General features: G+C 53.5%; 1 protein-coding gene across 1 annotated transcript; it reads left to right on the top strand.

The window, feature by feature from the left end:
• Window positions 1-6,444: 6,444 nt before the first annotated feature.
• Window positions 6,445-57,763, top strand: TCERG1L (transcription elongation regulator 1 like). Its single transcript, XM_063406440.1, has 13 exons — window positions 6,445-6,815; window positions 8,693-8,836; window positions 9,677-9,857; window positions 19,147-19,305; window positions 33,782-33,907; window positions 40,280-40,374; window positions 41,448-41,536; window positions 44,944-45,098; window positions 48,054-48,123; window positions 49,291-49,420; window positions 54,202-54,291; window positions 55,309-55,427; window positions 56,869-57,763. Exons 1-13 carry the CDS (start codon window positions 6,552-6,554, stop codon window positions 57,023-57,025), a joined length of 1,779 nt encoding a protein of 592 aa, XP_063262510.1. The 5' UTR covers window positions 6,445-6,551; the 3' UTR covers window positions 57,026-57,763.
• Window positions 57,764-134,851: the final 77,088 nt, after the last annotated feature.

A 134,851-nucleotide genomic window follows, 5' to 3' on the forward strand; every position in this document is an offset into this window, starting at 1 on the left:
TTGGCTCCGGGAGATGGAACGGGACGGCCCCGATGGAGGGACTGGCTCCGGGAGATGGAACGGGACGGCCCCGATGGAGGGACTGGCTCCGGGAGATGGAACGGGACAGCCCCGATGGAGGGGTTGGCTCCGGGTTCCTTTTCTGTACCCTGACACCGCCGGGGCCGCGTTTGGTTCCCGTGGGCTCTGGAGGGAGGGCGGTGCTGATTCGGGGCTGTCTCCAGCGCCGAGCCCGGGGTAATGCGGATGTTACTTAAGAGTAATAAGCTGGGAAGGGAAATAATTAGGAAACAAAAGTGTATTAAAGTTATGCGAAGAGGATAAAGCCCATAAAACTGTAATTGCTCGGCTGATAAAGTGAAATTTAAAACTTGCAATCAGCTTTGACATAATTGTGTTAATGTGGGGAGGTAAAAACACCTAATTAGGGAGCCAAGGCCATGTGTTTTACCTTGGGATAATGGATGAAATGCAGACGTGGTGACGATTTCTTCCGTGTGAGACACCAGTGCCTCATGAACCCTCTCCCTGCACGCTGGATTTCACTGCTGGGGCTGGGATCCCGGAGAGCCCTGGAGGGGCTGGAGATGTCCAGGGCAGGGAACGGAGCTGGGAAGGGTCTGGAGCCCCAGGAGGGGCTGAGGGAGCTGGGAAGGGAATGGAACCCCAGGAGGGGCTGAGGGAGCTGGGAAGGGGCTGGAGGATTCCTGAGGGAGCTGGGAAGGGGCTCAGCCTGGAGCAAAGGAGGCTCAGGGGGACCTTGTGGCTCTGCACAGCTCCTGACAGGAGGGGACAGCCGGGGGGGTCGGGCTGTGCTCCAGGAACAGGGACAGGAGGAGAGGGAACGGCCTCAGGCTGGGCCAGGGCAGGCTCAGGGTGGGCAGCAGCAGGAATTTCCCCATGGAAAGGGGGCTCAGGGATGGGAACTGCCCAGGGAGGTTTGGAGTGCCCATCCCTGGAGGTGCCCCAGGAATTCCTGGAGGTGGCACTCAGGGCTCTGGGCTGGGCATGGGGCACAGGGGGACTCGATGATCCTGGTGGGCTTTTCCAACCTCAGTGACTCCAGAACTGTGCTCACATGAGCATCCCTCAGGCACCAGCAGTCCCTGTCCATACTGGGAACAGCAGCGTGTCTGGAGCTCCTCACACAAATACTCTGCTGAAGTTCATGAAGGAGTTAATTTCCAGACACGTTATTTGGAGTGAACTCATTGATCTGACTCCACTGAGAAGCTGCAATGCTCAGAATTTGTTCCTTAGCTCCCTGAGGTTCCTGGAATGCTTATGAGATGAGTGGTGGTGCAGAGGACCAGTTCTCCAGGCTTCCAGGGACGGCTGAAGAATGTAAACGAGGGAAGCACCCCTGGAAACAGCCGGGGCTGGAGCAGCTGCAAACCCTCTCCTCACACCCGTGATGCCACACTTGTGCCTCGCTGTTTTGGAGGGCTCAAAGGTGCAAGTCTGAGAGTGCTGCGTTTCTGCAGTGTCTCCTTGGAGATCCACAGAGTCCTCCAGACAATCTGCGGGCTCTGGAGAGCTGCGAGGGAAGGAGGAAATTTGTCTCTTTCTCCTGTGGCCAGCAGAGCCTGCCAAGAGTGTCTGCCCTGAGGGCCCTTCTGGAGCAGCTCCAGGGCAGCAGATCCATGAATGAGGGAGCCCCAGACTGGTTTGGGTTGGGAAGGACCCTAAATCCCACCCAGTGCCACCCCTGCCGTGGCAGGGACACCTCCCACTGTCCCAGACTGCTCCAGCCCCAGTGTCCAGCCTGGCCTTGGGCACTGCCAGGGATGCAGGGGCAGCCACAGCTGCTCTGGGCACCCTGTGCCAGGGTCACTGGCACAGCAGTGCCGGTGTTTGGGGGAGCCCCCACCTCCAGGCATCCCTGGGTGTATTTTGGCAGTTCCAGGTGGGTTGGAACTCCACTAGGGTGGGTTTAGCCATCCTCCCTTTTCCTGGACGTGGAGGGAGCTGAGTGCTGCACCTGCCCATTCCTCAGCACCCAGATGAGCACGGAAACTTTTTTGGAGGCTTTGAAACTCTTGGATGCCTGGATCCAAGAGAGCTGTGTGTGCTCTCAGGAGAGCTCTGGCACAAAGGGGGGCAGAGGCAGATATCTTTATCCTGGTTTCCTTTTATCTTTGTTCTGCTGTGGAGTGGCACTGGGGCTGAGTCCCAGAAGGGTTAAATCCCTGCACTGGAGGTGTATTCCAAGGAGCTGGTACAAAGCAAACCCTCCCCGGATTGACTGTGCTCTTTATTCTGCAATTCACAAAGAGAATGTTTCCAGCCTCTCTGTCTCTCTCTCAAGTACACACAAAAGATGCCGGTTTTTGTGGGGGTTTTTGTATTTCTCTTGGTTTGAATGTTTTCTGTTTCTTCTCACAGCTACCTGAAGTGATCTTTCTGCGTGCAAACCCTGCCAAGCCTTACCTTGTATCTGGGCTCGTTTTAAAGGAGAAAAGTGTCTCTGAATTCTGCTTCCAGTGGGATTAGAAGAAATTCAGGATCTGAGTGAATGAATTCAAATGTTACCCCAGGAGGCTGTGGCTGCCCCTGGATCCCTGGCAGTGCCCAAGGCCAGGCTGGACCCTGGGGCTGGAGCAGCCTGGGACAGTGGGAGGTGTCCCTGCCATGGCAGGGGTGGCACTGGGGGGGGATTTAGGGTCTTTCCCAAATCTGGGATTCTGCATTTGCCTGTGCCCTCTGGTTCTGCTTTCAGCTGACCAAGAACTGAAGAGCAGTGAGCCCTTGTTGGTTTTTCCTTCCCGAATCACCAGAGTTTTTGGTGTCAATAACTCTGACTTTGGATAAAACCAACTTGTGAATATTGTATAAATACCAGAAAACAAATTGACTGAGTCCAGTAGAAAGGGAACTGATATTCTACAGAGGGAATTTTACAGGAGGAATGCTGCTCGCTCCTTTTCTCCACCCAGTCTGCCAGAGAGCTGGGAGAGCCTCCCGAGGAGCCCATGGCAATTCCCACCACCCCAGAGACTGAAAAGGGGCTCCTGGGGAGGCTGGAGTCCTGCATCACACAGCTATTCCTGCTGCGATTTTTATTCCACTGAAGCTACTCTTCACTTACCTCCTCTTTTTTTGATATCCTTAATGGGCTTCTATCGAGGCTCATGGAAATCGATGGAATTCAGCGAAAATCACATCAAAGACCGGGTATTTCACGTGCCAGGAGCTGAAACAAGGGGTCATTTTATGTCACTCCTTGAATCGGTGTGTTTGCCTGGGGCTCTGCTCAGTGCAGGCTTGGCTTGTGCTCGGAGGAGCAGTGGGAGCTGCCCCAGCACCCACCAGGGACACCCTCGGCAGCCACGGAACCCCATGGGAGACCTCAAAATCCCATGGGAGCCCCAAAATCCCATGTGAACCCCAAAATCCCATGGGAGACCCCCAAATCCCAAGGGAGCCCCCAAATCCCATGGGAACCCCAAAATCCCATGGGAGACCCCGAAGCCCCATGGGAACCCCAAAATCCCACGGGAGACTCCAAAATCTCATGGGGACCTGCTGTGGTCTGGGATTTGGGGGTTAATCCCAAAAGCAAAAGGAGGGAATTTATCACGGATTCTGCCGAGCTGGGCAGGAGAATGAAGCAGCCCCTGCACTGCAGTGGGAGCCGTGGGGACAGGGAATTCCACGCCTCGGAGCCATCCCGGAGCTCATTCCCGGGATGGCGGGCACAGGGTGGGCAGTGCGCCTTGGTTTGGTCCCTTCTGGAATCTGCTGGGAACGAGGGAGTGAGGCAGGGATCAGGATCAGCCCGTCAGGCTGGGCTGGGCGAACTCCCCTCAATAATCCCCCCAGTGCCCCGGCAGGGTCGTTTGTCCGCCGGGAGCGGTGCCCGCCCTGCCTGGCACGGACGGGAGCTCCGGATCTGCCCTGCCCCGAGGGATGGCTCGGGGTGGTGCCTCAGGGGGAACTGGATGTGACCCGCACAGCACCGGCGGGGCAGATCCCTGTCCCTGCTGCTGCCCCGGACTGCGAGCTCGGAGCTCAGGCAGGAAGGGGCTCATCCCTGGAAACTGCCCGAGGGTGGGATTGTGCAGGGGTTCATCCCCTGGGGAATTGGCTGAGTGTGGGGTTGTGCAGGAGTTCATCCCCTGGGACCTGCCCGAGTGGGGATTTACAGGGGCTCATCCTGTAAATGAGGATGAGTGTGGGATTGTGCAGGGGTTCATCCCCGGGAATTGGCTAAGTGGGATTTACAGGGGTTCATCCTGTAAATGAGGATGAGGGTGGGTTTGTGCCGGGGTTCCGGGCGCTGCCGGCCCCCCGAGAGGCTCGGAGGTTCCCGGTGCCCTCGGGCGTTCCCCGGGATGCCTTTGGAGGGCGGTGCGGGGTCTGCGCTGTCTGCGGTCACCCCTCCAAACGAAACGGATCCCGCGGATGCTGCTGAGCTGCAGCCCCCCCTCCTTGAGCCATTCCGGGCTCAGCATCAGGGAGTTCGGTCATTACCCGGTGTTGTCTCGCCAGACAGCCCCGGCAAGAGGAAAAGTGGTTAAGAATGTCCTCGGGGAGAGAAATCCATAATGTAGATATTAACAAAAGGGATGTCTCTTTGAAGTGCTCAGACTCATTTTTCAGACTTAAAAATGAAGATGATGGGTCTAAACATTTTATTTCAGTGCTAAATTGGCTTTTTGGCTGCCTGAAGTGCTCTCTGCAGTTTTCAAGGGCCAAGGTGTGCACCAGAGGTGACTCTGATGAACTCTCAGGTGCCTTTTTCCCCTCGCTGCATTCTAACCCAGCTCCTCGGGCACCACTGCATTTCACAGGAAACAGCCTTTTTCCTGTTTGTTGTTTTTTGCTGTTGATTTTGTCACTGTGTTTCTGTTCCTCTGCTCAGTCCCAATTACCAGGACGTGGTTTTGAGTTTTACAAACAGGCACACACACAGACATTCAGCAGTGATCCTGTTTGCCTGATTTCTGTCCCTGTGTGCGTTACTCCGCTCTCCATCTCCCAGTGCCTCTCAGGGTAATTATGAGCAATGTGTTTCCCTGGTCTCGTGTTTAGCCACAGATCATCATTTGATTCCAAATTCTCGGGTATTGCCTTTACTAAGGTTATTTGCTGTCGGGGGAATCAAACTCCTCTGCAGCGATTTTAAACTGTGAAGCTGAAACATTCGTGTGTTCTGTGAATTCAGGCTTGGCCCGTTTTGACGTTATTCATTCCTTTAATTTTTGCTGGAGCTGCTGGAAGCTGTGATGCCATCACAGAGGCTTGCTCAGCTCCTTCGTTTCACAGCAGGGAGGAGACGGCAGGAGAAACAAATCCACGGGTTATAGGGGAAAACCCATGGGCTATAGGGGAAAACTCATGGGCTATAGGGACAAACCCATGGGATATAGGGACAAACCCCATGGGCTATAGGGGAAAACCCACGGGCTATAGGGGAAAACCCACGGGCTATAGGGGAAAACCCACGGGATACAGGGAGAAACCCACGGGCTATAGGGACAAACCCACGGGCTATAGGGACAAACCCATGTGCTATAGGGACAAACCCACGGGTTATAGGGGAAAACCCACGGGCTATAGGGGAAAACCCATGGGCTATAGGGACAAACCCACAGGCTATAGGGACAAACCCACAGGATATAGGGGAAACCCCATGGGCTGTAGGGGAAAACCCACGGGCTATAGGGACAAACCCACAGGTTGTAAAGGATAAACCCACAGGTTGTAAGGCAACATTGACAGCCCTGGGGAGGCCTGGGCTGGACAAGGGAGCTGCTCTCGGGCAGCAGCAGTGGCACCAGGCTCCTCTCCTCTTGTCTGCCAGGAAATTCATGGGATCCCAGACTGGTTTGGGTTGGAAAGGATCCCAAATCCCACCCAGTGTCACTGCTGCCATGGCAGGGACACCTCCCACTGTCCCAGGCTGCTCCAGCCCCAGTGTCCAGCCTGGCCTTGGGCACTGCCAGGGATGCAGGGGTAGCCACAGCTGCTCTGGGCACTCTGTTCCCCCGCTCATGGGGATGAATTTCCATCCCAATATCCCACCTGACCCTGTCCTCTGGCAGTTTAAATCCATTTTATCCCAGCCGTGGGACACCTGAGCTCGCTGCTGCTCTGCTGCCGTGGCACTCGCACGGCTGGGGAAGGGGACACCGGGGGAAGGTTTTGGGGCTGAGGCTTCTGGAGGATGGCGAGGAGCTTGGGCCCCTCTGGGGGTCTGGGGGATTTCAGTGCTGAGGGGGGCTCAGGGAGCTGGGGGTGTCGGGGGTGCCGGCACAGCCCGATCCCTGCCACAGCCCGCGGGCAGGGGCTGCCCCCGCACCGGCGGCCGAAACCGGCGGGGACGAGCCGCGCTCCGGCGGGGGCTGCACCGGCGCCCCTCCCTCCTCCTGTCCGTCCGTCCGTCCCTCCCCACCCTCCCCCTCCCGGGGCGGCCCCGCCGCGCCCCCGCCCCGCTCCCCGCGCCGGGCGGAGCCTCCCGCGCTGCCGCGGGCTCGGAGTTGCGCCGGGCGGCGGAGGCGAGCGGAGCGCGGCGCTCCCGGCCCCGGGCCCGGCCCGGGCCATGCAGGATGCTCCCGGCCGCCGCCCCGCGCCCGCCGCCGCTGCTGTGGCCGCCGCCTGCCGAGCCCTCCGCTCCCCCCTGGGCCTGGGTGCTGCCCGCGGCCGCGGGGCTGCTCCGGGTGGGCGCTGCCGCCGCCGGGGCCCCCCCTCCGCCGCCGCCGCCGCTGCTGCTGCCGCCCCCGGCGCTGGTGCGGGCCGGGCCGGGCTGGCGCGGCCCCGCCGAGCCCCCGCTGCTGCCGCTGCTGCCCGCGGAGCCGCTGCTGCACGGCCAGGTAAGGGCGGAGCCGCCGTGCGGGGACACAACTTTGCCAGAGCCGCTGCCCGGCGCCGAGACCCCCGCCCGGGGGGGGACGCGGCGGCGGGACAGACCCCGCGGGGCGGCGGGGGCTCCGCACCCTCCTTCTCCGAGCTCGGCATCCTCCCCTTTCCGAGCTCTGCATCCCCGCTTCCCGGGGCGCTGCATCCCGCTTTTCCCGGGTTCCACATCTCCCTTCCCCGCGCTCTGCAGCAGCCCCCTTCCCAAGCTCTGCATCTCCTCTTCCCCGGGCTCTACATCCCCCGTTTGCCCGAGCTCTGCATCCCCTCTTCCTGGGTTTTTCATCCCCTCCCTCGGGGCGCTGCATCCCCCCCTCCCCTGTGTTCTGCACCCCCCGTTCCCAAGCCCTGCACCCCCCGTTCCCAAGCCCCGCACCCCCCGTTCCCAAGCCCCGCGCCCCCCGTTCCCAAGCCCTGCGCCCCCTTCCCGACGCTCCGCGCCCCGCGGGCTCGGTGGCGGCCCCGCGTGTGCTGGAGCGCGGCACTTCCAGCGGCTCTGGAAAGGTGCGGCGGGGATTTCTGCGGGGGCAGAGGGGCTGCCGAAGGCGCTGGGGTGGCTCCGGCGGGGCTGGGGTCGCTCCGGGGGCCCGGGCTGGGCTCCCCGCCGGCCGCACGATGCGCTCTCCGCAGATGCAGCCGGCACGGGAGCGATGCTCCAGGCGCGCCCCGGCAGCCGGGGCAGCATCGCCGCCGAGCGTTCTGTGAATATTTATAAAGACGAAAGTTTTGAGCCGTGTCACTGGAACCGGCGTGTCGCGCCAGCGCTCTCCCTGATGAATATTTCAATTATTAATTGCTGCCGTGAGCTGCTCGCAGCAGCGGAGCCTCGGCCGGGTGCCCGCCCCTCACAGCGGCGGGGTCGGAGCCGTGCGCGCAGTTTTCCTCGGCTTTGTGTTTTTGGGTAGACAGAAGTAAAAATAAACGCGAGCCGCGAGCGCTGTGGCGCCCGCTCGGTTCCGTGTGATGATTTCCAGCCTTGTCGAGCTCGAGCGTCTCTTGCGGCTCGGCAGAAAACAGCCGGGGCTGCTCTAATGAAACGGGAACAGCAATTACTGCCCAGCGGGAGAGCTCGGCGGAGCCGCGGAGGTGCCTGTGCTGTGGAGCCCGTTTGGCGGGCCGATTCCAGCCGGGAACACAGAGGCATCGCTGCCGCTCCCGCCCGCGCTCCCGGCGCGTCGGAAGGGCCGGGAGAGGCTCGGGAAAGGCTCGGGAAAGGCTCGGTGCGGGCAGGGAAAGGCTCGGTGCGGGCAGGGAAAGGCTCGGTGCGGGCAGGGAAAGGCTCGGGAAAGGCTCGGTGCGGGCCGGGAAAGGCTCGGCGCGGGCCGGGAAAGGCTCGGTGCGGGCAGGGAAAGGCTCAGGAAAGGCTCGGTGCGGGCAGGGAAAGGCTCGGGAAAGGCTCGGCGCGGGCCGGGAAAGGCTCGGGAAAGGCTCAGGAAAGGCTCGGTGCGGGCAGGGAAAGGCTCAGGAAAGGCTCGGTGCGGGCCGGGAAAGGCTCGGGAAAGGCTCGGCGCGGGCCGGGAAAGGCTCGGTGCGGGCAGGGAAAGGCTCGGGAAAGGCTCGGTGCGGGCAGGGAAAGGCGTTCTGCAGCCACTGCCCGGCTCCAGGCTGCTGCTCCGGAGCTGCCGAAGCTCCGTGTGCTGCCAGCGCCGTTTGCCGCTCGCCCCGCCGTGCCCAGGGAAACACAAACCCGTGCCGGGCTGGAGGGACATTCCTGACCTTTCCCTGCTCTTCTGTCGCGTCCTTAAGAAATCACGGGAAGTATCGGGTACTCGGGGGAAAATCCTTTTGCTAACTGCTCCTCTGCTGTTTGTTGTTCGTCCTCGCCCCTCGGCAGTGGATATTCGGAGCGCATTCCCCCGTGGTTGGATTTCCCCCGTCCTCCAGCGTGGAGTTCGTTCCGGTGCTGCCGCCCGCGTACACGGCCGCGGTGCCGCCTCCCGGGAAGGGCTGGATGGACAAGAGGCTGCCCAGCTGCAAGGTGAGGGCGGTCCCGGCGTGCCGAGGGGGCTGAGCACACCCGGGACACCGCGGGAACAGTGGCGCGGGTACCGGGCTGGGAGAGGTCGGTGCTTGTCAGGAAAACCCTGCGGAGGAGGAATGCGGGAAGGGCGGGTGATGGAGCAGCGCTCACAGCTGCACAAGTTCCAATGACACTAAAATGTCTTTAAGATTTATTCCTTTGGGTAGAATGTCCTCATCTTCCCACGAGATGTGATTATGGGGGTTTTCCATCTTCCCTCTCTCCCCGTTCTCCCACCGTCTGTCCCAGAGGTGCCACAGTGCAGTGTTGGCAGAGCGGTGTCACTGCGGGCACTGCCACGTCCCCAGTGCCAGGCTGGCCCTCGGGGGCCGTGTCCCCATCCCACCTCTGTGCCCCACATCTGCCCCTTTGCCAGCTGAGTGCTGAACACCTGCGTTTGTGCCTCTGTCCCTCAGCTGGGTTTGTCCCTCTGACCCCTGCCTGTCCCTCAGCTGGGTTTGTCCCTCTGTCCCCCCAGTCCCTCGGTTGGGTTTGTCCCCTGCAGTCCCTCAGCCCCGTTTTTGGGGTGGTGGCCGCAGTCCCTGGTGCTCCGGGGGTCCCTCGGGGTGGCTGTGCCACGACAAGGCTGCCCCAGGGATTCCTTGCCCCCCGTGCTGCTGCAGCAGCTGATGGGTCATGTCAAAGCCAATTAATTTTTAAGTGGTCACTCCAGCCCCAGCCCTGGGGGAGCAGAAAGCTCTGCCTGCTGAAATACCGAGCTGGAGATGCTCATTCTCACTCGTGTTCCTGAATTTTGGATCTCAGGCTGTGACCCTTCTCTCTCTTTCTGTTGCACAGATCTACCTGAACAACGCCTTTGCCCTGGACTCGGCCTGGCTGCAGCCGGAGGAGTCGCGGCTGTTCCAGGGGGCTGAGAAGCCTCTGCTGCTGAGCAATCAAGTGGCCGTGGCTGTGGCCAGGCCGGCCGCTGCCTCCAGGCCGCTGCCCACGCTCGTCTTGGCCCCTCAGCTGATCCCAGGTCAGGAAACAAGTGCATCAATAATGAAATGCTTGCCTGTTTCTCGGTGGTTTTCCCTGAATGCATCCCCCGGAGAGGCAGAGCCGCTCTCCGGAGCCGGGGCAGGGGCAGGGCCGCTCTCCGGAGCTGGGGCAGAGCCGCTCTCTGGAGCCGGGGCAGAGCTGCTCTCTGGAGCCGGGGCAGAGCTGCTCTCTGGGGCAGAGCCGCTCTCCGGAGCCGGGGCAGAGCTGCTCTCTGGGGCAGAGCCGCTCTCTGGAGCCGGGGCAGAGCTGCTCTCTGGGGCAGAGCCGCTCTCCGGAGCCGGGGCAGAGCCGCTCTCTGGAGCCGGGGCAGAGCTGCTCTCTGGGGCAGAGCCGCTCTCTGGAGCCGGGGCAGAGCCGCTCTCTGGAGCCGGGGCAGAGCTGCTCTCTGGGGCAGAGCCGCTCTCTGGAGCCGGGGCAGAGCCGCTCTCTGGAGCCGGGGCAGAGCCGCTCTCTGGAGCCGGGGCAGAGCCGCTCTCTGGAGCCGGGGCAGAGCCGCTCTCTGGAGCCGGGGCAGGGGCAGAGCCGCTCTCCGGAGCCGGGGCAGGGGCAGAGCCGCTCTCCGGAGCCGGGGCAGAGCCGCTCTCCGGAGCCGGGGCAGAGCCGCTCTCTGGGGCAGAGCTGCTCTCTGGAGCTGGGGCAGAGCCGCTCTCTGGAGCTGGGGCAGAGCCGCTCTCTGGAGCTGGGGCAGAGCCGCTCTCTGGAGCTGGGGCAGATCTGCTCTCTGGAGCTGGGGCAGAGCTGCTCTCTGGAGCCGGGGCAGAGCCGCTCTCTGGGGCAGAGCTGCTCTCTGGAGCTTGGGCACAGCCGCTCTCTGGGGCACAGCTGCTCTTTGGGTCGGGGCAGAGCTCTCTGGAGCAGAGCTGCTCTCTGGAGCTCGGGCTCGCTTCCCCTCAGCTGCGGGTCCCCTGCCTGAGCAGAGCCTCGATGGCCAAGCGCAGTTCGGCCTCTGAACGGCTCTGAGAGGAGGAAAAGGCCGTGTGTGATTACAGCAGATTGTGCCAGGCTGTTCTGGAGCTGCTTGGTGACCTCTGCAGGGAAGGGACCATCCACTCCCCACCTACTGAGTTTATTTTTCGAACAAGAAATCGCTGACAGCCGAAATGATTCTATGATTCTGTGGCGCAGGATTCTGCTGGCTGCTCATTTCCAGAGTTTGGTGGGGTTTTTGCAGACAGCCAGCAGCAGAGAGGAGCGGTGGATCCATCATCTCATTAAGGCTCAGTCATTTGTGAAATAAATTCCATTAATCTGCATAACTGAACAGAAGAACCAAAAGTTATAAATACAAATATTAGCTGTGTAAATATTCTGTGATGCTTTAGGTAACTAGGATTTATACCTGGAAAAGAACATTTATCCTTGGACAAGAGCAGACCATGCATTCCAGCAGGGCTGGATCTCTGTTTTGTCACTGCAGGAGTCAATTAAAATAGCACTTCTATACAGGAGAATGAGGAGAAAAGTGCCATTGATGTTTCAGGCCCTAAACACACTCCTGAAGTGGGAATTAGAGTCACTGCCTTGCTGCCAGCTGTCCCTGCCTTCCTCAGAGCCCAGCTGCTGCCCCTGGGGCTGAGCAGAGCTCCCCTTTCCCCTTTTTGGGCTCTCCCCAAAGCAGTTTGTATTTCAGAGCTGTGCAGCACCAGCACGTTGTGTTTGCCACCAGAGCTGAGGTTCAGAGCGTGCTGGAGGAGCCCCTGGCCCTGGGCTCGTTTGCCAGCCTCATTAATTAGCAGGGAATGTCCTGGCACGTGTTGGCCCCTTCAGGCTGGGGCTGTGTTCTGGTGTTTTAGCAGAGCTGTGGCTCAGCTGTCCTCTCCTCCTGCCAGCACTGCCCAGGGCTCAGCTGCAGGAGTCACTGCTGTGGGGGAACCCTGGTATCAATTAATTTCTATTTATTAGAGGAGTTGTTGGTATTTATTACACAGAAAAGCAGCTGCATGCCTGGGCTGCCTGGGCAGTCACAGGGTGGGTGTGCTGCTGAGGGAGGGGGTCTGGGCAGGGCAGCCACAGCCCCTCCTGTCTCTGCAGGTTTAGAAGTCTTCAGTGTTTTAAAATATTTCAGTATTTTAAAATATTTCAGTATTTTAAACGTGCACAAGCCTATTTTCTCACATGCAAAATTGCAGATACAAGGCAAGAGCACTCCTGGGAGCAGCTCGGGGCAGTGCCAGGCAGAACAGGGACCCTGCCAGCCTGGTGCCACCTCTGTGGGCTGCAGGAACCCGGGAGGGGAAGGGTTTCCCCGCCCTGGCCAGGGCCCTGCAGCTGAGCCTGCTTCTCCTCCAGCACAGCTCCAGGGCCGGCTGCCAGCTGAGCTCCCTCGGGGTGGGACAGGAGCAGGGAGGAGCTGAACCCCCCCAGCCATCTCTGTAAATAATGGGATCACAGAATCCTGGCATGGTTTGGGTGGAAAGGGACCCCAAATCCCCCCAGTGCCCCCCTGCCATGGCAGGGACACCTCCCACTGTCCCAGGCTGCTCCAGCCCCAGTGCCCAGCCTGGCCTTGGGCACTGCCAGGGATGCAGGGGCAGCCACAGCTGCTCGGGGTACCTGTGCCAGGGCCAGTCAAGAATTCCTTCCCATGCCTGAGATGTTGCTGAGGTCGGTGCCAATCCCCCCAGGCTGTTCAGGGACGTGTGGCCGTTCCTGCAGGGTGGCCCCGTCCCTGTCCTGCAGCCAGGGACAGCAGCTGCTGCTCCAGGGGCTGTGGCAGCGCTGGAAGCGTTTCCTGTGCAATATCTGCACTTAATGTGAAGAGTGATAAAAACCCTGGGCGCAAATTGCTGGGCTCAGTGGGATAAAGGGAAGTTAATCGGGTTCCTGAGCAGGATTCATTCCGGGAGCCTTCCCCGGCTATCAGTAATGATATAATTGTTTTCTCAATGGGCCTGCAGCCTTCCTCAGACAAAGCAGTGAGCAGGGGGCTGGCCAAGGCTAATGTGCAGAATTTAACAGCTGCAGCTCCTGCGAGGTGTTCCTTGCCTGAGGAGCAGCAGTTCTGCTCTGTCTCAGGGTGCAGACCGTGAGTGATGTGCTGTGTTGTGTTTCTGAGGGGAGGGGTGGCCTGTGCCCTGTCTGGGGAGGAAGGATCCCCGTGTTTGTCCCACGAGAGCTCTGGTGTGTCTGAAGGAAGGGTCAGTGTTCCGTGCTCTCAGTGTGCAGGTGAGCCCAGGGCTGGCCAGGTGCCCCCCGAGCAAAGCACTAGAACACATCTGTAGGAGCTCTGAGGCTCCTTTCAGGATAAAAATCCTGACTGGGAGGAGTCACAAGACTGTCAATTCATAGGAAGATGTCAGTGAGAGTCAGATATCTTTTTCTGGAATCCTAGAAAATAGTTGAGAGTTAAGAAAGAGCCATGGATCCACTCATATAGAAAGTGTAAGGACAAATTGAAGAGCTTAATTGGAGAAATGCACAGTGTAGCTGGAGAACAAAATGAGATCTTCCTATTTGAGATAAAAATGAGGTGGACCCAGGCTCTCACCCAGCTGGGAGTGTCCTGCACCTCCCTGTGAGCTCGGCTCGGGGGGGCAACGCTGGCAGGACCGTGGTGGCCCTGTCAGGTGGCAGCTGAGCCCTGTGGCATTGACTGGTGGCATTTGGAGCTGCGTGGGGCACTCTGGCACTCCTGGCTCTCAGGACCAGCAGTGCTCCCTGGCTGAGGGGTGTCCCTCTGCCTGTGTTTGGGAAGGTTTGCGTGGAGCCGTGGGATGGCGGGGTTGGAATGGGCCTTACAGCTCATCCTGCCCCAGGTGTGTCCTGCTCAGAGACGAGGATGTGTGGGGGACATCCCAAGGAGATGAACATCTCCATCCTTCTCATTTGTGTCTTCTCCTAGTGCCAGTGCCCTTTGCAGAAGCAGGGCAGTGTCAGCACACACACAGCCACACCTCCCAGCACAGCTCCAGTCTGCTCGGCAATTCCAGTTTACAGATCATGAATTAAATGGGGCTGCTCTCTGTTCAGTATGGTTCTATTTTCTCATGAAATACACGACCCAGGGCCTCTGACCTCCTGTATTTCCTAAGCACCAGCTCTGTGTTGGAAGCTCATCTCCATTTACAGGCACTCAGGTTTTGGCTTCCCAAATTGGATTATCTCGTATTTAAGTGCTCGTGCTGGGGCTCCCTGTTTGGGGACAGAGAATGGCACAGCAGGACCCCTTTCACGTCCCTGAAAAGCCATCAAACCTCTCCTTGTTTGTGGAGCATTCAAGCACTGCCAAGCTGCTTTATTAGCTCTGGCAATGCTCGGCTTTAACCACAGCCCTCACAAAGTTTTTGTTTTGCTCATTAAGTCTGTGTTTCTTTGGTGCTTTTCCTGTTATCTCCCCAAATCAAGAGAACCTCTGAGTGGAGTTTGTTTCCCCAATTAAATTACAGAAATAACCCCACGAGCAATGTCTCTATGGGCAGGCTGGTGGTTCTGACCTTGCCATGACATCGTCCTGCCTGACCCGAGGGCTCCCGGTGGATAAACCCAGCTCTGCCGGTGCTTCCAGGGCTGCTCGGGAGCACCAGGGGATTTGTATTTATTGCACAAGAGCAGGAGAGTGAGCGGGGCTGCTCGTGGCAGTCACTGGGGGTGACAATGGCAGTGCCAGCAGCTGTTTGCTCCCTCGGAAAGCAGGGGAGGGCAGGGACATCCCCGTGCCTGTTTTCCTTTCCAGGGCTATCCGTGTAGCCTTTCCAGGTGTGTAGCCTTTCCAGTATTGATGTGTTTGTTTTCCCTTTGCAGATAGGTGTGCTTGTCTTTGCAGGGCTATTGGTGTGTTTGTTTCCTTTTGCAAGGATATCCCTGTGTTCCCCTCTGTGGGATATCCCTGTGTTCCCCTCTGTGGGATATCCCTGTGTTCCCCTCTGTGGGATATCCCTGTGTTCCCCTCTGTGGGATATCCCTGTGTTCCCTTTGTGGGATATCCCTGTGTTCCCCTCTGTGGGATATCCCTGTGTTCCCTTTGTGGGATATCTCTGTGTTTCCCTCTGTGGGATATCCCTGTGTTCCCCTCTGTGGGATATCCCTGTGTTCCCCTCTGTGGGATATCCCTGTGTTTCCCTCTGTGGGATATCCCTGTGTTCCCTCTGTGGGATATCCCTGTGTTCCCTTTGTGGGATATCCCTGTGTTCCCCTTTCTGGGATATCCCTGTGATTCCCTTTGCAGGGATATCAAGATATCTGGAGTTTTTTAGGGTCTCTAAACACACAGAGGCTCAGGCTGAGAAAGGAGACCTTTATTCCACACGAGGTGAAAGCTTTCCACAAATCCCAATTTCCCCACGGAGATCTGCCCACCCCTCGTGTCTCATACCTGTCCCCACATCCTCCCACCCTGTCCCCACATCCCCCCCTCCTGTCCCTCCCCCCGACCCTGTCCCTGTCCCTGCCGGGGCCCTTGGGGGGTCTCTGGGGAGGTGCCCCCCCTCAGACCTGGGTTCAGCCCGGGTCAGTGCAAGGAGGAGGTGCCCCCTCCCCTCAGGGCACTGCCAGGGGGGTGTGAGGCACAAAAGCTCTCAGCAGCCATGGGGCAGCAGCTGTTTGGCACATCTGGGAACATCTGTCTGCATTCAGAGGGGCCTGAGGGTGACAATGGCACCGTCGGGCTCGTCTGCAACTGAGGGCAAAGGAAGGGACAGCGAATTCTGCTTGAAGTCCTGCAGCTTAAAAATGCAGAGAATCACATTAAAAATGGTGAAAATGCTGCCTAAAGACATCAGGGCTTAAAGATGCAGAGAATCCTTCTTAAAAATACAGAAAATTCTACTTAAAGACATCAGGGCTTAAAGATGCAGAGAATCCTTCTTAAAAATACAGGAAATTCTGCTTAAAGCCATCAGCTGGGCTGGGGGCTGTGAATGGCTGGGCTGGATGCAAGCACAGAGTTCCCTCCAGGAGACTTTGGAGCTCCTGTTACAGCAGGACTGGTGCCACGTGATGATGATGATGAGGATGATGATGATGGTGATTGGCTCAGGAACCCTGGAAGTGCCCAGGGAGGTTTGCAGTGCCCATCCCTGGAGGTGCCCCAGGAATTCCTGGAGGTGGCACTGAGTGCCCTGGGCTGGGGACAGGGTGGGGATGGGCACAGGGGGACTGGACCATCCTGGAGGGCTTTTCCAGCCTTGGTGGATTCCCAGGACAAGTTTTCACCTCCCTGCCAGGGTGTACCTGACAAAAACAGGTCTAGGGAAAACTCCATTGCTAGAAAAGCCCCCTGCATTTCCCCCTCACTGGAATATCAGTGATGGCGTTTCACTCCTCTTCTCATGGCCTCTGACTTGTGAAATCCCCCTGTGAATGCAGGGTGATTAATGGGAACTCTAAAACCTCTTCCAGGGCTTTTTGAGAAAAACTTACAGCAAGCTCTGGTTTGTTTGTGAGGAGGTCTCAGCTGGAAGCCCCTCAGGGACCCTGGGCCAGCCTGCAGAGGCCTTGGCAAGGCCAGGGCTGTGTTTGGGGGATGAGCTGTGGGTGCTGCTGAGCTGAGGCAGAGCAGGACCCGCTGCCCCTGCCCCTGCCCCTGCTCTCCCTCCAGCACTGGAACCGCAGGGATGGCCCTTCCTCCATGGAATTATTCAGCAGGAGACAAGGAGAGAGAACTTCATCAAAGCAGGGGAAACCACCCCAACTTCTCTTTCAACCGAGTGATGAAACTTTGATGAGGGCACTGATGAAAGTTTAATGAGGCAGGGCAGCTCCGGGGCTGGCGGGCTCTGCTGCCCAGACAGGCTCACGTTATTTTCCTGTTTCCCTGCCCTCTTTGGGGAAATCACATCCTCCTCTCCAGAAGAAAAGAATCAAATGAGAAGTAAACAACCTTCCTGCTCATGTGCCCTGCAGGACGCCACAGAAAAGTCGTGTTTGCAGACAGCTTTGGTTTCCACAGGAGCTGCAGGGGATCTGTGCAGGCTTTTCCCAGCAGCAGACAGCTGGGATTGGGAATGAGCACAGGCTCGTGGAGGGCAGGCGTTTGGCCTTGCTGAAGGATTGTTCAACTTCCCAGGTGAAGCAACAATGAGCTTGTAGTTAACACTTGGATTGCTTGAACACTGATGCTTTTTTATTTTGTTTTTTACTTTCCATTGTTTCCATCTGTTTTCATTTATCCACTGCTGAATGGTCAACACTTCAATATTTGTGAGTTTTTTGGCCTGTGTTCCTGTTGCTTAGTGCATCTGCAGGTGTTCCTTGGCATGCAGGAACACTGACTGTAGAGATAATGGACTTTTTTGGGTGACACTGTTAAAATGGGTGAAAATGTTAAAATTCTGTTTTGCTAATGCAGGTTTTGCTTATTTTGTTGGGAAACAGTTGTTTGTAAAGGGCTGGGACAAAGCTGGGAGAGACCATTCCGTGACCCTGTGATCTCATCCAAGGCTCCTGCTGGGGTTCTCCTGCCTGGAGCTGTTGCAGGGGGCTGCATCCCCTTCCCAAACACCCATTCCCTGTTTTCCCTGCTGGGATATTCACAGAAAGAGAAACCCCAGGGTGAGAAAGGCTGCAGTGAGGAGGGGGATCAGAGGGGGATTTGTGTCTCCCACTGCCTGCAGGATCTGGGAGCTGAGAGCTTTGCTGGATGCCATAATAAGCTGATGATTGCTTAATTTTTGAATCCCGAGCTCAGCGTGGAGGGAGGAACAGCTGCTGTTTGTCAGATCTGCTTTGCTCCTCAGGAGTTTTATGGCTCCTGTTCTTGTTTATTTAACATAATTAGCCAAGATTGAGCTCTGAAGCTCCTCCCTGCCTCTGTCAGGCTGGGGGGTGACTGTGCAGGGGCTAAAGGGGGTCTGAGCTGTGATTTGGGGCATTCCTGGGTCCCACTGGCAGGGGCTGCCCGGGGAGGGTTGGAGTGCCCATCCCTGGAGGTGTCTGGGAATTCCTGGAGGTGGCACTCAGAGCTCTGGGGACAGGGCACAGGGGGGACTCCCCGGGCTGGGAGGGCTTTTCCAGCCTCAGGGATTCCATGAAGTGTCCCTCTGGGTTTTTGGGATGAAGGAGATGAGATGCAGAGCTTGTCAAACTCAGGGATTTGTGTGCAGGACACAGAAGAGCAGCCAGGCAGGTGAGGCAGCAGTGGGTGATTAATATAGCAAGGAATAAATTCAAATTTGGCATCAGACAGTTACACTTAGGAAAGTTGAGAATAATTGTGTTCCTTGTGTTCAAATATTTGACTTTTTTATTAGGTTTTTTCATTTAAATTTAATAACTCCGCATGGTGTGTGAGTCACTGCTGCCTTGTCCCTCTGAATTGTGGTGATGTGTTCACATCTGGGGGCTTTAGTGGCTAAAAAAGCCACGAGCTGGGCTTTGGAGCCACCATGAGCCAAGGGACTCTGGGGGTCCTCTGGAAACGTCCCAGTCACAGAACACCAGGCTTGGAGGGGCCTCTGGAGATGATCCAGCTCAGGGCCCTGCCCAGGCAGGGTCACCTGCAGCAGGTGACAGGGACCGTGTCCAGGAGGGTTTGGAATGGCTCTGGAGAGGGAGAGCCCAGCCCCTCCTCGGGCAGCTGCTCCATGCAAAGAAGTTCTTTCTCACGTTGGGCTGGCTCTTGCTGTGCTTTAGTTTCTGGGCACTGCTCCGTGTCCTGTCTCTGGCACCACTGAGCAGAGCCTGGCACCGGCCTCTGACAGCCCCTGGGGAGATTTGTGTGGATTGATGGGATCCCCTCTCAGCCTTCCCTTCTCCAGACTGAGCAGGCCCAGCTCCCACAGGCTCTCCTCATCTCAGGGATGCTCCAGAACCAAAATGAGCTCTGTGGCCTCTGCTGGACCCTCTCCAGTGGCTCCTTGGCTTTGCTGCTTTGTCTCTGCTCCCAGGAACAGGGACAGGAGGAGAGGGAACAGCCTCAGGCTGGGCCAGGGCAGGCTCAGGGTGGGCAGCAGCAGGAATTTCCCCATGGAAAGGGGGCTCAGGGATGGGAACTGCCCAGGGAGGGTTGGAGTGCCCATCCCTGGAGGTGCCCCAGGAATTCCTGGAGGTGGCACTGAGTGCCCTGGGCTTGGGACAGGGTGGGGCTGGTCAGGATTTAGGCTCGGTGACCCTGCAGGTCCTGTCCAGTGTGAATGATTCTGTGATTGCTGAGCCCTGGAGACCAGAATTGAACACAAGGAACAGGCTCAGAGCAGCTGCCCAGGCCCTGGTGTCTCTGGGGGGCACCCAGGGCCAGCTGGGGCGTGCTGCCCTTGCCCCATCCCGTGCCAGGGGTGCTGAGCACCCTCTGCCCTCCCCTGGGCTCACCCCGGTGTCTCTGTCTCCCACAGGTGGTTGCCAGAACAGCCTTAAAGCCGTGGGTGGCACCCAGAGCCTGGCCCTGGTGTCCCTGGAGCCCGAGCCCCCGCAGGGCCCCCCGGGGCTGCCGCCCTGCCACCTCCTGGCCGTGTCCCCCATCAAGGTCCCCCTGCTGGCCTCGCCCTTCCCAGGTAAGGTCCCTGCTCCGGGTGGCTTGCGGGGCGTGGGGGGTGCTGTGAACGCTGGCACGGCTGGCACTGCTGGGTGGCATCTGGAGCAGCGTGGGGACATCCCCTGAGTGCCAGGCTGTGTCACAGCTCTGTCCCCGGGACACTGTGGGGCACTCCAGGGCTGGTTCCTGCCTCACCTCAGGGCAAACCTGTGAGCCCAGGGCACTCCAGTGCCTGCTCAGCGTGGGGCAGCCTCTGCTGGAGCCCTGAGCTGAATCTCTGGGTGTTCAGAGCTACAAACTGCTGGGAGAGGCAGCCTGGGGCTTTTCCCAGAGGCTGAGGTGGGCTCACTGCCTGGAAAAAGGGAAAATCTCCTTTCTGGGTGTGGAGTGAAACCTTCTGGGGGTGGCAGCTGGGGAGGCACTGGGGCATCCCTGCCTGGCGGGGCGGCTCTGGCTTTAGGGCAGTGCTGGGAACTGCACTTGGGATGCTCGGGGCTGCAGGATGGTCCCTTCAGAGGGACACGGGGAGGGAACTCCTGTGAGGAGTCAAGGGTGTCATTCCTGATCCAGGCTGAGCTAAAAAGTGACCCTGGGGTTAAAGACCTGTGACCTTGTGGTTAAATTACCTGTGACATTGAGGTTAATGACCTTGGGGTTAATGACCTTGTGGTTAAGGACCTGCCCCCCTTCCCCTTGTCTAAAGTTTATGAAAGGCCACGGGCACACAGTAGCAATGAACTTAAAAACCCCCACATTAAGTTATTTCCAACCTCAATTTCCGTGTTTATTGGTGCCTGGGAGGCTGAACATTGTGTGTGTGTGTGTGATTACCCCAGTTAATTGATTATACCCTGCTAATTGATTCTGTTAGAGATCAGTGTCCTATTCCTACCTTGTGCAGTCCTGTGTCTCCAGTCACAGGGATTTGTTCAATCAATAGCCTTAGGAGTGAATATTTGTTGTTTTAGACCTTTGATTGTGGTTGGTTTTGCAGCCTTGCAATTAATTCCTGGCAGCCTAATTAGTACCTTTGGGAATAGCAGGGTGGGAGGTGTGGGGAGGGCACAGGGCAGGTGAGGATCCAGGCTCTGCTGCTTTTCCACCCTCACAGGGGGAATTCCTTGGAATTCCCTTGAAGTAAATCACCAGGAATTTAGGGGAGGAACTGAGTGTGCACAATGCAGCGGGCATTTTTTAAAATTCATTTTTAATACCATTTATTTTACATTTTGTGAAGGAAAATCAGGCAAAGCCAGGAGGGAACACAGGGTATTCAGGGCATTTAAAGGCACGTGGTGCCCTTCCCTGCAGGATGTGTGCAGGATCCCAGCTGGATCCCTGGGAATGGGGCTGAGCAGGCAGGGTGGGAGGTGCTGCCTGGTGCAGGTTGCTCTGCAGTCCCTGGTGCTCTTGGGGATTATTCTGTCGCTGCGCTGAGCTTAGAAAAACTTGTAATGATGAAATAAACGTATGGGAGAGAAGCAGCATAAAACTCCTGGGTTTAATAGCAGCATAAAATCCTGGTTTATATGGAATAAAATACTGGAGCTTGAGGAACCTGTCCATGGAGTGATCCACGGCTGGAGAGGCTGCAGCTCAGCTCTGTGCAGTGACAGGGCCTTGGCCCCACATTTCTGTGCTCTCTGCTCCCACGCCAGGGAGGGGAACAGGAGAGGTTCCAGCACTGCAATTTCAGCCCCATTTTGGGCTGGTATTGCTTTTATTGCCTTTCTTCATTTTGCATCCACCGGTGGTGCTGCTCGTGCGTCTCCCAGGCAAATGTTCCCTTAAATATTTCATGGCAGCCTGGCTGGGAGTGTGGGTTTTGTGCCAGGTTTAACATAAAGACTAAACAGGAGCTTGTGGAGATGCAGCTCCTCGCTGTGCTGCCTCTTCCTGTGCTCTGCTGGGGGAGGAAACTGCATTTCCCAGCACTGCCACGCCAAGGCTCTGAAATCTGTCCCAAGGAAACCCTGAATGCATTAAACCTTGCAAACACCAGCACTTCCCTGCAGCGATTAAGGAATGGGGTGTCTGGTAATCTCTAAGACCCCTCTGCAGCTACTGCATCAAGAAGTGGGCTTTTATTTCCCTCACATGCAGGTTTTTAATGGTAGGAGTGAAGAAGGTAAGAGATGAGTCTGTGCTTATGGACTCTGTAAATTAGCAGCCAGCACAAATATTAAAAAAGGCACCATCTGCCATATAATCCATTTGCCACCTGTTCCCTGGCTCTCAGCATTATTTAAGGGTTTAAACGTGGTGGTTTAGGCTGCCACGGAACAGCTGGGAAGTGACTGAGCCTTTTTCCTCTCAGCACCTTGATGCTGAGTGTCACGCCCAGCTTTGTGCCAGGTTTGAGTCCGAGCTCTGCCAGTCCCTCGTTAGCAGGGGCTGCTGATTGAGCTCCAGGGCACAACCAGGGATGCTCCAGGGTGGGGTGGGAGGAACAGCTCCTGCTCCCAGCAAAGAGGCACAGACTGGCCCGGAGTGGCCACAGAACCTGGGAAGGTGATGGGGCTCTGGAGTTCCTCCTGCTAAACCCTTGAGCTCAGCCTAAGATCCTCAGGGAATCACAGAACCCCAGTGTGGATGGGTTTGAGGGGGCTCAGAGCCCACCCAGTGCCAGCCCTGCCATGGCAGGGACACCTCCTGCTGTCCCAGGCTGCTCCCAGTGCCCAGCCTGGCCTGGATGTTCCAGCATTTTCCAAGATGTTTCCTTGCCAGCCTCTTCCCTCCCAGTTCCTTACTGGGAGGGATGGGCTGAGACCTCTGTCCAACCTCTGTGCAAGCTCCAAACTCCCTCCTTCCTCCTCCTAATGAGATTAATTGCCAGCTGCAGCCCATGAGGGAGTGTTGGGCAGCCCCTGCAGCCCTGGGGTGGCTCCTGCCAGGCTGGGTCCCTCTGCTGGGCTCCCTCCCATCCTCAGGGCTCCACTCCTGGCAATTCCCCCTGCGCCCTTCTCACTTCAGACTAGTCCAGCCCTCCTCTGCACCAGAGTTCCGAGGCATTAGGTCAGCAGAACGGAGCAATTTTGGGAGCAGTGTTCCCAGCAGGAAGGTGGTGTTCCTCTCCTGGGGAGCCTCCCTGGGTGTCCCCCACGCCTGGCCTGGAGCAGGCTGGGCTGGGAGTGCTCAGTGCCTCCACTGAGCTCGTTGGGAATGGTCTGCCCAGCCCTAATGCTGGGTAACGAAGCAAGCAAATGAATGTTTATAGGTATTAAAGTGATCACTTCCTACCCTGGCTAATATTCAGCACAAAATGCCGTGTGGGTCCCTGTCTGTGCTGGCACACCAGAGGGAAGGTGAGCTGGCACAGGGCTCAAACAGTGCCCAGGATCACTGAAATGGGTCCAGTTCCCTGCTCCCTGCACAGGAACCCCTGCTAGAGGCTGGGAGAGCCCAATAAACCCCTGTAAGAAATGGGGGATGGCCCTTGGAGTGTGGAAATTCAGCTCTTTGGGGCTCCCAGGGCAATCTGCAGCAGGAGCAGGGGCAGGGCCAGGGCAGGCACAGCCCTGGGATATTGAACATTTTTGCACCATCCCTGCTGGGGCAGTCACGGGGGGTTTATTGATGGAAATACATGCACAGACCAGGCTGGATTTATGGATCACACTGCACCTCGTACACAGGGGGATTCCCAAGGCTTTGGGATGTCTGGGGGCAGGGACAGCCCCTGAGGGCAAGGCTGGACATCAGGAGAAGGTCACAGCCCAGGCTTGCTTAGGCCAGGCTCGTGGTTAAGCAGCTGCTCCAGAAGAGGCTCTCAGTGCTGGGACGTAATAGCAGGGTATTGACAAAAGGAAAAATATCGATACTCCAGTGGCAGTTACAAAAGACAAACAGCCCAAATCCCCTCAGTCATGCCCAGCTCTTGGTAAATGTCATGAATGAAAGCCAGAGTTAATTTACTGTATCTGTAAGTGCTTGTTAAAACACCGAGCTGCCTTTGTCTGCGGGAAGGGCACTGTTTAAATCGGGTTTCACTCTCAGGAGCAGCAGTTCCTCTGCTCTCATCCCTGCCGGGGGGGTTTTCCCCAGCCAGGTGCAGGCTGGGCTGGCAGCACTGCTGGGGTGGCACTGGGACAGCAGCTTGTCCTTTGCCCCGTGTCCCTCTGAGGAGCTGCACTGGGCTCTTCCTCTTCCTGCTGCAGAATTGAATTAATTGAGATTTGTGTGGCTTAAAAAGCCCTCACTAAACTGGATGTGTTCGTTATAAATGGAGCAGAAGTCTTAGCAGGAAAAAACAAATGGGATCATTCCAAGAGGAGTCCTTGCTTGTCCCTGTCTGGAGAAGAGGAATGAATGAGAATTCCTGGGAGAATCCCACCAGTTTGAAATCAGAGCTGAGGGAACACCTTGCTCTGGTGGCTGCTGCATGTCCTTAAATGTATTTATGCAATAAAACCATTGGGAGCTCTGAGGTGTGGCCAGGGCTGAGGGGGATGGTGCTGGGATACAAAATAATTCCCAGGGGATGCTCAGGCCCAGCTTTTGTGTGCTGCTTGGGGGAATATTCTCCAAGGAATTCCCCAGGAATACTGGGGTTTGGAGAGAGAAGCAAGGGAGCAGATCCTGCTGAGGTCCCTGTAGAAGATGAGAGTTGCTTTGTGTGCTTTTGTCTTGCTTATTGGTGAGAGAAAAAGAGCATTTTTAAAAAATTAGTTTTTATGTGTTTTCCAGCAATTTGGGGGCTGGTTTTGATGCTGTAAAATGACAGTACAGAGTGGATTTCAGTTAATATATTCCCTATGTTTGGCCTGAATCAGGGCTGGATGTGGGGCAGACCCAGTGCAAAACTACACCCGATGGAGGCAGGAATTCCCCAATCTCAGTGGATTCAGCTCCACTTTTAGCATTTGCATCTGCAGGGTCTTTTACCTCCTGGTGTAATTCTCAGCATGGTACGTTAGGCTAGGGAATAATCTCAGCATTCCCTGGAAGAGAAGGGGGCCCTGGAAGGCTGAGGGTTCAGGGTTTGTAGTATTATTGTTATTATCATCAATATTATTATTTCCACTATTACTTCCACTATTATTTACACTATTACTTCCATTATTATTATTATTATTTCCATTATTATTATTATTCAAATCAAACAGCCATTCCTGTTCAGCCCCTTGGAAGGTGGGAACCAAATGCTCAGGGATTTCCCTGCTGTTTGCACCCAGTTTTGCTCTGGAGCTGTGGATGTTTCCTGGGTGACTCCCCCTGTCCCTCAATCAGGCCTCACTAAAGTGTGAGGAAATGTAACGAGGTAAAATGAATCTTCCTTCTTGGCCAGAATATAAATAAGGGAAATTAATTACATTTCCCATCTTGGAGTGTGCCATAGGAGCTTCCCCAGAGTGCTAAATGGAATTTCATGGATTTTGTTGCACGTGCAGGATGTAGTGATGGTGGAGGGGGAAAAGGAGAAGGACCTGGGGGTGTGGGGGCTGCCCTGGGTCCTGGCAGTGCCCAAGGCCAGCCCGGAGCAGCCTGAACAGTGGAGCTGTCCCTGCCAGGACAGGGAGGGGATGGGAGGGGATCCCAGTCCTTCCCACACAAACCAGCCCGGGCTTCTGTCATTCCCAGAAAATCCCTGCTGCCAGCCCCTGTTCCACTCTGAGCTCCCTCTGGGACCTCCAGAACCTGGGACCTTAAACCTCACTCAGGAACCACCATAAAAAATGGAGCACCAGAGCCACGTTGCTGATTCCTGCCTGCTGGGTTCAGAATTCCAGACCTAACTTCTGACCCAAATCCCCCCAGAAATGTCTGCTTGAAGGTTTCCCTCTGAAACAAAAGGACTGGTTCGTGCAGAAATGACTGCTGTGGGACAGCGAGGGCAGGCTGGGAGGGTTGGTGCTGCAGAGTTCAGAGTCCTCTCAGAATTACCTCCCCTCCAGGGAGGAGATGCAAAATCGCTGCTGGAGTTTGTGTGAGGCTGGGAAAGAACCAGAAGAGTTTTTGGGGCTGGACGGAGCAGTGAGAGGGGCTGTGGGAGGTGAAGGCTGTGGGGTGACCATCCTCCTCCTCCTCCTCACCACCATCACCCCTGGGCTCTGCTGTGGCCCCGTGGCACCCTCGGGTGCGGGGTGGTCCCACCTCCCCTCCCCGGGCTGGGAAAGGCTCTGTACAGCCCAGGAGAGCCCAGCCCTGCCCAGCCACACCCAGCACTAATCCCTGCTGTGCCCTTGGGCACCTCCAGCCTCATTTTCCCATTTTCTGCCGTGGCTCCATGAATAATTCAGGAGGAGTCTTTCCTCCTGCTCAGGAGGTCCCCGTGTGCAGGGAGGTCACCCGGGTCAGAGCTGCTGCTCTCAGGAACGGCCCAAAAATCCAATACAAGCTTTTTTTGCCCAGTTTGGAGTCCATGAAGGTCTGTAATGCAGAGGAGCAGCGGGGCTGGGGGGGTCTCAGTGGGGTTTTACTCACCCAGGACCCAGGGCTGCAGAAGCTCTGCAGTCACTGCGAGGACCCTGGGCTGTGCCTCTTTGGATTCACTGCCCAGGGAATGCCACAGCAAGGGATCCCCTGAAAGAGATGCCAAAAAAATTCCGATTGTGGGGGCTTTAATGCCAATGTTAATAATGATTTGTACTGCTCTGCTCCCTGGGACAGGACCCAGGGCAGGGCTGGAGCTGGGCCAGGGCAGGGTTAGGTTGGATTTAGGGAAAGGTTCATCCCCAGAGGTGCTGGCACTGCCAGAGAGAAATGATTCTCTCCAGAGAATCATTTTCTCGTGCCCTTGCCCTCTCAGCCCTGTTCAGGCAAGGAAGATTTTTGTTTCAGCAGTGGTTCCCAGTGTGTAAAATGTCACTGTCACTCTCATTTGGCATTGGGGTCTCTCAGGTGCAGAGATTTGTCCCAGTTTTGGGCACAGTTCTGCCAAGATTTCCTTTTGATGAGTGAAGCCAGCCTGATAGCTCATCCCAGTGCAGAGGTTTGAGAACCAGGGGAACATTCACTTGAGAGGTGTTGATGCAAGTGGAATGTCTGAGACAGGGGCTGTGGGGATGACAACTGGTGATGACTGGTTTGTACTGGGAGGTGATGGATCCCACTGAAGGATCCAGAACAGTTCAGCTTGCCAGGACAGCTCAGCAGCTCAGAGCAACTTGTCATCATTCCAGATAATCCCACAAGTGTCCCCAAAGGAATGGGTTCTGCTTCCCCGTGTAAATTATGGTGCCTTTTGCTCTCCAGCCCCTCTTGCCACAAACCCAGCTCAAGGAGGAGCCATCCCTGGGGCTCCTTCCTTCCCCTGGGCAGGAGGGGTGTCACAGTTCAGCCTCACACCGGTGCAGTTTCAGACCAGTGGGTGAAGGTGAGCTTTACCCGGGGTCACAGGACATCCTGGGCAGGAGGGGTGTCACAGTTCAGCCTCACAGCAGTGCAGTTCCAGACCAGTGGGTGAAGGTGAGCTTTACCCGGGGTCACAGAGCATCCTGGGCAGGAGGGGTGTCACAGTTCAGCCTCACAGCAGTGCAGTTCCAGACCAGTGGGTGAAGGTGAGCTTTACCCGGGGTCACAGAGCATCCTGGGCAGGAGGGGACCCACAGTTCAGCCTCACACGGGTGCAGTTCCAGACCAGTGGGTGAAGGTGAACCTTACCTGGGGCTCACAGAGCATCCTGGGCAGGAGGGGACCCACAGGGGCCCAGCCCAGCTCAGGCCCCTCAGCAGTGCCCCCATGCCCGAGAGCCTTGTCCAAACACCCCCGACTGTTTATATAAAATATAAATAAAATATTTATATTTATATAAATAGAATAAATATTCTATTTATAGAATAAAAGCCGGGGCAGAAAGCTCCCAGGAGGGGCTGCCTTTGCAGCCTGGAGCTGTGGGATGTGAGCCCAGCAGAGTCTGGAGCAGGGCTCAGCCCAGCACTCACCCAGGGACACGAGGATTTGCATCATTTGCTTTCTAAGCAAGGCTTGAATGGGGTTTAATAATCCTGCTCTTGCTGTTATTAAACGTGTCGGGTTCAATCCCATCACGCTGAGCCCTGTTCTCACAGCTCTGGTGGTGAGAAATCTCATTAGGAGGTGGGAAATGCTCTCTGTTGGCTTCTGCTGCTCACAGAGCTCTTCCCTCAGTCTGAACTTGGTTTTTATCCCATTGAAGGTGATGTTGGGATTTGGCACAAAGGGGGGAATTCCTGCCTGGGGTCACAAGGGCCAGGAGTTTGTTGGGGTGGGCACAGGGGCTTGAGCAAGCATTTCCCCCAAAGGGAGGAATGGGGATGAAAAACCCTGCCTGAACTGATACCTCTGAGGAGTTTTTGGTTTCCCAAAGGCAGCAGCAGGGCTTTGAGGGCAGTCAGGGCTGTGGCTCCCCAGGGTCACCCAGTCTGGTGGCAGAGAGGAGCAGGGCCCTGCACAGGGTTTGGGGGATATTTCACCCCCTGAGCCCGGCAGGGTGGGGCTGTGGGGCTCTGCTGGTGCTGCCACTGCCATGGAGTCACTGAAAACTTGGTTTTTGAGGGACCTGCAAGGGCCATCCTGTGCCAGCCCCTGCAGTGTCCCCCTCCCCCGGGGCAGGGAGATTCCCTGGTTTTAGCACCAAGCACCCCCAGGACAGGACAGAGCTGTAGAACAGGGCTGGAGGTGACTCTCCAGTTCTTAGAGGGGTTGATTGGTTTGGATTTCTCTTTGCTTTTGAAGCCCCTGTGCCTCCCCTCGTTTCGCTGCTCATTTGGTGGAAATTGCAGCAAACCAGGTTGTTAAAGAAGGCAGAGAGGGAGGCTTTCCCAGCACAGCTCCTTGCAGAAGGTGCTCATTGTCACTTAGCCCTGACTCTGCAGATTTTCAGGAATTCTTGCTGACTTCCCATCTCCCCTTCCCGCTCCAATAAGCAATTTACTCCAGCCCTCGCCAGTTCCTGGAGTGGTGGTGGCAATGCATATTGAAATGAAAGCTCCAAATTATCCTGCAGAAATGGAAGTGCAGCTCCTGCTCGTGCTGGGGAGGCTGCAGGGCCGGGCTCGGAGCCAGCAGGGGTTGGGATCTGCTGGAGATCCAGAGCCATGGGATGGCTTGGGATGACCTTCAGTCCCATCCAGGGCCGTGGGCAGGGCACTGCCACTGTCCCGGGCTGCTCCAGCCCTGTCCAGCCTGGCCTGGGGCACTGCTGGGCTGGGGAGCATCCTGTGGGGCACTGGTGATGTCTGTCCGTGTTTCTGTTCTGCTGTACACTGATTTACCTGTGCAGGAATCTCTCTCCAGCTGTAGTTCTGTGCCTCAAGCTTTTCCTTTTCACTTCTCCAAAGACAGAAGACCCTTTACTAATTTTCTGACCTCCTTCCAGGGCGATTTATTCATCTGATGGAATCCAGTGGGGTGACATGGCTTCTGCACCATCAATTTTAAAGTAAAAAAACCCAAAACATTTTAGTGCCAAAACCCAGAAGCAGCTCCTGCTTCTCCCAGTGCCTGTGGTGGCAGTGCCAGGCTGTGCCAGACATCCCTGCTGCTGTCACCCCTCACCTTCCAGCTCCTTGTCATTCTCCTGTGCCCCACCCTGGGTCATGAATGGATTATTTCTGTTACTTTCCAGTGCAGCAGAAAAGGAGCTCTTCAGCAGAAATTCCCATAACTTTTATCAGTTTAAAAATGGGAGAACCCAAACAGAAAGCACAGGAAAGAGGGATGAAGGAGTGCAAAGCAGCTGGGGTGATTCTGCCCAACCCAGCCTTGCTCCAGTATTCCCAGGGTTGTTTCTGTTTGGGTAGAGGGCTGAAAATTTTTGATTTATAAATTTCAAATCCTTTTTCGAAGTGGCCCGAGGGCTGTGTGGGGACTCCCCACCCCTGGCAGTGCCCCAGGCCAGGCTGGACAGGGCTTGGAGCTCCCTGGGACAGGGGAAGTGTCCCTGCTGTGGCACTGGGTGGGATTTAAGGCCCCTCCAGCCCCAGGAGTGTGGGGCTCTGGGCTCTGTGGTGTAAATGCCGTGTGTCTGCTCTCTCCTCTCCAAGCACCCAGCCCAGCTTGTGGGGTTTGTTCAGTCCCTGTTCCAGCTGGGACTGGGGGCTGTGGCAGCTCCAGGTGGGGCTGAGCCGTGCCCACCCTCCCCAGTGCCCTGTGCCCAGGAGAAGGGGCAGGCAGGGATTGCCACTCCCAGCCCTGTTTGGGTGCCTCTGGGCTGGGAGCACCCCAAAGCCCTGCAGGGGCTGAGCTCCAGCTCACCCCAGGGCTGGATTTGGGGTGGCAGTGAGGGCAGGGCAGCTGTGCCCAGCCCTGCAGCAGCTGTGCCAGCTGTGCCAGCTGTGCAGCCCCTGTGCAGGCAGCCAAGGGCAGCTGCTGCTCAGGAAACACCACACGTCCCCAGGTCTGAGCACAGGGAAGGGCGTAATGGGATTCAGAAAGTGCTGAATATTTGTAATGAACGTGTCTGGGCCTTGCAGAGGAACAGAGGAAGGAAGGAGGATTCCTCAGAGGTGGCTCCTGGGCAGCCTCGTGTTTACCCAACAAGAACTGCCTGGAGGAGGAGCCTGCTGTGTCCTTGAGGGGAAGGGGGAGCAGAGCTGAGGGACTGAGTGGAGCTGGAGGCTGCCTGCTTGGTAAAAAGTCGATTTTTTTTTAATTGCTGCTCAATTGTTCCTTTTTTTCAAGCAAAGAGACTTCTCTTGTCCTTTGCAGATAGGCAGGACTGCCTCAAATTATCTCATCAGGACAGACTGTGCTTCTAAATGAAGCAGGTCCCTGGGCCCTGATCTCCAGAACCTCCCAGGGTCAGGAGGTGACAGCAGCAATAACAAAAATGCCTGGGTGCATTCTGGGCCAGCCTGTTGGACTGCAGGCACTGACTGCACTGCTCTCCCCTGCTGGACTGCCTGCTCCTGTCCCAGGGTGTCACAGATTCCTCCTGCCCTGCCTGGGGACACTTTGGTGGCACTGGGATGAGCGCTGGGGCTCCTCTCAAGGGGCAGCAGGGGGGGTTTGGGTCAGATCTTAGGGAGGCTTTTTGCATGGAAGGGGTTGTGGAGCACTGGAACAGGGAATGGTGGAATCTCCGTCTCTGCAGGGATTTCAGAGTCCTGGGGAGGTGGCACTTGGGGACGTGGTTTAATGGTGATTGTGGTGCTGGTGGGACCTGATGGTCAGAAAGGTCCTTTCCAACCACAGCGACTCTGTGATTCCCTGAGCCCTGCTGCTGCTGGTGTCCCCCCCTCGGGGCTGGGAACGGGCCAGCTCCTCCAGAGTGGTGTTCCATAGTGCCAGAGGTGGGTGAGGTGAGGGTTTGTTCTGGTCCCCTCTCCCCACACTGCCCTGCATGCCAATCTCCCTGCCTGGCAGGGTCTCAGCAGCTCCAGGCTGGTTTCTCTGCGGGCTGGGCTCTCCTGGGGCAGGGGCTGTGCTGATGCTCCTGCCACACTCTCATCACACGGTGCTTGAGGCTATTGTCCCCTCTGGCAGCAGCTCTGAGCCCCGGCTCTGCTCTCAGGTCAGTCCGGATCCTGCAGGAGCCGTGGAGGGGCAGCAGGAGTGAGCAAAGGGGGAAATGCTGGCAGGGTTTTAGCAGGAGCACCAGGCAGGGGTTCTCACCCCGGTGCTGGAGCTCCCTGCACAGAGCTGGGAGCCACAGGCACTCCTCACATCCCCGGGGCTGGGGAAGGGCCCAGACATTGCAGTGCCCTGAACTCACCCCATAATATCACAATTCTATTTACACTCCACACCCTCAACCCCAGAACTGTCCCTGGGGCTCGGGCAGCCCCTGGGCTGAGCCCCCACCCTGGGGAAGGTTTGGCTGCCAGGGGCACAGAGCAGGTGGGGCTGTGGAGCCCCAGAGCCCTGGGCAGAGCCCAGGGGATCCCAGCCCAGCCTCGGAGCCCCCAGCAGCCCAGATCTCCCCTCTGGATCCATCATCAGACACAAATCAGGGCAGGGGATCATCTGCAAGAGCAGATTCCTTGCTCTCCCCCTTCTGTCCCTGGTTCCTCTGTCCCTGCTGCCACCAGTGGAAGTGTGGGTGGCTCTGTTTGGGAAATGCTGGGAAGTGGCTGGGATAGTCTCAGGAACGGGCAGAGGTTCTCCAAAGGCACCTCCAGGCCTCCCTGGCTCTGCAATCACCCCAAACTTCACAGGGAGGAACACTTTCCTCCTCCCTCCCCCTCCTCGGGGTTGTTTTAGAGTGCAATTGGCCCAAATTTAATCATGAAGCCCTCGGAGTGTGGGTTCTCATTCAGGTGTAATTCCAGCCCAGGTTATGTTCAGTTCAGACCAGGGGCTGATATTGCATCGTGACATTCAACTCCATCCAGGCTTTATTTGTATTCCAAAGCCATCCATTGCAAGGACTGCTCTTCATAAGCACAAAGAGCTCCAAAGCATAAATATTTATTCCTTAAAGGTTAAGATTGCCCTAAATCATTCCAGCTTATTTGGTGAGCAGCAGTTATAATTAAAATAAGCAGTTGAACTCCATCTGCATGTATGAAATGCATATATATGTGTGTATAAATATATATTTATATATACTTGACTCTGGTGCGGATGGAAGCCGTGGCATAATTGCTTCCATCACATCAAAAGATGCACTGATATTGTTCCTGGATTGGATAATAAATCAACATAAAGAAGCAGCTGAAATTATATAATGGCAAGGCACGTTTGAGCAGGCGGCAGAAGCCGAGGTGGGAACGAGCAGAGCTCGTCTCCAGTGCTGGCTGCAATTGCAGGGGATAATTATGCAAGTTATGGAAATTATTCCAGTTTGGGGTGTAGAGAATTCATAGAAGCCAAGGACAGGGCTTGGAGCAGCCTGGGACAGTGGAGGTGTCCCTGCCATGGCAGGGGTGGCACTGGGTGGGCTTTGGGGACCCTTCCAGCCCAGGCCAGGCTGAGGTTCCATGTTCTGTGCTGGAATATTGTGCTGGAATATTGTGCTGGAATATTGTGCTGTGGCACCTGGAACTGTAGGGACACAGATCCATGAGGGCGTTCAGAGTGTGTGAGTGGCTCCTAAGGCAGCCTGAGGGTCTCAGAAATGATCCCCGTTATTCCAGAACGTGGAGAAGTTGGGATGGGAACTCTTGGATGGGCCCTGAGTAGCTGGTGAAGAAACGGGCAGGAAATCCTGCAGCTGGGACTGTGTTAGGAATTGTGTTATTCCCAGTCTGCCTGAAAGCAGGGATGTGTCTGTGCAGTTCGGCAGTGGTGGCTTGTAAAGGGGACATGGGGACAGCTGCTGGGACACCTGGATTCACCCTGGCAGGAGACGGGGCTGGTGGCTCCTGTGTGGCTCAGCTTCTGAAAACCCTGTGCCCAGTTAATTGGAAATGAGAGCTCCAGGTCTGCCCTCAGGAATTCTGCTCAGCTTCTGAAAACCCTGTGCCCAGTTAACTGGAAATGAGAGCTCCAGATCTGACCTCAGGAATTCTGCTCAGCTTCTGAAAACCCTGTGCCCAGTTAATTGGAAATGAGTGCTCCAGGTCTGCCCTCAGGAATCTGCAGGACTGGGGAGCCCGGTGTGGCTGGGCTGGCTCCAGCAGCAGCCCTGGGTTACTGATTGCTCATGAATAATGACATGAGCAAATCAGAGAGTTTCTGGTTTGGGCCTTGTCCCAGCAGACTGGGAATCCCTGCATAAAGCTGCACCTTTAAAGTATTGGCAAAATAATTCTCTGTGGATAGCGGGACACAAAGCAGTTGTGATGAGTAACAGTGGAAACCAGAGGAGTGTTATTTGAAATGAGAACACTGATCTTGCTGTGACCTGCTGGGAGGGCATTGATCCATCCTGGCAAATTCCTACTTTGAGGGCCACATTTTCATTAGTTGTGAATTTCTGGCACTGTTTATTGGCTGAGAATCCACAGGTGTCACGGGCAGGAGTTGAGCTGAACACCAGCCCTGCTCTAAGCCTGCAGTGGGGGCAGGAGTGAATTCACCTGCAGTGTTCAGCAGGGGAATTCACTGAACCACGGGGGCTGGAAGAGCTCCCTGCGATCCCCGAGTGCAGCACTGTGCTGGCCTCTGACCCCGAGGGCCACTGCCCCCGAGTGCCACTGACCCCGAGTGTCACACTGTGCTGGCCACTGAGCCCGAGAGCCACTGACCCTGAGTGTCACACTGTGCTGGCCTCTGACCCCGAGGGCCACTGAGCCCGAGTGTCACACTGTGCTGGCCTCTGAGCCCGAGGGCCACTGAGCCCGAGGGCCACTGACCCCGAGTGTCACACTGTGCTGGCCTCTGAGCCCGAGGGCCACTGCCCCCGAGTGTCACACTGTGCTGGCCTCTGAGCCCGAGGGCCACTGAGCCCGAGTGCTGGCCACTGACCCTGAGTGTCACTGACCCCGAGGGCCACTGACCCCGAGTGCCACTGCCCCCGAGTGCCACTGCCCCCGAGTGCCACTGCCCCCGAGTGCCACTGACCCCGAGTGCCACTGACCCCGAGTGCCACTGACCCCGAGTGCCGTGAGCTGGGGGAAACCCGAGGGTTTTACAGGGAATTCTTGTTTCCTAGGGGAAAGTTCCACCCTTCCCTTGTGGTTTGCTCGCAGGTTCCTCGTCCCGGCTGGACGCTGCCGTGGGCCCCGTGGTGCCAGCACAGGTGACCCGTGTCACCGCCGTGGCCGCGCCCACCGTGGCCCTCGTGGCCACCAGCCTGGTGGAGCAGGCACGAGCAGGTGGGTGCTGTGTGTCTGTCTGTGTGTCTGACTGTGTGTCTGTCTGTGTGTCTGTCTGTGTGTCTGTCTGTCCCTCCAGCCAGGGGAGCCCAGATCTGCGGGGCTGGACTCGGGCTGGCCCTCCCTCACCTGCCGGGCCAGGGAGGGGCTGCCACCCTCCTCACCTTGGGGGCACCTGAGGGCACCTCCCAGCACTGCTCTGGGGAAAGGAGGGTTTGTCAGGAGCTCCTAGGGAGCAGTTCAGACAGAACCTGCCTGATCCCTCACCCCAGGGCCTGCACCTTGTTCCCAGGGGGCTGTGGCTGCCCCAGCCCTGGAGGGGTCCAAGGCCAGGCTGGACACTGGGGCTTGAAGCAGCCTGGGACAGAGGGAGGGTGGGACTTTGCCAGAAAAACCCTTTTTGTGATGTACAGACAGGGCTCCTGAGAGGTGTTTTAAAGACCTTTATTCCATTTTCAGTCCCATGTGAAAGGTGAGATTGTACAAATGTTACAATTCACACCACCACAATCAGAAGCCAAACTATTTCCTAATTCCAACACATTATAAGTGGTTTTTTTTGCCTATCAGCTTTTGCCACACCATGCTGTTAATGCCTTAAAGCCAATCATTGATTAAAGTACTCCTGGTGGCTCCTACTATAAAACATCTTTCACGGTTCTATTTCTCCAAAATATCCAGTGTTTATTTGCAAGGCCATGGTTTGAAACTCGTTTCCAGTCCCATTTCTCTCTCAGCAGTGTCTGTCCTGTCCCACACCTTATCCCAGAGTGTGCACACAGTGCCCAGGGCTGTGGGAGCCTTTGGGATATCCCAGAGTGTGCACACAGTGCCCAGGGCTGTGGGAGCCTTTGGGATATCCCAGAGTGTGCACACAGTGCCCAGGGCTGTGGGAGCCTTTGGGATATCTCAGTGTGCACACAGTGCCCAGGGCTGTGGGAGCCTTTGGGATATCTGTGTGCACACAGTGCCCAGGGCTGTGGGAGCCTTTGGGATATCTGAGTGTGCACACAGTGCCCAGGGCTGTGGGAGCCTTTGGGATATCTCAGTGTGCACACAGTGCCCAGGGCTGTGGGAGCCCTCTGCAGCCTTTGGGAATCCCCTACAAACCCATTCCCCACAGGGCTGGATGGGCTTTGAGGTCCCTCCCCACCCACCCAGGCTGTGGTTCCGTGATTTCCAGGGCAGTGGCACACAGCACCTCGTGGGCAGTGCTGGCTGGAAAACCCAGCCATGGAATGAGTTTGTCCTTGGCCTCCACACCAACAGAATTTGTCTGTGTTATTCTCCTGTTCCCATTACGAATCCCCTGAAGAACAACAGGGAGGGTGGGGAGTGTTGGCTGCAGCAAGGAGAAAAGCTCAGCTCAGGATTTGTTCTGAGAGGGGAAAGGTGCCCTTGGAGGGCACAGCAAGGGTGATCAGAGCAGCAAACCAAGCAGTGAAAGGGGAAAGCAGCATGGGGAGGGAGCTGGAGTGGGAGCTGTGTCCCTGCAGCAGAGCTGGGGGCAGGGTGGGGTCCCAGTGCCTGGAGAGGGGAGCAGGACTGATCCCAGTGCCTGGAGAGGGGAGCAGAACTGATCCCAGTGCCTGGAGAGGGGAGCAGAACTGATCCCAGTGCCTGGAGAGGGGAGCAGAACTGATCCCAGTGCCTGGAGAGGGGAGCAGGACTGGTCCCAGTGCCTGGAGAGGGGAGCAGGACTGGTCCCAGTGCCTGGAGAGGGGAGCAGGACTGGTCCCAGTGCCTGGAGAGGGGAGCAGGACTGATCCCAGTGCCTGGAGCAGGGCTGATGGGACCTGGCTGATCGGGCCAGAACTGGGATCCCACACTTGGATTCAGTAAGAACCAGCAGAGCAGGAGCTGGGGATCAGCCAGGGAAGGTTTTAGGCTGAACATTGATGTTGTGGGGAGAGACAGAACTGACCTGTGAAGGTTCTGGAGGAGGATAAACCCCTCTGTGTGGGATGTGTGTGCTTCATAAACCCAGTTCATTTAAGAGTCAAAATGTTAAACCTTTTTGAGATTAATGGAGGTTTGGCCTCTGCATATTTTTACAAAACAAATTTTTATTATGCCTTGTCCACAGCTCCTCATGGCATGCATCCATCTTCCCTCTTCCCCTCCTTGTCTAATTCTGCTTTTAATGAGCTGTTTGTGATCACACCCAACATCCTCTGTGCTATACCCAAGGCAGATTTGCTGCCTCACCTTTCCTTCCATGCTGTGAATTATTCATGTCCGTGTACCTGCTGTGGAGCCTGGGAGAAGTCTCTTTAATCAGGAGCATTTATCTCCATCTCCTGCTCATCCTCCAGCAGCCCAGCAGGAACTCCCCAGTGCTGGTTGTGCTGCTGAGTTTGGGGTGAGAAAGGGGTTGGAAATGTGTCGTGGTGGCTTCACTGCCAGGCTGCAGCTCAGTCTGTGCACTTCAGAGGGGGAGAGGTTCATTAATGAGCCAGGAGTGACTCTGGGTGAAGGTGAACACGGGGGCTGGTCCCTCCCAGCGTGGGGAGAGGAGGGGAGGTCCCCAGGGTTGGGAGAGGAGCTGGCAGGGGTCCCTGGGGAGGCAGAGGGGTCCAGGGGAGCTGGCAGGGGTCCCTGGGGAGGCAGAGGGGTCCAGGGGAGCTGGCAGGGGTCCCTGGGGAGGCAGAGGGTCCCTGGGGAGCTGGCAGGGGTCCCTGGGGAGGCAGAGGGGTCCCTGGGAGCTGGCAGGGGTCCCTGGGGAGCTGGCAGGGATTCCCTGGGGAGGCAGAGGGTCCCTGGGGAGGCAGAGGGGTCCCTGGGGAGGCAGAGGGGTCCCTGGGGAGGCAGAGGGGTCCCTGGGGCTCCTTGGCCCATGGCACAGCCAGCCCCACTCCAGGGTGCTCCTGCCCTGGCCTCACCCGGGGTTCCTGAGCCTGGGGAGAGAGAAACAGCCTGGGGTTATTTTCCTCTTTCCATTGCACTGAGGGCAGACACTCAGTGTTCAGCTGCAGGTGTAAAACTGAATGGCTCCTGCTGTGCACAGGGGCTTTTAGGCTTCCCTTTCTCATTTTATTTTATTGTTTGTTTTGTTGGTTGATGTTGTTGTTGTTTTGTTAATTCCCATTTCTTTTCCATGTGCTGACTGCCCAGAATGCTGTGGCAGCGTGTTCCACATGGGAATGCTTGAGGAGCTGCCTGCTGCAGGAGCTCACCCATGGGTGCTGCACCCGAGGGTGTCCCTAGGGCCTGGGCTGTGCTGGGAGGGAGATTTCCCAGGGGGGGAAAAGGAGAAGGAGATTTCAGAGAAGGGAAAAGAAGAAGGAGATTTCCCAGGAGGGAAAAGGAGAAGGAGATTTCCCAGGAGGGAAAAGGAGAAGGAAGTTTCCCAGGAGGGAAAAGGGGAGGGAGTTTTCCCAGGAGGGAAAAGGGGAGGGAGTTTTCCCAGGGTGGGGGAAAGGAGGGGGAGATTTCAGAGAAGGGAAAAAGGATGGGGAGCTTTCCCAGGAGGGAAACAGCCTGCCTGGGCTGTTGCAGCCCAGAGTGTTTCCCTCAGGAGCTGGGGGAGGCTCAGGAGCAGTGGCTGTGTGCCCACCCCAGCACCTCCCTGCTCTGAGCCTCATCCTCATCCATTAATGTCCAAGGCAATTTCTCTGTGCTGGACTTTCCTTTGCACAAACCAGAGCTCCCAGAATGGTTTGGGGTCTCCTATTCCAGTTTCCATCTGCCAGTTGGCATCTGTGTGTTCCTGGCTGGCAGGGTGGGCAGGCCCTGGCACAGGGTGAGGCTGTGGCTGCCCCTGGATCCCTGGCAGTGCCCAAGGCCAGGCTGGACACTGGGGCTGGAGCAGCCTGGGACAGTGGGAGGTGTCCCTGCCATGGCAGGGGTGGGATGAGATGAGCTTTAGTGTCCCTTCCAACCCAACCCATTCCAGGATTTGTGTTAAAGCTTCCAGAGCCAGGGAATGTTTTCCTGTCTCTCAAGCCCACGTGCCTGTGCCTGTACATGGATGAAATACATGGCTACCTCTCAAATCAGCAGCCAATGGGGACTATAAAAAGCACCAACATCACCTCTGGGCACTGCTTGTGCCCTCTCAGGGTCTCCCTGGGGCACTGCTGGTCCTGGGGCTGGCTCTGTGCCACCCCTCTGTGCCAGGCTTGCTGAGGGAGGGATGTCCTTCCCTTCCCTTCCCTTCCCTTCCCTTCCCTTCCCTTCCCTTCCCTTCCCTTCCCTTCCCTTCCCTTCCCTTCCCTTCCCTTCCCTTCCCTTCCCTTCCCTTCCCTTCCCTTCCCTTCCCTTCCCTTCCCTTCCCTTCCCTTCCCTTCCCTTCCCTTCCCTTCCCTTCCCTTCCCTTCCCTTCCCTTCCCTTCCCTTCCCTTCCCTTCCCTTCCCTTCCCTTCCCTTCCCTTCCCTTCCCTTCCCTTCCCTTCCCTTCCCTTCCCTTCCCTTCCCTTCCCTTCCCTTCCCTTCCCTTCCCTTCCCTTCCCTTCCCTTCCCTTCCCTTCCCTTCCCTTCCCTTCCCCAGGCAGGAGGAGGCTGGGGTGGGCACTGCCCACTGTGACCTCCCTTGTGCCTTGACCCTCCTTTGTGCCAGAGGACCAAAGTGCCTGGGAAAGCTTTGATTCCAAATTACCAGATATCCAGGGAAGGGAAGGAAGAAGAATTTAGAAAGAAGATGAATTTAGAGCCCCTTTTGATGAGTATCAGCAGCTTCCTGCTCCTTTAATGTGGAAATTAATGGCTCTGGTTTGTAAATCTTCTTTCTTTGCTCCCCATAAAGCCATCTTCTGAGCAAAATGCCATGGATTTAATGTTTTATTATTCTGAGATATTCTGAGGGAAGCAGAGTCAAATGGGGGCCTGCTCTGTACCTGGAGTAATTTTTAAATAATTGGAGTAGAATTTAGAGGTGACTCTGCCACGCAGAAGCACAGAATCCAGACTGGTTTGGGCTGGAAGCTCATCCCATTCCCCCCTGGCATGGCAGGGACACCTCCCACTGTCCCAGGCTGCTCCAGCCCCGGTGTCCAGCCTGGCCTGGGGCACTGCCAGGGACCCAGGGGCAGCCAGGGACACGCGGGAGGGGGCTGGGGACACCCCCAGCCATGGAAAGGTACAGAGGAGTCACACACACCTTGTTCTCCCTGCTGCAGGAGGGATGGGCCAGCTCACCTTGGCTCCACGCCCAAACACGTGTTTGAAGAGGGCAAGCAGACAAAATAAAAAAACCCCAAATTAAGACAATCCCGTATTTCTTAACGTCTTCCTGTGCACATTCCTCTGTTGGTGTGGTTGGGTTTCTGTCTCACTCCTGCTCCCTGCCTTCCCCTGCTGTCCCTTGATGCCTCTCTGCCGTGGCTTTTTGTAGGCAGCAGACGTTTCAGGGTTTAGGATTTCAGGATGGAGACAGCTGTCTGTGAAGGGGAAGGAAATGTCATTTCCCTGCTTCCAGTGGAAATCAATGCAGCATTCCCTGGGGATTCCCAGAGAGGTTACCCAAGCACTGCAGGATCTGCAGGCTGGGAACAGGGGGTGGCTGGGGGTGCCAGGGGGAAGGGGATCAGAGAATCAGGGAATGCTTTAGGTTGGGAAAACCCTCTGAGATCCTGGAGGTCAGCCCTGAACCCAGCCCTGCCCTGCCACCCCTGCCCGTGTCCCTGGGGAGGTCCCCTGGGGGCTCAGGGAAGGCAGGACACCCCACTCTGCAGGAGAAGGGAATCCAGTGACCTCACCCCTGATCATTAACAGCTCTGTTAATTAATCAATACAGCCTGGCCCCTGATGAGTGACAGCCACATCCAATAAGGATGAGTGAGATTAAAGAGGAGGTGAGCTGGGGAGGGGAATCATGAATCAGAGGGTTCCTGGGGGGAGAGAATCCCTGCAGTGAGGTCAGCATGGGAGTGCAGTCAGAGCCTGGTGGAACCTGCAGTCACAGCCTGCAAACTAATCCCTGCAGCCACAGTCTGGCTGGGTAAAAGCTGCAGTCAGACCCTGCACACCAATCCCTGCAGTCAGAGGCTGCAAGGGAAACCCCCAGCAGGATCTTGCTGCAGCCAGAGGCAGGGAATGGTTGGAGTTAAGATGACTAAGCCACAAAGAGGGATAAACCAGGGCCCTTTTCATGCTGTGTTTAACAAGAAGTCTGTGTCTCAGCTCATTTTTTCCCTCTAACAAGAGGGCTGCTGCATCACTCTCAGTGTGATAAAGAGCTCTTGGATGTGCTCTGCTAAAATGTGGTGTTTGTGGAGGAGGTGCATCCTGGGCACAAGGGGGGTGAGTGAATAAAGGAGGAGGAGGTGGCAGGAGAAGGCTCAGAGCCACGGGCAGCAGTCTGGGTTTTCTTCAGAATTTTGGTTTGTTGTGAGTTTGTTGGTTTACATTAAGAGAGCTCCTTTCCCCTCACAGATCGTGGCAAGGAATCCAGCAGAGCCTCCTGCCCCCCGACGCTGATTCTGCACACGGAGAGGAAGAGTGTCCCCACGGGCAGTGACAGTGACAAGGTCTGTCCTGGAGCCTCTTCCAGAGCCTCCTGGAACCTCTGAGCTGCACAAATCCGGGGCAGGACTGGCCTGGCCAGAGCTGTGCTGGACACTCAGGATCCTTCCCTGCCATGGATTTAATTTATCGTGGAGCTGTGCAGGAGCTCTGGCACTGCCAGAGGATTGGAGGGGACACTCAGGGCTGGTTTGCTCCCCACAGAATCCCAGACTGGTTTGGGTTGGAAGGAACCCCAAATCCCCCCAGTGCCCCCCTGCCATGGCAGGGACACCTCCCACTGTCCCAGGCTGCTCCAGCCCCAGTGTCCAGCCTGGCCTTGGGCACTGCCAGGGATGCAGGGGCAGCCACAGCTGCTCTGGGCACCTGTGCCAGGGCCTGCCCACCCTGCCAGGGAACAATTCCTGATTCCCAAGATCCCATCCAGCCCTGCCCTCTGGCAGTGGGAGCCATTCCCTGTGTCCTGTCCCTCCCTGCCTTGTCCCCAGTCCCTCTCCAGCTCTCCTGGAGCCCCTTCAGGTCCTGGCAGGGGCTCTGAGCTCTCCCTGGATCCTTCTCCTCTCCAGGTGATCCCCCCCAGCTCTCCCAGCCTGGCTCCAGCCCTGGGATCATTTGGTGCCTCCTCCACACTCTCTCCAGCAGCTCCAAACATTTTTCACCGTGTGAGGGGACAGAGGAGCAGCAGGGGACAGTGAGTCCCTGCTGCAGGGGGATGTCCCTGAGCAGGCCCAGAGGAGCTCAGGGAGCCCCGTGCTGGCTCAGGGCCTCCCTGGGCTCGGGGAGCTCAGTCCTCCCCTGGCTGGTGCCACTTGGATTTATCCTCATCCCACTCCCCATGGGAGCTCTTGGCATGGACAGCACGTCTTGGCTGCCTTTTCATTTATGCTGCTCTACATGGGGAGGCATTTCTGTAATTCCCATTTATCTGGGCTGTTCCAAAGGCAGCTGGCTGTCCACAAAGCCTCTCCTGGAATTCTGGCCATAGGGTGGTCCCCTCCAGGCTGAGGGGGGATCAGTACACCAGGAAGAGCTCTGTGCACTGCTTTATTTGTGAACTCCCCTCTCTGTGTCTCTCCAGGATCACTCCTTCAAGCTGGTGACTGAGGCTGACAGCGCTCCCAGCGGGAACAAGCCCGTGGCATCCACCCCAGTGCCAGGATCCCCGTGGTGAGGAGCTGAGGAGCCCTTCCCCAGTGCCACCCCCCTCCGAACGCGCCCACCTGGGCTGGGACACGGGGACAGCACTGCCAGGGGCTCAGCAGCACTGCTGGGACACGGGGACAGCACTGCCAGGGGCTCAGCAGCACTGCTGGGACACGGGGACAGCACTGCCAGGGGCTCAGCACTGCTGGGACACGGGGACAGCACTGCCAGGGGCTCAGCAGCACTGCTGGGACACGGGGACAGCACTGCCAGGGGCTCAGCAGCACTGCTGGGACACGGGGACAGCACTGCCAGGGGCTCAGCATGGCTGGGACATGGGGACAGCACTGCCAGGGGCTCAGCAGCACTGCTGGGACACGGGGACAGCACTGCCAGGGGCTCAGCACTGCTGGGACACGGGGACAGCACTGCCAGGGGCTCAGCCCTGCTGGGACATGGGGACAGCACTGCCAGGGGCTCAGCAGCACTGCTGGGACACGGGGACAGCACTGCCAGGGGCTCAGCAGCACTGCTGGTCCCTGCTGCAGCTTCTGGCAGAGCCTCTCCTCATTAGTCATGGCCTGGGAAGGATGTGGGAGGGAGCCCCGAGCAGCAGCAGCGCCCTGGGGTCTGCAGGAGCAGCAGCAGCAGCGCCCTGGGGTCTGCAGGAGCAGCAGCAGCAGTGCCCTGGGGTCTGCAGGAGCAGCAGCAGTGCCCTGGGGTCTGCAGGAGCAGCAGTGCCCTGGGGTCTGCAGGAGCAGCAGCAGTGCCCTGGGGTCTGCAGGAGCAGCAGCAGCAGTGCCCTGGGGTCTGCAGGAGCAGCAGCAGTGCCCTGGGGTCTGCAGCAGCAGCAGCAGCAGTGCCCTGGGGTCTGCAGGAGCAGCAGCAGTGCCCTGGGGTCTGCAGGAGCAGCAGCAGCAGTGCCCTGGGGTCTGCAGGAGCAGCAGCAGTGCCCTGGGGTCTGCAGGAGCAGCAGCAGCAGTGCCCTGGGGTCTGCAGGAGCAGCAGCAGCAGTGCCCTGGGGTCTGCAGGAGCAGCAGCAGCAGTGCCCTGGGGTCTGCAGGAGCAGCAGCAGTGCCCTGGGGTCTGCAGGAGCAGCAGCAGCAGTGCCCTGGGGTCTGCAGGAGCAGCAGCAGCAGTGCCCTGGGGTCTGCAGGAGCAGCAGTGCCCTGGGGTCTGCAGGAGCAGCAGCAGCTCCCTGGGGTCTGCAGGAGCAGCAGCAGCAGTGCCCTGGGGTCTGCAGCAGCAGCAGTGCCCTGGGGTCTGCAGGAGCAGCAGCTCCCTGGGGTCTGCAGGTGGGCTCTGCCTCGCTGTGCCTCAGCTCCCCTGGGGCCTGCCTTGAGCAGAGAGCAGATGCAGCATTTGTAGGAAATGGTGCTGCTGCTTTCCAGGGCTGGATCCTCTCTCCCAGTCCTTGAGGGACCCTCCCTGCCTTGCAGAGCTGCTGTTGGTGCAGGGGGTGTCTGACACAGCCTGTGGCTCATGGCCCTCATTCCCTGAGCACATTCCCAGGCAGGTGACAACAGGAGCGGGGTCAAGCTCTTGGGATATTTCTAAATAGAGAAACCTTTCTGCACTTCCTGGCCTGAGTGGTTGACAGAGGATTTCTACCTCCTTTCCCCCTGTAATAACTAGGTTGTACCTAGGGGCTGACACCCATGGGATCTTTGCTCCAAGCCCTGTCCTGCCTGGCCTTGGACACTTCCAGGGATCCCACCTAACCCTGCCAGCCAAGTCTGTCTGTACCCAAATGCTGGATTTCCCCTTCCTCCTGGAAGAGCTGTGGTATTTCCAGAGCCTTGGCTGGGGCTGTTCCTGCCCGTCCCGTGGTGTTCTCCAGGAGGGGTCGGGGTTTCTGGGAGAGCAGAGCTTCCCACAGTCCCATAACTCCTCCAAATCATTCCAGCTCAGAGAAAGAACCTCTCATGTGAGAGATCCAGTGGTTTGTGGTCCAAACCACCGTGCTTGAAAAGAAACATGAAGTATTTATGAAGTATTTATAGTATGTGTACTATGTATTATATAGAGCTACATAGATACTGAGTTAGGAAGGTTATTAAAGATATTTATCATCTGCATGTCACTGAATCCAGGATGCCCAAACTTCCATGGGTTTGTACAGCCAATTTTTGGGATCTTACCTGTCCTATACAGGGTGTGTTGGGCTATTTTATGGCAACACTCTGCACTGAGGGAGCACTTTTCTTATTTCCAGTCCTTTACTTGGACTCTTTTAAACCCATCTTTACTCCCTGCTTTTGATAACAATTAAGCATCAGAGCCTGTAATTATGAGGTTTGTTCCTTCCAGGTATTTTTGCTTCAGAGAGCAACACTTTCCTCCCTGCAGTGTGTGTGTCTCAGTCAGAGTGGGTTCAGCTCTCACTGGGATTCAGGAGGTGCCAGCCCGAGATGGAAATTCTGGTTTTTATTTACATACAAATTTAGGGACGTACACCTTCAGGTTTTTGGACGTCTGTTAAGGGTGGTGCAATTGTTATTTTTGAATTATCTTGGCTGGTTCCAAATGAATGTCAGGACAAGGAGCTGAACTGCTGCTGTGCGTGTTTTCCCTGGCCAAGGCCAGGGCTGTGCCCGGCGCTGCAGAGCTCGGTCACGTTTGGAAAATCCCAAAGAGAGCCCTAATTCCATCCTGAGGATGTGGGGCAGGGCCTGGGCTGTGGGGACCTGCAGGAGGTGGGGGCTGCCTGGGGAGGGCACAGGGATGCCACTGGGAATGCCACTGGGATGCCATGGGGATGGCACAGGGATGTCATGATGATACCATTGGAATGTCACGAGGATGCCATGGGGATGGCACAGGGATGCCATTGGGTGGCATTTGGGATGGCATGGGAGTGGCATGGCCAAGGCAAAGGGATGTCATTGGAATGCCATGGGGATAGCACAGGGATGCTGTGGGGATGGCAAAGGGATGGCACAGGGATGGCACAGGGACACTGTGGGGATGTCATTAGGATGGCACAGGGATGCTGTGGGGGTGTCACTGGGATGGCACAGGGATGGCACAGGGATGCCGTGGCTGCACCTCTCCCCCCCAGCACACAGCTGAGGCTCCCATGGCCAGTGCCAGCCCGTGCCACCAAGGCAAGGCCCACACAGCCCCACGGCTCCTGCCCCTGGCTGCTCCCAGCCACGGAACCTGGAATGGCTTTTCCTGAGTGCCCTTCCTGGGAGCACTGTGACCTCACCTGCTCCTTTTGCCCTTCCCTGACAGAACATTTCACTGCTGCTTTTTGGGGCTGTTTCATCCCTCCCTGTGCCCGTGTGGGGGTGAGCACAGGGTTCCCTGCCCGGGAGGGCTGGCAGGGCTGGGGTCCCTGGGGTGTCCCCGGGGTGTCCCTGGGGTGTCCCTCGGGGCTGGTGCCCGGTGGCTGGCCAGGCTCTGAGGCTGCTTTGTGCTTGGAGCAGGTGTGTGGTCTGGACTGGAGATGACCGGGTGTTCTTCTTCAACCCCGCCATGCAGCTGTCGGTGTGGGAGCGCCCGCTGGACCTGCGGCACCGCGGGGACATCAAGCGCCTGCTCGAGGACCCCCCGCACAAGCGCAAGCTGGAGCCTGCACCAAGTAACTAAAGCCTGCCCTGTCCCCCCTCCCCGGGCTCCAGCAGCCCCTGGACCCGGGGCTGGGTGTGCTCGGGGGAGGCCTGAGGGCTGGAATTACAGCGGGCGTCCTGGGGAGATTCCCGACCCAGGAACAATTGGTGGTGTTGGCTGCAAGCTCCTCGTTCTCACTGGGATGCTGAGGGACAGAGCCTCCCTCAGTGCAGGAGCAGGTGTCTCCCCACGGGAGCTGGCTCTGTGATGGATGAACCCCTCTGAGAAGGCGCAGTGTGTTCATTGCCTGAGCTCAGGGTGTGCATTAGGAATGCATTGCTGCATGGCTCCTGCACGGCTGAGGAGCGCCCAGCAGTGCAGGGGGATCCCAGCAGTGACCCTCCAGTGGGCACTGAGAGCCCGGGTGCAAAGGCTCCCCTGCTCCTGGGGGCTGCTCTGGCCCTGCCAGTGCTCCCGAGGTTCCCCACTGGCTGTACTGGTGTCCCTTGCTGGGGGACAGCAGCCGTGGGAACTGCCTGCTTGGAATTGTTAATGTTCTGATTTGGGTGGTGCCACCATCCTTCAGCTGCTGCTCGTTGCTCACTGGGGAGGGAGGGGAGTCGAGGGGGAAGGAAGGGAAACTTTTGGGATTGTTTCCAGGTGCTGTTTGATACCTGGCCCGGGCTGGTGGCACTGCCAGGCTGCAGGACCTGCCCCGTGCCCCAGGACAGCAGGGATGGGCACTGACCCACGGGGACAGCTGCCAGTGAACCCCTGCAAACCCCCAAAGAACCCCTGCAAACCCCCAAAGAACCCCTGCAAACCCTTAATTAACCAAAGCAAACCCAAATCATCACTGCAAACCCCCAAATAGCCACTGCAAACCCCAACTGCAAACCCTTAATTAATCAAAGGAAACCCCCTAATTAACCACTGCAAACCCCAAATAACCCCAGCAAACCCCAGCTAACCAAGAGCCCCCGTGCCTGCAGGGAGATAAAAGTGAGCCATTATCAGTTTTCCTGCCAGCAGAAAGGCAGCTCCAGGGAGGGCTCTCTGTCTGTGTCCTCCTTATCACCACAGCCTGTAATTACATTTTTCTCGATGAATTTCCATAGCAGGTGCTTGTATATATATATTTCTGTATAATTTAACAAGAACTTTAGCTGTGGGTCTAATTCCTCCAAAGCCTATCTGCTGCAATTCATTCTTCAGGAGGAAAACAGAGCTTTTAATTGCAGGATGTATTGAAAGCTCAGTGAATTCCTGCCAGGGGGCGGCCAGAGACGAAGCTGAGGGTCATTGTTCATGGTCTCTATCATTGTTCCTGCTCTGTAATTAATTAACAAAAGAGTCCAAAGTCAGGGCTGATAGGTGCCACTTGAAAAATCTGTTTTTTGCTGCATTCCATCCTTTTCATGTATTATCTCTACCACAGAGATTTGATTCATGCTCCTGTTTTTTTATGGCTGTGACTTTCATTGTTGTTAAACAGTTTTAATCTTCCCTGCTATAATTGGGCCTTGTGGTTGCTCAGTGTTGGAGCAAGCTTATAATTAGTGTAGATTAGCTCTGAGGTGAGGGGGATTATTTGTTACCTCTTCTCTTAGCTTGTAATCTCCAGTAAATAAATAACACAAACGAGCTGAGTGTTCCCAACAATGCTTCCCACGTTTATTTAGCTGAGTGGCTGCTGCTGAGTTTTAATTGGAATTTTCATATCAAACATCTTAAAAAAAAAAGATGTCAAGCGAAGTTATCCATGGGATGCCCTGGGTTGTCTCTGCTGAAGGATCAAGTGCTTTTTAAATTTGGGCAATGAAAAATTACTCATTTCTCACTTTCTCCTCCTCCACCGAGGGTTTGTTCCAGGAGATGGATGTGGCTCTGCCCTCAGGGGTTCCCATCAGGGCATCCCTGGGGCTGGGGAGGAGGGCAGCTCCTGCCAGGGCCCAGAGCCACTTACCTGCTTTGATCTCCTTCAGCTGCTCCAGGTTCGGGCTGTTCCAGCTAATTAATAGGAAATGGGCATTATGGAATCATCAAATCCTGGAATGGTTGGGTTGGGAGAGACCCCAAATCCCCCCCAGTGTCCCCCCTGCCATGGCAGGGACACCTCCCACTGCCCCAGGCTGCTCCAGCCCCAGTGTCCAGCCTGGCCCTGGACACAGAATTCCTCCTGGAAAGCAGGGATGGTGCAATTTCCCGAATTCCTAGGGAGGTTTGGAGCCTTGGGCACTCAGGCAGGAATCTGGGCCCATCCTAAAGCCCAGGAGTGTTCCCAGCCCCTGTGCTGGGGACCCCCAGTGCAGGGAGGTGACTTCAGGCACTGTGTCCCTTGGGCTCTGGGGAGAACTGCAGCTGGCAGAGGTGAACAGAAAACGTGTCAGGACTCAGGATTTGTTCTCCTTGTTGCAGTCTGTGAGTGAAAACCCAGGCTCTGAGTCCCCCAGGGAGCCGTGTCCAGGCAGAGCAGGGTGACCTGGCCCTGGAGCTGCCCTGCAGGCTCACGGTGGGGGCTGCTGGAGCCCCCAGCCCTGCCGGGCGCTGCTGGAATTCCTGGGAAAGCACCTGGGGCTGCCTGACCCAGCAGGAGGGGTGGGCAGGGGGAAGCTCTGGGGGGGTTACCCCAGTGAATCCCTCGGGCTGTCAGCACGGAAAGGATTTTGCAGGAATGTCTGCAGCTGCATTTTGAAGGAAAGGGAGGAGAGAGGATCAGGTGAAACAATAATGAGATTTAAAGCAATCATGTCATGAATGAGGAATGAGGAATGAGGAATTTTGCCGACTGGAAATGGTCACTTTATTGCTGTCGCTTCCATTTGGATGAAGATTTTATTAAATACTTGTTATTTTTAACACCCTCTGTGGGGGGTGAAAGCCAGGAAATACCTGAGCAGCCAAGAGCAGGGCAGAGAAGCCAGTCTGAGGAATTTGTATTCCCATTCATCTCCTTCAAATCTGATAATGGCTTATTTCTTTTCAGCAGACAAGTGTGTTAGCTCTTGTCCAGGGGATGAAAATGATGATCTGAGCATCAAAACGAAGAGAAATAAGTAAGTCCCAAAGTTTACCTCTCTGTATTGAATGGTGGGAGGGGTTGGTACAAAGCAGGGCAGTTCAAATGCAGTTTTTGTTCTGGGTGGGTAAAGGATTCTCCAGGAGTGCAGCCCTCCCCAGAGCCAGGATCCTCTGCAGCCTCTGTTTCCCATTTTTGTCTGGGGAACTCTTTCTTTATGAGCTGGTTACAAACAGGCTGCCAGGGTTATTCCAAAGGCACTGGATAAAAGCTTCCCCTCACTGAAGTGCAGCAGGGTTTTTTCCCTGCTCTCGGGTTTGCAGGCTCAGAACCAGCCCCAGGTGCTGCTGTTCCTGACCTTTATTCCCTCGTGTGCTTCTCATTCTCCTCAGGTCAGGATGGAAAAGGCAATCCTGAGGTGTGCACACTTCCCAGATCCCCTCCACGTGTCCTTCCCAGCGGGCAGGCACAGGGTTTGGGGTGGATTATTACAGAGGTGCTGAACTGAATCCTTTATTGCAGTGTTTGCCATGAATAAAAGACCCCTTTAAGGTCCCCCCTCCTTGGCAGGGGCTGTATGGAGCTGCCACTTTGCTGCCCCTTGGATGTGGGTGTGAGGTGCCTCTGCTGGCCCTGGGTGAGCATCCTGGCCCCCAGGAGCTGCTGCAGCTGCCACGGCCCCAGGTCTGGCCCCAGCTGCAGCTCTGGGGGAGCTCCCCCTCTGTGAGTGCCCACAGGCTCCAGGACACCCTAATTCCACATATTATGGCAGAGTCCAACTCATTCATAATTGAATTGTTGGGATATTGTAGAGACACTGCTGGATTTGCGTGGTTTGGGACATTTCCCAGGAGTCTGGCAGGATTTGGGGCTGACCCAGGGGCTCTGCCAGCGTTGGGTTTTTCAGGGGAGCTCCAAAGGGATGTGGAGTTTTGCTGCCTTGATAATTTGGGCATTAATTTTCAGCAGGGCTCCCAAAGTCTGCAGATGAGCCTACAAAATGCAGAGATAGGCAGGGATCTGGCAGAGGGGTGAACGCTGCTGTTGTGTGGTTCTTTCTCTCCCTTAAAAGTCTTTTGTCCTCCTGCAGAAGGAATAATTTTGAATGTGGGACTGTCCATATTCATGTCCTGTTGTCCTGGGAGGATGAAGAGGATTGAATCCCCCAGCACTGCTGACCCCTTGTCTGTCTTGCCCTGCTCAGGACAGAGGAGTGCCAGGCTGCGGGCGGTGCCGAGGAGGAGCAGGGAGGGGAGGAAGGCTCTGCCAGCCGGATCTCGCCGCCCCTGGAGGAGAGGATCACCCACTTCAGGGACATGCTGCTGGAGAGGGGGGTAAGGAGGGGCCCTGCCTGCTCCTGGAGCCACCCCGGGGTGTCTGTCCCTGTCCCTGTCCCTGTGCTCGGGCACTGCCCGTGGCACTGCCCTGGGGGCACTGGGGCCCTTCCAGAGCAACTCCCAGAGACACATCCAGGGGTATCCAGGGATATCCAGGGGTATCCAGAGGCTATCCAGGGCTATCCAGGGGTATCCAGAGGATATCCAGAGGCTATCCAGGGCTATCCAGAGGCTATCCAGAGGCTATCCAGGGCTATCCAGAGGATATCCAGAGGCTATCCAGGGCTATCCAGGGATATCCAGAGGCTATCCAGGGATATCCAGAGGCTATCCAGAGGCTATCCAGGGCTATCCAGGGATATCCAGAGGATATCCAGAGGATATCCAGGGGTATCCAGAGATATCCAGGGGTATCCAGAGGATATCCAGAGATAGCCAGGGGTATCCAGAGGATATCCAGGGCTATCCAGGGCTATCCAGGGATATCCAGAGGATATCCAGGGGTATCCAGAGATATCCAGGGGTATCCAGAGGATATCCAGAGATAGCCAGGGGTATCCAGAGGATATCCAGGGCTATCCAGGGATATCCAGAGGCTATCCAGAGGCTATCCAGAGGCTATCCAGAGGCTATCCAGAGGCTATCCAGGGGTATCCAGGGATATCCAGAGGATATCCAGGGCTATCCAGGGCTATCCAGGGATCTCCAGAGGCTATCCAGGGGTATCCAGAGGCTATCCAGGGCTATCCAGGGGTATCCAGAGATATCCAGGGGTATCCAGAGGATATCCAGAGATAGCCAGGGGTATCCAGAGGATATCCAGAGGGTATCCAGAGGATATCCAGAGGATATCCAGGGGTATCCAGAGGATATCCAGGGGTATCCAGAGGATATCCAGGGACACCTCCCACTGTCCCAGGCTGCTCCAGCCCCCGTGTCCAGCCTGGCCTTGGGCACTGCCAGGGATGCAGGGGCAGCCACAGCTGCTCTGGGCACCCTGTGCCAGGGCCTGCCCACCCTGCCAGGGAACAATTCCTGATTCCCAAGATCCCACACAGCCCTGCCCTCTGGCAGCACAAAGCCATTAATTCTTGTCCAGATCCTTGGGAAAGGAGGTTCTGGAGAAGTTCCAGCTGTGCTGAGCTGCAGGAGCAGGGAATGCTCTGGGTTTGGGCCCAGTGGGGACAGGGAGGTGTGAAATGAGCAGTGGGTGCAGATTTTGTGCCTCCCCCACACTGCCACGTGTATCCCATAAAGGAAATGTCATTCCTGGAGGAAATACAGCCCAAGGTGGCTGTTGTCAGGCACTAAAGCCTGTAAAATTTATCCCAGTAATCAGCAGGCTTTAAAGGGGGATAATTAGAGCTTCAGCAGCTTAGCAGTGAATTATCCCCATGCCAGAGCTGCTTTATTAATACAGCTTGTTATTTATGCTGCAGAAATGCAGGGGGCCATAAACGAGCCCTGGGTGAAGACTTTGCTGGCAGATTGGAACTCGGGGGGCAATAAGTCAGTATTTGGAAGGATGAGGGGTGTTCTAGAGCAGGATTCTCAGGTGTTTCTACTTAAGATTTACTCCTAAAATTAAGTAATTTGGGAAATCCACTGTTTGGATTTGCTAATGTCTAAAAATGAGAAGAGGTTACTTTGCTTTTACCTTGAATATTTTTGAACCGTCCAGCCCAGCAGCAGCTGCTTGGCATGGCTGGAGCACAGGGAGACCATTAATGCCATTTAAATCTGATTATTAGTGACCATCCCCTGCCCTCTCCTCCTCAAGGAGATGCTGGATGGAATCACAAAGAGCTCGAAGCAGATGGAGTTTGCCAGTGGAGTTCTGCAGCTTCCTACAGAAATTATGTCAACAGAAGAATATTTATTGTAACATTTTAAAAATAGAGGGGTTTTGGGGGAGCTCCAAGACACAGGCACTCTTTATTCTGAAGCCTGGGCTGAGTTTTCAAAATGTAATCTGGATGTTCTTCTGGAAGTTTCAAAGTTTCCACAAAATTCTAAGGGGAAGAGGAAAATTTAAGGTTCTTCCTGGCTCCCTCTCCCAGCCAGCATCAAAATATCCACGTTCTAAGGCAGCATTTCCAGGAAAGTCCTCTCCTTGCTGGGCTGTTCTCAGGACTTCTGAAAGGATTCCACGCGGTGTTTTTTCTCAGGGTTTTTCTTTCTTAATCCTGGGGAGAGAGGGGAGTCTGTGTGTGAGTGTAACTGGAATTAAATCAGAAATACCAGGTTATTGCAGGTGACTCGTGCCAAATGTGCGGTGTAATAATTGCTGAGCACAAAATCATCAGCTGGAATGATTGCGTGATGAATTAGTCTGAGCTTAATTAGCTTTGAGCTCAGAGTGGGCTCTGTGCTGGGAACAGAGCTGATGTCCAGGGCAGTGTGAAAGACACCAGGAAAAGAGGATTCCTGGTGCTGGAAACCCCGAGCTCAGGACATGGGAGGGGAAGGGGATGTTGGGGGGACATGGCCTCGCATCCCCAAAGGCAGCCTGAGCTCTGGATTTCCAATGGCCTCAGATCCCCAAAGGCATTTGGAGAACTCTGGATTTCCAATGGCCTCGCATCCCCAAAGGCATTTGGAGAACTCTGGATTTCCAATGGCCTCACATCCCCAAAGGCAGCCTGAGCTCTGGATTTCCAATGGCCTCGCATGCCCAAAGGCAGCCTGAGCTCTGGATTTCCAATGGCCTCACATCCCCAAAGGCAGCCTGAGCTCTGGATTTCCAATGGCCTCACATCCCCAAAGGCATTTGGGGAACTCTGGATTTCCAATGGCCTCGCATCCCCAAAGGCAGCCTGAGCTCTGCATTTCCCAACCTCAAACCGCTCTGAGAGGAAAACGAGTCCACTTAAAGCCACTTTGCTTCATCAGAGCTTTCCTGCTGGAGTGTTAATTACTGTTTAATTATACTTCACATCCTTTTTTTTTTTTTTTTTTTTTTTTTTTTTTTTTTTTTTTTGTGAATTCACTCTTTTGTAATTACTTGGAGTGATTAGAATATTTTATTTCCTTCAGACTTTTCCATAGCCAACAAATTACCAGGGATGTTTAGAAGGTTCTGAAATAGTGGGAATTGTCCCTGCCCGGGCAGGGGATGGATCTCGGTGGCCTTTGAGGACCCTTCCAACCCAAAGTGCTCCATGATTCTGATGCCTTGGGAAGGCTGAGTTGGAACAGAGACTGGATAGGGCTGGAGAATAAAGTAGAGATTTATTGAAAGGCCTTTAAGGATTCACCTTGGGCAGGACAAGAGCCTGGCCAGGGCTAAATCAAGGGTGGACTAAGAATGGTCACAAAATGGACAAACAGTCACGAGGTCTCACACTTTGATAAGTTTTGGTCCATTTGCATTTTGGGGTTTAATTGTCCCATTCCAGCTCCAGTTTATGCAGTCCCATCCTTGTTCCTCCCTCCAGCCACCCTTGTTCGTGCTTTTGGGCTGAAAGTTGTCCTTGGTGTGCAGCAGGAGAAGGATTTGTTTTGTGTCCCTGCTGTGTGCAGAGCTGAGTGAGCCTGAGTGTGAGCTCAGAGCTGCACCCTGGGCAGCACAGGGGCTGGGATACAGGGAAGAGAAAACTTCAGGTATCAGTTCCGTGGCTCCATGAGGCTGGAAACAGCCCTGCAGGATGTGACCTTTCCATCCCAGTGGCTGTGGGAATGTGGTGCTCTGAGGAAGTTCCCTGCCAGCTTTCCCTGTGTGCCTCAGCTGGGTGACAGTTCCAGCTCTGGAGTGAGCATTGTCCCTTTCAGTTGGTGCCTCTGCTGCACAAACAGCAGCACAAATTGGCCTTTCCTGCCTGCTGCAGGTCCCTTCCAGCACGGATGGGGTGTGAGCATCTCGCAGAGCCCCGCTGAGGAGCAAATCAGCCCTGGTGCTGGGGCAGCCTGTGGATGCTGGCAGTGGTCAAAGGGAAATTTCCAGGCATCAGGCAGCAGAACCTGGGAAAGCAAGTCAGACCTTCCCAGGCAGTGCTCTCTGAAGACATTCCAGACAATTCCCAATCTCTGCCCCTGCTGTTATTGCAGCTTGTCCCCTTGCAAGGTGTTTATGAAAGGGTGTTGGTCTGAATGACCATCATGTTTCAGTATACCCAAACACTCTAAGGGGATGTGCCTTTTACTAAACACTGCTGTGTGCCCTCCTAGAGGACTGGAGCCTGAATGACCATCATGTTTCAGTATACCCAAACACTCTAAAGGGCTGTGCCTTTCAATGACCATTGCTATGTGCCCTCCAAGAGGGCTGCAGCCTGAATGACCATCATGTTTCAGTATACCAGAACACTGTGAAGGGCTGTGCCTTTCAATGACCATTGCTGTGTGCCCTGCAAGAGGGCTGCAGCCTGAATGACCATCATGTTTCAGTATACCAGAACACTCTAAAGGGACGTGCCTTTCAATGACCATTGCTGTGTGCCTTCCAAGAGGACTGGAGCCTGAATGACCATCATGTTTGACTATACCAGAACACTCTAAAGGGCTGTGCCTTTCAATGACCATTGCTGTGTGCCCTCCTAGAGGGCTGCAGCCTGAATGACCATCATGTTTCATTATACCCAAACACTCTAAGGGGATGTGCCTGTTACTAAACACTGCTGTGTGCCCTCCTAGAGGACTGTGCCTGTGTGTCGCTGTTTGCCCATCCCCAATACGGTCACGATGGGGCCACCAGGGCTGTGCCCAGCCTCAGCCCCCCCTCCAGCCCCCCAGCAGTCCTGCCAGCCCCCAGCCCCTGCCCACCCTCCCTGTGCCCCCAGGTGTCGGCGTTCTCCACGTGGGAGAAGGAGCTGCACAAGATGGTGTTCGACCCGCGCTACCTCCTGCTCAACCCCGAGGAGAGGAGGCAGGTGAGCCCGAGTTTGCTGCCGGGGACAGGGGGTCTGCAGCCCCACCAAGGTCTGAGGGCTGCCAGCAGCCTCCCAGAAATGGATTAACAATAATTAGTGAGACGGCTGATGGGAGGTGTCTTTTGTTTGAAAAGCAAAAAGGTTTAATTAAAGAGAAGATAACAAACCATACAGAACAGAAGAGTAAAAGCTGTGCAAGGTGCAGGGAGGCTCCTTACACCTGCTAAGATGCCCCGAGATACTCCGTGCTCTCTTTTGAGTGTGTGATTTGGGCATTAATTTTCAGCAGGGATCCCAAAGTCTGCAGATGAGTCTACAAAATGCAGGGAGAGGCAGGGATCTGGCAGAGGGGTGAACGCTGCTGTTGTGTGGTTCTTTCTCTCCCTTAGAAGTCTTTTGTCATCCTGCAGAAGGAAAAATTTTGAATATGGAATTGTCCATTTTTTAAATAAACAGGATGAAAAATGAACTTATTCCACATTGTGCCCTGGTTCTCCAGAGAGCTTCCTTTAGGTATTTACCAGAGGACTGGGCACATACATCTTCATTTACTCCCTTTCCAATATTTCCTTTCCTAAGGAAAAAAAAGTGAAACAAAATAATAAGGAAATAGAGGAATGAAAATGGATGAGGAGCTGCCAGGATGGAAAGTGCTGCTAAGAGCCTGAGCAGGGAGTTTGGGATTTATTTTAGGGCACAGGCAAGGACAACACCTGGGCCATGATGAGTCAGTCAAGACACATTCCTGGGAATTATGGAATCATTTTATCAGCCTTGGAGCAACCTGGGCCATGGCAGGGGTGGGACTGGCTGAGCAGTCTGGGCTTCTGGGATTGATATAAACACTGCTACCCTTTAATTAACACCCAATTACAGCGGGACAAAGGGCCAGTCCTTGAGGTGATGGAATAAAACCCCTGGGACATGTGGGGAGGGCAGGGGGGACTGCAGGCCCCCGGGCTGCAGAGCCCCCAGGCTCTGTCAGTAACTCCTGTGCTGTGTCCCTTCCTTGGCCAGATTTTCGAGCAGTTTGTCAAGACCCGCGTCAGGGAGGAGTACAAGGAGAAGAAGAACAAGCTGCTGTTGGCCAAGGAAGAATTCAGGAAGCTTCTGGAAGAATCCAAGTTATCCCCAAGGTGGGCGTTGCCTTAGGAAGGGTTGGGAAGCTCGGCTTTGTCATTTAGGCTGAGCTTTTCAGCCCAGAATTCTTCATAGCAGGTGGAAGGTCCCTGTTCCAATGCTGGGAGGGCATTTCTCCCCTGATGTTTTCCAGTTTTTTGTTGTATTCCTGGGAGAGGAAACATTTCTTCTCCATCTCCCCCTCTCTCTGTCCCTTCCCCTCTCCCTCCTTCCCTCAGAATATGCAATACTTTGCACAGCACATTTATTTTCTATCCCTGTGTATGCTGTGATTACAGAACACACATTACTTATGGAAAATCAGTACCACAGTGTTCAGTCTCATCTATATTACACATGCAGCTGTAATTACTCAGAAATCATATTTAGTCTTGGGGTTTGGTGGAAGAGAAATAGAATTTCACCAAGCTCCTGTTAATGCCACACCATTAAATTCATGGAATGTGTCCCTGAATGGTTGGAAGAAGGTGATCTGTGAGGTCCCTCCCAACCCAAACCCTTCTGTGACTCCACAGTTCTGTGATTCAGTTAAAATACAGCGTGCAAGGCACAATTTATGTTTTACTTTGTTTTTCAAGTGACTAATCCAGACTCACGCAGTGGCAGTGCTTAGGGCAGTGCTTTCTCATTTGTAAATTACATGAAAATAAGGGGGTTTATGTTATAAAAATTGTTAAATTGCTGTAACAAAGAAATGACTGTTTCCTCTGGTAAAATATGCAGATAATTATTCAGCACGACCTGTGTGGGCACACGAATCCAAACAGCGCGTGGGGCTGTAATAATTGTAATTACAAGAAATGTTTTACAACAAAATGAGGAATATTCTGGGCTGATGTCCCACCCAGACTCTGCTTCCAGCACTGATATTCCCAGTCCCCGAGGGAAAAGCTGTGCTGGCCCTGAGGCCAGGAGCATTTCACCCTTGAAGGGTTTTGGGAGCTGACTGTGACACCAAAGCACTGAGGAAGCTCCTTTCCCTGCCTTGATTTAGGCGCACAATGAGAGAAATAAATCCCAAATATTTCCAATAAAAAGCCAAGAGTCACCTTGGGGGAAGGAGCTGGGCATGCAGCCTGAAAGGCAATGAAGGCAGAGAACTGCTAGGAGAGCGCTCACCTTGGAAATACAAAATATGCAGGAGTTCCAATAAAAGCTCCTTGTCCCTGCTCGTGAACGTTGTGTTAATGGTTCAGCAGCCTCCTGCCAATCATCAATCCATTTGTAAATCCCAAAGTTAATCCGTGCTCATTGCAGGCTGCGCCAGGTGTCCAGAGCCCAAGGGTGGGGCTTCCTTCATCCCAGATTTTCCATCCTGTTCCTGTCAAACATTCCCACTGCCCTGGGAATGTTTGACAGGAACAATTTTCGGTGTGGATCCAGGTCCTGGGGGTGGCTCGGCACAGCCCCAGCCTCCCAAAATCTCCTTTTCCACAGGACAACCTTCAAGGAGTTTGCGGAGAAGCACGGCCGCGACCAGCGCTTCCGCCTCGTGCAGAAGAAGAAGGACCAGGAGCACTTCTTCAACCAGTTCATTCTTATTCTCAAAAAGAGGGACAAGGAAAACAGGATAAGGCTACGGAAGATGAGATAAGAGCAGCTGGAGCTGGCAATAAGGACACGCGCCCAGGCTGGATCCCAAGGAAGGGGAAACGCCCGGGGCCCAACAGGAGCGGGAGATCCTGAGGGAAAACTGCCCCTGACGGAGCTCCTGGAGCTTCCACCGGGCTTGGGAAGGCTCTCCTGCAGGAATGGGAAGGATACTCTGTTCTCCAAGAATTAATGTTTCATATTGAAGCTCTCTTTTGTACAACCTCCCGAGTTTGATGCATTTCTAATTGCCATGATGTGTCGATCCCTTAATTGTTTTAATTATGCAAATTACTTGTAATATACACAAGTTATGACTCCAATGCAGATTTATAATTAAGCAGAAGCAGATGCCATCCAGAGCAATCTCAAGGCATTTCCATCATTTAGGGGAATTATCTCCAGCAATCTTTTGGCAACTCTGCACTTCCACCAAGTGTGTGGGGCCCGGTGGTCTGCAGGACCCGCCCCCGCTGCTCATCCGTCTCTGTCCAGTCCTCTGAGTGGTAGTAATCAGCTATTAGTGGTCAATCTTGGTGAAGAGTGTGAAATCTTGGCACATGTTCCATAGGAGAACTCTCCGACCCAGCGCTCCCCGTGCCGGGGCCCCTCAGCCTTCCACCCCCAGTTCTGTGGTGAAGCCATCCCAGTCGGATTTGGGTTCTGTTCCTGTGTGTGAAGAGTCTGCATGAGATTTTTCTCACCGTATTTGTATAAATAAATATTTAACTTTTGTAATTAAGGAGCATTTCCAGCCTGTTTTCAGGGGTGGAACTTTGTGAAGTCCCTTTTTTTTTTCCAGAACTCAATGGAAGATGCCATCAGGGACGGGAGGGGTTGTTGGGGTGTCTGTGCAGGGCCAGGGGTTGGACTGGACCCCTGTGGGCCCCTTCCAGCTCAGGACACTCTGGGATTCCAGGAAATAATGGGGAAAATAACACAGGGCTGGTGATTTCTACTGGAGAGATGGAAAACCAGAGAGGGCTCCTGCCAGTCATGACTTGTGTGCAAATTCCAGTGAGATCCATCAGAAATCTGGGGATACTGGGAACAAAGGAGTCACTCTGGCTATGCAGGGAGGCTGCAGGGGCCTCAGGACATCTCTGCCTTTGTGCTGCTCCAAAGATGCTCTGATTGCATTTTTTTCCTCAGGAGATCTAAATTTTAAGTTATTGCTCCATAAATCCATCGATTTCTGTTTGCTTGGAGTGAGGGGAATACTTTCCATAACTCACAGTAATTTTTATTTAGCTGTGTGCTGGGTATTTTTATAATCAAGGAGATAAAGGAACTCTCTGCTGCCTTGCAAAAATGAGCTGGGAACAATTCCGAGTGCCAGAACAAGGGGGAATGGCTTCCAGTGCCAGAGGGCAGGGTTGGTGGGTATTGGGAAGGAATTCCTGCCGTGGGGTGGGCAGGGACAAGGAGAGGGGCTGATCCAGGCCCCTGTGCTTGCCCCGCTCCCTGCTGGAGTCTCGGCTGCTCCCTGGTTTCAGCTCTGAGGGATCTCCTGGACCTGCTCCTGCTCAGGTGAGTGCCCTGGGGCTTTTGGAGATCTGCAATTTTTTCAGTTTTCAAGGTGGAAAAACATTGCAAAACATTTTTCATGGTTTTTAATGTTTTTTAGTGGGTTTTAATGGTTTTCAGTTCAACCAAGAGCATTGAGAGACAGCCCTGAAGGCTCCCCAGATACCCAGGCCAGGACATGGAGAGCAGCTCCCTTTGGAGCTGGTTGGATCCCTGGGGAGGAGAATGAACCCAGATGGAACTCAGGGTTTGCCTCCCCAGGGACAAGACACTGAAAATGAGGGGAGTTGTAATTAAAAGCTAAATTAAGGTGGAATGGGCTGCCAAAGGCTTGAGCTTGTTCATTTTGGCTTCACTTGCCAATAAAATGCTAATAATGACTTTTCTGGGATAATGTGAGGAGCAGTTTGTGTGCTGACATCCTTGGCTGGATGATACTGGTCTGAACCCAAGATAAACAGGAGAAAATCAAAGGTGATAATGTTGTGTGGCTTTTCTTTATTTAGAGGAAATGCAAAATCCTTAGGGAAAAAATTACAGGCAATGTGGGCAATGTGAAGATGTGCAGAGATGATTTGGGGAGCCTTTGGTGAGCTTGGGAGGTTTTGGTGAGTTTGGGATAAGTTTTCTCTGCTTTTCAGCCTCCCAACAAGGCTACAGATTTTTTAGTGGCTGAGCAAGAGTTAAAGCCATTTTGGTTCTCTTTTTGAAATACTTTGTGACTGGTTTTTTTTTAACTTAGTTCTTCATATTTTGATTTCTTCGCTTGGGCTCCCTTTGGTAAATATTGCTTTCATGCCACTGCCCTGGGAGCAGGTTTCCCTGCTGCTGTGATCATTGCTGGGAGAGCTAATCCCGAGCAGAAATGAAGGGAAGTCAGAGAAATGAAAACAAATGATGGCAAAGTTCCCGGGAGACTCCGAATTTACTCTCCTGGATTCAGAGCGAGCTGCTCTGGGTTGGCTTGTGTGAGCAATTTCACCTGATTTCAGCCCCAGGTGTCAGTGGAATATCCACACACTGCATTTCCCTGGCGCTGGGGCTGCTGCCTCCCCCCAGCTCTTCACACTGAATTCACTTTTGGCTCCAGGCAGGTTTCCGTGGATTTCTTCCATTTGCTTGTCTTGAGGGTGTTGTGTTTGAAGTCTCCACACTGGGAAGGGAGACTGGGAGGAACTGGGAATGCAGAAATGAGGTTTTTCCTTAGAGAGGGGCTGGAGTTTCCCCTCTCTGCAGAGAGAGAGCTGGCTGGGAGCCTCCCAGGAGTTTGTGAGAATTTCCTCTCAGTGAATGGGGTTCAGCCCTGACTGATGCTTCATGTTTGTCAAAATTGTTCTAAATTGAACTTTTTCCCCTCCTCTCCTGTGAGGGAGGGAGGAGCCCACAGCTGCTTTTTGATCCTTTGTGTTTCCTTACCCAGGTGCTCAGCAGGGTTTGGCTTTGGGAGAGAATCAAGGCTTCAGTTTCTGTTCTTTTTTTTTACAGAGCTGATCCTGCCCTCTCACCTTCACTGCACAACCCCATCCCTTTTCCTTCTCCTTCTTTAGTATAAATAAATCATTTGCCAATATTTAACTCCAAGGATAATTTTCAAGGTAAATCATTGACTGGTCTGGCTTGGAGGGGACCTTAAAGATCATCTCCCTCCCCCAGTGCCTTCTGTAGCTGATCATTTTGGAGTTAGCTGCTGATAAAAATGAAAGATTTGATTAAAAAAGGCAAAGAAATCTTGCACTGAACATTCTCTGAACGCTCCTTTCTCAGCTTGTTATTTATTTAAAGATAAAAAACTCTTTCCTTGTAAATTGTCCTGCTTGCTTGAGGTGCACATTTCAGGCAGCTTTTCAAGGCTGCTGGAGTCCCCAGTTCTTCTGGGAAGTTTCTGAGCTGGAAGGACTCACTGGAATCTTTCCAAATGGATTTTTCCACGTTTACCAGTTGGAGTCAATTGGGCCATGACTGGTTTTGAAGTGATGACACCAGCTGGGGATTAACCACTGAAATTCCCAGAGCAGCCCTGGCTGCCCCTGGATCCTTGGAAGAGTCCAAGGAGGAACATCTGGGACAGGGGAGGTGTCCCTGCCATGGCAGGGGTGGCACTGGGTGGGCTTTGGGGTCCCTCCAACCCAAACCAGTCTGTTCTTAGATCAGCCTTTACCCATGAAATAATATATATATATTTAATATATTTCTCCTTTTTCTCCTTTGAAGAGAAAAGCCTTTCCCTGGAATCACAGCAAAGCTGTGCTTCTGCTTGCAACAGGCACTGACTGCAAAACAAGAATATATTTAACTTTAAAGGGCATTTTTAATAAAGACCTTCTCCATCTGAGGGGGCTGTGATTGTAGGCACGGTAGGCTGAGACTTTCAAGGCCCGTGTTTTATTTGTATTAAAAATAATTTTTCCCCTCAGATGTGATGTTTTTTCCTCCTAAAAGAATAAAATATTGATTTAATAATTCAGACACAGTCAGCTGGAGGTTGATGTGTCTGGATCTTCTGCACAGATCTCACAAATTGCAGCTGTGTGTTTTCATGGTTTTATTGTGGAACAAAAGCTGCTCCCGTATTCCCCGGAATCTCCAGTGTGGCTGAGATGTTACAAACACAGAGGGAATCTTCTTCCTGCACGGCTGAGGGGCATTCCCAGAGTGGGAATGGGCACAGAGTGGAGGGAGCAGTGCCCACCCCAGTGCCCGTCCCAGTGCCCATCCCAGTGCCTGTCCCAGTGCCCATCCCACTGCCCATCCCAGTGCCCCTCCCAGTGCCCCTCCCAGTGCCCATCCCAGTGCCCATCCCAGTGCCCATCCCAGTGCCCGTCCCAGTGCCCGTCCCAGTGCCCATCCCAGTGCCCGTCCCTGTGCCCATCCCAGTGCCCATCCCAGTGCCCATCTGGGAATTCCCCAGGGAAAAGGAGCTCCAGTGTCCCTTGGGAGGGGCTGCAGTGGGGCCAGAGCAGCACCTGGACATGGGCAGGGCTGGAGCTGCTCAGAGCACACAGAAATGGGGAGGCTGGAAATGCCCCCGGAGCCCATCGGGGCCAGCCAGCAGTGCCCAGGCCACCCCTGCCCTGTGTGTCCCCAAGGGCCACCTCCCCAGGGCTGTCATGATGCCTTGAGTTTTCTCTTCCCTGTATCCCAGCCCCTGTGGTGCCCAGGGTGCAGCTCTGAGCTCACAGCCAGGGTCACTCAGCTCTGCACACAGCAGGGACACAAAACAAATCCTTCTCCTGCTGCACTCCAAAATCCATTTTGTGACCATTTTGTGTCCATTTTGGGTCCACCCTGGGTGTAGCCCTGGCCAGGCTCTGTCCTGCCCAAGGTGTGTCCCAGAGGCCTTTCAGTAAATCTCTATTTTATTCTCTATCTGTGTCCAGTCTCTGTTCCAGCTCAGCTTTCTCAGGGCATCAGTCCCAGCCCCAGCACTGAACAGAGAGAGTTTGCTCCTTGTCAGCTTCTGAAATTGCTACACCAAAAACTCCATTGCCCTGGGATGCTTTGGGGAAAGCAGAGCAGTGGACTGCTTAAAAATTAAAGTCTTTGCCTTGGGCAGTTTTTGAAAAAAAAAAAAAATCCACTTTGGTTTTTAATTTAAAAACCAAAGGAAACTACAAATTCCAATGCAGGAGTGAAGAGCAGGACTGTCCTGCTCACTGCTTCCACGAGCTGCACGAGTCAGGTTTTTCTGTAAATTGTTTTGTTCGTGGGCAGAGGTGACCCCAGAGCTGGGGTCCAGCATCAGGGGACGTGGGCAGCCCTTTCCTCTCATTGCTGTGTAGCAATTCCACGCCTGTGCTCTGCCTGGAGAAAGGCTTTGCCGAGGGGAGACCCTGGGCAAAAGCAAACTGAGAAAAGCTGTGGGGCTGCTTGCTCCTCACCCTGGGAAGGGCAGGGAGGTGATGCAGAGCGCCAGGACAGAGCTCAGAGGGCAGAGCTGGGTCCGATCCAGCACAGCCACAGCCCCGGCTCCTCCTGCTCCTCCTGCTCCACTCACACCCCCGGGGGCTCTGGGGGGTTCTCAGTGCCCGAACCCCGTTCCCAGCTCTCTGGGAAGGGATCCTCGTTCCTGCACGCCTGTAACCCTGCTGCTGAGGCTGTGGCAGCAGGGAGGATTCCCTTCCCTCGGAGCTGTCAGCTGCACTCGGGCTGTGCGAGGAGCTGTGATTATCTGTGCGTGATAAACCCCGGCGCTGATAAAGCCCCTGTGGATCCCCGGAGCCTGCTGGGCTGGGCAGGGTGAGGTTTGCTCTGAGGTGTTGGTGCTGGAGCAGCAGACTCTGGAGTGAGTGTTCCTCACTGCAGAACGCAAGGAACGCGGGGCTTTACCCTGCTAATGCCCCTCTCCCTCCCAGCGGCTCCTGGGTGTGCATCCAGCAGTGTTCCCCCAGCCACGGGAGCTGCAATTTCAGGAACGGGGAAGGTCAGAGGATTCCTTGCCTGGGCCGCGTTGTGGGACCAGCCCGGCTGGGGCAGCCCGGCCACGCTTCCATGAGAGCATCCCGAGGGTTGCCGGGGACACCCGCGGCTCGGGGCTGTCCCAGCCCCGGGGATCGGCAGGTTCTGCTCCGAGCCGGGTACCGACCCAGGAGAGCCAGCCCAGGAAAACAAACCTGGGGGAGCCCGTGGGGCTGCTGCCCTCGGGAATTCCAGCGGTGTTGGCAGCCTGGCAGTGACAGTGACAGTGACAGTGACAGTGACAGCGCTGACACCAGCGCGGTTTGGCGCGGGGCTTTTACTCCTGCTCCTAGAAACAAGCCCTCACTCTGTGCTGCATGCAGGGGTTTTGTGGAACGGTCTGGGAGGGGAATTAGCCCAGCCCTGTGCTGGCTTTGTGCCCAGGGGGATCCCGAAACCCCAGACATGCTGGAGTGCAGGGACATCACTCCCAAATGGAGCAGGGAGGATGAGCTGAGCCGCCTTTGGGTGCCATCCACAGCAGTGCCAGAGCAGCCGGGGCTGTGCCGCTCCTGCAGGGGCTCCCTGTGTCCCACAGCCCATCCCAGACCCGTCCCACGCAGGGACAGCCCGGCAGAACCGGGGGATGGCCCCAGGGCTGGGCTGTGGTGTGAGCCCAGCACTGAGCACAAATCCTGCCGGGCTGGGATCAGCCTTGACTCGACTTTGCTGATCTCTTTGTGTTCTGCTCTGTGGATGTCCTTCCAAACTGCAGCTCCTGTTTGTTCACTCTAATTCCTGAACTCCATTATCCACTCTCCCCAGTGTTTAAGCCAGTTTTGGTTCATTTGCTTCACACTTACCATTTTCAAAACCTGTTTGTGTTTACAGTTTAACTCATTTAACTTTTCTTTCCCTGCCTCTCTCCCCACCATTTCTCTCTCTCCCCACAATTATGTGTTATAGCTGATAATTTATGCTCAGGGGATAAAAAAAGGCAGATTTTGTTCCAAACCTGCCTGGCTGTTCAGCAAAGCCATCTCCTTCCAACACTGCTGCCACAGCTGCTGGAGAGGCACCTGGAATTCTGCCTGCAGCCTGGGATCTCCAGCACAGGAGGGACCTGGAGCTGCTGGAGCCAGGCCAGAGGAGGCACCAGGATGGGCAGAGGGATGGAGCAGCTCTGCTGGGAGAGCTGGGGGTGCTCAGCTGCAGGGGAGAAGTTTGGGGTGACCTCAGTGTGGCCTCAGTGCCTGAAGGAGCCACAGGAGAGCTGGAGAGGGACTGGGGACAAGGCAGGGAGGGACAGGACACAGGGAATGGCTCCCAGTGCCAGAGGGCAGGGCTGGATGGGATCCTGGGAATCAGGAATTGTTCCCTGGCAGGGTGGGCAGGCCCTGGCACAGGGTGCCCAGAGCAGCTGTGGCTGCCCCTGGATCCCTGGCAGTGCCCAAGGCCAGGCTGGACACTGGGGCTGGAGCAGCCTGGGACAGTGGGAGGTGTCCCTGCCATGGCAGGGGGGCACTGGGGGGCTTTGGGGTCCTTCCCACCCAAACCATGCCAGGATCCTGCCCACTGTGTCCCCCTCCCCAGGGCTGGGGGTTGAGGAGCCCCTTTCCCACACCCTGCTGTGGCAGTGCCCCACACAGGGACAGCAGAGCCCGGGGCTGACGTGGGGCAGACAGGAATTCCTCATTTCCCGGGGGCATTGAGCAGCCCAGGGTCCTTATCCCTGTGAATAATCAACATTTCCAGCAGCTCCTGCTCCCCTCATCTCCTGATGGAAGGGGAAGCATTCAATTAGCAACAGAGGCTCTAAGAGGGTGATTAACCAGAGCTCAGGAAATAATAAACCCATTTAACGAGCAAGCCTCTCAACCTGCCATTGAAGCTGCTTTTGCTCCTTGCAAGCAGCAGAGCTCCAGGTGCTGCTGTCCAGGGGTTCTGTGTCCCCTGAGCACCCCTGGGACCTTTCCAGAGCCGTTCCTGGACACCCCCAGCCCCTGCCGGGCTCCTGCCTGGGGAACGGCTCCGTGCCAGGGCAGAGGGTGCTGAGGATGAGTTCCCAGCTGTTGCAGAAGGACAGGGCAGGCAGAATGCAGATGAAATTTTGCCTCTGGTTGCTTGCAGAGCTGTTTTTCCCTGGCTGCTGCCACAGCAGTGTCCCGGGGAAGGGAAGGGACACCCGTGTCAGGGCTGGCTGCTGGGGGCAGGGGTGGGGGTGATGGGGATGTGCTGCTCCCGCAGCCTCTGCCCCCTCCAGGCTGGGGCCGTGCCTGGGGATCCTCCCTGGGGCCCAGGGGCTCCCTCCCGACTCTGACCATCTCTCCAGGAGGAATTCCAGTTTCCCTGCTCCTGCCACAGCCAGGGCTGAGCCCACCCCTGCTCCCTGTGTGCCCAAGGCTGTCCCCCCTCGGGAGGGTCAGCGGGTGACCCTGCTGGAGGTGACATTTGGCACTGGGACTGCACCAGCGGGCACTGCTTAGGACAAGAAGGAATTCTGTTCCCTTCTGTTTTTATTTTATTCATTGGCTTCACTGACTGTGCACACAGAACCTGGGCAATTACCCGGGCCTCAATTAACCTGGGCACTAATTGAGCAGGGCTGTGAGCAGCAGGAATGCTGGGCAGAAGCTCCAGGAGGAGCTCTGGGAACGCTGGGCTCTGGGAATGCTGGGCAGTGGTCAGACAGTGCCCAGGGCTGGGACAGAGCTGGCTGGAACCTGGTGGCCTCTGGAGAAGGTTCCTGACCGCTCCCAGACGGGGCTGAAAGCGGGAAGCACCCTGTGAGATCCTGGAATTGTGGAATTGTGGAATGGTTTGGGTGGGAAGGCATCTGGAATGTCACCAATGCCCTGCCCTGAGCAGGATCCTCCCCTGGCTCGGGTGTTCCAGTCCTGTCCAGCCTGGCTGGGAATGTTTCCAGGGATGGACCTGCCTGGAACCATCTCCAGGTGGGTTCCTTGTTCTTTCACACAAACCAAAATGTTGGAATTTGCACCAGAGCCTGGAATGAGCAGGAGCTGAGGTCCAGGGCCTGCAGAGGGGCTCTGCCCCACCCTGCAGCAGGAACAGGGAGCACTGAGCTCAGCCTGGGCAGGCTTGGGAAGAGGTTTACACCCCCAGCCCGCAGTCCCTGCTCTGCAGAGCCAGATCAAAGGAAATTGGATTTTGTTATCGCTGAAAAGTCTTTTTGCAAGGAAGTGTCACTGCAAAAGTTTCTTTTTAGCAGGAGAAAATATTCTTCCCTGATTGACTGTGTGGCTGAGCCAAGTCCAGGAAGGGAGCAGATTGTGCTTTATGGAAGTAATTTCTTTAATCTTGTGGCTGCTTGAAGGCTTCAGTGTCTGTTGTGAGGATCACAGGGAGCTGCTTTATTACTGCTGGGATTGCTGATCTGCCCGGGCTTAGGCACTGCTTAATGGAAATCCCTGTGCCTTTTCCTGGAGATCACATCTCCCTCATTAATCTTTTAATGTGCTTCACTGAGGAGAGAGAGCAAGGCTGGGCTTTTTCCTCCTGTGCCAGAGTGTTTGGGGTTTGTGCTGTGCCCTTCCACCACTGGCAGTGCCATGGGAGGGGCCTGCCCTCCTTCCCCTGCCCTCCAGGGCTCTCCTGGAGTGAGGACTCAGAGCTGGACACAGCGTTCCAGGTGTGCAGGGGGAATGTGCAGCCCCATCCTGCAGCTCCCGTGGGTTTCCCTCACTCCTCACACCAGGGAGAAGCTGCCCGGAATTCCCATGCAGGTTCCCAAATTCCTCAGGAGGCACTAGAGCACATCTCAGCACAGTGAGGTGTTTGCTGAGGTGGCTGTGGGGCTCACGGAGCCTGATCCCTCTGGGCACAGGAGAAATGGGGGATCAACCCCACACCCAGTGAGCTCCCAGCAAGCTGGGAAAGCCCTTGGAAAACTCTTCTGTGGCAGGATTTGATTCGTCCTGTTGGGAAAGGCAGCGTGGAATGAAATCACCTGCACACGCTGGGGAGGGAGGGGCAGCCAGGGGGACACACAGGGGGCACAGGGGACACGGCTGGGGTAACTCAAGGGCTGGGAAAAGTTTTAAAAGAGGTTTTTAGAAGACTTTGCACAAGGACATTGGCTGTGCGTGATGCTGGAATGGCACAAACAGCGAATCCTGGAATGGTCTGAGTGGGAAAGGGACCCTAAATCCCCCCAGTGGCCCCCTGCCATGCAGGGACACCTCCCACTGTCCCAGGCTGCTCCAGCCCCAGTGTCCAGCCTGGCCTTGGGCACTGCCAGGGATCCAGGGGCAGCCACAGCTGCTCTGGGCACCCTGTGCGGGTGTTTTGATCAATATCTAAATTAATTAGCTGTTAATGTTTAACCCTTGTCTTTGGAAAGCAGGAGAGGCTCTGCTGCATCCCCGGGTCTGGAGGAATGAGCTGCTCCTCCCCTTGGAATGCAGGAGCCGGAAAATCCCGGAGAAGCCTCACCCCAGGGAAAGGAAACTGCAGAAAGCAGGGCGGGAATCAATCTTCCCGATGGGTCCATTGATCAGTGGAGTCACAGTCCCTAACTCAAAACCAGGAAAGTAATTATTGAAAGGAGTCCTTAATTGAGGGAAAGCTTTCACTGAATGTGCTGCTGGGCTGCTCCTGCAGACACCTGGGTCTGCTGCTTTGTGTGGGATGGAGACCCCTGGAGGACCCTGGAAGGAGCCCTGGGGAGGGAGCAGGGGTGGGGCAGGTCCCACCTGAGCCTGGGAACGCCCAGATTTGGTAAAATCACAGATTTGAAATGTTTGAAAAAGAGAGTTCAAGGCCAGGCTGGACACTGGAGCAGCCTGGGACAGTGGGAGGTGTCCCTGCCATGGCAGGGGGGGCATTGGGGGGGATTTGGGATCCCTTCCAACCCAGACCAGGCTGGGATTCCATTTCTGGATCATTCCCCAGGCTGCCCGAAGCTCACGGCCCTGATGGCAATGGGCAGGGGGGCTGCAGGAGGGGCTGCAGGGGGGCAGGCTCCTGCTCCTGTTCCTCCCCTGCTCTGTCCTGCACAGGCCATTCCCAGCTGCCTGCTCCTGCTGGATCTGGAATCTATTTTGCTCTGGAGTAGGGAATATTTTGTATTTCTGCATCCACTGGAGTTCACCTGGCCTTTGCACAGCCCCCAGGCTGGCCAGGGGACACGGGGAGCACGTGGGGAATCCGTCCTGCCCACCACCCACAGCTCCAAAAATGAAATGCTGAGGGGAAGGATCACTTTCTCCTTTGTGAATTAAAGGAATGAGAGGATGAGACAAGCTCCTCTCTCATTCCAGCTTCATCTGTCTGGGGTTTTCTGCTGCTGGGCTTTGTTATTGACTCTGAGTTTATTCTCTAATTACCAGCCCTGCCTGCCTCCAATCCTGTTTTGTTCCAGCTGCTGGAAAGCACCGAGAGCTGCCTGTGTCTGTTCACGCTGCTGCAGCAGCTGCAGGGGCTGGGATGTGCTGGCAGCAAAGGGGGCTCTGCCTGCAGCCAGGGCTGCACAGCTCTGCAGGGCTCCCTGGGCACGGGGACCCCAAATCCCTGTGCTGTGGGACCCCAAATCCCTGTGCTGTGGGACCCCAAATCCCTGTGCTGTGGGAATCAGTGAGATCCCAAATCCCTGTGCTGTGGGACCCCAAATCCCTGTGCTGTGGGATCCCAAATCCCTGTGCTGTGGGATCCCAAATCCCTGTGCTGTGAGATCCCAAATCCCTGTGCTGTGGGAATCAGTGAGATCCCAAATCCCTGTGCTGTGGGATCCTAAATCCCTGTGCTGTGGGATCCCAAATCCCTATTCTGTGGGATCCCAAATCCCTGTTCTGTGGGATCCCAAATCCCTGTGCTGTGGGAAGCACCTGGAAATCTCTCAGTGGCAGAGAGGGAAAGAAGGAGTCTCCAAAGGCTGGTGAAGAGGAATGGGGAAATCCAGATGTGAGATGGGCAGAGAGGCCTTGGCCTCTTTGGTGTTCATTGGGGCTTTCTGATTAAACTTAAGGGTTAATTTAAATTTATTTAGGGGCCCCTGCTCCCTCCTCAGGGCACATGGGGAGAGCTGCTGGTGGACAGCGTGCTGGGAGTTCACCCATGGAGCTGGTGGTCATCTTTAGGTCTTTTCCAAGCTAATAATTCAGTGTTTGTGGGGCTCTCGTGGTGGGGCACAGAGCTGTGGTTGACCAAAGCCCACGGGTGACCCCGGTTCAGGGAGGGCAGCTCCGGGTGAGGCTGGGCAGTACCTGAGCCCCTGCCCTGCTCCCCAGCCCTGCATTCCAGCCACAGCATCCCGGGAATTGTGCTGGGGGCTCCCAGGGAGGAGCAGCCCCAGAGCAGCAGGGTGGGTTTGTCTGTGTCACCCCAAGCCCAGCCTGGCTCCGTGCTCAGGCTCTGGACCTGCTCAGGGTGGGTTTGGGACATGAAGGAGTCAGTGACAAACTGAACAAGCCCAGAGCAGCTTGAGCAGAGCAGGAGAACTCCAGCTGGAGTTCTGGACAGGGCGTGAGGGGTCTCTGGCTCTGAGGCTGAGCAGGGTTTGATTTTCAGAGGGTGCTGAATGAGGGGACATCAAAGCCCCCCATCCCTCAGTCTGTGTCTCCAGTAGCCCCTGTTCTGTCTCCATTCACTCTTCCCATGCCGCTTGATGTTGATTCAAAGCTCTACCTGCCTCTCCTCGCAATCAGTAACACTAATTAATTAATGCCCCAAAGTGAAAAGTTACAGGAATTCCTTCAGGAAATGGATTTGGGCTGATCAGGAGATTGATCCGAGGCCCCCGTGGCAGGGAGCTGCTCCTGCCCCCGTGATTGCAGCAATCTGTCCCCAAAGTGGCTAATCAGGAGTGGCACCAGAGACAAATGAGCAGGGCTGGGGAAGGCAGGGCAGGCACGGAGCTGATTAACATAAATATTCCATCCCTCCAGAGCAGGGCTTCCTCCAGAGCGGGGCTGCAGAATGAAATCATTCATTTCCCTGACTGTAATGGGGAGAAAAATGACATCATAAGCCAAATGGAATAAACAGCAAATGTCATTTAATGATGGTTAGCTCATTCTGTTCATGCACTGGTGTTTGGGCCATGGGCACTAATTTGAATTTCACGTTCTTTTGGCTGAAGGGGAATTGTTTTCCAAGGAATGGGTAAAGGAGTGAGTGGCAGGATCCTGCCAGGGGTCCTGAGGGATGTTCCCCCTTCCTGCACCCACCTGAGCTCAGCAGGGATTTCCCCATGGAAAGGGGGCTCAGGCCTTGGCAGGGGCTGCCCGGGGAGGTTTGGAGCGCCCATCCCTGGAGGTGTCCCAGGAATGAGCTGAAGTTTCCTGGCCCCTGGGTGGGGAAGGGGTGGCAGATGCTGATCAGATAAAGCTGATCAAAGCAGAACCTTCTGGATATTCTTTCCTTCCTGTGATGCTCCTGGGACCTCCCTAAACACGGAGTTCCTGAAGCTGCTGGGCTGTGCAGCCACCTCTCCTTGGCAAACACATTTCCAGTGGCTTGCCTTGATCACTGTGCTGATCTCTGATCAGCCACTCAGCCGTGGTGGAGCAAAGCCTCTTAGATGGGATTAGTCCTTCCAAACCCAATTAGTTAATCGTGGAATTAGACCAAAGTCTGGGGGCCTTGTTTGCTGTAACCCAGCCCAGCAGGCTGGGATATTCCCAGAGCTGCTCCAGGGGATGGTTTAATCTCATTTATTCCTTTGACCTGGTGCAGCCTCCGTGGTGCCCTGGGACCAGGCCAGGCACATTCCCAGGAAGGGAGAGGCTGCAGCAGGGCCCCATCCCCTGTGGGCTCCTGGGATGATCTGACACAGGGAATGCTTCCATTCCCAGCAATGGCCCCAGAGCATCCACTTCGTGGGAGACATGAGAAAAAACTCTTTAATAATAATTATAATTTAAAATCATAATATAAAAATAAAAATAAAAATAAAAATAAAAATAAAAATAAAAATAAAAATAAAAATAAAAATAAAAATAAAAATAAAAATAATAATAAAAAAATAATAATAATAATGAAAATTCTTTAATTACCTTGGGATGCTTCTGAGTTGGTCTGATTCCCCATCCCTGCTCTGTGGGATATTCCTCTTCCTACCCACTGGCATTCCATCCCAGGATCACACAGGATTCCTCCTGCAGCTGCCTCATCTGAAGATTTATCTTGTTTCCCAGAGAGCAGAGCTCATCCCGTGCAGCCGGATGGCCGTGAATCACACCAGTGTCACTGCCCAGACAGCCAGGATTAATGGGTGTTTTCCTTTCAAATCTGATCTTTGGGAAAGGAAATTCTTCATGCATTTTATTTTTATTACCCTTGCCAGCATTTAGCTGCAAGGAGGATTCTGAGGAGGAGGAATTTGGAGCTGGAGGCAGAACTCTGGGATGCAGGTGGGTTTATGGGGTGGCACCAGGTGTTGATTCCTGCCATAGGGCAGGAGAAAGGCTGGAAATACGGAATTGTTCAGAAAATTCTAGAAGATAATCATGGACTAACAGGATACTTGAGGTGGAAAAGACCTTTAGGGTGCTGAGGGGCCTGGAGCATCCCCGTGCCCAGGAGAGGCTGAGGGAGCTGGGGCTGCTGAGGCTGGAGAGGAGCCCCAGTGAGAGGGGCCTCAGCCCTGGGGGTCCCTGGGTGTGTCTGTGTGTCCCTGTGTGTCCCTGTGTGTCCCTGTGTGTCCCTGAACCCTGCCCTTACTGCAGGGGAGTCCCATCCCAACCCACCTCAACCCACCCCAACCCTCTTCTGGGGCAGTTTTGGTGCCCCAGAGAAGCTGTCCCAGCCTGGTTCACACCCTGCCCTTTACAGCACTGTGTAATTTGCAGCACCAGGCAGCAAAAGGCTCAGGCACTGAGCTCTGGGCTTTGCCAGGTTCCCAAACTCATAAACACAAAGATTCAATAATGTCTTAATTCAGGAAAACTAATTTCCCCAGCCATTAAACGGTGTTTAGCAAATTAGCTCAAATTTATTTTTCCAAACTTGGAATTAAAGTTGCTGTACATCTCGATCATGGTCTGGTTTCCCCTCTCTCTATATCCAAACTTCAGCTGTGCTGCCTGCCTCCCTCCCAGCGCTGGAACTGAGCAGTGCCCACCGTGCTCCTCTCCATGGACCCACCAGAGAGTTCCCCTTTAGCAGCCTGGGGTGTCCTGGGAGTGATTCCCAGCCCTGTGTGGAGCAGAATTCCATTCTGACATTCCAGAGCCGCTGCCTGAGCCGGTGCTCAGATCTCTGGGCAGGGTTTGTGATCCTGCGTTTCCACTGGGATGGGTGTTGGAGCGAGAGCTTTGCGTGCTGCAGGTGGGAGGAGTGGGATCGATGGTCAGAGCTGGAGCTCTGTGAGCCCTGGGCAGACCCTGACAGGAATTCAGCTGCTTTGTGAAGAAACGCACAAGCCTCACCAAAAGAACAAGAATAACGACTTGAACTTTAAAGTTTCCAAGATTATTCTGTGTTGCTCGTAAATTTTCTGGGTTCCTCCATACAGCAGGCAGAAGGGATAAATGCTGCTTTTTCCTTTTCCATCCTTCCTGCTTCAAGGGGCTCTTTTGTTGCCTGCCCAGGCCGAGTTCCCCGTGTGCATTGGTGCCTGGGATGGCAGAGTTTGCTCCAAACAGGCTCCAGCTTATGGAATTCCCACTGCTGGACACGGGGTGGGCAGGACTGCAGGAGAAGGGAATACAGGGGTGACCTCACTCCTGATCATTAACAGCTCTGTTAATTAATCAATACAGCCTGGCCCCTGAGGAGTGACAGCCACATCCAATAAGGGTGAGTGAGATAAAAGAGAGGGTGAGCTGTGAGGGGAGGATCAGCGTGGAGGAGAAACCCTGAGGAGCAGGAAGGAGAGAGCCACGAAACAGAGAACCTGGGGAGAGAGAATCCCTGCAGTGAGGTCAGTCTGGGAGTGCAGTCAGAGCCTGGTGGAACCTGCAGCCAGACCCTGCACACCAATCCCTGCAGAGCCTGCACACCAATCCCTGCAGAGCCTGCACACCAATCCCTGCAGCCACAGCCTGCACACCGATCCCTGCAGAGCCTGCACACCAATCCCTGCAGTGCCTGCACACCAATCCCTGCAGCCACAGCCTGCACACCGATCCCTGCAGAGCCTGCACACCAATCCCTGCAGAGCCTGCACACCAATCCCTGCAGAGCCTGCACACCAATCCCTGCAGAGCCTGCACACCAATCCCTGCAGACCCTGCACACCAATCCCTGCAGAGCCTGCACACCAATCCCTGCAGACCCTGCACACCAATCCCTGCAGACCCTGCACACCGATCCCTGCAGAGCCTGCACACCAATCCCTGCAGAGCCTGCACACCAATCCCTGCAGAGCCTGCACACCAATCCCTGCAGACCCTGCACACCAATCCCTGCAGAGCCTGCACACCAATCCCTGCAGACCCTGCACACCAATCCCTGCAGACCCTGCACACCAATCCCTGCAGCCAGACCCTGCACACCAATCCCTGCAGACCCTGCACACCAATCCCTGCAGAGCCTGCACACCAATCCCTGCAGTGCCTGCACACCAATCCCTGCAGTGCCTGCACACCAATCCCTGCAGAGCCTGCACACCAATCCCTGCAGTCACAGCCTGCACACCAATCCCTGCAGTGCCTGCACACCAATCCCTGCAGTGCCTGCACACCAATCCCTGCAGAGCCTGCACACCAATCCCTGCAGACCCTGCACACCAATCCCTGCAGAGCCTGCACACCAATCCCTGCAGAGCCTGCACACCAATCCCTGCAGTGCCTGCACACCAATCCCTGCAGAGCCTGCACACCAATCCCTGCAGAGCCTGCACACCAATCCCTGCAGAGCCTGCACACCAATCCCTGCAGTGCCTGCACACCAATCCCTGCAGTCAGACCCTGCACACCAATCCCTGCAGAGCCTGCACACCAATCCCTGCAGTGCCTGCACACCAATCCCTGCAGTCAGACCCTGCACACCAATCCCTGCAGAGCCTGCACACCAATCCCTGCAGAGCCTGCACACCAATCCCTGCAGACCCTGCACACCAATCCCTGCAGACCCTGCACACCAATCCCTGCAGTGCCTGCACACCAATCCCTGTAGAGCCTGCACACCAATCCCTGCACACCCTGCACACCAATCCCTGCAGTGCCTGCACACCAATCCCTGCAGAGCCTGCACACCAATCCCTGCAGTCACAGCCTGCACACCAATCCCTGCAGTGCCTGCACACCAATCCCTGCAGTCAGACCCTGCACACCAATCCCTGCAGAGCCTGCACACCAATCCCTGCAGAGCCTGCACACCAATCCCTGCAGACCCTGCACACCAATCCCTGCAGACCCTGCACACCAATCCCTGCAGTGCCTGCACACCAATCCCTGCAGAGCCTGCACACCAATCCCTGCAGTCACAGCCTGCACACCAATCCCTGCAGTGCCTGCACACCAATCCCTGCAGTGCCTGCACACCAATCCCTGCAGTGCCTGCACACCAATCCCTGCAGACCCTGCACACCAATCCCTGCAGAGCCTGCACACCAATCCCTGCAGAGCCTGCACACCAATCCCTGCAGAGCCTGCACACCAATCCCTGCAGAGCCTGCACACCAATCCCTGCAGAGCCTGCACACCGATCCCTGCAGCCAGACCCTGCACACCAATCCCTGCAGTGCCTGCACACCAATCCCTGCAGTCAGACCCTGCACACCAATCCCTGCAGAGCCTGCACACCAATCCCTGCAGAGCCTGCACACCAATCCCTGCAGCCACAGCCTGCACACCAATCCCTGCAGAGCCTGCACACCAATCCCTGCAGTGCCTGCACACCAATCCCTGCAGAGCCTGCACACCAATCCCTGCAGCCACACCCTGCACACCAACCCCTGCAGCCACAGCCTGCACACCAATCCCTGCAGTCAGAGGCTGCAAGGGAAAGCCACAGCAGGATCTTGCTGCAGCCAGAGGCAGAGAATGGTTGGAGTTAAGATGGCTAAACCTTGAGGAGGAATAAACCAGGACCCTTTTCATGCTGTGATAAACAAGAGGTCCATGTCTTGGCTCATTTCTACTCTCTAACAAGAGCACTGCTGCACCACAGGACGGGCAGCTGCTGCTCAGGTTAGGATGGAGGAGACGGGCAATGAGCTGGCCCCTTCTCCTGCAGTGGAGAAACAGAGAGCTGCACTGCTGCTGTTTTCCTGCACCCCTGACAGGCACGGATCTGTCACCACAAGCAGGTGCTTGGCTGATGTTTCCTCTTGCACTGTGCCCAGAGTTAATTTGCTCTGTGTTTGCTGCCCAGCTCCTCCCGGGCAGGTGCTGCAGGACAGGGGCACTGAAAAGCTGCTCCCTGCAGCTGGGGGTGCTTTGGGTTTCCAGTTCTGGAGTAAATATTCTGTTTTCTGTGGGGAAGGCATGAAATTCCCATCACTCATCCTCATCCCCTCTCCCACAGTCTGAGCAGAGGTTGGGAGGTTCCTCTTGCCCAGCCGGGCTGCCCGTGCCCATCAGCAGCTGCTCTGCCCGTGCTTCAGGAGGGGCTCCCAGCACATTCCCAGACATGAACTGCTTCCCTCCCCTCCAGGCTCCCTGGAGCTGTCTGTGGGATGGGAATTTGGAGAAACCTGGCTGGAATTCCCATATTCCTACAAACACCTTTGCAGGAATCCTCCCTCAGACACAACTCAGGGTTCCACCCCATTTCAGGAAATCAGGGACAGAGAAGGGTTTGTTCATCAAAGCTGGTCCTTGTCACCAGCCCAGGCTCTGAGGTCCCTCCAAACCCCAACCCTTGTGGATGTGATTCCATGATCCCTTTCCACTTACACCCATTTCCATTAGACTGTCACTGGGCTGTATAAATGACTCCAAATAAAAACTCAATACAAATTCTCAATGCCCTCAAAGCTCAGGAAATAAATCCATCACGTTGAGCAGATGGAAGTACAGGCAGCTCAGTGAAGGGCTGTGTAGCAACACAAGATATATTGGCTTATTCCAATTTTCTCCTTGTTATCAGAGGCTATTTTGCCTGGAAAACTCCTGACCTTCTGAGTAGAAACTCCTCTCCCAGCAATCAGAAATGAAACAGGATTCTCTTATCACCCCTCCTGCGATGGTGGGGTGAGGGCCGTGCCCCTCTCCAGGTGCCACTGGCAGATAGGCTCTTATCCATGCTGGAGCCAGGGGGGAAAGGCAGGGAGGGGCATCCTGTGGAGAAATCCTCTCCAGAGCCCTCCTCTCCTGGGATCCCAAGCAGTGCCTGTCACAGGGAGAATCTTCAGCACCACGTCCTGCCTGGCTGCTGCATCCATTTTTAATACACTTTGCAGGAAAACCCAGCTGGGATTTGTCTCGGAGCACTCTCCTGTTCAGACACCGTTCAGGCTGGAGAACACTGACAGATTCTGGTTTTCTCCATCGGGAAGGAGGCAGGTGGAACCTGGCCCAGCAGTGCAGGGTGAGGTTCCCCTCTCCCACTGGTGCCGTCTCTGGGCTCAGGGGATGGTTTGGGGTTTGGGATGTGGCAGCAGGGAAAGGTGCCTGGAGGGCTCTGGGCTCCCTCGGGGGCTCTGCCTTCCCTGGAGCGCTGCCGTGGGAGGGCTCATCCTCCTGAAACTGCAGGAATTGTGCTTCCAGCAGGGAGCACATGGAGTGCAAACCTCCGCACAGGAACATTTGATGTCTGCTTTTTCCTCATGTGGTTGTTTTACCCGGTGATTTCTCCAAACCTGCACTTATTTAATGTGTTTTTCCAGGCCTAAACGCCATTTCCAGCCAAACTCCTCCAGAAAAGGTGTTTTGCTTCTGGAGAGCTTCAAATTGACCAGAATACACCCAGCTCTCCTGCAAGGCACTGCAAACACTGACCCCGGGAGCCAGAGCCACAGAATCATGGAATCCCTGAGGCTGGAAAAGCCCTCCCAGCCCAGGGAGTCCCAGCTGTGCCCATCCCCACCCTGTCCCCAGCCCAGGGCACTCAGTGTCACCTCCAGGGATTCCTGGGACACCTCCAGGGATGGGCACTCCAAACCCCCCTGGGCAGTCCCTGCCCAGGCCTGGCCACCCTTTCCAGGATGAAATTCCTGCTGAGTTGAAGCCTTCCTGGAGTTTTTCCCTATTACTGGTTGTGGCTGCCACTCTTCCTAAAATCCCCCCAGGTTTCTGGTTATGAGCACACCGTGCTGGACACGGTGCTGCTGCCCTGTCTCAGCACCTTTGGAAGCTACAGAGGTTTTTCCCCGCTTCCTTCCATCCTCCCAAAATGTCCCAGACTTGTTCCCTTGCTGGCACAGAATCACCACCCCATTATTCCAGAGCTGCCAGTGCAGATATCTCCCAGTCAGGGATAATAACAGGAAAAATAAATATTAAATCTTTCTGAATTAGCTGAACCCAACGTTCCAGCAACATCAAAGCAGGCTCCCTTAAAAAAGAGGAATGATTCACTTTAGTCCAAGGAGATGAGAGGGAATGGGAATGAAATGGAAAATTATCAATCACCAGAGTTTCCTTCAGAGCCTGAGAGTGAAATATTCCATGATCATGTTCCCATCAGAGAGGGGAATTCAGGGGTTTAACCTGGCCAGAACCAGGCCAGGTGGAGCTGCAGTTTGATCGAGGATTTCTTCTGAAGATCCAGTGCTTGATTCGAGAATATCAGATGGAATAAATAACAAGAGCAGCAGTCCAGAGCAGGAACTGAAAGATAAATGTCAGAGGATGCAGAGGGGAATTTGAGAGGAGTGGGGCTGGTTTGGAACAGCAGCGTGGATGGCAGAGCCACCAAACACCTTTATCTGTCACCAGGACAGTGCTGGGATTAACCTGCTCCCGATGCCACTAATTACACACTAATTACACATGGACTGTATTAACCTGCTCCTGATGCCACTAATTACAGCCCTCACTTTCACTGTGAGTATTAAGCTGTTTCTGATGCCACCAATTCCTGAGCATTTCACGGAACAGAATCCCACCAGGGTGGCCTCATGTCCTGAAGGAGGAGGATGGACCTTGGAGAAGCAACTTGAGAGGAATCTGGGAGTATTTTCTTTAGAACAAGCCCCTGAATTTCCCTTTATGAATTCTCCTGTACAGAGGGACCTGCAGGAGCAGAAGAACAGCCAGGAAGCTGAATTTTTATGGATCATACACCTCCCCCACTCTCCTCTTTAAGCAGATGAAAAGGCCTAATTCTTTTCCCTGGAAGAGAAAAGAGCTCAGGCTGGTTACAGAGCAAACAACAATAATTTGCTTTTCCCCTTTTATTCAGGAGAACTCGATCCAAACGTTACAAGAGCACTTTCAATTCCTGTTTATTCTCCTCATAAACAAGCCCTGTGCTGCTGTTTTGTCAGGCTTACAAAGCACAAACCCTCTCTAAATCAGGCCTTAATAACTGAATTTATTAGAGGGGCTTCCCACGGCGCTGAGAGCGGGAGGGGAGCTGGGCAGGGGCGTTGCTGCTCATCCCACTGGTACCAGTGAGGAAATCACAGGGCTCCTGCTGGACACAGGCTGGGCCAGGCTGGGGGCTGGGCTGGCTCTGAGCCGGGGGTGGATGGAGCAGGAGGGGATTTGGGGATGGATCCCAGACCGGGTCTCAAAGGCCATCCCCATCCCCATCCCCATCCCCATTCCCATTCCCATTCCCATCCCCATCCCCATCTCCATCCCCATCCCCATCCCATCCCCACCCAGCCTTGTTTCACCTCCCCTCTGTCCTGCAGGTGCCTTCTCTGCTGCTCAGCACCTCCAGCACTTCCCCGAGCTCCTGGCACACGGCTGGAGCCAGGGCCACCTGTGGGGAATGGCACTGTGGTGACACCGCAGTGACACTGCAATGACACTGCAGTGACACTGCAGTGACACTGCAATGACACGACAATGACACTGTGGTGACACTGCAATGACACTGCAATGACATGGCAATGACACCACAGTGACACGACAGAGACACTGTGGTGACACTGCAGAGACACCATGGTGGCCCCACAATGACACGACAATGACACGGCAATGACACCGCAGTGACACTGCAATGACATGACAATGACACCGCAGTGACACCACAGTGACATCACAATGACACCTCAGATACATCACAATGACAATGCGGTGACACCTCAATGACACCTCAATGAACTTACAATGACACCATGGTGACACTGCAGTGACACCGTAATGACACCATGGTGACATCACAAAGTGTCACAAGGACACTGGAGTGACACCACAGTGACACCACAGTGACACCACCATGGTCCCACAATGCCCCCACAGTGACACCACGGTGGCGCCTCGTCCCTCCTCACTGCTGAGGTGACACCATGGTGACACCTCGTCCCTCCTCACTGCTGAGGTGACACCACGGTGACGCCTCGTCCCTCCTCACTGCTGAGGTGACACCACGGTGACGCCTCGTCCCTCCTCACTGCTGAGGTGACACCACGGTGACGCCTCGTCCCTCCTCACTGCTGAGGTGACACCACGGTGACACCTCGTCCCTCCTCTCTGCTGAGGTGACACCACGGTGACGCCTCGTCCGTCCTCACTGCTGAGGTGACACCACGGTGACGCCTCGTCCCTCCTCACTGCTGAGCCCCGGGAGCACTGAGGGGATCTGTGGGGCTCAGCCTGGGCCGAGGGGGGCTCAGGGGGCCCGTGGTGGGCACAGCCCCCGTGCCAGGCCAGCTCTGCTCCCTCCCAGTAATCCCCAGCAATTCCGGCCCGTTTTCTCTTTGCTGTTGATTTTTCCCTGCAGTGTTTCCTCTCCTCTCCCCACTCCCCCAGGCCCCTCTCTGGTGCTTCCCTGGCTCTGCTCCCTCTCCAGGCTGGGGGAATCCTTGGAAAGCCCTGCAGCCGTCCTTGGGTGGGTGTGGGGGAGTGGATCCCGTTTGCACACGCTGTGAAATCTGTGATTATTTGAGATGTGCCAGGAGGAGCTCGGGGAGCAGGGAAAGGAGGGAGCACAAAGCCCGTGGAGTGCCCTGAAGTCGGTTTTCATCTGCAGATAAATTGTCCTTTTGAGGGTGTTGAGGAGATCCCAGAGCCTCTGCAGTTCCCCTGCCTTTCACACGGCAGAATTTCTCTCTCTTTCAAGATCCTGAAGCTGCAGGAGGCTGCTGGAGCCCCACATCAAAGGCAGCGTGGGGAGCTGGGATGGGCTGGGAAAGCCCCAGCAGAGCAGGAACAAAGCCACCTGGTACCGGGAAAATCGGAGGGGAGGTGTGGAAATAGAAATCCCTTCGTTAACATTTCATTCCAGGGCCGGGGGTGCAACGCTTCATCCGCTTTTTGTGATGCAGACCGACTCTCGCAGCTCCCAAAATTCACTTCAGATAAATCCAGACCTTTTTTCCCTCAGCTGTTGCTGTACTCAGGGCTCCTCAGAACTTTGGATTTTCACCACTTCTGAGTGAAGGATTTTAAAGGAGCATTGACACACACCATGCTCTTCTTCATCTTCAAGATGTTCTTTGAGGTGCCTTCACTTCTTGCAGGGTGATAAAAACTGTTCCTAGCAAGGGGAGGGACTCCTCTCCTCCTCCCTGCGTTATTCCCTGAGTAAAGAAAACTCCTGGCTTTGTTTCCAGCCCTGGAACAGGAGGGCTGCACGTGATGTTTTCCTTTCTGAAGGTTACATTGGGAATGTTCATCCCTCTGCATTCCCAGAGCGGGGAAAGTCTCTGTGCTGGGTCTGGGGCACCTCCCAGGAATCCAGAGGTTATCATGGAAATCCTGGGTGAGGCAGCAGTGGGTGCTCGTGGGGAAACCTCAGTGTGCACAGCCAGGAGCCTCCACCTGGCTGAGGATTCCCTGCAAAACGAGTTCAGACAAACAGGATTTAAATTGGATTTGATGAAGGAAAATGACACCCACTGTTATCGCATTAATAACTAATGTGCAACACCTTTTATTGGATTAATATGCAATTTATGGTCGATGCAATCACACGTGGTCAGTCTTTGCTGGAACTGCTCTCTATAAGGCATCAGAGGGCAGGGATAGGGGGGATTTGGGAAGGAGCCGTTCCCTGGATCCCTGGAAGTGTCCAAGGCTGGGTTGGATGGGGCTTGGAGCAGCCTGGGACAGTGGGAGGTGTCCCAAATTCAAAGGCACTTGGCCTGTAAGAGCTGAGAGATTAGAAGGGGAGAATTTCATTAAATGAATGTAGGGATAAAGCAACACATTTTTATTTCTATCGATTTTAGTATATAGAATTGTATTTATTTATCTGGAAATTGATATAAAATATTTTTTATTCCACTCCAAGTCCCTTGGAAGAGCTCATCCCACCCTTGTCTCTGGGCACATCCTTACAGAAGGAAGATGATTCATCTGACACAGGAGACCAGAAGAAAACACGTAAAACATTTCGCAAAAGAACATTTTAATTTCTGCATCTACTTTTTATATATTTCATATAAAATAACAGGTCTAAACACCCCAGTTTGCTGTGGAACTTACTGAATACCACTGATTCTTTTCTCTAAGCTACATTTTAAATGATTTCTACCACTTCCTAAAGCTTTAACTTCAGTCTTAGTTAAGTCTTGCTCTGAAATGTCAGTTAGCCTTATCAAATATAATATAAATGTCTCATAGCCTGAATTTCCCTGTAACTTCCAGGGAATTATCATCATCCCATTTCAGGGCCTCAGAAGTGGGCTGTGAGCTGAGGGATGAATGCACGCAGTCAGAGCTGTTCTGTAATGTCATCAGAACTGTCAAGGACGTCAGGAGCTCTTTCCAGCATTTCTTGCTTTGCTGGGAATGGGGATATTCCCCTCACCCCTCCCTCCGGTGCCATTCTGTGCTGATCAGAAAAACCTGGGATTTATTGCTGCCTCCTGCTGAAGTGCCCTTATTCCTTTTATTTATTTATCCAAACTGGGACCACAGGTCACTCCCAATCAGAGGTGTCCCAGCCTGGGTGAGAAGAAACTCCACACAGTTCCATGGGAGTGCCTGATGAAACAATCTTTGGGAAGAGCCCTGGAGCTGGCACGTGGAATCCCCAAACAGCCTCATTAAGGCTCAGACCTTTTTATTAAGCCTAATTTGGGGAGTTTTCTTGTCATTTGTCTCCCGCCTGATTTCCAGAATATCTTTATTAATCTGCTGTAACGAGGACTGTTCAGACTGAGGAAATCCACTGAAGCAGCTGGGCCTGCAAACAGGAGAGGATTCTGATTCCAGGAGTCACAGGATCCCTGTGGCCGCAGGAACCCTCCAAGGCTCTGGCTCCAAATGTCCTCAGTGGTGCCGAGGCCACCACTGCCCCATGTCCCCAAGTGCCACCTCCTGGTGACAAATCTAGGGACGGGGACTCCGAACCTCCCCGGGCAGCCCCTGCCAAGGCCTGACCGCCCTTTCCACGGGGACATTAATTAACGTTCTTTAATGAAAGGTGACCCTTCCCCAAGCCCCTCAGCACTGAACCCGGGCACAGTGAGCTGTGGATCTCTGAGCTGCTCGGGCTCTGAGTGTCAGCTTTGGTGTCTCTGCCTGCCCTGGGCGGGGTTTGGGGCTCTGCATCCTGAGATCCCTGCGGGTGTGAGATTTACCTGTGGATGTTCTCACCTGCACTGCAGGTGCCCAGGTCCCGCTCCTGGGTGCGTCTCCAGCTCATGAATATTCGTGAGGCAGCCGAGCCGGGATGCTCCCGCACATCCCCAGCATTCCCGGGATGCTCCCGCACATCCCCAGCATTCCCGGGATGCTCCCGCACATCCCCAGCATTCCCAGGATATTCCATGGAGCTGTCCCGAGCTCCTGCCATGCCAAACCTGCTGCTGCTGCTGGGGTGGACTTTCGGGTATAGAGCGTTTGTTGTTGGGACTGAAGCTCTGCCCCGGGAATCTGCTGGATTTAACAGGAATTCCCAAGGAAGAAGGTGGCTTGGAAGGAAAGGGAGACAGGGGGGTGCCTTGGGAAGGCTGAGCTGGAGCAGAGACTGGACAGAGCTGGAGAATAAAGTAGAGATTTATTGAAAGGCCTTTAGAGTACATCTTGGGCAGGACAGAGCCTGGCCAGGGTGGACCCAAAATGGGCACAAAATGGTCACAAAATGGGCACAAAAATGGCTGACTGATCACAAGATCTTACAGTTTTATAAGTTTTGGTCCATTTGCACTTTGGGGTTTCATTGTCCCATTGCAGCCCCAGGTGATGCAGTCCCATCCTTCTTGTTCCTCCCTCAGCCACCCTTGTTTGTGCTTTGGGGCTGAACACTTGTCCCAGCTGTCCTTGGCGTGCAGCAGGAGAAGGATTTGTTTTTCCACCTCTGGTTTGCATCCAGAGGGTTGGGGTGGGCTCAGGGGCAGATGGGAATGGGGGTTGTGCTCTGTGGGAGCTCCAGGGACTCACAGGAGGAAATCTCAGGTGAGTTGTTGGAACCCCCTGGGATTCAAAGGCGGCTTTGGGTGAACTGCTGGGTAAAATCTGGGGGAGGGAGAGATGTGCCAGCAGACTGGGAGGTAAAAATGAACCATCTCTCTTTGAAATGGTGAGGATTTTTCCTAATAGGCTTTAAGGTACCACACATAAGGGAAGGACCCTCCTGTGAATTCCTGCCCTGTTCTCATCAGTGGGTGTGGGCAGAAATCAGAGTTATTTCAGCACGAGCAAATAACAGCTCCTGGGTTCTTTTTAAAGCACAAAAATCTCCCTCAGTAGCCACATAAACATGAGCCAGAAACAGGGAAAGCCAAGGGGGTTGGTGCTTCCAGATTCCCACAGACCAAATCATCCATCCTGTCTAACAGGCAGGAGAAACAGCCTTGGACCTCTAAAACACTTGGATTTATTGACTGACAGCCTCTGAGCAGCCCAAAGTTTAATTTGGGAGCTGTCAGGGAGCAGGGCTGAGCTCCTCAGCATCCATCAGACACAAACTGGCAGCCTGGCACGAGGGACAGGTTCATTTGGGACTTTCTTTTTTGGCTGCAGAGTCACAGACTCTGTGTCCCAAATGGCCCCTGGGTGTGGGCAGACACCTTCCCCTGCCCCTGCTCACACAGCTCCGTGCTGGGCTGGGATCCCGGGAAGGGTTTGATCCTTGGAAGGGCTGGGATCCCTGGAAGGGTTTGATCCCTGGGATGGGTTTGATCCTTGGGAAGGGCTGTGACCCCTGGGAAAGGCTCTGATCCCTGGGAAGGGCTGTGACTCCTGAGAAGGGTTTGATCCCTGGGAAGGGCTGTGACCCCTGGGAAGGGCTGTGATCCCTGGGAAGGGTTTGATCCCTGGGAAGGGTTTGATCCCTGGGAAGGGCTGTGACCCCTGGGAAGGGCTGTGATCCCTGGGAAGGGTTTGATCCCTGAGAAGGGCTGTGATCCCTGGGTAGGGCTGTGATCCCTGGGAAGGGCTGTGATCCCTGGGAAGGGTTTGATCCCTGGGAAGGGTTTGATCCCTGGGAAGGGCTGGGATCCCAGGGAAGGGCTGTGACCCCTGGGAAGGGTTTGATCCCTGGGAAGGGCTCGATGGAATGGGGAACTCCAACCCAGCCCATCTCCTGTGATGGCCCTTTTGTGGCTCCTCATGGCTCCAGACCAGCACAGTGGCGTTGAAGGACTTCCTTCAAAACAAGCAATCCTATTTATATTTTGGCTTTGGCTCCTTCCCATCCCTTTTCCCAGATCTTTTGGGCTTGTTAAGGAGGCCTGGGGGGATTTTTTGGCTTTCTTTTGTCAGGCAAGGACATTTTGATAGATACCAAAACACTCCAGCTGCAGCAGAAATCAGGAGTGTTAATGAGCAAAGACCTCCAAGACCGTGGAGTCCAAGCCAGCCCTGGGATTTTGGGAATGGGAGGAGGTGCCTGTCCCAGGCTCTGGCCCTGCCTGGTTGCCCTTGCCCAGTCCAAACTCTGGAGCAGCTGACCTTAGGAAAAGGAGGAGATTCCTCCTCAGAAGGCTGCAGGGACTGTTTGCATAGAGCAGCTTTTACCTGCTACAAGCAATCCCATAAATCCTCTCCTGAAAATAATAAGACCCAGTAGAATAGCAGTGCAAGGCTTGCAGCTCCTGCCCAGGAGCTGTTTTCCATGTGAAAATGCACAAAGCCCATCAAAGGCTCCGTTCCAGCTTTTATGGGAAGGTTCAGTGTCGTTTAACAAAGGATAACAACAGCAAATCCACCGGGGAGGGGGGAGTGCAGCAGCTTTGCTGTGTAATATAAATTACCTCGTTGTTGAGGTAATTACCTAAATTACCTGTGCAATATAAATTACCTGGCATGAAGGATGCCTTTTAGCCTAATGAATCCCATTAGTTTACAGAAAAATGTGGGCTCTTTATTGAGTTATCTCCCATCAGTCACTGTCAGTCTGGGCTGTGCTGGGGTGGAACTGGGAGCTGCTTCCAGAACAGGAAACCCTCCTGTCCAGCCTTGGGGTGTGTTCTCTGTCACTCGGGGGTGTTTCCTCCTGCTCTGGGTTTGTGTGGGGTGGGTGAGTGGAGGAGGGAATCAAACGAGTGTTTACATCCTGCCCCCACCCCTCCATCACAATTAGCTCTGTAGTTGGAGCCCTGGGCACTGGGAATTCCAGGCTTTCTGTGCTGCCAGGCACTGACCCCAGGCAAACTCTGCAGTGGAGAAGGCTCCAAAATTGAGTGACAGCGCTGGGATTGTGGGTGTGGAGTTTGAGTAGAAATGTGTGACATCACAGGGTGGAAAACTCAGAGTGTAAGGGTTTAGAATACAGTAATGGATATAAAACAAGATGGAGGATTTGGGGTGTAGGCTAAGCTCTTCTTCAGCTTCTTCTTCACGGGTCTGGGTAGAATCTTGTAATCAGGTAGAAAAATCCACATTGTGGGCCAAGGGTGGTTGGTTATTGGGTTAAAAGTAAAAATAATTCAGGTGTCATTTCTTAATTGGACAATTCGTGCTTAAAAGTTTTGAAAAAAAGTTAAAGACACAACCATTTTTCACGTTGTTAGCTAGAACTCACAGCTTGTGAGACTGTAACACAGATAAGAATTGATAAACATCTGAGTCCAAACACAAAGTGTGTCTCAAGCAATCAATCCCAGCTCTAACAACAAAACAGAAGACAGGAAACCCACACTCTGCTAATGGCATCAGCAGCGTCCCCTCAGCTCAGTCCCTGTGCCAGGGGCTCCTCCGCTGCAGGGGTCCCTTCATAACCTCATCCCTACAAAAGGGCAGGAAAGAGGCAGAGGGAGCAGCAGGGAGCACCGGTGGGATGAGGAGAGGCTGGTCCCGTCCCTGTCCCTGTCCCTGTCCCTGTCCCTGTCCCTGTCCCTGTCCCTGTCCCTGTCCCTGTCCCATCCCCATCCCTGTCCCCGTCCCTGTCCCTGTCCCTGTCCCTGTCCCTGTCCCTGTCCCTGTCCCTGTCCCTGTCCCTGTCCTTGTCCCTGTCCCATCCCTGTCCCATCCCCATCCCTGTCCCTGCAGCCCTGCCCTCGATTTAGGGGAGGGGCTGGATCCAGGGGCTGGTGCAGGTCGTTTCCTGTGATCCCAGGGTCCCTGGGGTTGGCAAAGCCCTCCAGGGTCCCCAGGCTGTGCCTGGTCCCCTCCCTGTCCCCAGCCCAGCCCTGAGCACCCCGTGTTCCCTGGCACAGTAAATCCTCAGTGTCCGTGTTTTCCACGGGAGCTGCTGCCAGTGTCCAGCGGGGCAGGGGCACAAACTCTGCTGCAGAAAAAGCCCCCAATAAATCTTTCCTGTGCTTCAGATTGTCTCTGCTGACTGTGCTCAGCCCGGAACAAACACTCCAAACGTGTTAATATTTAAAGGTGCTGTAAAATTATGTTTGCTCTAAAGGCAGAGCATATTAGCAAAGGAAAAAACTCCTGCCCCCGAAGTAGATTCATCTTTATTGACTTTGGTTTTTTAAGTGAGCTGACTGCACAGGAGGTGACAGTGACAATTTGGGAATTGGTGGGGAGCCTGTAATGCCTGGATTTTGAATGATTTGGGTAAACCAGCTGCTTTTTTTTTGTTTTCAGGTGCTGTGCCAGGTAATGTTTTGAGCAGGGCTGTTCAGAGCTGCAGTGGCCTGAGGTCTGTGGCAGGGTAACACACGCTGCTGGCAGGCAGGTACAGAGCCCTTGGGCATTCTCAACATTATTCTCCTAAAATGACAAAAACATTCCCTGATTTGGCATAAAAAGCCTATTAGAGTTGTGGGAGGTGGAAGTGATATTCCTGCAGGCAGGCTTTAAAAGCCCGAGGCACTTCCCCATTGTCCATTTACTTCCCCTGTAAAACACTATTTATTTATTCTCATTTCCATTTATTCCAGCTGCAGCTTCCCCAGCTCATGGGTTTAGATGTCAAACTGCATCCTCGATGGCCACGGATAAATCACTTTTACTGCTCCTTCCCTGCTGCTGGCACTCAAGCTGCTCTTGGAATTCCAAACACATTCCACGAAATTCTGTGCTGCTCTGCCAGCTCGGAGCAGGGGGGAGTTCCAGCTCCTGCTTCCCTTCACAACAAATCCATCCTCAGCCAGGACAGCTCGGGCTGGAACAGAAACCCTGTAATTATCAATAATGCACTTTCAGATTAGCCCAAAGCCACTCGGTGTTTCTGTCCCATTTTAAGGCTGTTTTGGGGGGAGCAAATAAAGCAGCGCACAAAGGAAAGGGATTTCTCAGATGGGATAAGTGAGACAACTTCTTGGGCCTGATGATTTTCTATTATTTGACTGCTTGGGTGATTTTTTGGAGTGTTACAGGGAATAAAAGCTGCATCAGTCATCAGAGGGGAAGTGAAGTGGGGCAAGGCTTCTCTGTGCCTGTACACCCATACATTCAGGAGAGTGTGCATATCTCAAGATTTACATTTCCAGGGGGTATCCCGGTGGAAATGTGTGTTGAAAAGAGAAATCAGAGCTGCTGTAACCTCTGTCTATTCCCAGAGCCAGCTGTCAGTTTGCAGGCAGACAAACATTCACTCCTGGCATTCCTGGAGCTGCTCCTGTAAAACTTCCACCTCTGCAGCCTCCAGGTGACTCAGGGGAAAACAACACCCAAGCAGGGAATAATTGGGGATTTTCCCCTCCTTCCTGCAGGAAAAGGGATCTGGAGACCCAGCCCAGAGCTCGTGCCAGGGGCTGCCACAGGCTGGGGTCCAGGACCCCCATGGCCACAAAATGGGCACAGAATGGACAGAAAGTGGACACAAAATGGACAAATGGTTACAAGGTCTCACACTTTTGTAAGGTTTGGTCCATTTACATATTGGGGTTTAATTGTCCCATTCCAGCTCCAGGTTCTGCAGTCCCATCCTTCTTGTTCCTTCCTCCAGTCCCCCCTATTTGTGCTTTTGGGCTGAATGTTGTCCTTGGTGTGCAGCAGAAGGATTTGTTTTGTGTCCCTGCTGTGTGCAGAGCTGAGTGAGCCTGAGTGTGAGCCCAGAGCTGCACCCTGGGCAGTGCAGGGGCTGGGATACAGGGAAGACAAAACTTCAGGCACCCCCAGGACCCGGCAGGGATCACCCCCAGCCCCTCCCCATCCTTCCCCAGGATCCTGGAATGGTTTGGGTTGGAAGGGACCCCAGAGCCCACCCAGTGCCCCCTGCCATGGCAGGGACACCTTCCCCTGTCCCGGGAGCTCCAGCCCCAGGTCCAGCCTGGCCCTTGGCTGCTGCTGAGGCAGGAGCAGCAGGGGTGTCCTGAGGAGGTCCCAGAGCTGCTCCTGCTGCTCCTGCTGCTCATCCCAGCCCTGCAGGGCCGTGTTTCAGTCTGATCCAGGCTGAGGGTGCTTTAAGGACGCTGGCTATGGAAAACAGGCTCGTTTTTCTTCCCTCCCGGAGTGCTGCTGACGGACATTAATGGGGCTTGGAGCCGTTCCTGTGTCTCTCATTTTAACAAACAGCTGGGGCTTAACTGGGGGAATTAAAAGGCTGACACCCAATTGTGTTCATTGATCACGGCCTCCCTTCGTCAGCTCTCAGGGGCTTTTATGTCCCACAGCTCCTGTGGCTTCTGCAGGGCACGGATTGGGCAGGAAGGGAGCAGAGAAGCCTGGCTGGAAATAACCGGGAATTCTGGAGTTCTGCTGGAATCCCAGACTGGGATCCCTGGGCAGAAGGTGGGTGGATGCTGGGGCCATGGAGTGCAGGGAGGGACAGGGGAGGGCTCCTGGGATCTGTCCCTCCCTGCTCTGCCTTACCCTGGTGCTTGCAAGAAAATGTGCTGCTCATGGATTATGTTTAATTTTATTTATCTGTGCATAGAATATGTTTTATTCTCGTGTATAATATTAGAATATACTTGATTGTATTTAATGGGAATATTTGGCTGAAAGCTGGAGCTCTCCTGAACACGCTGTCACTGCTGTGCCCTTCCCAAGGGAACCTTAAGGATGATAAAACTCGGGAAAATGCAACCTAAAGCATTATAAAGATGACAAATGTTCCTGTTGATTATGATGAAACTTTAAAGGATTTTTATCAGAAAATCCTGGTGGTGTAATTTTAATTTTTCATAAACTCTACCCAGGGTGTAGCTTCCTAAACCAGAGTGTTTAAACCCCGCTGAGGGCTCTTTGTATTTTGCAAGCTGTTGTGGGCAGCAAATAATATTAAAATTAATATTACACTTCTTTTGTTTCCCCCTCCTGAGGGAGAGAACACATTTCTTGTTTCCTCCTGTATCAGAAGCTGTGATGTGAGGTGTTGCAGTGGTGTGTGATGAAGGATTTCAGCTCCCAGGATGTGCCCTGGCTGATCCATCCCTGCTGGGATTGCTGGGGCTGGGGCAGGGTCCCAGGGACGTTCTGGAGCCTCCATCCCTGGGGACGAGGGGCCTGAGGGCTCAGTGCTGGCAGGGACACGGCTGGGCTGGGGGGAGCTTCCCACCCTGAATTCCCTGGAATAAACTTGCAAAAAGGAAAGATCAGCTGTGTTGGGAGAATAAATTGTTCAAAACGTTTCAAAGGCTAAAAAAACCACGCCAAAACTATTGGGGGGAAGTAACACATCCTCGGCACTGAGGATGGGCCGTTCCTACGATCACTGTCAGCCCTGAGCCCTCCCCTGCAGAGCTCTGCCTGTGCTGATCCCTCTCCTCCTGTCCCTGTCAGTGGAGTCCCAGGGTCGTTTAGGTTCAGGGCTGACAGTGATCGTAGGAATGGCCCATCCTCAGTGCCGAGGATGTGTTACTTCCCCCCAAAAGTTTTGGCGTGTTTTTCTTAGGCTTTGAAATGCTTTGAACAATTTATTCTTCCAACGATTCCGTGGAATTCAGGTTGGCATTTGTTGTGAAACACTGAATAACAAAGTTCTGCTTCCCTTAAATTGGCTTTGCACCCCGGAGATCATTTTTTCAGAGGAATGTGACCCAGGGAGATCCGTCCTCACCCCTTCACAGAACCACTGTGGGGGTCATGCCCTGTGTCAGGGTGGTGCCCCAGTCCCCAAAGCAGCAGCAGCTGGGAATGGTGAGTGTGTGTGGTTTGTGTGTGTTCAACAGCACAACTGAACCTGCAGAAATCCAGGAAAATCCATCAAACCCATCAACCCTTCTGCTTGGTGAAGATGCTAAACAGGAGTCACTTTATCAAACACAAACAAATGGCATTTTCATAGCAGAGAGTAACAGGGGATTGTTTAACTTGCTGCAGGAGGCCGGGCAGGGAGCTGGGCTTGTTCAACACGGAGCAGCAGAGATACAATCACATTAGGGGCCTTGTTGGAGCATTTGTTCCAATAACAGCAGCACGGGCTGCCATCGATCACAGCCTGACACGGGCTCCTCTGTCACCTCTGGGCACGGCCAGGGATGCTGTACAGAGCTGCTGCTCTCTGCAGAGCCGGGCTCTGCTCCTCGCTGGGCAGAGCTGCAGCACAAATCCCCCTCCGAGGGCTCCTGCTGCTGGGGCTGTGCCTGCTCCTCTCCTTGGAAATGAATCCCGAGCCTTGGGAAGAGCCTGGAGCAATGCTGGGGGCACCTGGGGCTCAGCAGGGCTTCAGTCCCCTCCCTGGGGCTCTGCTGGGACAGCTGGGACCTGCTGCTGCTTCCACAGGGATTAGGGAATGCTGCCCTGTGCCCAGGTGAGACCTCATCTGCAGAGCTGCCAGCACAGGAGGGACCTGGAGCTGCTGGGGCCAGGCCAGAGGAGGCACCAGGATGGGCAGAGGGATGGAGCAGCTCTGCTGGGAGAGCTGGGGGTGCTCAGCTGCAGGGGAGAAGTTTGGGGTGACCTCAGTGTGGCCTCAGTGCCTGAAGGAGCCACAGGAGAGCTGGAGAGGGACTGGGGACAAGGCAGGGAGCGACAGGATACAGGGAATGGCTTTAAGCTGACAGTGGGGAGATTTAGATGGGATTTGGGAATCAGGAATTGTTCCCTGGCAGGGTGGGCAGGCCCTGGCACAGGGTGCCCAGAGCAGCTGTGGCTGCCCCTGCATCCCTGGCAGTGCCCAAGGCCAGGCTGGACACTGGGGCTGGAGCAGCCTGGGACAGTGGGAGGTGTCCCTGCCATGGCAGGGGGCACTGGGGGGATTTGGGGTCCCTTCCCACCCAAACCATTCCACGATTCTGGGACCAGTGCCGCTCCCTTCTGGTTCTGCTGCATGAGAGGAGCTTTGTGACAGCCAGGTGACAATGCCACGGCTCCGTGGTGGCTGCTGGTGGGGTCACTGTGCCAGGCGACCTCCTCAAGTCCTTCAGGGCAGGAGGAACTGGCAGCAGGTGACACCAAACAATGACAGCATCCCACTGATGCTGGGAGCAGCTCCAGTGCCTCCAGCAGCTCATCCCTGTGTTTCCCACAGCTCCTGCACCTTTGGGAATGGCGAGGCCAAAATTCCTCTCTGGTGGACCCTGGGGCTGCTGAGAGCAGGCACAGGGCACAGAACCCCTAAATCCCCCCAGTGCCCCCCTGCCATGGCAGGGACACCTCCCACTGTCCCAGGCTGCTCCAGCCCCAGTGTCCAGCCTGGCCTTGGGCACTGCCAGGGAAAAATGCAATTACATTTCTGCATAAGGAAATTAAGGAAGGACAGTTCCCAGGTGAACCGTGTGCTGGGAGGGCAGTGAATATTTCCTCTTTCCAGCATGAATTATTCCTTTCATTTTCCCCTCCTTTCAGTCTGTTGTAACCATAACTGTATTTAAAACGTTGCCTTTCTTTCCAGTGTGACTGCAATAATTTCTTAAAGAACATATTTTAATAGCTTGCCTATATGCTCAGGATTTCTGTTTGCTCCCATAATTGCTCCTTAATTATTTTCCAATTGCTGAAACAACAGTTTTCACAGTTTATGAAAAAGCCTTTTTGAAAGCATTCCCCCAAGGCATTATCAGGTTTTATGACTGTCACTAACAGGCAGAGCAAGTGAATAATCAGCACCCGGGGCTGGGGGCACCCAGGGGATGCTGAGGCTCAGGCAGGAGCACAGGACAGGTCCTGGCAGCTCCAAACGTCCCAGGCACTGCATCCCACTGGGACAGGGAGCTGCCCCTGCCCCCTGTTTGGGGCTACCTAAGAACAGAGGGTAGACAGAATTAAGGGAATAAAAAGCAGTTCTATTTATTGAAGAGCCTTCAGGTGCATTTAGGGCAGATGAAGCCCCCAGGGGCTACACCCAGAAATGGATGACAGGTCATGGGTTTCACACTTTAATCAGTTTGGTCCATTTGGGTGTTCATGCTCCAATTACAGCCTCAGGGGATGCAGTCATTCACCCCAGGTTTGTCCCCAGCTCACTTCTGTCCCATCCCTCAGCCTGGGGCAGGGAGGTGTCCCTGACTGCCAGGCCTGGGGAGGAACTGCTGTGTCTGCCCAAAACGGGGAGCAGCAGCTGGCACTGAGTGTGGAGTTTGGAGTCATGCACTGAAGAACTGCAGGGTCACAGATGGATAAAAACAGAAAAGTGCAATCCTAAGGCATCGATGGCAGGGGTGGAACGGGATGGGCTCCACCCAGCCTGGCCTTGGGCACTGCCAGGGATCCAGGGGCAGCCACAGCTGCTCTGGGCACCCTGTGCCAGGGCCTGCCCACCCTGCCAGGGAACAATTCCTGCCCAAATCCCATTTATGCCTCCCCTCTGGCACTGGGAGCCATTCCCCCTTGTGCTCACATAGAACTTTTATGTCCTCTTATGACTTTGCAAAGTTCTGATACAGATAAACATAATGAGGGGCTCTAATTAGATTAATTTCCTCCCTGCTCCAGCCCCATGCAGGTTTAAACAAATTACCTGAGAACAGCGAAACCAAACTCCCTCTCCCCACATCCCAGGGATTTAGCAGCCCTTCCACTGCTTGCTCTTCATTTTTCACTCTTGGGAAGAGTTATGTGTCTTTTTATGAGCTGGAGATGCAGGGATGCTTTACAGCCTCTTATCCCGAGCACTCACACAGAAATGGGCAGATGCAGTCCTTAAAGAGGGGTTTTTGGGAAAGGAGGTGCTCTGTGTGTGTCTGGAATTGCTGGTGGTAAAGGGTCAAATCCTGGGAATTCTCATCAGCCTCAACGTTCCCTCCAGGCTGGGGAGTTCCAGCTCTGCCACTCACCCCGTGTCCCTTTGTGTTGCCTCTAACCAATCTGATACTCACGGACAGAGACCAGGAAAGGCCTGAACTCCTCTCTCAGGGGAGGTTTGGGAACCTGGGTGCCCCTTGGCCACCTTTAGAAATTAAGAATATTCATCTTTAAAATGATCTTATTTTCTAAAATCTGTCATGTAAAGAGTCTCCCTTTCCCAGAGATGGATTTTTGAAGCTGTGCTGCTGCTTGGGGGGATATTTGGGGATATTTGCCCCCGTTTGAGCATTTAAATCTGCATTAATGTTGTTTTCCTGTGTGGTGTGCCCAGGGGCTGCGGGCTGGGACTGGGTTTGGGATCAATTTCTGCCTCTCACCTGATAATGGGCATTTTGCATGGGGGATTCATGGCCAGAGCCACCCCCCTGGTGGCACCGGAGGGCCCCAGCTCTGAGTGGATTTTAGGGATTTTGCCATGCCCTGCTCAGCTCCAGGAGCAGCAGGGCCAATCCTGGGAGCAGGAGATGCCCCAGGCTCCACAGCCAGCATTCACCAGCCCAGAGCCTTTCACAGCCCAGCTCTCCAAACAGCTCTGTGCCCCTCTGGCTCTGCTAACACAGCACAAAATGGACCCCAAAAAGGGCAGAACGTGAGGTCAGGGGCTGCAGATGTGCATTTACCCCCGTGCTGGGGCAGGCAGCAGGAGGGATGCTCAGGGTTTGAAGTTAATCAGTGTTTCTTTGCAGAGACCACTCACAGGAAGGGTTTGCTCTGTTCTGATAAAGGAGTCACTCCTTGGACGTGGCAGGGGTTGATGATCTGTGAGGTCCCTTCCAACCCAAGTGTTCTGTGATTCTAAAAACTCTTCAATTCTAAAAAGACTTCCAGGGATGGGGACTCCACCACTTCCCTGAGCAGCTGGGCCAGGGCTGGCCAGCCCTTTCCATGAAATAATTTATTTTAATCTCCAATCTAAACCTCCCTTGGTGCAGCTTGGGGCAGTTCCCTCTTGTCCTGTCCCTTCTTCCTTGGGAGCTGATCCCCAATTCCAGCCTCCTGTCAGGCAGGAAAAGGCTGATCCCCAATTCCAGCCTCCTGTCAGGCAGGAAAAGGCTGATCCCCAATTCCAGTCAGGCAGGAAAAGGCTGATCCCCAATTCCAGCCTCCTGTCAGGTAGGAAAAGGCTGATCCCCAATTCCAGCCTCCTGTCAGGCAGGAAAAGGCTGATCCCCAATTCCTGTCAGGCAGGAAAAGGCTGATCCCCAATTCCAGCCTCCTGTCAGGCAGGAAAAGGCTGATCCCCAATTCCAGTCAGGCAGGAAAAGGCTGATCCCCAATTCCAGCCTCCTGTCAGGTAGGAAAAGGCTGATCCCCAATTCCAGCCTCCTGTCAGGCAGGAAAAGGCTGATCCCCAATTCCTGTCAGGCAGGAAAAGGCTGATCCCCAATTCCAGCCTCCTGTCAGGCAGGAAAAGGCTGATCCCCAATTCCAGCCTCCTGTCAGGCAGGGAAAGGCTGATCCCCAATTCCTGTCAGGCAGGAAAAGGCTGATCCCCAATTCCAGCCTCCTGTCAGACAGGAAAAGGCTGATCCCCAATTCCAGCCTCCTGTCAGGTAGGAAAAGGCTGATCCCCAATTCCAGCCTCCTGTCAGGCACGGAAAGGCTGATCCCCAGTTCCAGTCAGGCAGGAAAAGGCTGATCCCCAATTCCTGTCAGGCAGGAAAAGGCTGATCCCCAATTCCAGCCTCCTGTCAGACAGGAAAATGCTGATTTATCCCCCCAGCCCTGCCCAGGGCTGATGATCCATTAAATTTATTAAACTCAAACACGAAGGGAAGTGCAGAGAAGTGGGTCAGAGAATCCTGGAGTGAGCCCAGGGATAGGTTTGCTCAAGTTAAGAGAGGGGGGAATCCATCTCTGAGGAGGGAAAGTCAATTTTGGCAGCTTGGATGTTACTCCAGCACCCACCAAGTCCTGCCCTGCCTCAGGGAAGGCAAAAGCAGAGAGAAAACTGCTCTGGTTGGCAGCAGGTGCCCAAAATATTTCACTTCACAGCCCTGGTGCTGTGCTGCCCCTGGACAGGCCATGGCTGAGCTGCTGCCTCAGGAAATGCTGGATTTAGGGGCAGTAGAATGCTGTAAAAACGGTCTGAAGGTGCTCTGGAGTCTCGTCTCTGCTTTAGTGCTCTACAGATAAAAGCTTTCCCGCTCTCTGCCATCTCTGCCATTAAATCTGCTCGGAGAGGAGTTCATTAGCTGCTGCTCCTGCTGCTGACTCAGCGCCTGGGCATCTCTGGGGCACTGCATCCCCAGCCTGAGCCCGGCCTGCCTCGTTTCCCCCGCTGAATAAATTACAAATGCTAATTTCTGCTCTCTGCAAGGGAAAATTAAGGCAGCAGAACAGACAGGGATGCCAAAACATTTATTGAACGAGTTGCAAAAGTGAAACAGAGCCTGTGGATTTCCCAGTGAGCTCAGAGCAGGATTCCAACCCTGGATTTAAGATCAAGTCCTTTATTTACCCGCAATCCAATTTAGTGCAAATACATCATATCCAGTCTCTGTATCCTGCAACCCACTGCTGGATAGCCCTTGGAAATGTCATTTTCTCTCGTTCTGTGTGTACTTGCACACGGCTCTTGCTCAGTCACAGTAATGACCTTAATTCCAGGCAGGACTAAAGCAAACGGAGTCCCTGATCTGATCCCACTCCCTGCACTGCTGCTCCACCAGGGTTTCACTCATTTCCAGCCCATTTCCAGCCCATTTCCAGCCAGCCCCTTGTCAAACAGCCACCTCTGAGCCACTGAACAAATATTTGCACCAGAACTGCCCTGAGAGTGCAGTGCTGAGGCTGGGGAAGGGGAATTTCCATGGCAGTGCTCCGGGATCCTGGGAGAGCTCTGTTTGCTCCTGGGGAGCCAGCTCAGCTCTGTGGTAGGGCAGGAACAGCTTCAGCATCTCTCAGCAGCCCTGGGCAGCCTGTCCTGGGCCTCCCATCTCCTTTTGGGAGAGGAAATTTCCCCAAATATTCAATGTACACCTTGAAAAAACACCACGGGGAACTGAAATAATATCACTTGACACCACAGTTATAGAACTTCCCTGTGATTCCCACCTGTTCTGAGTTATGTTTAGAGTGGTTTGTGAAATCCCCTGTATTTAATATATAGAAATATGAATGCTGTATTTTATTCCACTTTTGAAAAATAACTTCTACAGAGTCACATTCAGCCACTGCAGAGGTGATTTCACTGCCTGAAGCAATGCACTGTTCTGTATTAAAGAGCAAATGTTTGCATTAGGCAGGTGATGGTCCCTGAGATGGGCAGAGGGATGGAGCAGCTCTGCTGGGAGAGCTGGGGGGGCTCACCTGGAGAGGAGAAGGCTCCAGGGAGAGCTCAGAGCCCCTGCCAGGACCTGAAGGGGCTCCAGGAGAGCTGGAGAGGGACTGGGGACAAGGGATGAGGGACAGGACACAGGGAATGTGGCACTGGATGGGCTTGAAGGCCCCGTCCAACCAAAGTGGATTTTTTCTAAAGGTAAAAAATGGGTTTATTCCTTTCCTATCCTTGCTTTGTTTTCCCTTGCAGCTTGGATCACCTGGCACAGGTTTGTGCTCCTGGAGACCAGCCCTGCCCAGCCCCCCCTGTTGCAGGGCATTTCCCACACCCCAGCAGAGGTTTCCTGTACGAGGAGAAAGGTCCCAGTTCCACCCCAGGACCCTGGGAGGGAACAACGCCCAAAGTTCTCTGCTGCCCTGGCAGTAACCGGCTCATGCAGAGACAAAACCACTGATGGGTCTCTTTAGCTGTCCCTCAGAAACACAGCTATTTTATTTGCCAAAACCCCACCTAAATGGTTCAATACTCAGAGAAGAGCACGAGGCCTCTCAGGGCTGTTTTTGGGGTGTCTTAGCCGGGTGCCAGGGGCTTCTCTGACACCTGAGCACAGCTCAGGTTCTTTTGGTTCCGTGTAGTTTGTTACTGTCTCTTTTATTAAAACCTTTAATTTTGTAATTAAAACCCGCCTTTTTTGTGAAGTTTTACAGAACACCCCTGAAGAGCCGTCTCCCAAATGTTTTTAAGCCGCTCTGGGAGGCTGCAGGACAGAGCCAGGACCTGGGACACCTTCGAGGGGCTCCTCTCGCTCTGGTTGTACCAACCACCCCTCGGGCTGCAGCGGGACTCTGTGAACCTCATTCCTATCTCCAGGTGGGAATAAGAGCTCAAGCCCGGTAATTTCAGCCATTTCCACCGGTTTTCTGTTGTGGTTCTCAGGTGGAACAGTCCCTTTTATGTCCAGGCTTAAGAGGCTGCGTTCCTGCTTTGCTTTTCGCGGAGCACCAAGTGGATGATGCTTAATGGGCGCATTTCGGAGTGCTCGAATCACAGACCGCAGGGCTCTTCTCCCGGAAAGAAAAGTTGTCATGGAAACGGAGCAGCCGGAGCTTTAATTCCACTCAAAACCCGAGAGGATGGGAGCGGACGGGCCCTGCCGGGTCACCCAGACCTGGCCCTGCCGCCTCCACTGCCCCTCGGGACTTGGGGATGACAGCCCTGCTGGGAACGGGGGGTTCCTGGAAGTCGGGAAAAGCAGGCGTTATCCACCCGTGACTCCTGAATTATCCACTCGTGACTCCTGAATTATCCACCCAAGATTCCATCATTATCCACCCGAGATTCCATCATTATCCACCTAAGATTCCATCATTATCCACTCTTGATTCTTGCATTATCCACTCGTGATTCATCATTATCCACTCATGATTCCATCATTATTCATCCAAGATTCCATCATTGTCCACTCGTGATTCCATCATTATCCACTCGTGATTCCATCATTATCTACCTAAGATTCCATCATTATCCACTTGTGATTCCTGCATTATCCACTCGTGACTCCTGCATTATTCACCCAAGATTCCCTCATTATCCACTCGTGACTCCTGCATTATCCACCCGAGATTCCATCATTATCCACCCAAGATTCCATCATTATCCACTCGTGATTCCATCATTATCCACCCGAGATTCCATCATTATCCACCTGAGATTCCATCATTATCCACTCATGATTCATCATTATCCACTCGTGATTCATCATTATCCACTCGTGACTCCTGCATTATTCACCCAAGATTCCATCATTATCCACTTGTGATTCCATTGTTATCCACCTAAGATTCCATCATTATCCACCCCAGATTCCGTCATTATCCCCTCGTGACTCCACCATCACCCCCCAGGTCCCATCCTCAGCCCAGCGCTGCTCCCGAGCAGGGGGAGCTGTGGCTGGGGCTGCTCAGCCCGGGTGTGTGCCTGGCATGACGAGCAGAGCCGTGACATTCTCCTGACAAGTCCCATCAACATTAATTGGCTTCATTTCTCCTTGTGTGTCTGGGTCGTTAATGAGATTTGTGATCTAATTTCTCATCTCTTTGTCATATCAGCTGGGAATAATCTTTCTAACAAACATTTATGGACATCATATTCACACATCCATCTGATCCGTCCTTTACAACCCAGTCTACTCCAGAAAGGATTTCTATTTTGACAGATGAGTTTAATAAAAAAAGAAATCTTGGAGCTGAGCATTCCAAAACTTGAGGATTCAATAATCATAAAAACTTTCCCCAAAGCAGAGTGCTCCTTCTGGAGTGAGAGAGGAGGAGGGAACACCTTCACATTCAGCTCCCATCAGCCCACTGCAGTCCCTGGATGGGAAAGGCTCTTACAAATGTTATTCCCACTGTACCACGAGGCTACAAAACTACACAGGAGCAAAGGGACTCAGCAAGTCTAGCTCTCAGTTCGTGTCCTAAATTTGCTCCTAGTTCTTTGAAAATTTTAAACAATAAAGTTGAAGGCCAGGTTGGAGCAGCCTGGGGCAGTGGGAGGTGTCCCTGCCCACGGCAGGGCTGGCACTTGGGTGATCTTTAAGGTCCTTCCAACCCAAACCACTCCAGGATTCTGCAATTAATTTCACCCCGGGCACAGACTTCACCAAGCACTGGAGAATTCCTTGTAGGCACAGAGGGAAACCCACAGAGGGAATATGAGAGGTTTTGTTTTAAGGTTTCCCCACTTGTCTGGGTCACGGCAAATCCCAGCTCTGGGTGCACACATTGCTCCAAGGTTTGATTCCAGGGAGTTCCTTACAGAAAACCCCTCCTGGGAGCACAGGAATATCCTCTGAGGGCTTTATTTCCTTCTCATTGATTTTTCTTTAAGGCAAAACAAACCTTACAATTCACGAGCAACATTTTTCCCTCTCTACCCTTCCCAGCTTTCAGACCTGCACACAGCATCAGCAGCATCCCTGATCCAGAGCTCTGGGGGAATTCAGAGCTTCTGCAGCTCTTCTGGAGCTCTTCAGGCTTTCCCTTGAGCCCCAGCTGGGAGAATCTCCCAGTGCACGGGCAGAGTGGGATTCCAGGGGTGTCCTGTGCCCTGTCCACCCCACGGATGTTCTCTCCAGCTCCCTCTGCTCCCCTGGCCCACCCAGCACCTCCCAGCAATGTGTTCTGAGCCCTCTCCTGCCATCCTGGCCCAGGGGTCCCTCACTCCAGTGGTGTGAGGAGAACAAAATGAACAGGGCACTTGTGGTGGGGTAAAAATTTCTGGTTTCACATGTGCCAGGAATTTCTGTTTGCAGAGTATTGAGTGCTGAGAGGGTGAAGTGCCTGGAGCCCCCTGGACTTGCTGCTCCTTTGGAATGTTTTATTGAGGGCTGGGGCAGGGGGAAGTGGCTCCATGTCCTGCCCTGGCCAGGCACAGCCCGTCCCCTGTGAGGATTCTGATCACCTTTCCTCTGTGTTAGAGGCGGGATTAATGCACAGGACGCAACTTCTGTGTTTGGGCTCTGATGTTTATTCACTTTCATTTAAAGTACAGTCTCACATGTTTATTCACTTTCATTTAAAGTACAGTCTCAGACATTTATTCATTTTCATTTAAAGTACAGCCTGAGGAGTTGTGAGTTCCAGCTAACGAGGTAGGAAATGGTGGTGCCTCTAACTCTTTCTCAGGTCTTTCAAGTGATAATCACCCAATAACGTGATAATCACCCAATAACGAGGTGACACTTCGATTGTTTATACTTTTGAACCAACAATTGACCACTTAAGGTCTGCAATGCGAACCCTTTCACCTAATAAGAAAAAACCATGAAGACCTGAGACCATGAAGAAGGAAGAAGAGGGTGAAGAAGAGGGTGAAGAAGGAAGAAGAGGGTGAAGAAGAAGGACTTGGACAACGCTCTAAATCCTCCATATGGCTTCTCATATATTATTACATACTAAAATCTTAAAATCGAAGTTTCTGAAATTCCAGCAGTCCCCCAGAGCAGAGCCTGTCCCCCACATCAGCCAGGAGCTGCTTCTCTCTCAGAGCCCTTTCCAGCAATCACAAAGCCTCTCTGTTTCCTAAATTGCCTCTAACGAGATGGATATACATTTCCATGGGAGAGGTAATTCCCCAAACGCACGGGGCTTAAAATAATTTCTTATTTTAGGATGCCAAGCTAGTGTTAACCTTCTAATCGTTTTCTCTAGGAAATCATTCCAGAATTTGCATACTCTTGTGTCTCTGTGCTGCGGCACCCTCTGTATCCATCACCCCTAATTACCGGAGAAGGACTCTGACCTGTCTGTTTGGTCTTTTTTCTCAATTACCCCAGCAATTAGAGCCGGTGGAGTGGAGCAGCGCTCCCCTGAGCCCTCCCTGCGCTGTGCCCGGGGATGGAGCGCTCCCCTCCCGGAGCAGCTCCCGCCCCGCTCGGGGGGATCAGCACCGGCCTGGGGGGTTTGCTGGGAGGGGCTCAGGGCTGTCACTGCCCAGCAACGCTGGAAGGGCTTTGATCAAGTTTATGTTGGCTTTTGACCATCCAAACTCCTCGCTGGGGTGACCCTCTGGTGTCCCTGGCCGGAGGTGACAAAGCAGAGCTGCCTTGGTGACTCTGGAGATGATCCTGAGCCAGGGCTGCAGCACCACAGGGACCAGGGATGGGATTTTCCAGTAACACCAGAATCCAGACTGGTTTGGGTGGGAAGGGACCTTAAAGCCCATCCAGAGACACCTCCCACTGTCCCAGGCTGCTCCAGCCCCAGTGTCCAGCCTGGCCTTGGGCACTGCCAGGGATCCAGGGGCAGCCACAGCTGCTCTGGGCACCCTGTGCCAGGGCCTGCCCACCCTGCCAGGGAACAATTCCTGATTCCCAAGATCCCATCTAACTCTGTCCTCCTTCAGCTGAAGGCCATAAATGAATGTTCCACTCCCGAACTCCCATGGCTGTGTGTGTTTTAGTCTCTGTGTCACCTGCCTGCTCTGAATTCCCTTCCCCAGCACACCCAGCTATCTGAGGCTGCTGATTAGCTGCTGACAAGAAAATGAGAACTTTATGTCTGTTATCAAGGAAATGACAGGCATGGTTTGAGAGCTGCAGTCATATTTTCCAGAACATATTTCCAGTATATATTTCAAAGACCTATAGAATGTACGTGGGAATTGTTCCCCCTTCAATCCCGTTTCTAATATTAGTAAAACTGTCAAGTCTCATTAGCTGCAGGCTAATTCAGCCTTTCACAGGTGATTAAAATACAGACACTGTGGAGCAGATGTCACCTTTTCTTCGGGTTCTCATAAAAGGGGAGAAAAAGCAGCAGCACTGAGGTGAATCTTTAGAGATTCTGACACTTTCAGACACCTCAGAAGTGGGGGAGCACCACGGACAGGGAGAGTTTCACTTTAAAGGTGACATCCAGGGACAGCCACACTGCAGGGCAGGACACACGGACCCACTGAGTTACAGAATCACTGGGGTTGGAAAAGACCTTTGGGATGATGGAATCCAACCATCCCAGCACTGCCCAGGCCACCACTGCCCCTGTCCCCAAGTGCCACAGCCAGCACTGCCCCTGTCCCCAAGTGCCACAGCCACAGGGCTGTGAAATCCCTCAGGGATGGGGACTCCTGCCCTGCCCTGGGCAGCTGTGCCAGGGCTGGGCAGCCCTTCCTGAGAAGGGATTTTTCTTCACATCCTCCTGAACTTCCCCTGGCACAGCCTGAGGCTGTTTCCTCTTGTCCTTGTCACCTCGGACAGGACACCGACCCCAGCTGGCCACGACCTCCTCAGACTCACCCAGCCAGGAGTGGTCAGGGGACAGCAGCAGGGGAAAGTCTGGGTGTCTTCAGGTGACTTTTTAGAGTTACCCAAGTATTTCCAAATAAAGCTGGAAATGCTGTGGAGCAGGACCACATCCCTCAGAAAATTCTGGATCTTCTTGTCTGGAGCCAGGAGCTGTGAGGAAATCTCCTGTCTGCAGCCTCCCCTCCTGCAGGGGCTGCTGGCACCGCCTGAGGGAACCTGGCCATCCCCAGAGCCTGGGAGGTTGCAGAGATGGTGTGGGGCATTTCAGACCTGGTGTTGGGATTTCAGAGATGGTGTGGGGCATTTCAGAGCTGGTGTTGGGATTTCAGAGCTGGTGTGGGGATTTCAGAGCTGGTGTGGGGATTTCAGAGCTGGTGTGGGGATTTCAGAGCTGGTGTTGGGATTTCAGAGATGGTGTTGGGGGATTTCAGACCTGGTGTGGGGGATTTCTGATCTGGTGTAGGGCATTTCTGATCTGGTGTAGGGGATTTCAGAGCTCCTGCTAGGGGATTTCAGAGCTGGTGTTGGGATTTCTGACCTGGTTTTGGTGGATTCCCTGGGAGGCATCACCCCAGCACCCCCCTCCAGCCGGGCTGTGTGCTTTCCTCTGAGCTGGCCTTTATTTTATGTCCTGTAGCATTCCAAATTCCCCACCAAGGTGGGAGCAGGGCCAGGCTGTGTTTCCCGAGCTTTTGCAGCTGCAGAACGTGGCAGTAATTTGGGCTCTTGGAGTGAGATTTGTTGTAGGAGCTCTGTAAAACCCTTCACGCTCCACGGTGTTCCCCACACTGCACTCAGATTTACAGCCAAGGGCAGCCAGAGGTGACTCTGCCCTGAGGAAAAGGTTCCCTGCATACAATCTGGATTTTTAATGTGAGAATTTTATAATCTTGCCAGAGATTACTGAATTGTGTTGATAATAATAAATTAGAAATTCTATTGAAGCCCTTAAGGAATTTATTCTCCTGATTCCAGGTGAAATAAAGAAGAATCAAGCACTTAAGTACCTTTAAACCCCACATTTATTCCATAAGATAGGATGTGACCTAAACAAAGGAGAATACTCATGTCCCTACAGCACTGGCCGTGGATTGCAACTAATTTAAATTAAATGTAACTTGTATCTTATAACTAAAATTTAAATATTCTCTGCTTGTTTTTCAAGGCACTGAGCTCCAGAGCAGTTATTGATGATGGGCAATGTTGTAACAGTTTCCAGTGGGGATGTCACCAAGAAAATGCCGATGTCTTGTTGCACTGACTACAAACAAAGGTTTATTTATGAGTATTTATTTATTTTTTGTCTCTTGCATGCATTGCTGGAAGTGTAAATACCAGCTTTGCTTTGCTCTGGTAATAAAGACAAATTAGGTACATGCAAAGAGCAGCCACGGAAATGAGAGAACACCACAGACAGAAAATCACACCATGAGGAATGGTGGCGTCCCTGGATTTTCTGTTTTTCACACCACACTGACAGAAGGATGTGCCCGAAGAGTTCAGAGCCTTGTTCTGCTCAGGTCTCAGGGAAGGAGCTGCAGCTGTGCCGGGATTTCCTTCTGGAGGGGACGGTCCTGTCCTGTCCCAGGGAGCAGAGATGGGAGCTGCCCCTGCCCTGGGGAGGATCCAGGGAAAACCTCAGAGCCCCTGCCAGGGCCTGAAGGGGCCCCAGGAGAGCTGGAGAGGGACTGGGGACAAGGGATGGAGGGACAGGACACAGGAATGGCTCCCACTGCCAGAGGGCAGGGCTGGGTGGGATCCTGGGAATCAGGAATTGTTCCCTGGCAGGGTGGGCAGGCCCTGGCACAGGGTGCCCAGAGCAGCTGTGGCTGCCCCTGCATCCCTGGCAGTGCCCAAGGCCAGGCTGGACACTGGGGCTGGAGCAGCCTGGGACAGTGGGAGGTGTCCCTGCCATGGCAGGGGTGATCTTTAAGGTCCTTTCCATCCCAGATCATTCTGTGACTCTTTTGAAATTCTGCTTCCTCTTCCTTCCATAATCTCCCAAAGTTTTGTGATGTTTTCTGTGCTTGCCCTTTGTATTTCCTTTCAGGCACTGCTGGAAAGAGGCAGAGCTGTGCAGAGGCTCCGGGTGTGGTGGGCAGGGCTGCAGCCTGCACTGCCCTGGCTCTGGCTGGGCAGGACATCAGCACTTCCACCCGGGGCTCCAGGGTGATGACCCTGCCTGAGCTTTCCTCAAATTTGAGCACAGAGACGCTGAAAAGACCGAAATAGCAGAAAAAGAATAAAATGTGAATGACCTGAGGGCAAAGCCCTGGGCTGGACAGGGGTGAGATGAGGCTGGCTGCCAAGCACAGGCTGCTGGAGGAGGAACAGGGCTCAGGCTGGCTGCAGGGGCAGAGGAGACACTGAAGAGCAGAGACAGCAGCTCAGTGTGGGGGTGCCCAGGGTCTGGGGAAGGATTTGGGGGGCAAAGGGGGTTCCAGTCCTGCAGGTCTGAAATCCTAAAGGTGTTCAGAGAGGAGGAACTGAGCACAGGCTGAGGGTGGAGCAGAGCTTGGAGGGGTCTGGACCACGGTGAAGGCTGAGAGAGGTTCATAAACAGCAGCAGGAGCTCTTGCAAGAGGTGCAAACTGAGCATGAAAAATTCACAGTTCAGGAGAGATTAAAAGAGACCGGAACTGGGATCTCACATCCAAAGCCTCATTTTGCTTTTTGCTCCTCAGCGGTGCAGGGATAGCTCAGATGTTGAGGAAGGTGTTCCAGTGCTTGTGGCACAGCCCTCTGAAGCTGCCAGGGCCCTAATGAGGCTGCTGTCATTAGCAGGGAGCCAGGCTGGGGCAGGGACACCACCCCCAGGCAGGTGGAGAAACATCTTGGTCTCCTGCCCATTCCCCAAACATCAGCAGATCAAACTCCCTGCCCTGGGAGCTGGGGACAGAGGAGGGGTCACTGTGCAGGGCAGGCTTGGCCCTGAGCCCCGTGGTGATGGGGTCGTGTCCTTTGTGCCACACTGACCCCTCTGTGCCACACTGACCCCTTTGAACCACCCTGACCCCTCTGTGCCACACTGACCCTTCTGTGCCACACTGACCCCTCTGTGCCACACTGACCCCTCTGTGCCACCCTGACCCCTCTGTGCCACCCTGACCCCTCTGTGCCACCCTGACCCCTCTGCACCACCCTGACCCCTCTGTGCCACCCTGACCCCTCTGTGCCACCCTGACCCCTCTGTGCCACCCTGACACCTCTGTGCCACCCTGACCCCTCTGTGCCACCCTGACCCCTCTGTGCCACCCTGACCCACAGAGTGCCAGGCTGTGTCTGACTCTGGCAGGGGTTTTTTTGTACTATTACATTTTTAGTTTAATTTTCCTAGTACAGAACTGTTATTCCTATTCCTGTATCTTTGCCCGAGACCCCCTTAATTTCAAAATTATAATAATTCAGAGTGAGGGGATTTACATTCTCCACTTTCAGGGACGCTCCTGCCTTCTTTAGCAGACACCTGTCTTTCCAAACCACAACAATCCCACATCCTCTCGGATTTGGGATGAAGTTCTCTCCTCTCTGGCTCCCCTTCCTCCCCCAAACCACAGGCAGGCTTTAGGAGAGCCAGAATTAAAGCTGGCAGATGTCAAATCGCTGTGGCAGTGAGAGGAGCATTTCTCAGCTCATAAATTGGTTTATGACTTTTCATGTAGCAGTCGGAGTAAAATAAATTTATGGACTCAAGAACAGCTTTTTAATGGAAGAGCAATGGAGCTGAGGCAGAAGTTCTTGGCACAGAGTGTTTGGAGGATAATCAGGGCCTGACTGGACACGGCTCTAATGCTGGCCAGGCAGTGAGCAGGACTTGGGGCTAAATGTCCAATCTGTGACCTTTTAATGGGTTTTGATTGGTTTTATTGATTTTCATAACGCTATTTGAGTAATTATCAAAACATACCTGCCTGTAAGAAACATGCCACGAGAATTCAAGCGGGAAACCCTTCCAGGAAAATATGAGACAGACAAGGACTGGATTGTTTTGGGTCTGCAGGAGCTGCTTCACATTTAATGGAGCCTTTGCCATGGCAGGGTCAGTCCTGGGGGTGACAGAGCACAGGGGGAGGTGACGGGAATGAAACTGGGACCAGCATGGGACTGGAACTGGGATCACCATGGGACTGGAACTGGGATTACCGTGGGACTGGAACTGGGATCACCATGGGACTGGAACTGGGATCACCATGGGACTGGAACTGGAACCAGCATGGGACTGGAACTGGGATCACCATGGGACTGGAACTGGGACCAGCAGGGACTGAAACTGGGATCACAATGGGACTGGAACTGGAACCAGCATGGGAGTGGAACTGGGACCAGCATGGGACTGGAACTGGGGACTCCCTGCTTTTCACAGCTTCTCAGAGGAAGCTGTGGCTGCTCCAAAGGGCTTTTCCCTCCCAGCCTTTTCCCCAGAGCTGGATCCCTGTGTTTGAGCCCAGGCCTTGGCCCGTGTCTGTGAGCAGCAGGTCCCAGCACTCTGAGACCAGAGAGGGGAGAAGATCCAACACGTTGCCAGGAGCAATGCACAAATGGGAATTGTGTTAATTGGTCACCCAGGGAAGCTGTGGCTGCCCCTGGATCCCTGGAAGTGTCCGAGGCCAGGCTGGACAGGGCTTGGAGCAGCCTGGGATGGTGGAAGGTGTCCCTGCCCATGGCACTGGATGGGCTTAAGGTCCCTTTCAGCCCAAACCATTCCATGATTCCATGATTCCATGATCCCATGAGAATGAAGATTCATAACCCACAGGCCTGGCTGGGACAAGGTTTTCCTGACATTTCAGGAGCTGGGAATCAAAGCAGGAGGGAATTCCTCCCCAGCACAGTGCCCTGCTTGCCAAGGCAGCTCCTCCTGGTGCCCGCTCTGCACCAGCAGCTGCCACGCAACGCTGCAGGTGTGGGGTGGGTGCTCAGTTAGTCACAGCTGAGGAATAATGGGATTTCTGCAGTTCCAAACCCCAAAGACATATGCTTTGGTGATGAAAGATCTGTCCATACAAATGTGACTCCTGGTAATTAAACATGCCCCTCCATCAAGCTGGGAAAGACACGGAGCAAAGATTTAGGGGCAGCAGAGGGAATCTAAAATTAGATCTGCGCCATAAGCTGCATTACTTAGGGAAAGCAGGATTTATTTGCTCCAGTTGTGGAGTCACTAATACTCCCGGAGAGAGACTTCCTCCTGCAATACATTGAGAAGATGGATCATGTTTTAAGCCTTCCAGGGTGTTTGGTGCAAGGTTCTTTGTTAGGGAACAGCAAACATCTCAAAGCAGGGCAATCACCACATCCTGGAGTTATTCACGTTGAACACGGAAATTACAGAATCATGGAGGCTGGAAAAGCCAAGCACCACCACTGCCTTTCTCTCTGGACATCTTTCTTCCCTTGCCCAAAACATGAATTTCCCCTTCCCTTGTGTCGCCTGAGCACTGTGGGTGAACCCCAGAGAACTCCCCTGGGTGTGAGTCCCTGGGGGTGACAGGTATCAGGAAACAGGGCTGAAATCAGGGATTCACTCCTCGCCTGATGGTGCAGAGCCTGCTCGGGGATCAGTGCTGGCACCAAGGCCATGCCCAGCTGCCTTTGGAAGGATGTGGTGCCCTGCAGATGCCACAGCCCCAGCCAGGGCAGGGAATCCCTCTGGATTCCAATCCCACGGGTCTCTGCAGCACCAAGGGCAGTGAATCTCCCCAGTGCTCTGTTCCCTGCCACTGCCTTTGTGGCTGAGATGGGTGAAGGTTGGCACTGGCCCAGTGTTACCTGAGGAAAAAGTGTTGTCTCACAGCTGATCTTACAGCCTTTTAGACCCAGCTTAACTTGGGGCTAAATGTCCAATCTGTGACCTTTTAATGGGTTTTGATTTGTTTTATTGATCTTCATAACGCTATTTGAGTAATTATCAAAACATACCTGCCTGTAAGAAACATGCCACGAGAATTCAAGTGGGAAACCCTTCCAGGAAAATATGAGACAGACAAGGACTGGATTGTTTGGGGTCTGCAGGAGCTGCTTCACATTTAATGGAGCCTTTGCCATGGCAGGGTCAGTCCTGGGGGTGACAGAGCACAGGGGGAGGTGAGGGGAATGAAACTGGGACCAGCAGGGACTGGAACTGGGATCACCATGGGACTGGAACTGGGACCATCATGGAAGTGGAACTGGGATCACCATGGGACTGGAACTGGGATCACCATGGGACTGAAACTGGAACCAGCATGGGACTGGAACTGGGACCAGCATGGGACTGGAACTGGGACCAGCATGGGACTGGAACTGGAACCAGCATGGGACTGGAACTGGGATCATCATGGGACTGGAACTGGGATCACCATGGGACTGGAACTGGAACCAGCATGGGACTGGAACTGGGCCCACCATGGGACTTGGCTCTCCTTGCTGCAAGTGAGGTAAACAGGAAACCTGGAGGAGAGAGAAAGTACCCTCAGAGCTCTCAACACGCCACAAAAACACAATGGTAATTTCTGGAAAGAAAGCCTCCAGTCCTGGATCCATAGCTAATTAATTAAAGGTGATTAGTATTTACTGTGCCCTCAAGACAGCAGGGAAAGCCAATGGGAATCTGTGGTGCTATTGACAGATCCCACACATCGACCTTTCCCTCCCCACGTGGATTTTCCCTTAGGATCTCCCATTGTACCAGGGAATTTAAGCAAAGGTTGAAGCTGAGCTTGTCTGAGCCTCACTGGACTTGCTGAGAGAATCGGGCTTTGAGAACAAGAGAATTCTCTGGAAATTAATTGGTTTTTCCCCTAAAGTGACTTGGATCAATCCAGCTGCTTGGGAGTTAATAGGAACAGGTAGCAAATCCCTGCTCTTCAGCTGGGGTTTAATGCAGGTTTCCCCTCCCATCCAGACTTTCTTCCTCTCACTCACTCCACCCTCATGTTCTAACACATGTAATATATTAAAAATTAATGTATTAATTCCAGTTTTCTCCCAAGCTTTCCCTGAATCAGGCAAAATTTAGCTCCTGGGACAAACTGGCAGATCTCAGGAGCCAACACACAAAATTACTTGTGAGAAATAATAAACTTGGGGGATTCCTTTAAAAATGATTTAATTGTATCAGAGGATGCCATGACTTGACTAAACTAAATAGCTTACCTATTATTTTTTAATTTAAATGTGCCTTCAAGGCTTTTAAATACACACAATCATTTAATTTAATCCCTGGAAGGTATTTCCCCCTTGGAGGATTTTGTTTCCCTGTTCAAAGCAGGAGCTAAAATCTTTAATGGCCCAGTCTGAACAAACAGAAACATTGCACCTGATCCTGAAAAAAGCTGTGTCCAGTAATCAAACAATTAATTGCCTCAGATAGAATGGAGGAAAAAAATCCAATTCTCTACATTTCAACCAGCAGCAATTTTTTTAAGCATTTCCCCATGAAGAATTAAATAAAGTTAAAACCTTTCCCTGAGCTGCCCCCTCAGGAATTGCTGGTTTGAGCTCAGCCTTCGGAACAGAGGGAATCCTGCAGGGGTTAAACCTCAGATCAACCACAAATCCACAACAGGAGAGGTTTTGGCCACAGGTACAAGCCAGGCTTTGCTTTACTCAATAAATTGGTGTTCTCTGCTCTGCTGAGGCTTTCCCAGACAGAGGGGAAGGGAGAAAATACAGACAGAAAGGAAAGAAAAACAAGCAGGAGAAAGGCACAAGGGAAATAGTTCATATTTCCCATATTCCACACTCAGCTCAGTAACTTACATTAAAAAATATCAATATGTACACGGAGAATAATTATTTTATCCACCTCCTTCCTGCTGTTATCCCTGCACAAGGCAGGAATTACCTATTCCTGGGAAAATATGTTTTAATTCTGTCTCTTTTATTTGAGTCCTCATCCGATGCCTGCGAGCTCTGCTATGTGCAAACATTAAATAACAATAATGGGGAGCACATTTGGAGAGCCCATGTAAAGCTGCTCGTGCAGAAATCCTACATTTTCCATCCTGCCAATGGACGGGAGCAAAAAGAGCTGCCAGATTCACACCAGCCCCACTGGCACAGTGACTAACGCCCAGCTCATTGAGAAAATCCCTCAGCTGTTTCGAGACACTTTGTGAACAAAAGAATCCAAAATTGCTAATTCTGGGATTTCCATGAAATGATTCACCTGGCTCCTGCACCATCGCAGGCTGCAGATTGTTCAGCTGACTTCAATACAATGTTCTCTTACTCAAACATCAGCCCATTTTCAGAGGAAATTTTATTTTCCCACATATTTTCCCATCTTCCCCACCCTGTGCTGAGGATTTCAAAGTGTGAATAGCCCAGCACAGAGAATTCAGGGGTTATTGCTGGTAAATTCCCTCTCACCAATGGAATCAGGGGCTCTCCTGTGGCTGCTTTTCCTAAAAAAAAAAAAAAAATTCAAATCACAGAATCCTTAATGTTGGAAGAGACCTCAAGACCAACAACTCCAACCTTTACTGAATTCCTCTGTGTCCATTGAACCTTATCCCAAAGTGCCAAAATCAATGGATCAGAAAAAAATTGTAACAGATTTCATTCCAAACTCCACAAAACTGCAGGAGTGTGACCTGGGGGATGTCAATATTCATATTTCTGGAGTAATTGCTTTTTAAACATTTCATTTTAAACATCTTTCAAAAGCAAAGGCTGCTCCACAAAGAAGCTTCTTAGGGGGGTTTCCTTATCTTTGCAATAAATTAGTTAAAGATTGATCAAGGAAATGCTCTAATCCAATATAAAAATTGTGTCCTAAAGGTCTGAGCGGCTTCTTGTCATGGGTTCGTTGCTTTTACCTGTTCAGGTGTTGCAGCCAAAGCTCCCAAGTCCTTGTTTAATCATATCCAGAGCTCTGTCACCCCTGAATAATCTGGGAAATGGGGATGTGCAGAGCTCAGAGCATCAGGAGAGGCACCAGGAATGCTGCAGGAGAAACCAGGGCATGGCAGTGGCCATGGAATCTTAATCATGGAATTGTAATCAATCATGGAATCTTAAATCCCAACCCATTCCCAAGGCAGGGACACCTCTCACTGTCCCAGGCTGCTCCAACCTCAGTGCCCAGCCTGGCCCTGGGCACTGCCAGGGATCCAGGGGCAGCTCCTGGATGTGTTCCAGGGATCCAGGGGCAGCTCCTGGATGTGTTCCAGGGATCCAGGGGCAGCCACAGCTCCTGGATGTGTTCCAGGGATCCAGGGCAGCTCCTGGATGTGTTCCAGGGATCCAGGGGCAGCCACAGCTCCTGGGTGTGTTCCAGTTCCAGAATTCCCAGCACAGCCCGCAGGGACACTCAGCACATCCAGGACTGCAGCAGGACAAGCCAAGGCCAAGCTGGAGGTGGAAGGGAAGCATCAGGGCAGGGATTTGCCAGGCAGACACAGACCCGGGGATGGGCTGGCACTGCTCACACGGAGGGAGGGGATGGACAAAGGGGCAGGAGGGAGCCTGGGGAGCACAAATCAGTCAGGTCCTGTTTGGACTTTGCTTTCAAAGCAGCCCGGTCTGGATCAGACAATGGGGCCGGGAGCTCCTCAGCTCCATCTCTAATGGCATCATGAATATGCATCTGCCGAGATTAAAGCAGCCCCTGGAATGTGATTATTTGAATCGTACTCAGTTATCAATGCAATTATCAGCCAGACAAAACAAGGGGATTGTTATTCTGGGCGATCCTCTTGGAAATGAATGGGGGGAAACAAAAGGAAAGGGAAAACCATCCTAACCTTCAAAAAGGAGCTCCCAACCCATCTCCTCCTCTCCTTCAACATTCATCTCCTCCGTGCAAGGTCAAGCCTGCTGTCCCCAGCTCTCTGGGCTTTGTTCCTCTCACAAACATCTCCCTGTTCCCTTCATGCACTGAAGATACTCGTGGGCTGCTGGGATCCCTTTTTAACCTGTGAAACCTCGTGTGCACCAGAACCCAGGACACCCGGCCTGGAGTGGTGTCCCCAAGGACACCTGTCTGGCCAAGGTGTCACCTCCAATGTCCCCATGTCCCCAGAGATGTCACCAACGAGGTGCTGAGACAGATTCTCCCAGGAGACCCAGGTTGTCAACCTATTCCTTCATCTCAAAGGTCCAGGGCTGGCAGCTCTGTGACCAGGACACACCCAGGGCTGGCAGCTGTGACCAGGACAGGCCCAGGGCTGGCAGCTCTGTGACCAGGACAGGTCCAGGGCTGGCAGCTCTGTGACCAGGACACGCTGTGTCCCCTCCCAGCTCCCTGCAGGCCCTGTCACGCTCCCCGTGCAGGGGACACGCTCTGACTGGAGCTTTGTGTGGGGCTGGAGCCCCTCCTGTTCAAGGAGGGAGCCGTAAATCAGGCCAGCTGTGGGGACTCAATGGGCTGGGATGGACGAGGAGCTGGCCTTCATTAGTAATGAAGACCTCAAGGCCTTGGGAAGCAAGAAAGGAAACTTCCAGTTGGTTATGGCGAGGAGGACGGGATTATGGGTATGGTTATGCAAATCCAGCAATCCCTCATAAGGCAATGCCCTGAACTCTGGGCTCTGATTGCTCCATACATGGCAATGCTCCTGGTTCCCCACCCTCAGATAATTCCATATAAAGCCACGTTTTCCTCAGTTCCCTGTCCCTGGAGAAGCTCTGCATGCGGGGACGGGCAGTGCCACTGCCTCCATCACAGCACGGGCACCCAGCCCAAGTCCCCCTCACCTTCTACTGCCACTGAAACTCCCAGGAACTCCTCTCCCCATCAAAGCAATCGCAACTGAATTTATTCCCATGATTGCCTGAAGCAAAAGACCAGGCTGCCATCAGCTGCTGCAACTTTTTAATGTATTTATTTAGTTCTTTGATATGGAAGAAACAACAACCGAAGAAAAAAACCAGGAGATAAAACCCTCCCAACATTAGCCATGGCAAGCTTATCAGGCAGTTCATTAACAAATTCATTTCACTGATTAAAGCAAATAATAGCCTTCAATAGAAATGCAGAGATAACAGGAAAGAGGAACTGGTGCCAGCACGTCCCTGTGAATGAGGAGTTTATGGAAAATGAGGGATGCAGGGCTGGATCCAGGAGCAGGGCTGGGATATTCCCCTGCTGGGCCAGGACAGGGTTAATATCAGGTCAGAAATTGGGAACAGAAATTGCCCAGAGCAGCCGTGGCTGCCCCTGCATCCCTGCAGGTGTCCAAGGCAGGCTGGACAGGCTTGGAGCAGCCTGGGATCCCTCCCAGCTCAGTTTATTCCATGATTCTCTTCAAGTCTGATCTGTGTTTAACAGAGAGGAGGAACGGAGACAATGAGCATTAAAATGCTGTGGGTTCTATCAGCTGGCCCTGGGATGTGTCAGGGGGAAAAGCCTGGCTGGGAAGGAGCTTAAAGCTCCCCCATTCCCAGCCCTGCCATGGCCATGGACATCTCCCACCATCCCAGGGTGCTCCAAGCCTCACCCAATAAAACCTGGGGGTTTCCAAAGAGCACAAAACACCTTTGTCCTAAAAACCTGTGGGTTTGAGGGGGGAACAGGACACAGAGCTGGGTGGGGTGTGTGGGATCCCTGGGTGGTGTCCAGGCCCTGGGAACACCCTGTAAAGGACAGGGGCTGAGGCACCAGTCCTAGAAACAGAGAGCCTGGAGCAGGTGAGTCCAGACATCAAATAAAGCATTTCCCCTTCTTTGTTTCTCATTAAGGGATTATTCCTTCCCCCCTCACAGATGAGTTTGGTGAGAGGGTAAAACACCTTATTGAATTAAAGCGAGAAGAATTGTATTTTTAATTTAGAAGTTTTGATTTCTGCTCTCCCTAAAAAAGAAAAACGCCTGTTTTTTCCCCATTCAATGTTTCCTCAGGTAATCCCAGTGTACAAAACAAGCCCGCAGCAGTTCCCAGGGCTTTGATGAGGAGCTGCTTTTCCATCGACAGATATTTCAGCTCACTGAGCGGAATATTGCAGTCTGTGGGGCTCTGATGGAAGGAGGAACCATAAAGCCTTGCAAGAAATAGATTAAGGTTCTGCAAGTAAATGACAAAGCTGTAGAAAATTAACAGTGCTGCCGTGGATTGTCACGTTTCCAGCCTTCCTCTCTGCTCGTTTCCATCCATCAGGACACAAACACGCTTTGGGAAGCGCTGCAGTGCCTCATTTGGATCTGAGAATGGTCATCCAGACACCTCGCAGGGTTATAGCCTGGCTGCCAGAGCCCAGCAATAGAAAATTGCTTTATTGTGCTTTATTGTTTGTTTTCTGAGCCTGGATTCTGTGATCTATAAATAATACACGTTGTTGTTATTATCTCTGGCTGTAATTTCCATCAATCCCCAACTCCCTGCTTTGGAGAGCTGCAGAAATCCCAGGGAGAGCGATGGGAACATTCCCTGATCCGGGGGGAAGATGGGAAGGAAAAGACAGAGCAGGAATTGAGAGCATCATCTCCTGTGCTGGCTGATGAGGAAGGCTGAAAATGATCCCAGGGCTGGGCTGGGACAGGAGCCTGGGCTGGGACAGAGCCCAGGATGGGGACAGAGCCCAGGACAGAGGCCAGGACAGAGGCCAGGACAGAGGCCAGGACAGAGGCCAGGACAGAGCCCAGGACAGAGCCCAGGACAGAGCCCAGGACAGAGCCCAGGATGGGGACAGAGCCCAGGATGGGGACAGAGCCCTGGACAGAGCCCAGGATGGGGACAGAGCCCAGCACAGAGCCCAGGACAGAGCTCAGGACAGAGCCCAGGATGGGGACAGAGCCCAGCACAGAGCCCAGGATGGGGACAGAGCCCAGCACAGAGCCCAGGCTGTGCCCCAGCCCCAGTGACCTCCCCAGCCCAACCTCTGAGAGCCAGACCTGCTCCCAAACCCCATCCTGCCTCCCCAGCCCTGTCAGGAGCTGTGCCACTGTCACAGCCTGGTTTGTCACGTGGGAAAGGCCACAGAAAGGACATTTCCTCCTCTGCCAGCAGGAAACCAACCCCAGAGCTGGCAAAGCCAGGGAGCTAAGGCAATTCCCTGGAAAACTGCTCCAGAAACCCTCCAGCACCTCTCTCACGGTGACAGATGGCAACTTGGAGCAGACTCTGGAAGCCACTCAGCCAGTGCAATGTCTGAGGTCCACCACTTCATCCTTTCCTCTCCTTTTTTGTCCTTTTTTTTTTTTTCTTTTTTCTTTTTTTTTTTCCCAATCCACAAATCAATCGGTTATTTATTTGTTATTTCATCTTTATACAGGAAAGAAAGAAATATTTCCCCCCTAAAGCAAATCAGGGATAGAATAACAACCTGGGAAAGGTCAGCATCCCTCTGCTTTGTTAATTGAATCTGTCTCCAGCACCACAATTCCAGTGCTCCAAGGGCAGGAAAGGGCAGGGATATCAAAATAATGGAAGCAAATGTCTTTGGAGGAACTGGGATTGATGCTGGATAAGGACACGCCAAGTGCAGCCTCTGCTTCCAATCTCCTCTCAAGGAGCCACCAGCCCTGGGAAATATGATCATTTTCTCAAGGTAAATGGTTCCAGGAGGTTTTAATCCTCCAGGGCTGGCCCCAGGGGTGTAAATTCTCCTTAATGCTCCAATTATTTACAGCCTGTGCTGCTCCCAACACAGAGATGCTCGGGGACTTTCAGATGTTTGATTAAAATGGGTTTGTACTATCTGACCATGCATAAAATACCCGATATTCCTGAGTGTCCTGCTCTGCCCAGGGATCCCTAAGGGAAAAGGGGAGAAAATCCCTCTGCTTCTGTTTGGGGCAGGCAGTGAAGGGCAGCAAGGGCCCCAGTTTGGGTTTGAACCCAGCACAGCTCCCTGCTGCTCCCACACTCCCTGCTTGTGCAGCATTCCTGAATTTTCCAGTATTCCTCACCCCCAGCAATTGAGGCTTTGGGAGAAAGGCCAGTCCTGCAGGTTGTGCTGCTGGAAGGGTGAAGGTGTCACTCCCCAGCACTGCCAGGGTGGGAGGCAGGGTTTATTCACTTGGTGCCCAGGTTTTCTGTCCAAAGAGCTCGAGGAAAGATCTCTGCAAAAGAGAACCATTCTTTAATTTGGAAATTAACTGAACCATTCTTTAATTTGGAAATGAACTGAACCTTTCTTTAACTTGGAAATGAGCTGGAAAGTTACTTAATTTGGAAATCAACTGAACAATGCTTTAGCTTGGCAATTAACTGTCCTCCAGCCAGGAGAGCTGTGCCTCCTGCCAAACCTGCAATTCTGACAAACTGAACCCAAAGTCAATGTCAATTATTTGGGGATGGTGCTGAAAGAAGAATTTGATGATTTGGGGGTTATCAAGGAAGTTTTCATCTTAATTTAATTGGGCAGTTTACTACTCTGAGGGGCTCAGAATTGCAACCATCTCATAAATAATCTGAGCTGGTTAAATAAAATCCACTGACACAAAACCTTTGCTCCCTCTGATCACATGGTCAGCTCCCAGATCAGGATAATAATTGTGCAGCAAAAATTAATCCTGGAAAAAGGAAACCTAAATATTTTCCTTTGGTTTTATTCAGGAAAGGCCATGAATGGCTGATTTCTTACATAGCAATTAAATGTTTATTTTAGAGAAATGAGCAGAGTATTTTAGATAAGAAATTGGACAAATCCATCCTGGTTCAGAAGGCTCAGAGCACCCAATCCACCACATCTCCTGCCTTGCTCACCTGATCACCCAAGGCCCAACAATTTGTTTCCAATTTAATTTCCATTTAATTGCAATTTGAGTACAAAAATCATGATTTTTATTTTTTTTAACTAGAACACAGTCTATTGTAGATCTCACCTAATTTCAAATATTCATTGCATTGCATGTACCCTGCTCAAATTAGTTGTTTCTCATTAAATAACAGGTAATTTAATTTATTCAATCCTACTACTAAGTTGTAATGGAATTCAGCTAGAAAAGAATAGCACCTGTCCTTACCTGTGTTCTGCATCTCTATGTAAAATGGCAAAGACACATCTGGAATTTTCCCATTGAAGATTCAGGAAAATCTGGCCCTGGCTCTGGAATATACAATGATGAAAAACATATTTAATGAGGGAAAACACTTCTTTTGAGTTTTGATGAGGCCAAAGCAACTTTCCAATAGCTTTCCTTTCCTTGGTCATTCTCCATTAGCTTAATTCAGAAGTGTCTGGGACCTTTTCCTGCCTTTGCTCTTGTTTTTTTTAACATTCCCACCTGGGAGCAGCCCTGGTGTTGTCACCCCCTGGTTTCCCTTCTGGACACCCCCAGGCTGGCTGGAGGGGAGCACTCCCTGCTGGCATTCCCAGGAGCTCCAGTTTGGTGGGAATCAGCCCCAAACTCTGCTGCCAAAGCGGATTTTGTGCCAGGGCTCGTGGAGGGCAGAGCTGTGGGTGAGTTACTGCTCCCTCCCAGATCGGCCCAGCACACCCCAGAGCTCTCCTTGCTTTATTGGATTATTGCTGCATTATTCTGACAGCTTTATTGGCCCTCGTCGATAAAAGCTGGCGCTGAGAGTGAGAGGGGCAGGGCAGGAAGGAGGAATGAAAATCAAACAAATGGGAAGTGCTGGGAGCAGAGCTCGGACATCCTTCCCCACTGCCCTGGGAGCCACAGAGCCACTTCTTGTGGGGCAGGAGTGAAATCCCCACTCCAGAGCCTCCCAGACGGATGGAGCAGCCCCACGTGAAAAACAAGGTTCACTTTTCTGGTAAAATTCTAAAAGATTTAATAAAAAAGGCAATAAGAGACACAAGAGCAAAAAGGGTTAAAAATTACAGCGGGTGCTTGGCATTCAGCCAAGAGCACACCTCTAACTGGAAGAAAATCTTAAAATGCACCAGCCTGTTGCATGTTCACAGACCCCCATGCATTATTCAAACATTCCTGGGAGCTCAGAGGTTCTTTTGCTTGGTGAGCTGCCCCCATTCCACCCTGCAGATCAACTCCACATTCTGTTCCTCCCTGTGGCTCCATCCTGCTCCATCCCCGCCCTCCCCGATAACAGAGGGTCAAGAAATTCCTCCCCTGGGGCTCTGGTGCCATCTTCACTCAGACAGGATAATCCAAGAATGTGAGGGATTTCCTGATTATCCTCACCATTCCCTGAGTTAGTCACATGAACAGAAGCCTTCCACACAGGTATATTTACCACACTGCTACTTCCAAGATTTGTTAATAGCAGGAATGTTGCAGATGCACATTGTGGTGCTGGCTTTTCACAAAGTTTCAAATGATTGTTCTGTGTGTGGTGTTGGAATAACTCTGCCGTGAGGATGCAGATTTGAAGGTTTTGCTCAGTCCTAGCAGTGGTTTAGCCCATCTAGAGTTTGCTTGCCCTAGAGTTGAAGTGTCTGTTTGGTTGGGATAACATCCACTGGACGTGTGAGGAGAACCTGCCCGAAGGATCGGCACCTGCCGCCTGCTCTGAGGAGGCAGAACCACCTAAACAACTCCTGGAATACAAAAACCAGTCTGTGGAAAAGTGTGAATATGCAAGAGAGTGATACAATCGAGAAGGTATTTAAAGAATGTCTCTGAGATAGCAGGTGTGCCCTTGGCTAAGTGCCAGGTCACTGGCCGTTAATACTTTGCTTGATTTCTGTCTCCTAATTGCCTATTTTTTTATTATTTTATTAAACCTGTTTTTAAATTTTACCAGGAAAGTGAACCTCGTTTTTCACAAGAAATAAAGAAGCTGTATTTATACAGCAAAGTTTTCCAATGTTATACGTACAATTGTCACTTTAATATTTGTGAAAAGCCAATAATAAATATATGATATGATGATATGATATGTATAATGTAATGTAATGTAATATAATTAATATAATATAATATAATATAATTCATATAATATAATATAATATAATTCATATAACATAACATAATCCCTGCACTGCCACTGCAGTTCCTGTGCTGTGGGACAGGACCAGGACCCACAGTCCAGGCCCTGTCGGGGACAGTGAGCAGGGCTAATGACACCCTGATTAATCCCTGTTAATGCCGCTGCCATTGTCGCTGTCACAGCTCCCAGCAGTTGTTTTCAGTGTCAGCCTTTCAGGGCTGCTGAAATATCCTTCCCTGCCTTCGGAAGATTCATTGCAGCTCCTCTGCACATCCATTCCGCACCAGTGCTCACGGCAGGAAAGAGCTCTGTTTGTTTGGAGGACAATTAATAATGAGGGCAGGCCTGGAGAGGCCACGGGAGGGGAGTTTAAAGCTGAGAGCCCCCGGTCAGGGAGCATTTCCTGAGCACAGCCCAGGTGGATGCAGATGCTTGAGCCAAAATCCCGGGTGTGGTGCTTTCACTGAATCCCAGAGTCACTGAGGCTGGAAAAGCCCTCCAGGAGCATCCAGTGCCCCTGTGACATCCCCACCCTGTCCCCAGCCCAGGGCACTCAGTGCCACCACAGGAATTCCTGGGACACCTCCAGGGATGGGCACTGCAACCCTCCCCGGGCAGCCCCGGCCAGAGCTTGACCACCTTGTCCCCTCAGGAATTCTCAGAGCTGGAAAAGGGCTCGGAACAGCTGAGAACCTGCCTGGCACAGCCTTTCCCATTGAAACCTCCCAATCCCAAACTGGGACAGGGACTCTCCAGGCCGGGCTGGACAGGGCAGGGTGACCCTCAGCCCGTGGGTGCAGCCCTGCAGACCCTGCAGAGCTCCCTGCCCCGGGGCAGACCCACACCCCACCCAAATCACCCACACAGACACCAGGGACCCCTGCCCAGATCATGGATAATGGCATGGGACAGAACCGAGGGAAAAGAACTGGGGGGACTGAACAGAACTGAGGGATTGGACAGAACTGAGGGAAAAGAACAGAGGGGACTGAACAGAACTGAGGGAAAAGAACAGAACTGAGGGAAAAGAACAGAGGGGACTGAACAGAACTGAGGGATTGAACAGAACTGAGGGATTGAACAGAACTGAGGGAAAAGAACTGAGGGAAAAGAACAGGACTGAGAGAAAAGAACAGAACTGAGGGAAAATAACAGAGGGAACTGAACAGAACCAAGGAATTGAACTGCCCAGATCATCGATAATGGCATGGAACAGAACTGGGGAAGTGAACAGAACTGAGGGAAAAGAACTGAAGGAAAGAACAGAACTGAAGGATTGAACAGAACTGTGGAACTGAACAGAACTGAGGGATTGAACAGAACTGAGGAACTGAACAGAACTGAGGGATTGAACAGAACTGAGGAACTGAACAGAACTGAGGGAATTGAACAGAACTGAGGGAAAAGAACTGAAGGAATTGAACAGAACCAAGGAATTGAACTGCCCAGATCATCGATAATGGCATGGAACAGAACTGGGGAAGTGAACAGAACCAAAGGAATTGAACAGAACTGAGGGAACAGAACAGAACTGAGGGATTAAACAGAACTGAGGGATTAAACAGAACTGAAGGAATCAGGCAGGACTGAAAGCAAAGGACCTGCAGAAAACCCCAAACATATTCCCTGTCTCCAGGCATTGTGTGAAGACTTGCGAGGCCCAGAGTGCTTCAGATGCAACTGATTAAGAAATGCAATTTTTCACTTTGTCCAGGAAAGAACAGAGCACACAACAGACACTGATCCTCTCATTAAAGCTGTAGTGCTAATTAAACTAATTACACACATGAGGCTGGCAAATTGCTGGAGCCTCACAGTCAAAAGAGCCTCACATAATTCAAAAGGGCAATGATTTTTTAAGCATAAAATTGTTGGGAAAAGATATGTAAATGAAATGGAACAATCCATTAGTAAGAAATTATTGCCTTCCTTGCCTTAATACCAGGCTTGTTTTAATGTCAGGCAGATCATTTCTCAATTGTGTGCAAAGTGCTGCACTAGAAACATTCCAGTTCATAAATATCTCCTTTCTGACCCTTTATCCTTCCCTTAAATTTGGGATCCTGGTAACGATTTCCTGTTTGATAAGAGCAGGTCAGCATTTGGTGAGTGGGAGATTTCTGCATGAGATGGGCCTGGGCAGCAGAAGGACAAGTAAAACGTGATTTTACCAAAAAGAGAAATCATGGAACTGGAGAATCAGAGAATTCCAGATGATTTGGATTGGGAGGGACCCTAAATCCCCCCCAGTGTCCCCCAGCCATGGCAGGGACACCTCCCACTGTCCCAGGCTGCTCCAGCCCCAGTGTCCAGCCTGGCCTTGGGCACTGCCAGGGATGCAGGGGCAGCCACAGCTGCTCTGGGCACCCTGTGCCAGGGCCTGCCCACACTGCCAGGGAACAATTCCTGATTCCCAAGATCCCATCCAGCCCTGCCCTCTGGCACTGGGAGCCATTCCCTGTGTCCTGTCCCTCCAGCCCTTGTCCCCAGTCCCTCTCCATGCTTCTCCCAGACCCCTCAGGCACTGGAAAGGCAGAATTAGTTCCCCCCAAGCTTCCTTTCTCCAGGCTGAACAATCTCAAATGTTTAAGGAATTACTGTATTTGCAATTGCAAACAATTGGGGAAGGTGAGGAATGCCCACATCCCGTGCTCCCAGTGCCTCACATCCCTGAGCCCATCCCTGAGCCCATCCCTGAGCTCATCCCTGAGCCCATCCCTGAGCCCATCCCTGAGCTCATCCCTGAGCCCATCCCTGAGCCCATCCCTGAGCCCATCCCTGAGCCTCTGTCCCACTTTTCCTCCCATCCCTGAGCCCATCCCTGCCTGGGTGCTCCCAGTCAGCCCCTGAGGACCCAGGGCTGCGCCTGTGCTGCTGTCACGGGGCAACAAAGCCATTTGTGGTGAGCTCCAACAAAAAACATCCTGGTGGATGGGAGTTCTCCCCAATTCCCATTCTCTCCCCGAGCTGGTGATGGATTGCACGGCGTGCCCAGGAATTATTCTCCTCTGGAGCAGCTCCATCGAGTGCAAAATCCCATTCACCTGCTTCCCCAGCTCTATTAACTCAAGCAAACCCTTCTTCCCCTGCAATTGATGCCAGCGTTTTATATTCCTTAATGGAATGTGTGAGTTCCATGTAGAACACAGAGCCACATCTGCTTTTGCAAACAGTGGAGTTTTACACGGAATATTTTATACCCAGGGCTGTAGATCACTCCCATTGCTATTGCACTGAGGAAATTTCCATTTTTCCCCTGTTTACAACCTGTTTTCTGTTCAGAACATCTGTAAAGGAACCTGAGTGAGAAATAAGCGTGGAGACTGGAAAAGGTGCAGAGATGTTTTCCAAACATTCCCATTTGGGGGTGTAGGTTTCAATTAGGAAGAGAGTCTTTACTCAGAGGGTGCAGGGAAGGTTTCCCAGAGCAGCTGTGGCTGCCCCTGGATCCCTGGCAGTGCCCAAGGCCAGGCTGGACACTGGGGCTGGAGCAGCCTGGGACAGTGGGAGGTGTCCCTGCCATGGCAGGGGGGGCACTGGGGGGGATTTGGGGTCCCTCCAGCCCAAACCATTCCCTGTGCCACCTTCTGGGCTCCTGCAGGGAAGCTGCAACACCTCCTGCACTCCAGATGTTGCCAGATGTGCTCTCCTTGCCTTGAAAGCCCTTTGCTGTGGGAATATGGAATGGAGTTCCAGCCCTTTCCATGGAAGCAGGGAGCTCCTGTGCATTCCACAGGGATCCTCACCCTGGGCCAGCACAGGCAGCTTCTGTGAGCTGGGAAAAGGAGGGGAGATGCTGGAAGAGCTGAGGGAGCCCTTGGGTAAGTGGAGGAGCCCCGCTGGGTCTCACTGAGTGATCCCTGTGAGTTCCAGGCTCTTTTCCCCCTTTTCCCAGGGACAGGAGCTGCAGCACAGCGTGTGTGGCACTCACGGCTTGCAGGAGAAAGGAGCAGAAATTCTCCTGTGAGTGATTTTTCTCCTCCCAGTCAGAGGCAGCCAAGGCAAGGCAGGCAGCTGGAGATGGAATCTCCTCCTGCCTGTGTGTGACCGTGGTTAAAGGGAGTTTGGAGCTATAACTGGAGCAGAAATTGCCCCCCTCTCTCTCTCTCCCCGTTTCTCCTTGACACGCACCCAAAAGCAAATCAATATTTCTGCTCAGACACCCCAGACCCCGCTGCTGGGATGCCACCATCACTCTTCCCTCCCCTTTAATTATTTTCTCCTGTATATAACAATTTGTTTTCCCCCACTGATAAATATCATCAATTTCAGGAATGTTACTATAATATAAGCCATGAATATATTTAGCATATAGAAAGCGTGCTCTCCCTTTGTCACTGGAACAGAAACACAGCTTGATTTATAACCTTATTCTGCCCCACAATCAATTCATTTTGCCAGTGAAAAAGCTGCAGGTGTGGAACAGAGAGGAGAGAGGAGTGCCCAGGCTGCTCCAGCCCCAGTGTCCAGCCTGGCCTTGGGCACTGCCAGGGATCCAGGGGCAGCCACAGCTGCTCTGGGCACCCTGTGCCAGGGCCTGCCCACCCTCACAGGGAACAATTCCTGATTCCCGAGATCCCATCCAGCCCTGCCCTCTGGCAGTGGGAGCCATTCCCTGTGTCCTGTCCCTCCCTGCCTTGTCCCCAGTCCCTCTCCAGCTCTCCTGGAGCCCCTTCAGGCCCTGGCAGGGGCTCTGAGCTCTCCCTGGAGCTTCTCCTCTCCAGGTGAGCCCCCCCAGCTCTCCCAGCCTGGCTCCAGAGGGGCTCCAGCCCTTGGAACATCTCCATGGCTGCTCTGGCAGTGGCAGATCTGATTTACAGCCCCTGTGTTGGGTGGAATTCCTTTGAAATCAGTGAAATCGGTGAAATCAGTGAAATCAGTGAAATCAGTGAAATCAGTGTCTCCCAGCCCCTGCCCTTCCACCTCTGTAAGATGAGCCATGGCTGTGACTCTCATTTGCTGCCCTCCTCCCTAATTAGGAATCACAACCAAACACTGCCTGCTTGGACCTTCCAGTGTTTGCTCCATCCCTGCATTTATGCCCCCTCAGTTATCAGAAACCCTCCCCTATGTGACACGGACACTCCCTGCCTTTCCCAGGGAATATTCCCTTTTTTCTGCAGGGCAGGCAGAGCAGGGAGCTCCCAGGAGAGGAGAGCAGAGCCGGAGCTGCCGTGCTGGGATGATGGACAGGGCAGGAGCTGTGTCCTGGGGGATTATCCTGAACATCTCCCCTTGATCTCAACATCAGCGTGGGCCTTCGTCCCCCTTGCCAACAGCAGCGCACAGATAAATTTCCTAATGGATTTTCTGTTTGCCTGTCACCTCGGCTGATCCAGCAGACAGAAATATAACAGCAATATCCACTTACTGTGAGAGCACCTGAGCAATCCCAGCGCTGGGCTGGATGCTCAAGGATCATTTCCCTTCCCACTGCTTCCCATCTTCCATGAGGACAATTCTCGGTGGGGGTGACAAGAGCCATTAAAGCCACTGCTGCAGGGCCCGGGGGTGTCCCCTCCCTGGCCCCTGTCCCCTCCCACCCCTGCAGCTCAGCCTGAGCCCTCGATTGCCCCAAATTGCTGCGTTTGTCCTCTCGGTGGTGTTCTGTGAGGGGCTGGGGACAGCGGCAGCACCGGGCTGGGGTACGTGTCTGACACAGGTACTATTGTTATTATTATTATTATTACTATTATCATTATTATCATAATCATCAATTATAATAATGGTAATGATAATAATTATAATGGCAATAGTAGTTGTAGTAATAATAATAATAATAATAATAAATAATAATAATAATAACAATGTTGCAGAACTCTTCCCAGTGTGTCCTGCAGCTCCTGCTGCCTGGCCCCAGTGATGTCTGTGGAGCTGGGAGCTGACCCTCCCCTAGAACAGAGGGAATCCCAGAGTCACTGGGGCTGGAAAAGCCCTCCCAGCCCATGGAGTGCCCCTGTGCCATCCCCACCCTGTCCCCAGCCCAGGGCACTCAGTGCCACCTCCAGGAATTCCTGGGGCACCTCCAGGGATGGGCACTCCAAACCTCCCTGGGCAGTTCCCATTCCTGAGCCCCCTTTCCATGGGGAAATTCCTGCTGCTGCCCACCCTGAGCCTGCCCTGGCCCAGCCTGAGCCCATTCCCTGCTGTCCTACCCCAATCCCCACAGTTTCAGCCCTGCCCAGGGTAAATTTGGCTCATGGGTGACCCAAACTCTGCCTCCAGCTCGGGCTGAGCTCAGTCCTGCTGAGCTCCAAGCACAGAAATGCAATTTTCTGTCACCACTTCTTGGGACACCCCCTCCAGAGGTGCTGGCGTGTCCCTTCCCAGCTCTCCCTTGCTGCCAGCAGGGCAGAGCCAGGCTGGAGCCCGAGGGGCCTGGGGGGACTCAGCAGTGTCTGCTCTCCCTCCATCCCCCCAAAGCCATTACTCAGTGTCAGGGCTGCTGCTGCTGCCAGGCTGGCCCGGCTCCAGGCTGTGCTGGGATATTGCTTTGGGATGGATGAGCCTGTGCCTGTCTGGAGCTGTCTTCAGGGGAGTTATTGTGCCATAATCCTCTGTAATTACAGCTCCCTTTGCCACTCAATGGATGGACAGGCAGCAAGGGGGCAGGGACAAACAGCGCTTTGACCTTCGAGGGCTTTGCAATGCAAAAAGTTCCTTCCAGCCCAGCCTTTCCGGGGCTGGGGCAGTTCTGGAGGGCCCTGATCTGCAGGTGACACCAAGCAGCAAAATTCCTGCTCTGGTGCAGAGCCAGGCATCCGTGGAAAGTGGAGCAGCTTCAGGAAATTCATGGACACAGGCAGGCAGGGAAGTCAGGGAAGAGCAACATTCCCAACAGAGGGGACCTGCAGGAATTTCCTTCTTTTGTGCCTTTCTCTGCAGCCCGTTCCCACGTGTCCCTAAAACATTTGGATTCACCCCAGTGCTGTGCTTATAACCCTGCAAAAAATTCCCTGGGGGTGGAGGAATCTTCCCAGCACGAGGGGGTCCCGTGCCCAGGAGGTGTTGGGAGCACAGGTAGGGATGGCCAGAAGGGAACCCCAGGGTCTCAGAGGGGCCACAGCAATTCCAGCCCACCTGGGGGGTGATTTGTCCCACGGGTGATTTGTCCCACGGATGATTTGTCCCATGGATGATTTGTACCATGGATGATTTGTACCATGGATGATTTGTCCCATGGGTGATTTGTCCCATGGATGATTTGTACCATGGATGATTTGTCCCATGGGTGATTTGTCCCATGGATGATTTGTCCCATGGATGATTTGTCCCATGGGTGATTTGTCCCATGGATGATTTGTCCCATGGATGATTTGTCCCATGGGTGATTTGATCCATGGCTGATTTGTCCCATGGATGATTTGTCCCACGGATGATTTGTCCCATGGATGATTTGTCCCATGGGTGATCTGTCCCATGGGTGATCTGTCCCATGCTGTTTGATTTCTTTAAGCACAGGTAGTCTTGTCTAGGTGGAAAATAAAACCCTCAGAAATGGTGCAAACCAACGATCTCAGTGCCTTCTTTTAAATCCTGAAGGATTAGAGGGGGAAATGTTGGTTATTTGCTGCCTCCTCAGCAGAGCCAGGCCCTGAGGACTGAGGATCCCAGCAGCTCTGTAAAGCAGATTTTCAGCCGTGTCTCCCTTGGCTGTGTTGTTCCACAAATCCATCTGGGATGGATTCCCTCCTGGCTGAGCCTGTCAAGGCAGAAAAGCAGAATTGAGTAAGAACAAAGTCAGCATTTCTGCTCAGGGCCTGCAGGAGCAGAGCTGCAGCAGTCCGTGGTGCCCCTGCTCTCCCTGGCTCCCAGAGGGATGAGTCCTTGTCCAGGGCTGCAGCAATCCCAGGGAAGCCTCTCCTGTGGGAAGGGGCTCTGCTTTGGCACCTCCACCAAGAACTGCCCGGCAGGCAGGGGCAGGAGGGACTGCTCACCCATTTTCCCTGCAAACTGCCTCTGCCTGGGCAATCCCTGGATTTTTCCCGTCCCGCTGGTGTCCCTGGGTGTGATCCATGTGTGGATATTGCCCTGCACAGCTGAAGTCACCCTTTGGAAGGATGCAAGCTCTGCATGGAGCAGGGGGCTCCAACGTGGGGAGGGAATGAAAAGCAGGTGCAGCCCTTGGCCCTGGGAGCTGTTCCAGGATCTCAAAGCAGAGACAGCCCAAATGGAATTACAGCTTTAATTTGGCTGGAACAGGAAAACCAGGGAAAACATCCCAAAAAATGAACAGGTCTGAGAAGGAGGGGGAAAAAATCCCTGTAACAATCCCAAAGACAAAGAGCTCCAAGTCTTAAACTGGGACTGAAAGCCACTCTTGGAAAAAGGTCACTGTGTCCTTTGATCCACAGTCATGGAATTAGGAAGGCTGGAAAAGGCTCCAAGACCATCGTGGAACTTTCATCAGATGAAACTCAGTCTCCTCCAAAGGCACTCTGCAGCAAGGACCTGAGCAGTCCTGAAGGTGGTCCTAAAACAGAAGTCCTAAAATGTTAGTCCTAAAGCTAGTTGGTCCTAAACTAACCCTGGTCAGCCCAAAAATGAGTCCTAAATTAATCCCAAATTAGATAACCCATCATCCCTTAGTGCAACAGGAAGATGTTTTAAATGTGGAATATTAAAAAAAAATTAATTTTAAACTTCTTGATTGTGGAGCTTTACAAAAAACCCAGGAACACCCCAGTGGAGAAGAGTGGGAGAGACCCAGCAGGGATCAAACTCCTGGGCTCAGCCCTCCCTGCACCAGAGCAGCATTATTTTTGCATAAACTCTCTTTTCCTCTTTGCTCACTCACGCAGAAGCTTCCAGGTGAATCCCTTGTTTTTGGCGTGGGTAAAACCTGGGCACTGGAGTCTCCAGGCAGGGCAAGAATTCCCTGCAAATGGGCTCAGCAGTGGGGTCCTGCTGCTGCTAAACCCCTGCTGGGAGGGAGGTGAAACCCAGCCTCGTTATCTGCTGCTAATTCTGAGGCTCATTAAGAGTTTTCAGAGCGTGGTTTTATTCCTTCCTTCCTCAGCAAAAGAAATCTCATAAACCCCAGCCTGGCCTTATTTGTGCCCCATTTAAAGGTTTTTTTTTGGAATCTGGGCTGTGATTTACGGCTCCTGCACAGAGCAGGGGAAGCCAGAGCTGCCCAAGCCCATCCTTCCAAAGCCCTGTTGAACATTCCCTCCACACTTCTGTTCCCACAGTTTATTTCCCCACTTGGCTGTTAAAATCTGAGACTGGCTGGAATAATCTGGGAGCAGTAAAACCAACGATCATGGTGTTTAAATGGGATTTCAGCACCGTGAGCTCCAAGAGATCCTTCCCTGCTCTTTCACCTGCATCCCGGAGTTCTGAGCAGGGCAGCAGGGATGAGACCAGGCAGCCTCACCCCCAGCAGAGCCAAAACCCCAAATCCACGGTCCTCAGCTCTGGCAAATGATTGAGAGGCCAGGAAAGGCAGGAGAGGGCTGAGGGGTCACCCTGGAGCAGCCCAGGGTGCCTGGAGCAGCCCAGGGTGCCTGGAGAGCATTCCAGGGTGCTGGAGAGCATTCCAGGGTGCCTGGAGAGCATTCCAGGGTGCTGGAGAGCATTCCAGGGTGCCTGGAGAGCATTCCAGGGTGCTGGAGAGCATTCCAGGGTGCCTGGAGAGCATTCCAGGGTGCTGGAGAGCATTCCAGGGTGCTGGAGAGCATTCCAGGGTGCTGGAGAGCATTCCAGGGTGCTGGAGAGCAGCCCAGGGTTCTGGAGCAGCCCAGGGTGCTGGAGAGCAGCCCAGGGTGCCTGCAGAGCAGCCCAGGGTGCCTGGAGAGCATTCCAGGGTGCTGGAACAGCCCAGGGTGCCTGGAAGAGCATTCCAGGGTGCTGGAGCAGCCCAGGGTGCTGGAGAGCAGCCCAGGGTGCCTGGAGAGCAGCCCAGGGTGCCTGGAGAGCATTCCAGGGTGCTGGAGAGCAGCCCAGGGTGCCTGCAGAGCAGCCCAGGATGCCTGGAACAGCCCAGGGTGCTGGAGAGCAGCCCAGGATGCCTGGAACAGCCCAGGGTGCTGGAGAGCAGCCCAGGGTGCTGGAACAGCCCAGGGTGCTGGAGAGCAGCCCAGGGTGCTGGAGCAGCCCAGGGTGCCTTCCTGGATCTGTAATTCCCAAATAAGGGGACAGGACTGCTGGGAGGGGTCCCTTGAGCTTTTGCTGCACCATCAGCCTCAGCACAGGGTGAGAACTGAGAGGTGGCAGCAGCTCCCGTCCTGCCAGCAGCAGCCAGGGTCCTCTGTGCTGCAGGGCCTTTGGAAGTTTTCTAACCAGTATCAAATTGTTAAAAGCTTACAGACATCTGCATGAACCAACCATTGCAGCTACACCTGTCCCGTAGATCTGACAGGATGTGCTGTATCTAACAATATTTTATATCAGTTATACCTAACAATATTTTATATCTACAACAGGTGCTTGTCTCGTATCTTCTGCTACTCAGGAACTTTTTATGCTTTTAAACAAAGCACAGAGCCTCATTATTAAACCTTTCCATTATCTTGCTGAACATATTTCTCTGCTTGCTAACTGTACACAGCACAAACCCACAGTCTGAGTGTTCCATGTCCTCATTCTGGTACCTTTCTAACTCTAGGCTTCCATCCACCCTGCAATGAGAGTTTTCTGCATTTTCTCTTCCCCCCAGCCCTGGAAGAGCCCAGGGTGTATCGCAGGGCAGCTGCTGTGCCCTGCAGCATCCCGGGGTGCTCAGCAGAGCCGGGGGAGGGAGGAGGGCTCAGCACCTGGAACTGAACTGCTCCTTGTCTCACCCTAACCAGCTCCAAGCCCCATCCCGCCCTGCGTCCCTCTGCAGGGCTCTGTGCCACAGGAATCCCGGCATTCCCACCCTCCAGGATCAGGATTTGGAATAAAATCCGTCTGGCAGGGATGGCAGCAGGGCGAGGGAATGAGCAGTGCCCTCCACGGGAGCTCCTGGGGGATTCCTCAGCTCCTCAGGAAGGGTTTGATCTCCAAGGCAAAGCTGCCCCTCCACTAATTAGCAGTAATTAACACACAATGCCCAGGAAGCTGTGGGTGAAATGCCCTCCCCTGCCATCCCACAGTCCTGTGGGAGATGAGGTACTGTTCTCCAGCTTATCCCACTTTTTCCTCCTCTGTGTCCCACTGGATGCTCCTGCAGCTTTGCAGAGCCAGGACATGTGAGATTCCTGAGGGAGAATATTCCAGTGATGCCCAGCCTGACCTCCCCAATTCCCAGCCTGTTCAACCCCCCCCAGCCCTGCTCAAATCCCCACTAAAGGCTCCAGGGAATGTTTGTTTTTCCCTATAAGAACCTCCCAAAGAAGAACTCCCTGCCAGAGACCTTTAAGGACTGTCCCAGCAGTGGTAATAAGCATTATAAATGATTTCTGGATTTTTTCCCCTTTAGAGTATATATCAGAGAAATGAGTTTTAATGGCCTTTATTAAAATGTTCTCATAGCCAGCAGTGCATTTGCAGTGGTGGGGACTCTATAAAAAAGCAAACGTTTATGATGTACACCAGGAGAGTTTTGCATAATAGCTGATCTTTTTCATCTTAATTTATCTACCACGATTTATCCTCTTTATTCTTTCCCAGCCTTTTCTCCCCTAACCTACTGAAAAAACTTCCTCCTCCCAGAAATTCCCATTGTCTGGCCCTTAAATCAGTGGGTTTGATTCATTATGTTCCACTGTGGAGCAGGACAGTGGTGCTAATCATGTTTTCCAGTCTGGAGATAAACAGACTCGCCCCAAAAAACAAAGGCATGTGGGAAGGACATGTGCAGGCTGCTGGGTTTGAAGCTGGAGACAGGCAAAAAAAAAAAAAAAAAGAGAAGGATCCTGGGATCACAGGAAAATCTCCACACAAAGCTCTGAGCTGAGCCCTGACCCGGAGGAGGCTGCAGAAGTGGGAGATCAGAAACATTTTCTGGTTTGATTCTTCAAGAAAAATCAGACTTTTATGTTGTCTGTAATAATCTTCAATCAACCAGGTCCCTGCAGTCCTGGCTCCCCAGGGACAGGAGGGTGGCCCAGGGGACAAACTCTGCCAGGAGGGCTGGAAGAAGATCCAGGGAATTGCAGAGCTGACCCAGCACAGGGAGGGCCAGGGAGTCTGGGATCCTGGAATGGTTTGGGATGGAGGGACCCCAAATCCCCCCAGTGTCCCCCTGCCATGGCAGGGACACCTCCCACTGTCCCAGGCTGCTCCAGCCCCAGTGTCCAGCCTGGCCTTGGGCACTGCCAGGGATGCAGGGGCAGCCACAGCTGCTCTGGGCACCCTGTGCCAGCTCTGGGCACAGAGAGCCTCCTCCCATCCCCATTCCCAGCTCTGGCAGAGCTTGATGTCATTTTGAGGAAATCCCGTTCTGATCCCACAGGGTCTCCTGCCTGCTCAGGGGGGCTCCTGCTCTGTTCCAGTGTCCAACCAGCTGGGCAAACACCCTGCCCAGGGCAGTTCTGTTATTACTACCTGGATTTTGTTTGCCTGCAGAAATAAGACCTCCTTAAAAGAAATCTCCCTAAAAATTGTCCCTGGTGCTGGGTGGAGCCCACAGGCAGCCCAGAAACTTTGGGCTGTGTTAAACACACCAGGCCAGCCCTCCCTCCTCACGTGTGGGCAGCCTCTGGGCAGCACTGAAATCAAAGTGATTCTGCTGCCGTGAAATTGTTGTGTTTGAGCTGATTGTGGAGCACACAGAGTGTGATGACAGCGAGAGAGATGGCTGGAAAAGACAGGTCCAGAATTGCATCCCAGACCAAAGATTGCATCCCAGAGGAAAACACAGCCCTGCCAGGTCAGTGCCAATTGTGTGAGGAGGAATTACACGGAGATATCAGGGAGAAAAGCCAACAAACATCATTCACATTCAGGCTGTCCCCCCGGCTCAGAGGAGCTCTCTGTGTGGCAAATGTCAAGGGCCAATCCAGAACTAATGGGATTTAATTTTATGAATTGTTTTCATAAATGTTCTAAAATGTCTCCTGGGAGCCTCTGGATGTCCTTTCATCTCTTCATGGAATTCATGGAAACACTTCAGCATGCAGTACGAGGAGCTCATGGCTGGAATTGTGTTCATGAAGGGAACGAGGCTTCCCTGCCTTGGGGTTAAACCACAAAGCTCCCAGAGCCCCTGGAAATGCCAAAAATGCTGCCCAGGTGCCCTGCCCTGGACAATACCCAGCAAACTCTGCCCTAGCTCTGTTGGGGCATCACTGCCATTTCAGCTGAGGGCTCCCAGAATCCCAGAACAGTCTGGAAAAATCCCTTGGAGGTCGTCCAGTCCAACCATCCCCCACGGCCAGCACCAACCACGGCCCCTGTGCCACGGCCACAGCCCCTGGGCACTCCCTGCACCCTGATCCAGAGCCTGGCAGCCCCTGCCGGGAAAAATAGTCCCTAGATTGCACAGGTTCCATGAAAAATAGTCCCTGGATTGCACAAATTCCATTTAAAATATTCCCTGGATTACACTGGTTCCATTAAAAATTTCCTGGATTGCACAGGTTGCATTAAAAATTTACCTGGACTGCACAGGTTCCAATCAAAATTGCACAGGTTGCATTAAAAATTTCCTGGATTGTACAGGTTCCATTTAAAATATTCCCTGGATTGCACAAGTTCCATTTAAAATATTCCCTGGATTGCACAGGTTCCATTAACAATTTCCTGGATTGCACAGGTTCCATTAAAAAATTCCTGGATTGTACAGGTTCCATTAACAATTTCCCTGGAACAGTTAAGCAGGCAGGAATGTGGAGCTTTGGAGCCTGGAATTGTGGTACCCTCAATAAATCTCAAAGATCTCCTCCACCTCACTGAACCTGGGCATGCAGAAAGCCAAATCCTGATTTTTTGGCAGGGGGAATAGCTGGAATAAACTGGACATTTTAAGCCCCTTTTTTTCTCTCCTAATAAAAGAAATACCATCGCAGAATACAGATATATTTAAGTCATATTAAAAAAATCCCACATTTAATTAAGCAAACTGCTTCTCTTTGTTGCTGACTGATCCATATTTCCGGGCATATTTTTACCATGTTTAACAATAATCATAAATCCCAGTAAAGGAGGAGCATTTGCTCATTGCAGCACGAGTGATGGTGGCAGAAGGATTCCCATTATGTGGAGAGAAGATTCTGGCTCATTCCTCTGAGCTGGAAAACTCAGCTTTCCAAAAAACAAACTCATTATCCTTGAATCCTAGGGTTGGGAAAAACCAGCTGGATCTGAAAGGTCACCAGAGCTGGGGTGGTTTGATCCTGGTTTAAATGAGGCTGGATTGATTTTCATTAGGAAGGAATTTGGCACTGGATGGAGGAGATGGACAGGGAGGGTTTTGTGAACTGGCCAACAAAACCCAAATAATGCCATAGGAGGGACATTAATGAAGGACTGGGTGCAGAATTATTGTATTAAATTCCTGTGCCGGCCCTGATCCTGATCAAAGCTCAGGAGCCAGTGAATAAAAGCCTGGTGGTTGTTTTTCCTGAGCTGTCAGCACGTCGTTATTTAATGACTGCTGGAGCAGATCAAGTGAAAAGAGCTTTCTCTCACACTTATCTGTCACCATCAAGCCTTTATTTTCTTTGTCAGCTGTGATTTCGAAGTAGCAAGAGCTGTGGACACGATTTTTGATTTATTTATGCCTCAGAATTATTAGTTTTTTATCAAAATGCAGCTGCTTTTCCAAAGTTATTCATTTTATGGCTGCACCGTGGTATCTGATATCTCACACACAGGGAAAGGAAGGAGCTCCCTAATTACAAAAGCTGAGGGTGTTGTTTGCCTTCCCAGCTTTGATTAAAAGCTTGTTTTATCTCACGGCATCAGAGAATTCTGGAATGGTTTGGGATAGAAAGGGACCTTAAATCCCCCCCAGTGCCCCCCTGCCATGGCAGGGACACCTCCCACTGTCCCAGGCTGCTCCAGCCCCAGTGTCCAGCCTGGCCTTGCATCCCAAATGGAAGAACCTGAGGAAATCCTTATGCACGAGCAGCCTTTCCAGGGAAATGGCTGTTATCCCAAAAGATATCCCAAAAGGAGGGAACTCATCCTGCTTTTGGGGCTTGATACAGACATTTGTACTTCAGATATTTGTACCAGATATTTGTAATTTATATATTTGTGCCAGATTTTTGTACTTTTTTCAGTTGTTAGTCATAAAAAAAAAGGATGAAGAGTCGTGGCTCTCAGTCTGCCACCAAATTAATATAAGAATTGGTTAATGACGATATTAATCACTATTAAATGCTAGAAATGCAGCAGGACTCAGAGTTCTCCATGGCAGACACGGCTTCAAATCTCCCACTCATCCCAGTTCAGACCTTCAGGAAAAAAATGCCAAGGCTGGGATTAAATGGAGGCATCTGGAGAGAGCAGAGCTGGGGGAAATTCCCCATCCCTGGCAGTGCCCCGGGCCGGGCTGGGCAGGGCTGGGAGGGACAGGAGGGGATTTGGGGTCCTTTCCAACCCAGCATTCCGGGATTCCCTGAATTCCGTGGCACTCAGCACACAGCAAAAGCAATATTTTCCCT

Source organism: Prinia subflava, chromosome 9 (assembly GCF_021018805.1).
Source record: "Prinia subflava isolate CZ2003 ecotype Zambia chromosome 9, Cam_Psub_1.2, whole genome shotgun sequence".
Classification (NCBI taxonomy): domain Eukaryota; kingdom Metazoa; phylum Chordata; class Aves; order Passeriformes; family Cisticolidae; genus Prinia; species Prinia subflava.

Excerpts from the sequence above, each read along its gene's own strand:
- TCERG1L (XM_063406440.1), top strand. The coding sequence starts at position 6,552 with ATGCTCCCGGCCGCCGCCCCGCGCCCGCCGCCGCTGCTGTGGCCGCCG. Across the intron at positions 33,908-40,279 it reads GGTGGAGCAGGCACGAGCAG|ATCGTGGCAAGGAATCCAGC; the intron begins GTGGGTGCTGTG and ends TTCCCCTCACAG. Across the intron at positions 49,421-54,201 it reads ACATGCTGCTGGAGAGGGGG|GTGTCGGCGTTCTCCACGTG; the intron begins GTAAGGAGGGGC and ends CTGTGCCCCCAG.